At 44.2% G+C, this 144,179-nt stretch overlaps 1 long non-coding RNA gene across 1 annotated transcript; it reads right to left on the bottom strand.

Annotated features, from left to right (window-relative positions):
• Window positions 1-33,387: 33,387 nt before the first annotated feature.
• Window positions 33,388-124,474, bottom strand: LOC147751309 (uncharacterized). The gene is made up of 3 exons (XR_015299973.1): window positions 124,390-124,474; window positions 117,652-117,755; window positions 33,388-33,521 (listed from the first exon to the last, which is right to left on the bottom strand). It is a non-coding gene; the product is annotated as an uncharacterized LOC147751309 (long non-coding RNA).
• Window positions 124,475-144,179: the final 19,705 nt, after the last annotated feature.

Here is a 144,179-nt window from a genome sequence, read left to right as displayed (position 1 = left end):
CTATAGGTGTTTAAAAGAGCATTTAATTTGTGACAATCTACAGAGTGCTCCATGTGCCATTCTTCTGCTGTCATGCATGAGGAAGTAGCCCTAGTACTTTGTCCAATGTCTGAACATAAATGACAATTAAAATCACCCAAAAAAATACAATTGCCCATTGAGGCTAGTCCCACCACATTCCAAGAGATCAAATTGACCTCCCTCCCTCCCTGGGTACTGGGTAAAATGGCAGATACTGTCTTATCCCCTTAATGGCCTATCCGGTAGTTCCAGTTGAAGTGATCTATGGGGTCTACATTCTATCTGCCTATCCTCCCTAGGCATAGCGGCCTGCATTGGGTGTCAGTTACTGGGAGTCTAAATGTGACAATCATGGCATTGCTCTTGAAGGATTTCTTGGATTTTCCAATCCAAGAGACTCTTCTTACCATCAGGATATCAGAATGGTCCCTTGTGTCAACTAAGCTTCCCTAACCAATGAGACACTTTATTGATAAGATTTTCTGTGGCTTCCTCAGTACCCACTACCAGACTGTGGACCCCCACCAGAACTACAATATAAGGGCAACATGCTGGGGGCAGATAATAATTGGCAGACCTGGTCTGTAAATATTCTTGGAACTTGCCCCCCCTTTTTCTTTCTCACATGGTGGGGAATGTGGATCCCTTGCTCCCCGGTCTCTTCTCTCCATACCACATGTTTGTAAATTAAACCTATTACCAATCTCCTTCTCCAGGACCCCCTCCTGGGCCTCCAGTTCACTCAGGGGCACATTCCCCATTGATCTATTAGTGATTGGTGGTCTGTTTCCTGGCTCATATTGCCCTTGTGAGCTGGAGCACACTTCCTGTGAATGGGCCATACTCGGGGGCAAAACATTAGAGAAGGTTTTCAACATTTTCTCCACATTCCCAAGTGTCTCTCTAGAATCTGATAACCCTTTGTCCAATTTGTCCCAAAGCTTAGAGAACAGTCGGTCAACTGATTCATGATTAATCCCCTCAAAGTGTTTCAAAAATACCCTCATGTCTGTACGGCTAAATGATGGTTTTGATGCCTCCACTCTCCTTGTGGGCTCATTATTCATCTTCGCTTTGCACAGCCTCCTAGGTGCTGGTGACGCCTCTTCTTCCCTGCCCTTATTGTTAATGTCTGGGGGTACCCCTCGACCCACCCCAGCAGTGCCTCAAGATGAAACACTTGTACCTGGCTCGCCTATCTTTGACGTCACTACCCCTGTGGCAGCATGTGCGGTATCCATCATGCTAACTGGAGGGCTCGTGGAGTTGCTTCTCCTGTTTCAGCCCGCAAGAGTTCGGGCACTAGGGGACCAGTAAAGTCCATAGATAATTTCATCTCTGCCTTATCAATCTCCTGGGTAATGACCCCCACTGCTTTAGCTAAATAAGAGTCAATAGCAGCCCTTTCATTATTAGACAAATGGTCAGTGTTAGTGGCTTTTCTCTTCCCCATGATCGGTAAATGCTGACCATGACAGGTGCCTATCAGAACCTAGGTCGTCCACAATTAAATCAGTTGTGCAATTGACAAATGCTCACCACACTGCTGGGCTTCCTTTAACTTGAATCGTGTGGGATCAGGCTTCAACGTGGTAAAAACTGGTCTACTGTGTCATGTGGGCTGCCTCTAATACAGAAGTGACCAGCCAAGAGGTTAGGCCCAGCCCATCCTCATTCGGCCATGGGCGGGTGCAGATGGGCCTCCCCTTGGCTCCAGGTAGTAAATCAGTCCTTGTAGGTACAGCGGCAGTCTGGCAGAGTGCACAGCGGGTCACAGCAGCAGGCAGTGCTCTGAGAGTCCTTCTGCGGGTCCAACTGTGAACTGAAAAGTGGGTCTGAAGGTCCCATTTTTACAGCTTTGTTCCCTTCTTCTGGAAGGTAGGAGAAACTTCTGGAAAAATTATTTGAAGTGCATGGATTTCCTGACTCCCCTGCCCTGGCTCTAAGCTGGCTACAGTGACAATGCTTTGCCTTTTGTGTGGAGGTAAAACACAGGATCTTCAGTAGTAAATGAGACTGTGCTCAGCTTTGCTCCCCATCTTGCCAGCAGATGGCCCGTTGAGGCACACCTAATCCCTCTATTGTCTGATTGTCTGGAAAAAAATCACAAAGTATAATTATCAGCTACACTCAGTCATGTGACCCAAGACAAGCTGCAGGCGCAAAGGACAGAGGACAGGAAAAATGCCAACTATTGAATAGTTGTATAAATACAAGGGTTTTGTCCTACGTTACCAGGCAGCACACAGTAAACTTTAAACAATACAAAGGCGCCTGGTCTCGAGTTTAGTGCTGTTTTTTTAATTGCCAGCAGACTTGGAACTTCAAATTAGTAAGACAGCTCCTGCGTGATTTCACTTATTTTCAATATTCATTTAACATTCTTGAGTTCCATATGCGAGGTTCTAACACAACCTAACAGTAATTATAAACATTTTGTGCAAAACAAAAACATGATTTGATACAATTTCATACATATAAACAAATCAATACAATTCTCTCTTTATGAAGCTTATGTATAAAGGTACACCAGAAACAGTTGTATTTCAGTCCTGCCTACTTATTTCTTTATATGTTTTAGGACTGAATTTCACCATGGGCTTATTTTTAAATCAAATATGTCCAACAACCTAGGACACCCTTTTATTTTATGCCATTGGCGAAATGAAAAGACAAATCACGTTGAAATGCCGACGCGTTTCCAAACCCGGTCCAATTGTTCGGGTTTTTCCTCAGGGCAACCTGGGTACCTGATAAATTAAAAATAAACACTTTTTAGTGCCTTCTCCTGTTTGGTTTCTACTAAGATAGCGCTTTCTGGAACATGAGATTACCTTACTGTTCCAGCGCTACTGTTACTGTTTATAATTACTGTTATGTTAAATGAATATTGAAAATAAGTGAAATCACACAGGAGCTGTCTTACTAATCTGAAGCTCCAAGTCTGCTGGCAATTAAAAAAACAGCACTTAACTCGAGACCAGGCGCCTTTGAACTATTGAATAGTGGAATTTTCTAAATTGTAATGAAAATTCGGACTTTACAGTTAAAGAAGGTTTATCATTACAATTTCATGGATACCAAACATGACATAGCTATCAGCTCCAAATTCAAAATTACTGCTTGTTAAATGTAATAAAGAAGTGTTATCCAATGTGAGGGGTAGGCGTCATAGTTGTGAAAAATGAATTTAGGAGTTTTTCACCACTAGGACATGTAAAACGTAAGAGTGCATGTGCAAGCATTTAATCAACAGCACCCTATGGGCTACTTCGGGCCTACCTTAGAGGTGACTTATATGTAATAAAAGGGGATGTTAAGGCTTGCCAAGGGGGTTTAATATTAAGTTAACATGGTAGTTTAAAACTGCACATGGGCTGCAATGGCAGGCCTTCAACAGTTTCTAGTATGCTACTTAAGTGGGTGACACACTGAGTGCTGGAGGCCCACTGGTAAAAGACACACAGATGATGTACGGATTGCAGAGCAAATCAAACATTCACCCCCAGTGAAGAGATCTTGGTTAAATCCATTGCTCTTTTGCCCATCCTTGCCCCCCCATTTCAGACCCAGCCATATGCAAATCAATCTTGACCCTGTGCCTCATTGGAACAGTCCAGCCCGAACTACCAAGCCAGGTCCTCCCTGGACCGAAAACAAACATCCTGGGAATGGTTTCGGGGCATCACCCCATATCAGCCAGGCTAGCTTGAATCCAGTGGCACAGTGAGCCCGGGTCCGGGCATACCCGGCTCACTTACGGTGAGAAAGCAAAAGATGCACAGATGATGGATGGAATGCAGACCAAATCAAACCTTCACCCCCAGTTAAGATCTCTAGGTTAAATCCATTGTTCTTTCGCTCACCATGTCACCCCATGTCCGACCCAGCCATATGCAAATCAGTCTTTACTCCTTTACCAAAAACAGGCATCCTGGGACCGCTTTCGAGGCATCAACCCTCATCAGCGAGGGTAGCTTGAATCAACTCAGCCAAGACTTGATCTCACTCTTACAAAAGGAAAGGGTCTGAGCTCTTGCCCCAATGATGGGGGAGATATTTGCAAAATGAAAATAGATATCTTTAAATTCATCACACCGTTGAAAATTAAAAAAACACTTTGTTCTCAACCCACAGCTCAATAAACCAAGGAGGGAATCTCAACATGATATTATGTTGAGTGAATTATCTATACAGAATATTTATGATACAAATACAATATTCGCAATAACAGATTATGAGGGGGACCGAACGATTACCAGGAGAGTTCTGGAGGACTTAAATATACAAATGCACTATGGTACTACCAGTGTACTAAAAGAGAAACTAAGATGGACACCCAATCTAACTGTGGTTAACAATATTGATATTTTTCACAACCTAGTCTTAAACGATTTGGACATGTTAAACATCAATAAATTAACACGTCAAGGCACACCTGACAACCTCACCAAGGGGGAACGGGAATCACTAAAAATAATACAAGAGGATGATAGCTTGACTATACGTGAAGCTGACAAAGGGGACAACATAGTTCTTATGAACACTACAGAATATGAACAGGACATACTCTCACAGCAGAATGACGAAATATGCTATGAAAAATTAGGTAACAACCAAATGTGGGCCATGATTAACAAAATCAACCACTCACTAAAGCAGTGGCATGAGGCATGCCTCTCAGATGAACAGGAATACATGTACCTCAAAATAAACTGCCCTAGATTTACCTGTATATATACACTTCCAAAAATACATAAGAATCTCCCTTTCCAACCGGGGAGACCAATAATATCTGACATAGGGGGACCTACTGAAAGATTTTCAGAATATGTGGATATTTTTCCTCAACCAATAGTGTCCAATTTACCATAACACATAGAGGATACAAAACACATCTTGAACCTATTGGCTGATATAATATGGGAACCTAACATGACTTTGGTAACTTTAGATGTTATTTCACTATACACGAGCATTAAGCACGACCTGGGGATCCAGGCTTTAGAATGTATGTTAAATACTAGATCTGCAAGCTTATTGGAACATACAGAAATGCTGGTGGAAATGACAAGACTGATCCTGACTAATAAAGTGTTCTTATTTAAAAATGATTAGTACAAGCAAAGACAGGGAGTGGCCATGGGCTTGGAATTTTCCCCAACTTATGCTAATCTGTTCAAGGGCTGCCTAGAGGAGGAATGGATATGGAGACATAAAGGGTCACAATGGAACAAATTCATCCTTTACTGGGGCAGATTTATCGATGATTGCCTCATGATTTGGACTGGATCCACTGATAAATTACATTAATTCTGACACCATTTAAGCAGCAATAGGAGCAACCTTAAGTTCACATATCAACACAGTACAGAAAGACTGGTATTTTTGGATGTAGAACTTTACATAGAGAAGGACAGGATACATAGTAAATTGCACTGAAAGCCAAGCTCCTGTAATGGATTACTTCATGCTAGCAGCTGCCATCCCATACACCAGATCAATGCCATTCCATATGGAGAGTTGGTACGTGCACGACGTAATTGCAGTCATGAGGTGGAGGTTCAGAACTGCATAACAGATATGAAATCCAGATTCATTAATAGATGTTATAATAAGAACACACTAATGAAAGTTAAGCAAACAATATCCAAGATACAGAGAACCAATACATTGAAGGACAAAGGGAGAAAACAAGACAACACAACCAAGATACGCATGATGACTGACTATTGCAATACCTCAAAAACACTGAAACGAATCATAGGTAAACATTGGCACATCCTCCGGGCGGATAAAACTTTGTGAATGATTTATCTCAAATAAACATGATTACACCTCTCCACACCTGTGGTTATTGAACTCACATTCAATAGCCACATTGGTCTCAGGAACACACAAAAGGCTTTTTTAAATGTGGCCATTGTGTTACTTGCAAATTGGCTGCAGACAAAAAGAAGGAATTTGAAGGGGTCAATAAACAGAGATTTGAGATTACATCAAACATCAACTGCAACACTAAATATGTGATATATGCAATTTTATGAAAGTGTAATGTAAGATATGTAGGCAGTACAATAAGGGATCTCCGGGATAGAATAAACAAACACATGAGAGCTGTCATACAGAATGACATTAGATACCCCATAGCAGTACACATTGTAAATTGTGACAAACAAGGGACACACAGATCCTTCTCCTTCTACCGTATGGTGCACATACCTAGAGACCCTCGTGGAGGAAACAGGGAACTCACCCTAAGAAGAAAGGAAGGTATGTGGATATTACGCTAGAGATGTGTTCAAATGGGTCTTAACACACATCATGAGCTTCAGTACTTTCTGGGTGAATAGGAGTTTCTTAGAAAGAAATAAAACGTATGTCTGTGCTAAAAAATTGTGATGTTTAAAAAATGATGTTAAAAAATATGTGACTGAAGGATGTTCTTGCTGCTACTTTGATACATGTCACTTCAACAATGTAATGTAATGAATGCTTGAGAATTGTACAGACCGATTTTCTAAACTTATACAGATGCTGGATACCTGCACATGTCTTGGCAAACATGCATATTATTTGCAATTCACATATGACATACAAACACATAATTGGAAAAACAATATACTGAAATTAGCTTTGATATTGTAGGGGGCACTACAATATAGTGTTAAATAATTTGAAGAACAACTGAGAGGTTTAACATCCATTGAAATGCTTACTGTGCTCAGTGACAGCACTTACTGGTGGCCATTCAAAGATGGCGACTATAGTTGTGGAAAAATAAATAGACATGGCCAGCTTTATGGAGATAATACAAACGTTCTCTTTTTCCGTTACCACCTTTGGCTTTAAAATTATGGATTACATCATAGGTTAGACATGTATATGTGACATTACTAAACATTGCTTTCTGGTGTTAAAGAAAAGAGAAACTAATGTCAACACTGTTTCATAATGGCAACCATGGAAACATAGATGTTATATGGTTAGTCCACCTTCTATTGAAATGTTCCTTCCCATAAAAAGGGCTGAGTCACTGAGGGAACTGTCAAAGTGTACTCGCTGGGATGACGGAAGGCTGCACGAGCAAACACTCGGGTAAGATATTTGAACTTTGCTTGCAGATTAGGGAGCTTAAAAGGTACACATAGGACTTAGTCCCGACAAACTCAATCTTATCAAAATTTTCAGAATGTGGTAAAATGGATTACAACAATTAATAAGGGATAATATTGATATGATTGGGAGAGAAAACTAATGAAGACAAGGAACTATTTGGGGAAACCGGGACGGAATTACAACCAGTTAAAAGGTAGGGGCATGGCCCGCACAGACCGAACAATATAGTATGCTAGTAGGATTTACATAACAAATAATGGCCATTGACTGAAAAAACTTTGCCTGGTCTTAATATATTTCAGATAACACTAACCATACCGACGAAACAGGTATACTATATGATTTTAGAGGGGTCACAAGTCAACACATATTGGGTTGTACGAAAGGTTTATTGATATTACTTAGACAAAACACATAGGCAAGCAATTGATCTCATCAAAGGAGCATGTTTCCAAGATTAATGTAAAATACAAATATAAAAAGATAAATGAAAAATAATGTATGAAGCGTATAGAAATGAATTCAAAGATGTCAATACAAATGTTTAAACTAAGCCATGTGTTCGATAAATATGACATAGATAAAAAAACTATTGGCGATAAGACCAACCAAATAACAAGAATGTTCGCAATAATTGGGATGCAAATTCTTTCTGAGGAATATAACTTTCTTTGCTTTGTATTTCCACTGCTGAATGACATAACCAATGTGCATGGGTTGCCACACACAAAATAGTCACCTGAATGAAAAGGAAGATTGACATTGACACATATGCCACCTATACTTCATATTTTTTTAAAAAAACTATCATGCTCTACTAGCAAATACATCTGCTTGTACCTTTTAGTACTGAGGAAGTCGTGGCCACTTGCCATGGAAGACGAAACACGTGTTGACTAAAAAGAGGCAAAAAACAGAACTAAACAACAACATATGAGAATAAACCTAAGAAATATAAGGAATTGTTGACATCTGTTATTTATGTAAAACATGTTGACATTAGCGTGTGCTGGGGAAACCAATCTTTTGTACAAACTGGGTGATTTCGGTCATCCAACTGGGGAGTGGGTGAGCATCACACATAAATAAGTTCACAACAACTTTAAAGTGTACTTCTGTAGAGTGCTACAGAACCTTTTTGAAAACCTCACTAGCGCTAGCGTAGCTTCAATTGAGTGGCATAGTGAACCTGTGACCCATGTCTGGGCATACCCGGCGCACTTAAGGTGAGAAAGCTTTGGTAGCATTTAAGTTACAAGCCCTGGGCACATACCACTCTACAAGGGACTTATACATAAATTAAATATGCCAATAAGGTATATGCCGATCAAAACATGTTTAGGGGAGTGAACACAAGCTCTTTATCCCTGTTATCAGGAGTAAAGTGCACAGAGTCCAAAGGCCATCAAAATTAATGTAAACAAAAATTGGATGTAAGTAGGCAAAATGTTTGGGGCAAGCCCACCCTAAGGCTGTCTGGTCTAACATGTATCACCCGAACTGAAAGTGGTGAGAACTACCTAACCTTCTGGGAGTTCTCATCACTAAGGCAGAAGAACCTGGATAGACCATCAGCATTAAAGTGGTCTGACCCAGGTCAGTATTCAACCGTAAATTCAATTGCCTGTAGAGAGATGGACCACCTCAACAATTTTGGATTCTCACCCCTCATTTGTTTCAGTCACCTGAAGGACCTGTGGTCAGTTTGAACCCTGAAGTGAGTCCCAAACAAGTATAGTGACTAGAAGATGCTTCTCACACCCTTTATGATTTATGTTATTTATTACATAAGGCTGGTGAAAGTCTTCAGGCCAGACAAACAAAATGTGTGCTGCGATATTAATTTATCTTGGATTCTCAAAAAGCAACTGTTACTTTCAGATTTGAATAGCCTGTAAAACCAACTGTCTTATTCACAAAAGTAAGTTTTGTTGTGAACTTACGTTTACAACCAGATTTTTCTTGTCTACACATGCCAAGAATTCACAAAGGGATTCCTAGGAGGCCTAAGCCCATTTACGGGAGCGAAGAGCCCTGACACAAGTCTGGAGATCCATTAGGGGGCTGAAAATTGGAAGTCTTAAGGTGTTGTTAGGTGCCTGAGTTAGGCCTATGTAGCAACACAGCCAGTTTTCGCATATTGTCCTCTTTTATGCACAATACCAGTATTTGCTGCTACCTTTGCACATATTTGTGTGTGTGATAATGTTGGATTAGTTTCTCTGAAACTACCTGTGTTTACTCATCTGGCTTTGCACATTATCACGATGCCTCGAACACTGAGCACACGGCCTTTATGTATGATGTACAAATGTCACTTTATCCTCCTCCTTGGGGCAACAGGGCTATCTACAGATCCACCACAATGCTAATCTGTGAGAACATCCCAAGGATGCTTTTCATTATAAATAAAGAAGCATTTCCGGGGGTTAGCAGAGGAGATACTTCAGATGACACCAAGGGGGCCTGCATGCTAAGCCTTCACAGAACAGCTGCCGGACATCTCCTTGAGGGGTGTCCAATTCGTGAGCAAGATTGGGTCCTATATTCTTTCCTGCCAGGTAATGGGGTTGGACCATCCCGTGGGGTGATTCTTTGCTCTACACCTACACACACTCCAGACATACACATGGTAGAGATTGCATAGTAGGAGTATGCCTGATTACTACCTTGTTTTATATGCGCACACATCTACACTATTTTAGCACCATGGTGGAACTGTATCTGCTATTTACTCTTTTCGTGCTTGTAATCACTTTCATCTGCCTTGTCTACTGATTACTACAGAACATGTATTCTATACAACAATAACGTTGGTACAATAAATATATTGAAAAGTTTCATTGTGTAATTTCTGTATATATTTCCAAGAACAAGAGTGTATGAGTGTCTGAGTGAAAAGGTTCTAGATCTGTTATCACAATCCCTGAGGGATCAGGGTTGTCATGTTTAGTGGTTGCCAGAAACCGTTCTCTCCTTGTTTGGGTTAGGGAGGCTTATGGTGGCACTGTGAGCCAGCTGGTCTCTAGGACAACATATCTTATGGGGTGCCTGGAATCAGTCTATATTTACAACAAGGGGTGGTGAGGGACAGAGTCTCTGAATTAAACAGAATACTCTCACCCAGTCAAGAGATCAGGGCTAGATCCAACACCGTTTTTTAGCTCACTGCACCATCCCAGTTTCAGAACCTGGCTGTATGCAAATTAGTCTGTTCCTGTCCCAGTGCATGATGGGAACAGGGCAAACCAAACTACAAAAGCCAATTCTTACACTGGGAAGGAAACAAGCTACCGGGGACCGGTTTCTGGCATTTCAGCCGTCTTCGGCCCGGCTTGCTTGAATCCTGATGGTGCAATGAGCAAGGGACTCACATCTGAGTATACCCTTCCACGCTTAGAGTGGACAAAAATATTTACAACAAGGGGTGGTGAGGGACAGAGTCTCTGAATTAAACAGAATACTCTCACCCAGTCAAGGGAATCAGTCTAGTCACCTCATGCAAAGTTTATGCTGTCGACAAATGCGCAGGTCCTACAGATTAGAGGGAACTACACAACAGTGTGACTTGCCCTGAATTCTAGGGAACATCCACAAACATCGAAATGTATCGGTATTCCAAAACCACGATCTGATCCATTCCCATCCTTGAAGAGGACAGGACTGGCGTAGCTCTCTTTCCAGGTTGAGCACCCCACATTTGGGTGGGAGTGTATTGGAAAGGCTTACTCCACCGTCAAAAATATTTTCCCTGTGGAGAAAAATAGATAAAAGAAAAGTGCATTTGCAGGGGGGACCCATTCCCTTTGCACAGAACAACAGGGGAAATGGAAAAAAAGTTTTGAATCACAAGATTCCCAAAGGAATATGCGAGAAAACCTGTGCTAGGTGCAGATTTCCATTTTGATTGCAATAAAAATTGCTGAATTCCAGAAAAATGTACATCTGCATCTGCACCTGCACGTAGAAGTAAAAGCTGATGGTGCAGATTTCCTGCTTCTTTTGTAAATATTGCCCCTATATTCAAGATTACCTCACAAATGCATATTGTACAAAGAGGTGTATACTCTTTCCTGTGGCTTCTTGTATTTTTTGTTCTCTTTTAATAGCTAATTTGTTTACTTACATAAACACCTGTTGCTGAAAAAGGTTTTCGCCGCATTGGCCTTTCCAGCTGAAGATTCAATAAATGGTCTAGCCTGCCGAGAAACACAAAACACATTTCTGAATTCCATTTGACCCTCACTTTCTCATGCATAACTGTTTAAATGTTGTTACGCGAAGCGGCAAGAAAACAATTATTTTCCTCTATCTTAACTGGAACTGAAAGGCACAAACTAGATTGCCTATTAAAACAGAAAATTAGCACCTACTGGGTCATTTTCCCCATCAGACAGAAGTACACCCTAGGCTTAGCATACCTACTTAAAACTTTGCATTTTAAACAAGATTTTACGAAAATTGTATGCAACTATACATCATTAAAACTTCAATAGCGTTTTGATGACCTTAAAGATTTATACATTTTTAACATTGCTTATGTAAACCAATAGTGAAGTCAGACATTGCATTTCAAAGCTGGACAAATCTTACCTTTATTTCTCAAGTAAAAATGTACATTGTTGATTTTATCTTTAAGACTGCTATGTAGAACCAAGACTGCACAGATTGATTTAATCACATTAAATCCAGTGGAAACAAAGCAAGCAAGGCCCATTACACGAGATGGTGCCACAGTAAATGAATTTAGGGATCCGCGAGTGAATGAAACCACGGCAGTTCCTGCTTGTAGTCAGTCTCATTTATGCATCAAGGCAAGTCATATAGTAAAACTCTACCTTGCAGATACCACTTGTGTATTGTTTTGTCACCTCATATTGCATTTTTTTTTACCTAATAATGGGAAATAATAAGTGGTTGTGCCCATGTTACTCTCCCTTATGCCGGTAGTGGTAAATCACTAGTGTTTTAGTTTAGCATGTACGTGAATACTCTTTGAGAGTGCACTTAACCAGGGTTCCTGTCTATTCTGTTTTTGTTTGTGTATGTTTGTATGCTTTCATATGGGGAATGTTCTTGTGCTCCCCAGACCAAAGTTACACTGTTACCGTCCTAGAATAGTGGGCTAGTGATGACTGGATGGTGAATGTGTGTTAGATGAGATGAGAAAAAAGGCTTGGTGTTACAACGATGGTGGGTTCTAGGACGAGAGCTGTGTTCATTCAGCTGTCCTGAAAATGTGTTCAATCAAATAACTGATGTGGATGCTCATAATTTAGAGTGCTACCCAGGGCACCTCTCAGGCTTATCCTCGGAAAGTCACCAGACTTCCTACGACACCAGCTGTGTCAGTAGAGTTGAACCCGCAGGAAAGCCCAAAGCTGTGGTTTTGAGGCAGACACTATTGCAGTGAAGACTAGGCGTATCATAAGGTTACTCTCTGACGTTGTTGTGAAGAATGCAGATGCGTTTATAAATAATGTAGTGCTCTGTTTGCTGTAAGATCATCTGTTATTGATTACCTATCAGAAGAACATAAGCTAAAACTCTGATCAGAGATGAAAGTACACAATTAGTAGTTTAGTGATATCAGAATTCAATTTAAGGAACATTGGCGAGGATTATCCCTTCTTTCTTCACTTTATGAGCTTCAGCAGTCAACATTAACAACACCACATTTCCCAACAGCCACTAAGAACACTGTAGTTTAAAAATCAGTAAATCACAGTCCATAGCTATGCACTTAATCCAGTTCCTTTCACCCTTCCAACGACGGTCCGTGCAGGTAAACGTGGTGGGGCAGGGTAGGTGGGGGGTGGGCGGGATCGGGGGTAGTCAACAGACGATGGAATAGGGAAAGTTAATTAAATTAATAAATACTATTCCATCTGTCGACATCCCCCCATTGCACCACGTTTACCTGCATGGACAACTGCAGCGCTCTTCATCTTTCTTCGTCGCTCTCACAAAAGATAAGTAGGTCCCTACTTTTGGGTCTCTCTATTTCTGTATTGTTGATTGGTGAATGAGATTTTTTAATTAGATTTTTCAACTTTTGGCAGGGGCAAACAAGTGACTTTCTTTCTCCCACGGGTGAGACTTTATTTGGCCAGCAGCTGATGATAGTGTGCTCTGCCGACCATGAGCAGTAGCAGGTGAGCTCTCGTTCTCAGTACCATAAAGCTCTGCATTGGACGTCGCTGTTCTAAAAGTGACAGCTGTGGGCAGTTCTTCACCAGGTGGATAGCAGGGCTTGTAGAGTGTCATTGGGCGTTGTGAGTTATATGCTCCAGGGGTGCTTCCATGGTATTAACCCTTCATATGTTATACAAGTCGGTATTGTGAAACATCTGAAGGGGTCTGTACTAGACCGGTCTTTCTTCATGGTGCCCTCACACACCCGAGAGGTGTCATGCTTCATCATTGGGCTTTGCTCCTCGTCAGGCCGACGCTGCATTGCCCGACAGGCTCACCGTAAACGGGGCTCTTTGCCGGAGATCTTTTTGAAGAAGCCGTGAGGTGCATGCGGGTAAGAGGGAAAAGGAAGTGTAGTGCACGTGAGGTGGAACTTAAAATAAGTCTGGATCAGTCCTATTCATAAGCAATGGTAATGGTTTAAGTAGTCCAGCCTAATTAAAAATGAGTGGACGCCCTATGAGGATGTAATATTCCTAAGGGACTGTCACTGTATGTACGGTCGACATATTTCGTGCCTTGCTGCTCCTAAAGAGTCGTATGGCACTTCTTCAGGGCCTACGTGGTGGTGTGGTGCACAACTAATGGTCAGGCTCCTAAAACTTGAAGGGATAGCCTGATGTGGGCCCCTAGTAGATCTGTACTGGGTGATTGAAGACCTGTGGGGATAAAGGAAAACAAAAAAGCCGGGGTTTGAGAAAGTAAAACAACGTACAACAGAATCTTAAATTGAGGGTGGAGTCATGTGCCAGTGGCAATTTGTTTGGAGTTGGCGAGCCCAAGGGTGCAAAAGTGAGACTATGAAGTAAAGTGCCATTGGCATTGAAAGTGGTGGGCAGGTGAGGAGTCAGCCTTTGGTGCTAAGGTTGAGAAGGTGAAGTTTGAATTGGTTTGGGGTGGTTCGACAGCAGTGTAACCCTCTATAACCATGGCCTATACTGCGTTGTAGTGTGCTTTGGTGGGCGTGAACCCATTGCATAGTGTATTGACGTGACTAACCTGTTACCTGATACCTGACGGTCCTGGCAGTGGTGAAGGTGCTGCCAGGACTTTGGTAGTAAAGTGGGTCAGTTGCTATCAGTTAACGGGTTAGTCATGTCAATACACTATGCAATGGGTGCACGCCCACCAAAGCACACTACAACGCAGTATAGGTGCTGCGAGGACTTTGGTAGTAATAAAGAATAACTGTGACTGGTGCGGGTGCCTAATACGTGGCGGGAGGCTGTTTCCCAGTCGTAGGCATGCAGACATCGGGGCTTTGCCAGGGCTTGAGGGAATTGATACTTTTAGCCTGTTATAGGGTACTGATTGCCCCACACAGAGGCATTGTCTAATTGCCGCTCTGAGTGCATGTGAGGACTGCATCACTATGTGCCAGGCGTATCGGTGGCATGCATAGTAGTTAAAACATTATAAGATAATTCAAAACGGTATTACGGATGAAACTCAAACAGCTACATAAACCAAAACCAGTTTGCGGCCAGGCAACTCACCCCCAGTACAAGGTCTACTGCCCGACAGGGATGTGACAGAGCACGTTGTTGCTCTGATCCGGGAAAGAAAAATGGTCGGTCTAAACAGCAGAACCCACACGTCACACTGCTCCCGTGGCTTACCAGAATTCGATGGCCATTGCTGGACGGGAAGTCATACTCACGGCTGGGTGGACGGCAACTTGCTGGTCTCCTACCCTCACTGGTGCCCCGTGAGTAACGTACCTGGAAGCTACATTTTTGTATATATCCATGAGGAGGCTTGGAGCGCTAGCCGCTGCCGCCATCTTGGGAGGAGGGATAAAACTTTATTGGAGCGTAACTGTGCACAGTGTGGATGACGCTCATAAGGGGAGAAAAAGGGTTCCATAGGGAAAGGAGCCCTTGTCACTTGTAATGCACTAAGACTATGTGGAAAATTAAAAATGAATCAACAATGAAAATGCTAATCACTACGAAAGCGTCGTGGTATGTGGATAGTTCAAAGTACTCATGTTGCAGGACTAGTGGGAGGAGAACCAGAGTCTAAGTGATGCAAAATAGCTGGCAGAGGTTGCGGCTAAATGGCAATGAGAGGGGTTTTCTGAGGTACAGCCCCCATTTTGTAGATAGATAGATACAAGGTTGTAATTCAGTATAATTCAGGTGTGGCACTCATAGCATGTTAGCTCAATCGTACATGCAGGTTTGTGTTTCAAACACCTTCGATGGGCAGGTGATGTCCTAGCGTTACTCAGTGGCGCACCCTTGCTAGTCAGAAAGCAAAAGTCATAGGCGGAGGTATTGGTTGCACAAGGTTGTGAAAGTGGGTCAGTTGCTATCAGGTAACGGGTTAGTCATGTCAATACCCTATGCAATGGGTGCACGCCCACCAAAGCACACTACAGCGCAGTATAGGCCATTCCAACCCCAATGGTCCATGGTTATAGAGGGTTCCACTGCTGTCCAACCTGACCTAACTAATTCACACGTCACCTTCTTAACCTTAGCACCAGAGGCCGACTCCTCACCTGCCCACCACTTTCACTGCCAATGGCACTTTAATTCATAGTCTCACTTTGTTGCACCCTTGGGCTCGCCAACTCCAGACAAACCACCACTGGCACATGACTCCACCCTTAATGTAAGATTCTGTTGTACATTGTTTTACTTTCTCAAACCCTGGCTTTTTTGTTTTCCTTTACCCCCACAGGTCTTCAATCGCACAGTACAGATCTACTAGGGCCCCCTGAGAGGCTACCCCCCCAGGTTTTAGGAGCCTGACCATTAGTTGTACACCACACCACCACATAGGTCCTGAAGAAGTGCCATCCGACACTTTAGGAGCAACAAGGCATGAAACATGTCGACCCTACACACAGTGACAGCCCCTATTTAAATAACGGCTCACTGTCCCACCCCCTTCTCTTTCAAGTCTGTACTAGACCAACATAGGATCCCTGTGTAGGAATCCAGCCCAGGCCAGCTATTTGTGGTAGACTGCTCTACTCTGGTTGCAGTGTCCCTTCTTGTTGTGTGTCCTCCTGGTGTCATGATACTGGGCAGCTTGTTGAGCCATTTTGAGTCCTAGTGCTTAGGCTTCAAGCAGAGAAGTCATCATGTATCCTTTCAGGAGAAGGAAGAGTTCATCCCCTGGAATGAAATCCATTGGAGGTTGTGGATGCCTCTATTCATAAACCAGAGTCCAGTTCCCTGAAGTCTTTCGGAGAGATGTTATTGGCATGGGCAGAAGCCCTACCTTAATAAACTGATCCCTAACAGAGAATGATTGATCTCACCTGTTGGAGTCAATGAACCCTATAGGCCAGAGGGTTGGAGTCATGCGAATGCCAAGGTCATACACAAAGATTCACGATGTGGCAGAGGAAGCCAAGGACTCAGGAACTCTGATTTCTCAGAGGTCCTGTCTGGGTGGGCTCAGTGACCTGTTGTTTCATAGGGAATGCCTATTCAGGGTCCGGGAAACAACTGCTTTTCCTACCAAGGCCCTCAGAGAGTACAGGATCTTTCAGGGATCAGTGGCAGAATCATGACCAATTACTGCTTTTCTGGGGAGCTAGCAGAACCCACAGAGGCAGAATCTCCAGCAGAGGAACCTTCAATCCTTCAAATGGATAGGCAGGTAAGTTGATACCTTCTTTCCAGTGGAAAGATTTGCCATGCTTGTAATGGCAGGAACTCACCAACGGCGCTTGTATTCTCCAGATGTTCTATGGTTTTCAGATAGAAGTTTACAACTTGCTGAATTAGATTACATTCTGTGACAAACACTCAGATGTAATAGATGAGGAAGTGTTTACCTTGGAAGACAAATGGGCCATGGAACTTACAGAGCTCCATCACAGAGACTTTTTGAGTAACATTTTTAGTCTCCATCGGGACCAAGCAGCAGGCAGTGGACTTTTGGGGCTCCAGGAAGTTGAAGTTGAAGTTGGAGGGATTTGTAGAGCGCTCTACTACCAGGCGGTTTCTTGGCGCTGTAGAAGGAAACTGAAACTGAGGGAAGGAGGGGAGGGGTGGCAAGAAAGGGTAGGAGTTAAGAAGAGTAGGCAGAAGAAAAAAGGTGGGTTTTCAAAGCTGCCCGAAAGTCAATGTAAGAGGGGGTGGATCTGATGGTTAAGGGGAGGGAATTCCAAAAAAGTGGAGTGAGTGTCGAAAACCTGGATCCACCCGATTTCTTTTTGCGGAAGCGGGGGACCTGGAGGAGGGACAGGGTGGAGGAACGGAGTGTTCTGGTTAGAGTATAAGCAGTGATTTTAGATCTGATAAATGCAGGGGCAGTGCCGGCAAGGGACGAAAAAATCAGGCAGCCCATCTTGAAAAGTGAACGTTCCCTGATGGGAAGCCAGTGGAGGGTTTTAAGCATGGGAGTGGTGTGACTGGATTTGGGGAGCCTATAAATGAGGCGTGCTGCTTGGTTCTGGATGAGATGTAGGCGTCGGCACATGTAGGCAGGGATGCCTACATAGAGGGCATTGCCGTAGTCTAGGCGAGATAGTATCATTGCCAAAGTGATGATTTTGAGGGCTTCGGCTGAGAAGTAGCCTGAGACTTTGCGGATGGTTCTCAGGGAAAGAAAGCAAGAGGAGACCACCGAGTTGATTTCAGGTCGCAGAGAGAGAACTTGGCTGACTTTGATGCCCAAGGTTTTCACGGAAGCAGAGGGAGACGGGGGAGAACCAAAGATGGGAGGCCAGAAAGCAGAGGACCAAGGATTAGAAGGGCCGCCGATCAGGGCAAGTTCCGTTTTATCGGGGTTTAGTTTTAGTTGGTTGAGATTCATCCAGTTATAAATGAAGGTGAGAGTGGAGTGAACAGTGGAGATAGAATCAGAAGAGGGGGTGAGATTGAAGCTAAGTTGGAGGTCATCAGCTTAGTTGAACGCCGTGACCTCCATGCCCTGTAAAGCAACAATGAGCGGGTAAATGTAGAGATTAAATAAGAGGGGGGAGAGGGAGGAGCCCTAGGGGACTCCACAGGAAACCGAGCGAGGAGGGGCCATGAAGCCCTCAAGGCGAACAGCCTGAGTGCGGTCTGCCAGGAAGGAGGTGAGCCAGGCCAGAGCCGATCCTTGAATGCCGGCGCCCCTGACACGATTGAGAAGGATGGAGTGGTCGACCGTGTCAAAGGCAGCGGAGAGATCGAGGAGGACTAGGGCCTGAGGGGAGTTGGTGTCAGCACTACGCCTGAGCTCATCGACCACCGAGAGGATGACAGATTCCGTCGAGTGAGCCGGCCTAAAGCCGGCCTGGTGGTCAGCTAGGAGATAATGAGTCTCAATGTAGTTTGAAAATGAGGAGTTGATGTGGCTCTCCAAGATTTTACCTAAGAGTGGGAGGAGTTAGATGGGCCTAAAGTTGGAAGGGATGGTGGGTCGGCGCCGAGTTTCTTTATGATAGGAACCACCGTAGCAGATTTGAACGCGTCAGGTACGGTACCCAGGGAGATAGAGGCGTTGAGCAGAGTCAGAGTGGGGGGCCGGACAGTGGGAAAAGATTTCCCTAAGGATGTGAGCGGGGCAGGCATCAGACGGGGAGCCAGTTTTGACCTTTCTCAACAGGAAGCAGAAGGGGACTTCTGAGATTGCGGGAAACTGGTCTAAGGAGGAGGCAAGTGGGGGTAAGGAAGGGCAGAAGAAGGAGGGAGGTGCCAGGGGGATGTTCTGCTTTATAGTAGTGATCTTTTCAATAAAGAAGTCGTTAAGGGTGTTGCAGAGGAGTTGGGAGGGGATGGGTCTGGGTGCAACTCTGTCGGAGGCGGCAAGCTCATTCACAATTGTGAAGATCGCCTTGAGTTTGTGGACCGCCTGATGGATTTTCTGGGAGAAGTGTTCTAGCTTGGCAGTAATTATAGCCTTTTTGTAGGCCCGAAGGAGAGTCAGGTACTGAGTCTTGAGATCTGGATCGTAGCTGCGGCGCCAATGGCGCTCCGTCTGCCGAAGTGTCAATTTTTGGGCTTTCAGGGTGTCGGAGAACCAACGATTGGCGTCATGGGGACGGCGCATTCTCACCCGTCTAAGAGGTGCGACTAGGTTGCAGGCCTCTAAGTGCCAGTTATTGATGGTAGTTACCTGCCTGTTAGGGGGCATTCCTGCCAGGGTGGGAGTAGTAGAGGCTAGGGAATGGCCTAAGGTGGTTAGATCTACCTTGTTCCAGTTGCGGGCAAAGATGTTTTTGGGGAGAGGAGGAGTATTAATCTTCCCCAGGGGGGTGGAAAAGGTAATCAGAGAGTGGTCGGACCAAACACAAGGGGATATCGCGGTCGGCGAGATTGAGAGATTAATGGACTAGACTTGGTCAAGAATGTGACCGTGAATGTGGGTTTGGGAAGAAGATGTGAGGGGTAAAAATCAAGCAGTGGAGGGTGTTGGAGAAATCTTTGTACATAGTGTCTTCACGTGGATCTCCCGGCCAAAAGTTGAAGTCACCCAAAAGAAGAACAGCAGCGAGCAGCATTGTTAATCACAAGGGTAGCCAATAGATCCTGTATGGCTGGAATAAAATGGGGCATAGGTTTAGGGGGACGATAAAGAAGCACAAGAGTGAGTGGAATCGCGAGATTAGTGGAGCGTACAATCAGAAGGTCGACGGAGGGAATAGGTTGGTGGGCAATGGGCTGAAATTGAAAGTTAGAACGCACTATCATTGCCACACCACCGCCGGTCTTCCCCTCCGGGCAGGCAGCGTGGGGGATGTAGTAGGGCTCCGGAAGGGAAGTGAGAATGTCAGGTAAGGAAGCAGCGTTATACCAGGTTTCCATGAGAAGTAAAATCTCAGGTTTGGTGGCCTCGAGAAGGTCAAAGAGCTCTAATTGATGCTTGACCGCGGACCGGGTATTGAGGAGGGAAACTAAAGCTGTGGAGGGGAGACCTTCCACGTGCTGGGAGCGGGAGAATGAGGGGGCTGATCGTAACAACACAACACGGGGGTCAGGGTATGGATATGAGCAGCTAGGAGCTGCTGGCTGAGTAATATCGAGGGAGTGGATCCAGTCCAGGGTGAGAGGGCTGATAGGCCAGTCACCGTGGCAGGCCAAGAGTTGATTGAGCAAGTATGTGATGGGCTGAGCAGGGTGAATGGCCCCGGGGCCCAGCCTGGCGCAGACGGGCTTGCCTTTGGCACGGCTTCGGCACGCATACGGCGAACCCGCTGCGCGCACCCGCTGCGCGCGTCCGCTGCACGGCCGGGGTAAGCACATCGTTAAGGGGGAACAGAGGGGGGCGTGGCCGAGCGGCAGTGGGCGTGGCCTGGGGCGAGGCTTCCCAGGTAATGGCGGCAATCCCGCGGCAGCGTTAAAATCGGCTGCGCAGAGCAAAGGTGAGTGTCCCAAGGCGAGGGTAGTCACAGGAGAAGTTAAAAGCAAAACACACAATATATTTTTAAAATAACAGTACTCCCGGCTTCCGCCTCAAGAGTCAATTTCCTACTAAGACGCGCTGAAGGTCGGGCACGACTTATATAGTGGGGAGGGGCGTGGCCGAGCGGCAGTGGGCGTGGCCTGGGGCGAGGCTTCCCAGGTAATGGCGGCAATCCCGCGGCAGCGTTAAAATCGGATGCGCGGAGCAAAGGTGAGTGTCCCAAGGCGAGGGTAGTCACAGGAGAAGTTAAAAGCAAATAACACAGCAAATTTTTAAAATAACAGTACTCCAGGCTTCCACCTCAAGAGTCAATTTCCTACTAAAGGAGGCCCGACTGGAGGCCCGATACCTCTTCTGAGAGGTCCAGCTAACCAGGATTTGCTGTTGTGGAGTAGAATGTAGCCGACCAACTATGCACCTTGGGTGGATCAGCAAGCAGGTAGGTCCGGGTTTTCTGGCAGTTCTCAAGCCACTTTACTACGTGGGGGTCAGGACTCCTTCCAGGCAGATTTCAGGTGCAGGGTTCAAGGTCTCTGGAACTTGTTATATCCCTGTAGCTCAAACAGGTAGACAGCCAACTAGCCCATGAAGCAAGACAGGCCACAAGCAGGCGAGTCATGCCTCAAGGAGTTGAGCTGTCCCTTGGAGGTACAAGGCAGGCAGCAGAGCAGTCCTCTGGTAGCATCAGGGACATCCTCTGAGGTACAAAGCAGGCCTCAAGCAGCAGGGCAGTCCTCTGAAGTTTGAGGCAATCCTTCTTGGGGCCCTCCCCAAGTCCGGGAGTCTACTGTAGAGTTGGTCTGAAGGTCCAATATTTACACCTGATGTCAGTCTTTGAAGTGGGAGAAACATTTAGGCTATCCCTCCATCTGGTTCTGGAAATTTCATTCTATCCCCTGCCTAGGCTCGAAGTGGTCTAGGGTGACAAAAACATGATGTCAAGTTAAGTTGTGTGTGTGCCAGAGGCAGCCCCATAAAATGTAAATGTGGCAGCAAACAGCACCACCTCACTCATCCTGGCAGGTAGTCCCCCTTTTTCTCACTGTCTGGGAAGAATACACAAAGGCCAACTGACAAATATTAACAGTCATGTTACCCAGGACACAGTCTTCAGGCACCAAATGTTAAGGACACGAAAATGTCAACTTTCTAAAAGTAGCATTTTCATAATTGTGACATTAAAGAAGGTTTTAAATGACAATTCTTTTGAAACCAAGCATGACATTTCTACGTTAGCATTATTAAAAAATAGATAACCCAATGTTATCCTATGGTCGAAGTAGACCTCGCAGTAATGAAAAACGAATTTGGGAGTTTATCACTGCCAGGACAGGCTTATATGCATTTAAAAGGGAGGTTTAGCCCGGGTAAAAGGTTTTTTTTGCCTAATTTTGCCAGGTCAAATTGGCAGTTTTAAACTGCATACAGGCTGCAATAGCTTAAAAGGGATACCTAGATGGGTGGAACAATGAGTGCTGCAGGCCCACTAGTAGTATTGAATCTACACCCTATGGGTACATGAAGTACCACTTTACAAGGGACTTATAAGTAAATTGAAAGTGTCTCTTTAGCATTGCTTAGCACTGAGTCCTAAAACCATCAAAAAGAAATGCAAGCAAATAGAAGGGGAGAAAGCAAAACATTTGGGGGAAGACCAGACCACAGCTGTCAGATGTAACAGACCCAGTGCAGGCAACTCCAAGACTGGAGAGTGGAGAAGTGTGGCTCAATGTTTAGAACGGTAGACCCTGATGCAGAGGTCTTGGCTGGACCAGGGTTCAATTCCCGCCTTGGCGGCTCTTGGGCTCAATTTCCCCGGACCTGATCATTCTCGCCTCAGTGCCTATTCTAATCATGGCAAAATAGGGTTTGACCCAACGGTACTGGGACCTGGGTAGTTCAATGATACATATAAGGGGATCCCAGTTGATCACTTGCACCAGTAAGGTGCAAGTGAACCTTCACCAACTGGGGACGAAACGTTGACTTCTCTTTTGTTGTGTCCTACCCATTGCAACAGAACATTTTGACTGTGTTAAAAATTTGGGATAGGAATGTATATATGTTTAGAAGTAATTGATGGCAATATTACTATGCCCATGTGCTGTCATTTTATAAATGTGCTTATGTGACCACATGTGACTTCTGTTAATTTTCCCATATCACCTCAATCCTCACCATCACCCTAACCCCATCTCCCTACCCTTTTTTGCTTTTCACCCACGCCTACACTTTGGGCAATTACGTATTCTTAAAAAGTATACAAAATATGTTTATGACTGAGGATGTGAATAAATACCATCACTCATTGAATAGAGTCTTATGAGTTTGATTTTGATTCTGATTGTATTTCCTTGTGCTAAAATTATTCCTCAACTGGGACCCCCTTATATGTATCATATTCTAATCATGGGTCCCACTCTGCAACTCTGGGCAATAGCTTGCTTAATCTCCACAATGGCCCCAAGAGGGCTAGTATGCCTGGCTTCACCTTGGGGGTGCCCAGGAGCGGGCACTTCACAGGGAAAGGCCAGGAAGGGTTCCACAGCGGTATGTGCACAGCACCTTGAGACCCCTTCGGGGGTGATTCTTGCACTATATATAAGCACTACATTTACATTTACATTTACTTCCTCAGTCAAAGATCACAAATAGCAAGAAGGAGCATAGACATTTCTTCCAGAGGTCCACAGTCTTGTTATGCCAGACTATTGGCGTCATTCATCCAAGTGACATTTCTAGAATCACTCTATCAATGTACATTACAGCAAATGAAAGTGTCTCATTTGAGGAGAGGTCTGACATACTTGGAAAAGGTGATCTTAACACTCAAAGCCAGTGAGAGAATACAATGGTGGATTTAGCACACATAGGCCTAGAACATCAGAGCTATCTTCAGACCAACTTAGGACATCATACTAAAGTCAGACAACAGTAGCTCAGGATAGGGGATCAGAGGCAGAGATTTGTTACCAGAATCAAATGGTCATAAATCGAACTCACAATACGTGTTGCTGAAGATTGACAACATCTCAGTGGTTTTCTACATACACTACTTGGGGATAAGCCACTTAATGATGCTCACAGAGCTAGCCAAAGATTTCTGGCATTTCTACGTGAAGAATCAAGTTGAAGAAATGGCAGACTATCTCCCAGGGTGTCAGAATACTAAAATGTATTGGCACTCAAGACAGTTCCAGGAATGTAGTGCATGGACGTTGCACACAGAAGTGTTCAGGCATGCATTAATAGATAGGGACTATGTATGACAGATCTGTTTTCCTCCCTACTGAAACATCAACGACTGATATATTACAGCTGGGGAGCGGATCCAGAAGCAGCCACAACAGATACTTTCCTTCAACTGTGGTAAAGGGAGGACAACTATGCATTCCAGTCCTTTGCCATGATAGCAAGTTAGGTGGCTCAGGTAGGGAGATTGAAAGCGAAAAAGGTACTAGCATGCCAATTTGGAGATTGCAAGTGTGGTTGCCATTTCCAATAACATTTTCATGGGATTTACCAATCTGTCTCCCCCACCATCAGAACATTGTAATTGATCCACAAGGATCTTGTTACCACCTTGTGTTGGATGGACCGCTCCAGCCAATTCCATGGAGAGTTATAGAGAACACTGGGAATCCCAGGACTTTTGGCATAAGATGAAGATCTCATCAGGAATGCCTGGGACGACAGCAATATCAAGATATATAAGTCGGCTTGTGAAAGATGAACCCATTGGTGTGTGGAACGGGGTCTCAATTCCATGGGGTCACCTTGAGCCTGTTCTAGATTTTAGTCATCTTGGGGAAGAGCTTATAGGTCAGTACATGCTTTTAGGTCTGCCATTTAAGCGAGCCATGCCCCTGTGTGCGAAGTATCAATTGGTAAGCCCCTGATGGTGTGTAGATTTTGAGGGGTGTCTGATAACAGCTCCCCCAGAGCCCAAGTATTCAGGCCCGTAGGACATAGGCCTAGTTCAAGAGCTTTCCAAAGTTATATGTGTTGAATTAAATCAAGTCATATAAGTTTATGAGGGAGGAGTTCTGATGCCTTGGGGTGTCCCAACTATTGATTGACTTTCGGAAGCTTTTTGTGGCTATCTCATCTCCTACCATAGCAAGATGGGTAACGTGGGTCATGCAGGAAGCAGGGATGAATATGTCAAGATTTGGGGCTCACTCACTCAGGGAAGCTGTGGCCTAAAAAAACTTTACTTTGGGTGCCTGTCTGGAGAATATTATAAAGGCAGTGGACTGGTCACCTGCCTCAAACTTTACACATTTCTACTTTACCCCAGTGGGAGATATGGCTTCAATGGTGGAGAGCAAGCTTTTCACTAACGTAGTCCTCAAGTCTGACATAAAATATAATATGCCCTAGCTAACATGAAGGACATTTTTTATTCTTTTAAGGACACTTAATCGAAAATTATCTCACCCGGCACATATATGAAAAAATACATATACTTAGTAGATGATGCTATTCCTTGACGTCTCATTGAGTAAGTTAGGTTGTATATTTAGACACTAATATCTATTATTATGTCGAGATAAAAAAATTATTGCATTTCTATAAAGGCAACCAGTGCTAGAGTTCAATGGTTCCTTTTTTTTGCAAAAGGTATGGAGTACAAACAGGAATAACTATGCAGTTAATGGAGATGGCTAAGGATTCATAAACAAGAGGTGAAATGGGCTGAAGAAACAGGATTGCATACATAGCGATGGAATATGATTGGTTGGTTTTAAACGACTGTATTACTAGTGAATCTTGGGAAATTTTGTGTTTTTAATGCTGGCTGCTTGAGTTGTAAAAACTAGTGAAAAAAGAATTTATGAACCTTTTCATTCTACACTAAGGTCTAAATTAGTGTTTCCTATTGATCAAGTAGGTGTGTCTTCCCTGTTCCAGGAGAGATGAATGTCAATAAGGAGATACGTAAAAGCAAGCACTTGCACCATTACCGCATGTTGGCATTCAACGCAGATCCTTGTTTTTAAACAAGTCATACATTAGCCAAATCACTTATTTGCAGGAGGCGACCTGGAATTCAGGACTTTAAATAAAGGTGACATAATTAGCAATGACCATTGAATATTTGTGGCATCTCTGTGGCAGTTGGAATCATTCCATGTCTCTAGGGTATAACTTACTGCCTGTGTTAAAATGCATCATACTATTGTTACAGGCACAAGACAATACACATTTCACCCTGTGACACATGGGAAGTGCGTACATACTCTATTCACTTTCAATTGCTTTTCCACATCTCAGTGAACAATTTGAGCCGGTGGTTGCTAGTGGGATCCGCTGGCAGTCTTTTTTTTGGGAAAGGCACTTATTTTTCCTCATCTGATATTGACCGAGAACAAGATAGGGAAAAGGAAACTATGGGGAAATGGAGGAAGAGAAATACAGAAAAACCATCACAAAAGGAGAAAGCATGGAAATAAAGGGGCAGGCACTGTCTGGTAGTGGATTAAAATGGCCTGCGGTGAATTGAAGACTATGCAGCTTTGTTTTTCAGCATGCGGACATTTATTGGCACTGGCTGTGGGCTTCTAAGCACAGCTTTGGGCGCTGGCACTCATTATTTCATAAATTAAGTACTGTCACATCCTGAGTCTGTTTTCCTGCATTTCAGACACAGATCTCATGCTTGGTAAAGATGCCCATAGTCTTCCATTTAATAAACAGGACTAGCTAATTACTGTGCTCCTTGTAAGCTAACGCTTGCAACGATCCGTCAAAACCTATACTTAAAGCCCCTAAAGTTCCGCTTTTGTATACTTACAGCGTTGGAGCGGGTGCTCCGCTGTAAATCCCCTTGCTGCCTGCTGCCTGAGACTCTTGCCACAACTTTGCCTAGCTGCCGCTGGCCCTGCCCTGTAGTCCCCCTGCCGCCGCAATTACAACCAAGCGGCCGCCGACTGGGGGACTACCTTTCCCAGCGGGCTTAGCGACGGACACGTCAGGCACGCGCCAGGAGGCGCTTTAAATCACTGTCATCGCCGGAGGAGCGGGTGTTCCGCTTTTGTATACTTACAGCGTTGGAGCGGGTGCTCCACTGTAAATCCCCTTGCTGCCTACTGCCTGAGACTCTTGCCACAACTTTGCCTAGCTGCCGCTGGCCCTGCCCTGTAGTCCCCCCGCCGCCGCAATTACAACCAAGCGGCCGCCGAGTGGGGGACTACCTTTCCCAGCGGGCTTAGCGGCGGACACGTCAGGCACGCACCAGGAGGCACTTTAAATCACCGTCATCAACCGTGGCGCGGGAGCGTCCGGGGCGAAGCCCGGGCCAAGGGCGGGCCCGTTGTTGCCCGTTAGTGACCGGTAAGGACCGGACCGGGCCACCCCCCTTGCATTTTACAGCAAGGCTAATATTTGACTGTCGCCTGACCTATCAACCTGTCCATAATGACCCGAGGAACCAGGAAAAATACCAAATCTGTTCAAAGCGTTACCCAGCTCACAGGGCAGATAGACCAATTTATTTCACGAACAAATGAGGTCATCGATCAGAGCATTTCTCTGCTGGAGCGCAGAGTATCCCTAGACCTTGTAAACGCAAAACGCTCTTCAATGGGCCTTTTGGCCACTGCGGCTTCTCCCATTCAGCAAGGCCCTATTACATCTATATTGACTCTACCTACTACTACTGTTGCAGATATCCACACAGTCCCCTGCTCGGTGGATCTTTCTGCAACTCAATCTTTATCCGACTCCCTCTCGTTAGTGGACCTAGAAACTACCCCTAACTTAGTGCTTTGTCAAACGCTGGAAACATATCTAGATAAGCACCTTCGTGGGGTTAGGGAGGGTGCCGTTCCAAAAAGGGGGAACGGTAATCAACATTGTAACCTAGTTACATCTGAGGCTCCCCAGGAGTCAGGGGGGGCCAGTCTTCCCAGCCTGCCCAACTTAGCATTAGTACTTCAAACGCCATTAATCCCCCAATGAACAACATTAATAGGGAGAATCTAATTGACAATTCTACTAGGATCTCCCAGCCCAAGGGCCTTTGTACAGTCTGTAACACCACCCCATTTCTACTATCCACCATTAGGGAACTCCTCATTGAGCATCTAAAACCCCTGGAATCTAGTTTGAGGCATCTAGAAAAACAAATAGCATCACTATCTATTAAACCATCCACCCGAATCAGTGTAGATCATATAAAACAGGGGAAGGGGAAATCCAAACTTCTAACAAAAGTCCCACAAGCGGCCCAACCGGGTCCTGGCAGTAAACCGACAGTAGCAGCTAATTCATCTCTCATACAACCTAATCACACAGTCTCATCAGCACCTCACCTGATTAACTCTGATGCAGGGGTGCCCTTAACTGGATCGACTATTGGTCCGTCCCAGATCCCTCAAGGTTCTGTGAAAATCACTAATCAACCCGCTAACAAAAAACAGACACCTCTACCTTCCAAAACGTTGGAAACAAAATCTTCGTGGATAGCAAAAAGGGGAGTGCGCCCAAGGCGCCCAGTACACCTTCCACCTGAGGCATCCCCTTACACGGTCATTCTTACCGGTGTCCCCGAACTCTCTGAAGGCATCAACCAATCCTCTTGGTCTCTTAAAAATAAAGTTTTGCAGTGGCTAAGCTTAAATAGACCATTACAGCCCCGTCATTCCAGAAGAATAACCACAGTACGCAGAGTAACTTGGAAAGGGGAGGAACGAAAATCAATACAGGGCGATTGCATTATAGTAAACTGTGATGATCCAACCACAGTCAACTGTATTTGCTCTTGGCCATCACTGGGAAAAAAGGGTGGAATTGATGTCCATCATCTTTCCTTTTTCTACCCTCCGGTGAATACTCATCAATACTTCCCCACCGCAAATTGGCAACAACCCTTTGAAGGGCACTGGAACCAGGTGGCTTATAGCCATAGAAACAGGAACAGAGACTGGCAGTCACAGGATTGGTAGTCGCAGTTCTGGCTTCCTGGAAGGCCCCATTTCCCCATGGAGGGTTGGCAGGGCTTCCCAACCAGAAACCGCTATGACTGCCTGGAAATGGTAGACTGACCGCTAGCAACTATAACGAGTATGACCCAGGTCCCTATAGCCCCTGATGTTCTCATTAGTCCCGGTTTAAAACCAAGCCTGTCTAAACACCAAACCCTTATACAATTAACACTGCCCATCTCAATAGTTAATGAAATTGGACCTCTGATAGAATCTTCTCATGCTAACACAAAAATAATTACAGGCAACTCCCCGGAGGCTCCTACTGGAGCTAATGCTGTAAATCTCCATCAGTTTAAAAATACTGATAAGAAGACGTTAGGATATGTGACCTCAACAGAGCGTCTGCTTATGCGATCTCCAGATCTCCCATTATCTGAAATTTTACCATCGCAGCCACATGACCATCCTCACAGCGTAGATCTGAGCATCTCAATCCTGTATTGGAATGTTGCAGGTTTGCGAGCCAAAACAACGTTGCAACCGTGGCTGGACACGGTTACTGAACATCAGATAGTCTGCCTCCAGGAAAGCAGGTCAATCATTCCACATCATTTAGTCGGTTATAAAACATTCCATATCCAGCCATTCAAGGAGTCATGGGCAGACCAAAGGGTGGTTTGGCTGTTTATGCCGCCAATACTCTGTCTCCCTCAACTATACGCAAGCTCAAAGAAGATCCAAGCTACCAAATACTGCAAATAAATTTTAACAAAAATAGTACCTTTATTCTGGTTAACTACTATAATAACTCTGAAACAACAGATTGTATAAAATTGCTTAGTGAAATTACCACTTTTTTAGAATCTTTGCAAAATGCTTTACACCCAACTACAGTATATGTGATCTGGGGTGGTGATTTTAATCTTGCACTATGTACAAACCACAAAAATGGAAACTGTGGACTGCTGGATGAACACGGCAGTCCATTGTCAATTTTTGTACATTCTACCTGCGGTAACAAACTAAATGAGTCCCTTTTTTCATTAGAGCTTGAGTTTGCAAATGATCTAGTAGAACCTCCAATAGACTTCTCTCCAACGTTCCACGGCAGGTGGTCTTCAACTACTATTGATTATATTTTGACCTCACAGAGCCTGAAGGGTCAAGTGGCCAATTTTTACACAGGGACAGATGTGAGCAGTGATCACTTACTCATTAGCGTAACAGTCGTCCCAAAAAATGTTACTTTGCATTCTACCATCACCAGCCAACTAACACAAAGCTCTCTAACCATGAACAAGGTGAACGGCTACACAGTTAAATGGGCTAAGGTAGACCCAGTCGTAATTACTGAACGGGTCCTTGATAAAGCCAGACCATGGGTTCTTGACTGTCTATCTATTGACTCCTCGCCTCAAACAATCATGGCCAGCTTCCAGAAAGTTCTGAAGGTTATCAGAGAGGAGTTTACTGGTAAACTTAGGAACAAAAAATCTAATTCTGAGAGATGGTTTAATGTAAAGTGTCGTAAGGCTCTTTCGGACCTAAAGGCTGCCCTCCGCAGACCCCTGAGGGACATCTCGGAAATTTCCAACTTAAGGAAACTCTATAACGCAGCCAGAGTGGAACGCAGGAGAGAAATCAAGAACAACCTCTGGGCGCAGCTACATCTCAGTTGCCAAAATAAAAACAGCGCTCTCTTCTGGCAAGTTATCAGATCCCCTTTTTTGGCCGACACTTCGAAGGGTCAGCATCTAGATGTTGCTGTTACAGCAGATGAATGGGTCTCTCATTTTTCTAAAATCTTTGGAACCCTCCAACCAGTCCCTTCTGGGGATGAACAGAGCAGTGGCAACATGTCGTGGAGGAACAGCTACCCGATTAATATAACCTTTACTCATGCAGAGGTTGCTAAAGCTCTTAAGGCGTCTAAACTTGGAAAGGCTCCCGGGCCTGATGGTGTTCCTTTGGACTTTTTTCTACACAACTTTGAACTCTGGTCACCACTTCTTACCCAGGTCCTGTCTGCAGCAACATCAATTGGGCTGATAGAGTCATGGTCAACGTCTATTGTGCTCCCTATCTTTAAAAAGGGCGATCGAAATGACCCCGCCTGCTACAGGCCTATCTCCCTTCTGGACTCCATGGGCAAAGTTGCGGGCCGGGTGGTACTGGATCGATTATAAACTTGGGCCCAGACCAATAACATCATGACCGACCTGCAATATGGTTTCCAGAAGGGTCTTGGAACTGTGGAGCAGGCTTTGAATCTTGCCCTCTTGATTGGGAAGTATGCTGCAGCCAAAGGAGGTAACATCTTTCTTGTGTATGTTGATCTTAGTGCAGCATTTGATTGCGTCCTGCACTCCAAACTCTGGGCTATTCTTAGCAATCTTGAGGTGGACCCAGCCCTTATAGTCTTCCTCCGAGAACTCTACTCTGACGCAATGGCACGTGTCTGATTTGGAGCCAATGGCGAGCTATCCCCGTCTCTTTCCATCCGAAAAGGGGAAAGACAGGGATGTGTACTGGCTCCCTTCTTGTTCAATCTTTACACCAATGGACTTGAGTTGGCCATGCTAGAAGGGAGCCAGGATTTACCCCAGATCAATCATCGCCCTATACCAACGCTGCTTTACGCAGATGACTCGGTCATTATTGCCAGAACACTTAGTCAACTACAAAAGCAACTTAATAAGTACTGCTCCTTTATGGGCTCTCTTGGCCTCAAAATCAACATAAAAAAGACGTTCACTATGCACATCGGCCCCAAGGTCAAGAACCCCAAAGCAATCTTTGTGGAAAACTCAAGGCTGGAAAAAGCCTCTGCCTACCCATACTTAGGGATCTTGGTGGACGACTCGTTAAGCTGGCGGCAGGCCACGGCCAGCAGAAAACTTCTCTTCCAGCGAGCAACAACGGCCTTGGTCTCTTTTTCTAGGAAACTTGGCAAACCTGCTCCCCCAGAACTTCTCAAAATCTATTATGCAAAATGCCATAGTGTGGCCACCTATGGCGTGGGTGTTTGGGGTTATGGCCCAATAGATCCAATTCAAACAGTAGAGAACGGGTTTGTCAAATACTTCCTGGCTCTCCCACAAAGTGCCCCGATTTATGCTTCCCACAATGAGCTTGGTATGGATTACATTACTGACAACATACGCTCTCAACCAATTCTTTTATGGCAACGCATATGGTCAAAACCAGAGTGTCACCTAACACGTTCGCTGATCATGGACTGTATGGCTCTAACGAACTGGCGAAGGATTCCCTGGTTAGCTTATGTGGGGAACTTTTTTAGAGACCTTGGTCGTAGCTCCTACTTTGACGATCCACCAAGTGTGGAGGACATCTCGAGAAAAGAGTTAAAGAAAATAAGCATGGATCACCTGAGAGAACTTCGTAGCTCAATTGAGATTGTAAAACCTCTCAATTCTCAAATCCAGCAATTCAACTTGTCAAAGGTATCCAACCTTATCTATCGTATTACTTGTCTAACCACGAAAAATATCTCCTGAAAAGGTTTGGTTTTAACACTTTTGTTCGTCTGGTCTCCTTTCCCCAAATACAGAACTGGTCGAGCGACATTATGAACTGTCCATGTGACGGAGTATCGACCCAATCAACAATACATATTACTTTCTTTTGTACATACTATAAAATACCACGAAAAACTTGGATTCTTCCACTCCTCCGTTCACTTGGCTATAGGTCATGTCATCCAGCATTTCTCTCCCTACAACTTTTGGACTCAATGTATTCCGCAAAATGCATAGCTACCTTTTTAAAAGCTACCATCAAGATACGACAAGTTCTTGATTGATAATATGATCTTTTTGTGTAATTACTTTTATTTTTATTCAATTTTTCTTATTTGTATGTAAAATAATCTTTACCTTTTTACTGTTTTTAAATTTTTACTTTTTATGGTTGCAAACAAGTGGTAACCGAATAAAAGATTATGAAATGAAATGAAAAAGCCCCTTAAAATGGCCCACATTTAGAAAGGTTTCTTGTCAGGATTGTGTTACTTCTTTAACACAGACCGAATGCAAAATCCTGTTTGGGATTTACAAACCAATGCAAAGACGATTTGCGTCGGTTTATTGCACAACACAACTGTGTTACTTAGCGCCACGGGACGTTTCATTGGTGAAGTATGGGCATTGTGATGTGTCCACCCATGGATTTTCGACACAAACCCATATATACATGAACTGGTAGACATTTACTTCAAAATCATGCGCCTGGAGCAAGGGTGCCTGCATTGGCGCATGACTGCACAAAGTGCGCCAGCACATGGAGAGATCAGAACTTTGCGATTTCTTCAAATTATGGCACAATTCTGCTCTCTTCAGTTCATGAAACTCAATGCAGCACCTTTGCTTGATAGACATCATTGTGTGAACTCTTAGTAAATCTGAGCCATGATATGTATTCTCACCTATGTCACTCTTTTGCTGTCTGTTTCTTGAGTGTGTTTGCTTATCTCATCCCTACATTCATGCATACGTGGTGATCCCCTTTGAAACTACATACCTTTAAGAAATGAATAACTTTCTTAATGTTGTATGGCTACAACTCTCAGAGGGAAAATTCCGTCTGTGAGGCAAGACCAATTTTCGTTGCAATTTATAATTTTTGAAACTTTCGGAACCCCACACTTGAAGATGCAAAGATTTGACAAGTTATTTTCCAAGCTCAAAGTTGAGAGGTTAAACAATCATTTGCACGTGCGATTAGAGTTATGGAAACGCATTTATATTTACCCTTTAGAAGATTTACGACAGAAAGCCATTTTTTGTGATGCGCTCTTTGTACAGCCAGTGGATGTATTTGTTCTCTGATCAGACCAAGGCATGGCCTTTGTTATTCTGTACATCCTATCTGACATCTCACCTCCTAAAAACATAAACAGTTGTTTCACACACACAAATCTAAAAATACATTAAAAAAGTTTCAATTTCTAAAGTAGTTAACGTATTCAAAAACAAAATTAGAGGAAACCCTAATCAGAACACAATAAACTTTTTCATTGATCTCTATGTGAATTTGAGTTTGAATATCTGCTGCATTTTGGACAAGGATTACATTTACTAGAGAGAACAAGCATATATAAAGCCAAGCAGTCCTGCTTTGACTGTGCTTGTTTGCTACTCGTACTGGTGAGTCCAGTGCTTGTATGATTTTAGGCACAGCTAGCAGCACTTGAGCATCTTCAAATAATATTTTGTATATTTCCAAGATATCCATCACATTGCACCTAGATGCAACGTGACCTCCATCTAGGAATTACACAAAATATTATTCCGAGATGGATGCCTGCATTATTAGCTGTGCTAACCCTTGCGCTGCAATTCAACAAACAATCGCAAATCCAATACTGGCAACGGCAGTTCTGGAGCACGGGGTTAGCACCAGAGGTGCAGGGAGAGAGAGGCAGGGAAAGGGGACAGAGAGCTACCAGGAAGTAGCAATGCTCAGTGTCAGCAATATATGCTGGGAGATAGGTAGATGGGGCAGTAGATGGGGTCAGAGAGAGCAATGAGAAAGCAATATGCAGAGGGTAGATATTGAGTTTGGCTGGCGCACTGAGGTTGAGGAGAAAGAAGAATGAGGAGGACAGGCATTCCCATCTAGTGGTAAAGCTTAAATGGAACAAAAGCATGAAATAAAAAAAAATAGTTCCCTGAAGTCAGCAACAAGATAGTACCAAACTCCGGCAGGGACAGGAAACTATTATTAGAGAGGAAAACCATCACATCAAGAGCAGAAATTTGAAATAAAAAAATAAGCCATCCAATCACAATCAAAGGGCAGACCCAATTTACATTCTAGGCATATGATAAGGCTTTGCTTACAAATCTGTCTGCGACAGACAGCTAAAGCTTTAAGTAAGGAGAGCACAAAACCTAGGAGCCGATTCGAAGAACTAATCTGAGATAAAATCCTAGACTTACTACTTTTGGTATTCACAAAAGGCATTTAGTAATAGTAAATTAAGGACTCCTATCTTTACTACTACTTAACTGACATAAAATCCTAAACTTACTACTTTTGGTTTTCACAGAAGGCATTTAGTGGTAGTAAAGTTAGGACTCCAAACTTTCCTAACTTTACTGCTATTAAATGCCTTTTATGAATACCTAAAGTCGTAAAGTTAGGATTTTGTCTCAGTTTAGTAGTAGTAAAGGTAGGAGTCCTAACTTTCCTACTACTAAATGCCTCATGTGAATACCAAAAGTAGTACGTTTAGGATGTTATCTCAGATTAGTTCTGTGACTCGGCTATCTAGTGAAGAGAACAAACACGTGATATGTGGAATGATTGAATGAATCTCTGACACTCGTAATTTACTGGATGGCACATTCCTCTCCATTCTTTTTTGCTTACTATATCACTGTAAATAGAGACCAGCCTTATGCAAATTGGCGTTGCTCCTTCTTCAGCAATGGTCCTGCTCCAATAGTTCAGCCTGAACTCCCAAACTATGGGCCAGATGTAGGTAATTTGACTCTTAAATACCGAATTTTACCGATTCGGTATTTAAGAGTCGGTAAATATGAAGGGGGGAGATGTAGGTATTACAGAATCGGTAAATACTGAATCGTTAAGATTCGGTATTTACCGATTCTGTAAATACCTAATCCAGCAAGGGTGCAGGGGGTGTCTCTTTGACAGCCTCTAGCACCCCAAATACAGGCATGTGTGCCATGTGGCACACAGACATGCCCTAAGGGCATGTCTGTCTGTCACATGGCATAGGTGTGCATGCAAACATGTGCATGCACACCTGGATTCCGTATTTTACCACCCAATTGGATTGGGTGGTAAAATACCGAATCTGAAAGGCCTTTGGGACTCAGAAGAGTCCCACCTACATCTAGGAGTTACCAAATCGGAAAAAATACCGATTCGGTATATTACCGATTCAGTAAATTTACCGAATCGGTAAAATGATGCCCCTACATCTCAATCACCAAATACCGGTCGGTGACGGCCAAATTCGACCGTTACCGACCGGTATTTGGGCTCCTACATCTGGCCCTATATCCCTTACAGAAGAGAATACAAGCAGCCCAGACAAATTTCAACCTATTCAGGACTCATCAGTGATGTGTAGATTGTTTCTACGGCACAATGAGCACAGACCCACATCTGGGCATGCCCATCTCAATTTAGGGCATTGTACCGGGGGAAAAAGGGTGATGAGTGAAATGCTTGAATTAATCACAGCCTCTGGTAATTACTACACACATCTAGTAAAAGAGAAGGAATTAACTCAAGATTTGAAAGTTGAAAAGTAAGCTTCCATTTTCCTCTAAGAAATTGTAATCTAAGGGACTTATTTAGAGTTTGGCGGACAGGCATTCCATCACAAACGTAGCAGGGTACTCCATCACAAAAGTAACAACTATACCGTTTGCTGTATTAAAAGTTAATTTGGATATAATGTACTCGTAATAAGGCAGGTGGGATAGCTGTCCATTTTGTGATGCAGTACCCATCCACCAAACCTAAGCCAGACCCATAATGTTCTACTAAGTATGTGTCTGAGAACAACCTATTAAGGTACAAATATAACATGTAGATTTGCCATAATAAAGAATTTTCTAACCTTGCTTTGAGCAAGATTTTAAACTAGAAATTTTCTTTCAAAACTGTTTGTAATAAGAAACCAGAAATCTAGTAGATAAGACAAGAGATGAACTTATAAGATTGTTGGTGTAAAATAAGGTCCACATTCCCATTGGACTCATAGTACGGCCCGGGGGCCCCTTGTGGCCCTATTGACCTTTACATGTGGCCCCCATGGTGAACAGCAGCCTGAGCTGCTGTTCAGTTGCTGAGAACTCATATTTATGGGCAAGCATTTATTAACCTGCAAATAAATGCTTGCCTGTTTATTGAACATTTGTCTAGACCTCCTCACACAATCCCAGACCCCTATCGCCACCCTGCTGGCATCAGTGCATCCATCGGTCACACCACAGACCGTACTTTGTGGCCCCTGGGCCAATGTTTGTGATTATCCATGTACTAAATAGTAGTATAAGTATTCTATAAATTGTAGAAGAACAAGAATAAATAATGTTCAAACCCTGTTGTGTGCAGTATTTCCAACTAAACTGGTTATTCCTGGTAAAAACGCAGTCTGTCTGCCAATATTAATGCATACATCTCCTTTCCTATGTCATTAAACAAAAAGGCACCATCATTCAATCCTTTTTTAAACCATGCCGAAGTAACAGATTGCAGCTGAGGCCGACATTCCCTGTGATGTTTTCACATGTGTGGAAAAATATTTAATACTCTTCCATATCATCTATCTTTCCCCACCTACTCTGTATATACTAGTACCCCTTGTTTGTTGCTGCATTCTACTGCTTTTTTATTTCTGATGATTTGTTGCAATTGTTGTTTCATTCCTCAGAGCCCTATGCTACCAGCACCCACTGTCCTTTATATCTGTCTCTTCCCTGATCATATCATACCTGGTCCACACAAGAATTGCACCGCTTCTTCAAGTACCCTAATATATAGGTCCTGCCTTCATTATTTTTCATTTATTTGACCCACTGTATTCTCCTTCACTCTCTTTTTCTGACCTTTCTTCCTCCCCTAAGGCTGAGAATTTGGATGCCAACAACAATAAAAGGTAAATAGATTACTACTGTAAATACTGATAGATTTACAGAAGCAAAGAGTCATGCATGTGTTTGTGGATACTCAAACTCCGAACGCCATTGGTTTAGCAACAAAGTAATTGACATTTAAATGACAATTTCAAACATAATAGATCAAATCTAGTTCCTGGAGAAACAATTAGAGCTTTAACAAGATAAAATGAATATGTACGAAGGAGGAAGATTTGAAAAATCGATGTTGATAATCAGACAGAGTTCAGATTAATACTGGAAGAGAATGAGGGGAACACAAGCAGGGATGGCTCCTTGGAAAGCATAACTAAAAAATAAAATCCATAAGGAGATACCCTGCCCTCTCCGGGGATGAATCCAAAAGAACTGATTGTATTAATATTTTATAAGTATGCGTTGATGAGAGGTTTGAGACAATAGCAATGTGGTAACTGAACTGAAGATTTTGTTTTCAGACCAGGAGCTGAAGGGAATACACAGCACTTCAGCACGCATGATTCAAAATCTTAAGAAATTGAATATTTTAGATTATGAACGTTAGGTTACTGGGTGGAAGTAAGAAGCATTTGTATAGAAATGTAAATAATGAATAACTGAAGGGCATAGAATGAGATGAGTCGAAGTTTCTAAACCAAAACGTCTCCGTTGCATTCCCTATCCTCTTTTCCTCTTTTTTCTTTCGCTTTACTATATAGTCAGAGACAATGAGATACTGTGAAAGGATGCATGGGCATTAAGGAAATAACTTTTCAGGCTGCAGGCTACTGTAGTCCCAAGAAGGACTCCGTGTCCTGGAAGAAAGGCATCTGTAGAATTCCAAAAGACTGTACAATGTAAGATCTGTATGTTTAGGTTTCACCTACTCCAATAGAAGGAATGAAACATAGGGAGGCTGGATTCGGTGAAGGGGAGTGCGAAACGTAAATGGCTTTGAAATGACAAATAAATGAACTGAGGCAATAGATCTCACATTAATTAAGTTTGAGCTATTGGCATTGATAAATATTGCAACACCAATTGTAACAAAAGTCTATAAATTGTAGGCCAAAAAAATGTTCATTTATTTTTGTAGCAATGGTGGCATGCTGCTCTTTAGATGAATATGTTTAAAAGTAAAGTGCGCCATACTGCGATTGCTACAATAGTTACTTGTGGATGTGTTAACAATTGATGTGTGCACTAATGGCTGCTGGTGTATGTGCCTGTAGAAATTGTGCACTGATGGCTGGTGGTGTGTGTGCCTGGTGGAAGTGTGCACAGCCCGCTGGTTGGTGTGTGCCAGGCGAAAGTGTGCACAGACGGCTGGTGGTGTGTGCCTGGTGAAAGCGTGCACTGACGGCTGGTGGTGTGTGTGTGCCTGGTGAAAGTGTGCACTGATGGCTGGTGGTGTGTGTGTGCCTGGTGAAAATGTGCACTGACTGCTGGCGGTGTGTGTGTGCCTGGTGAAAGTGTGCACTGATGGCTGGTGGTGTGTGTGTGCCTAGTGAAAGCGTGCACTGACGTCTTGTGGTGTGTGCCTGGTGGAAGAGTGCACTGACAGCTGGTGGTGTTTGTGCCGAGTGAAAGCATGCACTGACGGCTGGTGGTGTTTGTGCCCGGTGAAAGCGTGCACTATCAGTGTGGTTGTGTGTGTGTGGTTGTGTGTGTGTGGTTGTGTGTGTGGTTGTATGTGTGGTTGTATGTGTGGTTGTGTGTGTGGTTGTGTGGTTGTGTGTGTGTGGTTGTGTGTGAGTGTGGTTGTGGGTGTGTGTGTGGTTGTGTGTGTGTAGTTGTGTGTGTGGGTGGTTGTGTGTGTGTGGTTGGGTGTAGTTGTGGTTGTGTGTGTAGTTATGTGTGTGGTTGTTTGTGTGTGGTTGTGTGTGCGGTTGTGTGTTTGTGGTTGGGTGTGGTTGTGTATGTGTGTGGTTGTGGGTGTGTATGGCTGTGTGTGTGGTTCTGGTTGTGTGTGTGGTTGTGTGTGTGTGGTTGTGTGTGTGTGGTTGTGTGTGTGTGTGGTTGTGGTTGTGTGTGTTGTGTTTGTGGTTGTGTGTGTGGTTGGATGTGAATCATGGGCAGTGTTCAGCTAAGCTCAGCATACATATTAAACACTTCTATTTACAAGCTGCACGCAAAGACAAGCCAATTAAAAATATGGGCAGACAGTGGGCGGGGCTTCAAAGCCATACTCCACTACTGCATGCCTCGCAGCATTGGCTCTCCCTAGGACACACTGATTGACAGTACAGAAGAATTGCATCACCTGCCAAACTCCAGAATAGAAGACCCTACCATCACAGGACCAATATCAACAGAAAATTAACTATATTAAAAGGGTCAGTATGCCGTTCGCCAACAACACAACATGTTTGAAAAGGCTACGAAAGCATTTAGTTTCCTCTTGTTTACAATGATGAAAATGCAAGTCCACACAGCCATCAATCAAGAGTAGTAGATACTACACCTGGCCTACATTTTGTGATTTCGAACACATTCCTTTCTACCCCCAGTCTTAAAGAGTCATGAAAAGAGCAGCAAGAACCAAGGCTCCATGTTTGCTTTCTGCAGTCAACCTCCTTGACCTTTTCCTGATGCCCTTATTTGTAAAAAGACTATTGAAAGTTAAGGATAGAAGATTTTTAATATGAGTCGGTAACATTAAATCAAGAAGAGCGGGGGAGTATAACAGGCTGAAACAACGTGACTGGCACCTTGTGAGTGAGTGTGGGTGAGTGGGGGTGTGTGTTAATGGTCTGGAGTGACTGTGTGTGTGCGTAAGTGAACAGGTTTAATGGCTGAATGAGTGGTGTGCGGCTGAACTGGATTCCGTGAATTGAGTGGCGCTTTCAGAGATTGGGTGAACGATTCACTGTGCCTGAAGGAGTTAATAAATGAGGGAATGAGTAAGCTGGGGACTGGCGGCTCAGATTTCTTGAGTAGAGCTCGCTGCTGACCTCCAGGCACTTTGTGATTATGTGGATTGTGGTTTCCATGATACTAAAAGGTAGGCGCTATTCATTTAAAGCGCCTGCCATTCCTGGACTGCATCTGCCCCATGTGAACATGTCAGGGTGTATGCTATTACCCATCTGGACAGACTTCGAGCTCTCGACCTTGAAGGAGAATAGGTTGCGTGTGCCCTGCCTAGGTCCCAGCACCCTGCCCACAGACCTCCCTAGCGGAGGCTCACTGTACTGCCCTCACGGTGCTACTGAAAACACTACCATTGAGGGTGCAGAACACTGTTTTTTCGCTGGCCCACTGAGCTGATTAGAGACAGGCTCCTGTAGTCGGATTAAAGCCTCACTGGTGCGAAAAAACCTACACATTTCTTATAAAGGGACTCCTTCCATGGGGGGGCTCAGGGACAGGGTGTGAGGTAGGCAGAGCCAGGAGTACAGGTAGGAAACCCGAGCAGGCACCTCCAATTGTTCCAATAACGCAAGTGTTTCCACTGAAGGGCGCGTGTTTCAAGCAGTGCACAATGGCGGCTTAGGGACATACGCAATGCACAGCGTCAGCATCCCCTTGGAAGAGTGGGTCACATGTGTACTGGAGACCCCCTAAGCACCGGGGCTGGGCTGTCTCACTCACCAGCACCCCTCAGAAGAGTGGGGTACATGTGCTATGGGGCCCCGTAGCACACCAGTCCAGCTCTGGACTGCCGCATCACCCTTCGAAAGAGTGGGACACATGTGTACTGGAGACCCCTAAGCACTAGGCCAGCTCAGGCTGCGCCAGACTGCAGTATGCCTGCGGAAGAGTGGGGCATCCGTGTTCTGGGGACCCCCTGAGCACCGAGACAGGGCTGGGGTGTCTCAGGCAACGTCATGCCTTGGGAGTGCAGAGTAGATGTGTTCAGAAACATCTGAAACATGTCTATAACCCACATAAACTGCCCCCTGACTTTACCTTAACCTGGTTGCACTACCATACGTACCATATCTGCTGCCGCTATTAGTCTTTCTGCAAACTTGCTGAAGCGCCTAGACATTCCTGGATGGATACTGCACGCTATATAAACACAGCAATCGGCATAGCGGCAGAGAGGAGGGGGCAGAGGGGAGGGGACCAAAGGGGAGTGGGGAGGGAGGAGAAAGGCGATTGCAAAACCGAAAGTGATCGCTTTTGTGAAAACCAAAGCCGCAAGTGGGTCGCGCGCGCCATATGCTTTCAATTATCACGCCCGTGTCTAGCCACGATAATTGAAACCATATGCCAGAAATGCACGTACTAGACACCAATAGGCCAGGGGCAGAGCTATGCGCCTGCCTCTGACCTATTGTCTGCTCTCTTTAAACCAAACATGCAGGCAAAGGCCAATAGCAGGCCGCAAAAGTAAAAAAAACACGCATAAGTGTGTTCATTTCCAGGGTCCATTTCGAAAACCCGGACACAAGGACTCTCGCTGCACGAACACTGCTGCGTAGTGTAACGCTAGGCGCGAGACCTAAAAAGGGCGAAATAAAGCCTAACTGGAAAGGGTAAGGAGGAATGACAAGGAAAGTAAAACATGTCTGTTCAGTTAGTGGGATAAATTGAAATGGGCCAGATGTTCAACTCTATTTAGGATTTCTTAAGGGGTTAAATCCCTATTTCGATGCGCTGTAAAATGCTAAATATCCTTTTGGCATGAACAAAGGCTGTTTGGGATTGCAAAATGTGATTTGTTCCCAGGAGAAATCGCATTATGCGAAACCCAAACAGAAAATTGCAAATAGAGATTTCTTATTTGTGATTTCCTATACACATGTCAACAAAATGCCCAAATGCGAATTGGGCATTTAGGAAATGCTATTACCATCGATTTAAAGTCAATGATAATAATGTGCAATTTTAAAAAAGCACTCTAAAAAGCTTTTTTTAAAGTGCAATAAATCACACACAAACCCCTAGGGCATCTGTTCACTTTACATGTCCTCCACTTTTTTCGGGGTGCTGCAATGGGGCCCTTAGGCTGAATGTCATCCTTGCTTTAACATTTTCTAATTATGGATTTCCAGTTTGGAAATCGCATTTTAGGAAATACATAACCATTCATACCAGTGGGCCTTTAGGAGCAAATGATTTGGTGTTACCTAAATAGCAATTTCCTAATAGTGATTCCTACTCTGTAGGAATCGCTATTAGGCAATCTTTTTTTTGTACATGCCATTTGCATTCCCTAAATAACGATTTCTAAGGAGTCGCTATTTAGTGAATGCAAAATTAGTATTTTGTACATCTGACCCAATATAAATACGGTCCTCTGCCTTTGTTTGTCTTACTTCACATAATGGCATGAGGGTGTGAGTGCCACTGACTTTGTATTGGCAATCAAACTATTTAATATATTGTGGGATAAAATCGAACCTATTATTTATTTTAAGTTATAGTTCAATAACAACAAGAGTGAGTAGCGAGGGCAAAACAGCACAAGGAATACCTCCTATTTAAAAGAAACCTCACTAACCAACTTAGTTGGTGGCATGCTTTATCATCGGGCTCCCACCAGAGAGGTCGAGTGCCTCCCTCGTGTGCTACGACGCCTGAATTACAGGCTTGTAGGCTGTTGTGCGAGCCCGTCAGCTAATAGACATGCATGGGTCTATCATTCTGTGTGTAATACGTGAACATTGGTGTCTCCTTTCAAGCTCGAGAGATCCCTCACGGGGTGCTAACTTGTATGATAAACCAGGTTGGATCCCTGGTGTAATTGGAATAACCAACTGGGCTCACAAGGTTCAATAAGGGAACAGGCGTATAGGCCAAAGAAAAGCAAGCATAGGTACAGAGCCAGATAAGACGATGTCAGCGTTTCATCACTGAACACCAGGAGATATTGTAATTTAGCCCCGTCTTGTTTGTGGAGAGACGATACATCCAGCGCTGTTCTTTCTCAAATAGCACTTGTTGTGTAGTGAGTTTTACCTTTTGTACTCCTCCACAGGTTAGGGTGCGCCTTATAGAGCGCACACAGCCATGGAGGCTTGGTCCTGATAAATGCTTAGCAAATCGCACATCACGAGCATAAACATGTCGACCACCAATCACACTTAGACCAATTTGGATGCCCATGGTCAATCTAGCCAGACAGCCAGAGTCCACCTCATTTGTTTTTATTGATATCTGGTTTTCCACCATTAAAATTACTTTGAGATTAAACCGGACATCTTTTCAACCTGCTCTATCTTCAATGTTGCACTGACGCTATCTCACCAATACCCACTCTGCTGTAATTCAGGCGTCGAAGCACACCAGGGAGGCACTGATAAAGAACAGGCTCTCGTTGTTGCCTCAGGTGAAAGATGTTAGATGACTGTTAATTCTTATTTGGTAGATAGGACTTTGAACTTGGCAAAGGTGAGCAGCTATTGAGTTCAGAGGGGCAAAGATGGGTCTCTATGTGAGGCTGAACTGTTTTGTTGTGTTGTAGAAGACAGATTTATGTATCAACTAAGTATGGGCGAATTTTGCGAATTCGTGATCCGCGAATTTGCGGATTTGCGAATTCGCAATGCGCAAAATTTGCAAATTCGTGCAAATTTGCGGATTTTTTATGTTTGCGTTTCGCGGGTGTTCGTGGGGAGCTTTGCGTGTTCGCCGGACGCTTTGCGTGTTCGCTGTTTTTTTTGCCTGGTTCCTCACTGCCACCCTCTCGTTTTTTATGCCCTTCTGCCTTCTGTACCACTTGTTTTTGTGCCTTTCTGCCCTCTGCCCCACTCTTGTTTGAGCCCTTTTGCCCTCTGCCCCACTGGTTTCTGTGCCCTTCTGCCCTCTGCCTAACTCATGCCCTCTGTCCCACTTTGTGCCCTTCTGCACTCAGCCATAAGTCAGCTTCAACAGGAAGCACTAATAGATAAAGTAAAGCAGGTGCTCGAGTTGAAGGTCAAATTAAGTTACACAGTCATTAATCACCCCAAGTTTGGGGTGATTAATGATTGTGTAACTGAGTTTGAGCTTCAACTCTAGCACCTGCTTTACTTTATCTATTAGGTGCCCTTCTGCCCTCTGCCTAACTCATGCCCTCTGTTCCACTTTGTGCCCTTCTGTCCTCAGCCATAAGTCAGCTTCAACAGGAAGCACCAATAGATAAAGTAAAGCAGGTGCTCGAGTTGAAGGTCAAAATAAGTTACACAGTCATTAATCACCCCAAGTTTGGGGTGATTAATGATTGTGTAACTGAATTTGAGCTTCAACTCTAGCACCTGCTTTGCTTTATCTATTAGTGCTTCCTGTTGAAGCTGACTTTTGTAACTATTTTAGAGGCTCTGGCAGCTTGCCGGCGCCATTCTAAAATAGTTACAAAAAGTCAGCTTGAACTTTTGACCCAATCCGTTCCGCTCGCGGATTTTGCGGGAAATTCGCGAATCTCACGGATTGCGAATTTACCGAAAATCCGCAAAATCCGCGAGCCGAACGGATTTTCCGCCCATGCTTAGTATCAACCGTAAAGACTCAAAATCAGTACACTCTTTAACTAGGAGTGAGTGCAAGAAGATCAAAGCTTGTGAGACAGGATCAGTTGTCTTAAAACCCAAGGCCAGGTGTGACGCATACTTTTGTATCATCTGCACTTTCTGGAATAGGTATTCTGGAAGATTTATTTAGTGTGCATTTGATGTTCTTAATAAAAATACACAGGAATTTACCACAGACTTAAGCTGTGATATATTGCCTTCCATTTTCACTTTCAGATTAGGATCAATGAACTAGGCCACAAAGGTAAATTCCAGAATTTTTAAAGGACCAAGAAACTCAGTTTTATTTCCACCGAATTTCAGATGATGCTCTTGCATCTATTTATGGATCTGGGCCACACAATTGGAGAATTGAAGGGTTATTGCTTTAGGATCCTTCGAGATTTATAATATGATTTGTGTTTTATCTGCATACATATACAGATTCAGACCATGGGAGTGAATCAACTCAGCCAATGGCGCCATAAAAGGTTAAATAAAAGAGGGAACGAAATTAATCCCTGACAAACTCCATTGCTTATGGGCTGGTTTGAAGCTGTAAACTCTCCTCTGTTTACCACAAAAGACCTCCCCATCACAAAAACATGGATCCATTTCCATGTCTAGCCTTCGATGCCAATGATCCATAAATAGTCCTTTAGGGTCTTATGGTGCATGGCAGCGAAGGCTGCAGAAAGGTCTAACAACACTTAGGCTGCAAGTATGTTTTCATCTTGTCCAGGCCAACTTACCTGCTGATCCTATGCAGGGTTCTATACACATGTCAAGTGCTACCCTAACAAGTTGAAACACAAATTGCCATGTAAAATTATTCAAAGCTGTTGAGAACCTTCACTGGGAATATAGGCCTCTTGATGTTTCATAGGGATCAGAGGCAGGTGAACAGCAGGCTAATTGGTGATGAGCAGCCTGAGCAAGTTTTGCAACTTTAAATGGTGTGGATAGGCCATCCATGAAATAAGGTTTCAGTTCTTTGCCTTGATCAAAAGACAGCATCAGCGAAGGCTGGATGATCAGTTCCTGATCGTTTTAGGATAGCAGTGGCTTCACGGATGGCATTCCTCTCCGACATGTCACAATGTGTAGGCACCGAGGGAACGGAAAGCTGGTCCTTTGGGAGATCATAGATATGGAAGTGGCTCAGTTTTAAAATGTTCATCTTGAAGTGCTGCAGACATAGCACACTATTGTGCAGCAAGCCGAAAAAGGGTGGGACGAGGGTTACCTGGGATTTCACTCTGGTGGAAGTGATGCAACTTCAATGTGACTTGATAAAGATGTTTCTCATGAGTTGGGTGCCCAGAAAGCTTTCTGTTTCAGCAAAACCCCCAAATTAGCTATTTTTCCTCTTTTACACTTCGGTCAAAGGACACAGTGGACTGGTGGACTCAAGTACTGTATCTATGTGTTCAGTACATTAAAATAAAACATTATGAGGGGTGAATGGATGGAAGAAAACAATTTTGTTATATCATCAATACTTAGAAATCTTTAGATATGAAGGTGAATATGTAGATGAATATCTTAGGAATGCCTCACTAAGAAAACCATTATAATATGCCTCAGTGCAATTACATAGAAGGGGAAATGGGTGATACAGGGTGCCTTTCAGTTTGCAGTCATATTGGTGAGTACATATAACAGTTTTATAGTTCCTCCTGGCTAAATGAATTATCACTCATGTTGCTTCAATTGAGCACTTGGTGACGCAAGGAGGAACCATGTGGTTCCCTATTCATAGAAGAGAATGTATTGAACTATTTAAAATGAGTCTCACTGTCTTGTAGGCATGGGAGAACTTGTAAAACAGCAAATGTATCATATCATGCTGGCTTTTGCATCACAAATAATAGTACAATTCTATCACATAATTAGCAAAAAGGAATTTAAAGCAATGATTTTGCTCCACACCCATCGCACCCAACCCCAAAAATTCCTCCTAAATGGATAACTGACATAATATCGACACTACTAACATCGAGCCAACATATTATCAACACACCAATATCAACCACAAAAATATAGACAACCTATACTTATTTAAAAAAAGTAGAAAATATTGAAATACAAATATAGCCAGTAAAGACACTGATACATCTAATCTCGAAAAAAATATATATTAAACAATAATTTCATAAAATAAACATAGAAAACAACAAATATATTGAAATCAAAAATATAGACCACATTATTATCTTAAACATACAAATATCAATGCCTTAGAAATAAGAAAAAGAACACAACACATAACATAAAAAATATAAACACACATTATAATTAAATAACTAAAAATAATATCAATATTAAAATAAAACACCAGTAACATAACTCACACCATCAAATAAACCATTTTTGAACACAAATTAACTAACAAAATAGTTATTTTATACATTTACTACATTATAATTTTCAAATGAAATACGAGCATATTAATAAGTATACAAATAATATAAAAAACATTTGATCACCAATAATTAGCGTTTACCAAAGAAGGATTAACTTCCAAAACAATTTAAACCCATTCTTAACAACCAATGAAAAACAACTACAAACCAAATAAACCAATAAAAGTGAAAGAACAATCAAATAAACAATATATAAACAAATTTAAAATCAACATAAATGTGTATTGCCCCAGTAGAGGCCAGAAGAAGCAAAATCTCTGACAGATTTTTTCTACAACATCACACTGCCACATACAACACTTCTAATTCAACTTTGCAAAGTAAGTAAAATATAACACTTATTTAATAATGTAACAAAATAAAACTAAACTAACTTAAACAAACTAAACAAATGACCTCATGTTATTATAAATCATATGTTCTCTACAGGATATCCAACATCCAAGATCCAAGAAGCCCCTCCAAAAAAGTATAAATTAAAAAGATACTGATACAACAACTAAAACTCCCAACCCAAATACGCCATTAACTACTTGTTAGAACTGGGATTTCAGGTTGGCTAAGGCTTGCGCCAAAGCCAGGCAGAAACCACCACTCTAGTCAGGGCAAAGATAACCCCTGCTCACCCCCTTGGTAGCTTGGCACGAGCAGTCAGGCTTATCCCGGAGGCAATGTGTAAAGCATTTGCGCACGCACACAGCAACAACATCCCAGGCACACTACAAAAGGAACTCCTTCCACTTGTGCCTGCCCTTCCCTGCTTTTGTTAGGGGCATCTGTGTCGGGGGCTTCTGTGCTGCTCCAGCCCCGTTGAAGTGCCTCCTGTTCCGCCGCGAGTGTCGGCTGAGGACTACAATACCCAGTGCACCCTTGGTCGCACATACCACACGCCAGAGCCAAGTGCCCAGAGGCGCTTAAAGGACCGTGGGGCCTCCCGCGGCGCGGGACTCCTTCCACTTGTGCCTGCCCTTACCTGCTTTTGTTGGGGGCATTTGGGTTGGGGGCTTCTGTGCTGCTCCAGCCCCGTTAAAGTGCCGCCAGTTCCGCCGCGAGTGCTGGCTGAGGACTACAATACAACACGCCAGAGCCAAGGGCCCGGAGGCGCTTAAAAGACCGCGGCGTCTCCCGCTGCACGGGTCGCGCACTGGCGAAGCCGGGGCCAAGGGTGGGCCCGTCCCATGCCCGTCAAAGCCCTTTCAAAAAACACTGAACACTTCTACTCTTTTTGGTTAGTGACTCTCAAGTGCCAGCTATACCTGTTGCATTACTGCAAAATTGCACAATTGAAGTTGTTGCTGTTGTTTCTTTCTCTCCCCCACCATGAGTAAAGATAGTCGTAAGGGGGTGGGTGGACAGAGTGTTGCAGGCACATTGGATGCATTTCTGACAAGGGCAGCGTCTGTCCTGAATCCTGAAATTATACTCGCAGAAAGGAGGCTGTCCTTGGAACCCCGTTGCACTTCCTCCGAAGCACTTTTAGTGGGCTCCCTGGTAAATACTAATTTAGCCACATATTTAGGCATATGGCCATGTCTGAACTGGGGTGGCAGAGTGGGCTAAAGAACGGTGATGGTGTAAACCCAGATCTGTTGACTGGGTGTGAGTGTTTGATTGGTTCAGATGCTCCGTCCATCACCAACCCCTTTTGTACCACTTTGTTCGCCATAAGTTGGCAGGGTATGCTCAGACGTGAGTCCCTTGCTCACGTTGCCACTGGATTCAAGCAAGCCAGGCTGAAGACGGCTGAAATGCCAGAAACCGGTCCTCGGAAGCTTGTTTCCGGCCCAGGGAAGGCATGGCTTGGCAGTTCGGGCTGGACTGTTCCCATGAGGCACAGGGTCAGACTGATTTGCATATGGCAATGTCTGAACTGGGGTGGCAGAGTGGGCTAAAGAAAGGTGATGGATTAAACCCAGATCTGTTGACTGGGTGTGAGTGTTTGATTGGTTCAGATGCTCCGTCCATCACCACCCCCTTTTGTACCACATTGTTCGCCATAAGTTGGCAGGGTATGCTCAGACGTGAGTCCCTTGCTCACTTTGCCACTGGATTCAAGCAAGCCAGGCTGAAGATGGCTAAAATGCCAGAAACCGGTCCTCGGAAGCTTGTTTCCGGCCCAGGGAAGGCATGGCTTGGCAGTTCGGGCTGGACTGTTCCCATGAGGCACAGGGTCAGACTGATTTGCATATGGCAATGTCTGAACCGGGGTGGCAGAGTGGGCTAAAGAAAGGTGATGGATTAAACCCAGATCTGTTGACTGGGTGTGAGTGTTTGATTGGTTCAGATGCTCCGTCCATCACCACCCCCTTTTGTACCACTTTGTTCGCCATAAGTTGGCAGGGTATGCTCAGACGTGAGTCCCTTGCTCACTTTGCCACTGGATTCAAGCAAGCCAGGCTGAAGACGGCTGAAATGCTAGAAACCGGTCCTCGGAAGCTTGTTTCTGGCCCAGGGAAGGCATGGCTTTGCAGTTCGGGCTGGACTGTTCCCATGAGGCACAGGGTCAGACTGATTTGCATATGGCCTTGTCTGAACACGGGTGGCAGAGTGGGCTAAAGAACAGTGATGGATTAAACCCAGATCTGTTGACTGGGTGTGAGTGTTTGATTGGTTCAGATGCTCCGTCCATCACCACCCCCTTTTGTATCACTTTGTTCGCCATAAGTTGGCAGGGTATGCTCAGACGTGAGTCCCTTGCTCACTTTGCCACTGGATTCAAGCAAGCCTGGCTGAAGACGGCTGAAATGCCAGAAACCGGTCCTCGGAAGCTTGTTTCCTGCCCAGGGAAGGCATGGCTTGGCAGTTCGGGCTGGACTGTTCCCATGAGGCACAGGGTCAGACTGATTTGCAAATGGCCATGTCTAAACTGGGGTGGTAGAGTGGGCTAAAGAACGGTGATGGATTAAACCCAGATCTGTTGACTGGGTGTAAGTGTTTGATTGGTTCAGATGCTCCGTCCATCACCACCCCCTTTTGTATCACTTTGTTCGCCATAAGTTGGCAGGGTATGCTCAGATGTGAGTCCCTTGCTCACTTTGCCACTGGATTCAAGCAAGCCAGCCTGAAGACGGCTGAAATGCCAGAAACTGGTCCTCGGAAGCTTGTTTCTGGCCCAGGGAAGGCATGGCTTTGCAGTTCGGGCTGGACTGTTCCCATGAGGCACAGGGTCAGACTGATTTGCATATGGCCTTGTCTGAACAGGGGTGGCAGAGTGGGCTAAAAAACAGTGATGGATTAAACCCAGATCTGTTGACTGGGTGTGAGTGTTTGATTGGTTCAGATGTTCCGTCCATCACCACCCCCTTTTGTATCACTTTGTTCGCCATAAGTTGGCAGGGTATGCTCAGACGTGAGTCCCTTGCTCACTTTGCCACTGGATTCAAGCAAGCCTGGCTGAAGACGGCTGAAATGCCAGAAACCGGTCCTCGGAAGCTTGTTTCCTGCCCAGGGAAGGCATGGCTTGGCAGTTCGGGCTGGACTGTTCCCACGAGGCACAGGGTCAGACTGATTTGCATATGGCCATGTCTAAACTGGGGTGGTAGAGTGGGCTAAAGAACGGTGATGGATTAAACCCAGATCTGTTGACTGGGTGTAAGTGTTTGATTGGTTCAGATGCTCCGTCCATCACCACCCCCTTTTGTATCACTTTGTTCGCCATAAGTTGGCAGGGTATGCTCAGACGTGAGTCCCTTGCTCACTTTGCCACTGGATTCCAGCAAGCCTGGCTGAAGATGGCTGAAATGCTAGAAACCGGTCCTAGGAAGCTTGTTTCTGGTCCAGGGAAGGCATGCCTTGGCAGTTCGGGCTGGACTATTCCCATGAGGCACAGGGTCAGGCTGATTTGCCTATGGCCATGTCTGAACTGGGGTGGCAGAGTGGGCTAAAGAACGGTGATGGATTAAACCCAGATCTGTTGTTTGGGTGTGAGTGTTTGATTGGTTCAGATGCTCCGTCCATCACCAACCCCTTTTGTACCACTTTGTTCGCCATAAGTTGGCAGGGTGTGCTCAGACGTGAGTCCTTGCTCAGTTTGTCACTGGATTCAAGCAAGCCAGGCTGAAGACGGCTGAAATGCCAGAAACCGGTCCTCGGAAGCTTGTTTCCGGCCCAGGGAAGGCATGGCTTGGCAGTTCGGGCTTGACTGTTCCCATGAGGCACAGGGTCATACTGATTTGCATATGGCAATGTCTGAACTGGGGTGGCAGAGTAGGCTAAAGAACGGTGATGGATTAAACCCAGATCTGTTGACTGGGTGTGAGTGTTTGATTGGTTCAGATGCTCCGTCCATCACCACCCCCTTTTGTACCACTTTATATCTATTTGTAAGCTTTTAAATCATGGACCTGTTCTTTAAAGTTTTTTTAAAATTTCTATATATTTAATGATTCATTTGTCGTTTCCGGGGTGTCATTCGCACATCAAGCTTTTTGGTATATATAACATGTGTTGTTGTCACTTGTCCATTTTGTATATGTTGTTTAACTTTTGTGTTTTTTTTAACAAACCGAAATAAAGTTATAAACTCAAACTGGTTATATAAAAATAACTTTTGTATCTTCCCAAAACACATCAGATAGTAATCACACAATATACATTGTGCCAACAGGCACGGGCAATATTCACAAGTGATTATTTACACAGGACGGGGCCATGTAGGCCACTGTCAGGATCAACACTTAGCAGAAATTGATACAAGTAAAAATAGATCATAAACCTACAACCAGTAACTACTGGTAATCACTATACTCCACCTCAACCTGAAACATAATCTTTACAGTATGCACAGTCACATCAGGCGCAAATTATATCATGCGCAAACCTCACCAGCATAAACACATTATGCAATCTCTCAATAGTCTAAACACATTAGACCCTGCCTCCTAGGTATAACTCACATATAGGGGAGTAAATCACAGTGAAGTGCAATCTCACTAACACAAATCTCCATAGGTAAAACTATATCTAGAGGTATCAAACACCGGGTGCGTAAAACATACTAAACGTATTACATTTCCTAGCACCACATTTAGAGCACATAAATCACATTAGAGCCTTGCGCCCTGCACACGTACCAGGCCTCCCTGGCCAACTGACCATCAAGCAGGGGGTCAAATGCCTTGTGTCCAGAATGTCAGGGCGCGCTGCCAACGCAGCGCCAGTCAGGGGTGCGCCATCTGCGCCGACCAAAACATTGCAGCTGCCCACTACTTGCTGGGCAGCTAGAACAAGAACAGGGCCTAAATGCTGCAGCTGGCACTAAGTGCTGCACAGCTGTGGAGGCCAAAGTAGGGGGTGAAGGGAGTGAATCTCACTCCTGGGTTCACCAAGAACATGTCCCCTAGAAAGAAATGCCTAAACGGTGCAGCTGCCCACTGCTTGCTGGGCAGCTGTAGAAGCAAAACTGCGGCAAGGGCTCTCACTGTCCCTCACGGACAACTGCGCCACAGGTTTGGAGCCCTCTGGCTCTGTAAATAAATAATGTGCACCTTGGAGCCCTCTTCTGTCCCTCTCAGGGACTCTTCTCCAGAACTGCACCTCAAGGTGGAGCCATCTGGCTCTGGAATACATGTGCGCATCACTGGAGCCACTCGGGGCTTGGTAATTAAAGAATGCCCCCATAGCGCTGGAACCACCTAGGCTCTGAAACAGATATTCCCGAAGAGCGAGTACTGGCGATAAAAATAAACATGCCCAGAGGGGCAGTTGCCCCCTACAGCGGGGCAGTGGAAGAAAGGTGGCTATGGGCCTGGGCACCTCTGTGTCCCCAAGGTGGAGCGCTCTAGGAGCTGCAAGCAACGATGCCCCTAAGCACTGTGGGGCCCACGGGGCTCCCATGAGGTAGATTTAACAACTTTGGAGCAGCCCACTGCTAGCGGGGGCTGCTCTTACTATGCCTCTCTCCACGTAAACCACATTCACCGGGCTCTCGACGCTGCCGTTCTCCTGACTTCTGGATGCAATGTTTTCACCCGGTCCCTCATCTCGGCACCGGGGCTTCAAGGGAGGAGCTCCAGAGGCTCCATGCTGCAGCCTCCTCACTCCTCTTCATGTGCAGTGGGGGCAGGCACCGGCAATGTACCTCGGGCCCCCTCCGCCACTGTCAGCATACCTGCGGGGCTCTCCCAGCTCACGAGAGCCCCGCACCACCACCGCTTCAAATCCCGGGCAGCTTCCTCTCTTGCGGGGCTTCCCCTCTGTCCGAGAAGCCCCGCCCATGTCCCAACCAGCGGTACACAAGGGGGTGGTGATGGATGGAGCATCTGAACAAATCAAATACTCACACCCAGTCAACAGATCTGGGTTTAATCCATCACCGTTCTTTAGCCCACTCTGCCACCCCAGTTCAGACATGGCCATATGCAAATCAATCTGACCCTGTACCTCATGGGAACAGTCCAGCCCGAACTGCCAAGCCATGCCTTCCCTGGACCGGAAACAAACTTCCTGAGGCAAGCCCATGTCCCAACCAGGGCTTGCCTGAATTCCGGGTCGTGCTGAGCGCGGCCCGGGTGGAAATCCTTTGTCGGCTCGGGCCGCAGAGGTGAAACTCTCGGCGGGCACAAAGTGGGGTAGGCTCCCTCCAATTTAAAGTGCGCAGCGGGGTGGCACCTAGAATATAAAAATATAAATGCGGGCATAATGCAGGGTAGGCTCCTGCCAGTAAAAATATCGCAAAAAGCGGGGTGGGTACCCGCGCTGGGAACAAAATGGGGCAGAAGCGCTTCCCTCTGGGAAAATGACAGCAGTCTGCCCATAAATGGAAATAAAGTGCTGGGAGGCACAAAAACCCCGAAGGCCCCTGGAATGGCCCCTTAAGCAAACAGGGCCCCAGCAACAAGGTCCTCCTAGGTGAAGAGGGCAGGAGAGTCCCAAAGTAGTCCTCCAGGGTGTCCAAGGGCTGGGTAGGGCCCAGGGAGGCAAGCCTTCCCCTGGGCCCATGCAGCAGCACGACCCTTGTAGTTGCAAGTTAGAAAACAAGAACATTTTTCATGGGGTCACAGACCCTCTTTTATACACAGAAATCCTTTGTTGTTAAAGGTGCAGGCAAGGGTCGAACCAGATGCAACTGGTTATTGAGCACTTTGTTTTGCTCAGCCCCTCTGCCTATTCACACGATGGGTATGGGACAGCATTGTGGAGGGAAGGCCCAGCCCTATTCAGGTCCCAGGTGCACTCCTCTCTCCCATCAACATGCAGATCTCTCCATTCACCACTGGGGCATACCCATCCTGACTCCTGGAGCCAGGCACACCAGCCAATCCCAAGCCAGACAGTCAATTCACATTTACTGCACAGGCTTGCCAACTTCTAGAAGTGGCACGTCCACACTAGACACACTAGACACAATAAATCTGAGCACATCATCGCGCAGCATTTAATCACACAAGTTCTCACATACCAAACTCGCCCCTGCACTCCCCACACATCAGGAAGTACCATGGACACACATATCCCCAAGCATTCCTATGGGAGGGCAGGCCACTCTTACCACACATACACAGAGAGCGCCCGCACTTTACACTGGACCACAGTGAAAAAGTGCGCAAAGGCCTAAAATCACCAACACCAGGTTACAGAAACAGGCTAGGTAAATGCAAAAAGTTTCGGGGGTGAACCTGCAAAAGGGCCAAATCCAACACTACCCACTCCCCAAAATACAAAAAATATGGCTAAACAAAAACATTAAAAATATACTTTTCTTCAACAATACTTGTACCTATCTTTACGCAGTTGTGCATGGATATTACTAGAGGGGGCAAGGCTCCTACTTCATGGAGTATTACTAATATTGTCGTATTTCCTAAGAAGGGGAAGCCAATTGACGACAGAGGCTCTTATCGGCCAATATCCTTAACTAATGCTGATGCCCAAAAAATATCCACGATCTTGGCTTCACGCCTCACTTCTGTTATCCACAAGTTAGTCTTGGAGCAGCAGCATGGCTTTGTCCCTGGCAGAGATACGACAGCCCACATTAATACTTCAGAATCTGCCTTTGATGTCTTTGGCACACTTGACTGACAGATAGGGATGGTCATGCTGGACGCAGAAAAGGTGTTTGAGAGAATTGCATGGGAAGCTCTCTGGCTGACTATGCTAACATTTGGTCTTGGCCCTCGGTTTATCTCTTCTGTGCAGAAGCTTTATAAGAAGCCGGTAGCAGCAATTAAACTGAACAGCATTACATCTGCGCTTTTTACAGTTCAACGGGAACAAGACAGGGCTATCCATTGTCCCCCTTGCCGATCCCCCAGTGTGTCTCAATGGCATGGAACTTAAGGTGACTGCGTATGCAGACGATATTGCAGTTTTTTTCTACTAACCCTGGTGTACGTTATTTGGCTCTTTTTCCGGCTACAAGCGGAACATAGCCAAGACCCAGACAATTTTAAACTTTCAATCTAAAAACCTGCCTCCTGCATTAGGGGCTACACAAACAGCTACCTATCTTGGTGTCTGTCTAAGCAGTGAAGTCGATGACATAGTATATTTGAATTTATATTTGATTTACGAGCCGCTACTCAAGACAATCCTGGCTAAATTGCGTAGTTGGCATTGGCCTTCTCTCAGTATTTATGGGAGGTGTAATATAATTAGAATGAATGTATTACCTAAATTCTTATACCTATATCGTTCGATACCTGTGCGGGTTTCTCTGTCTTTCTTTAAGCTATTAGATAGTGCTATTGGCAGTTTTATTTGGGGGAATAGAACCGCCAGGAGGGCTCGCCGGCTCATGAAACTACGTTATACACAAGTGGGATTTACGCTTCCAGACTTCAAGCTCTACTACTGTGCTGCTTCTCTCGGACGGATTTAGGCCCTGCTGCATCGTTGTCCTATCAGTTGGTTTGCGGTCTGTCCGCCGAGTTCATGCTTTACAAAACCTCTGATCTGAACTACTTCAAGAGAGTTAAGTTCAAGGTAGGTAGAGATATTACTAGGGATTTGCAGGACATCTTTAAGCAATACTCTCTGCCCCAGTTTCACCATTATACGTTGCTACTGGGAAATCCAATGCTGCCCGATATATTTCAAGACACTATTGGGAAGGTGTGGCAATGTAGCAGCATCAATCAGCTCGGACAACTGTATGATGAACGTGGGTTCCGCTCTTTTATCTAATTAAAAGCTGAGTTTGGACTATTGCGGAGTGCTTTTTTTAAGTACTTACAAATTAGGGACTTTTTTGTTAGATGTCAAAAGCTAATAGTCATGCCAAACTCATCGGTAATACTGTCAGTGATATATATGAGCTCCGGCTGAGGCGCAAAAGGCCCTGCTTATCAGAAATTTTTAGCAGCAGCTAATGATGATAGTATGCAGATAGCTACCAAACTAAGGGGCTGATTATGGTGGCAGAAGGACCGCCGCCACAGTGACGGCGATATCGGTCCTTCCCCCATCGATTGGATATTTCCCACCGCCTGATTAGGACTAAAAAATACGTTACTGAAAAAATGGGGATCTAATTGAACTAAAAAAAGACTATTCCCCATTAAACTCAATTTAAAATGAAAATCTTAAATGAAAAAATTTATAAAAAAGACATCAATATTACAAATGTAAAACATGTTTTTAGGTTTCGACTTTTGGCGAGGGGCGAAGCCCCTCCCAGTCGAAATCTTTTGTCTTTAGTAGTGAGGTTAGGACAGCCTCTGTTTCCAATTGGCTAGCTCCATAAATGGAGGCTAGCAATTGGGAGGCAGAGGCTGTCAATCGCGCTTTCTCACGAAAACGCGATTCGGGGGCGTTTCTGGTGCTTTTTTAAGCCCCGCCCCTTTGTCCCGGGCCGCGCTGCGATTGGCTGCCGGCCCGGGACACCCCCGTGACGTCATTCCCGGGCCGCGCTGTGATTGGCTGCCGGCCCGGGACACCCCCGTGACGTCAGCCAATCACAGCGCGGCCCGGGACCCGACTTGTTTTTTTCGTCGCCTGAATACATTCGGGTTTGAAAAGGTGCCGTCTCTTGTGCCAGCACACGGCCGCCACCCCTGCTTCACGCACTGGGACTGTGGCAGGGACATTGTGTCTGAAGCAGATCTGTAGTAGGTGACAGCCAGGAGCAGTGCTTCTCTTCCGTCACGAGGGCATCACCCGCTCCCCTCACAGGAGCTGTTGGTGACGCTGCGCACCTCAGATGAGTGATGCAGCCACGCTGTTCACGGTTCTCGTGGTAGGTAGGCCGACAGCGTCTGTCACCCAAACCCCTGCGCTTTCCCACCGCCTTTCTGAGGTTTGCACCGCCTGTCGCTCGGCGGAGTTGTCTCCTTGCGTGTGAGTCCGTGTGGGCCGCCGTTTACCAGAGCCCTGCCTCGCTCTTACCCTGCTCTTGGTAGCTGTGAACAGGTGCGCGTTTGCGGCGGGCATGTGAGGTTATTCAAGCTGCCTTAGTGCTTGTCTCCGAGAAAGTGGGTCATGCCATCATCCACCTGCAAGCGGTCGTCCAAAGTAACTCTGCTCGGGAGCGTTGCCAAAGGCCCCCAGGCGTACGCATACTGGAGGGGGCCCCTCAGCCCCTGCTTATGTGAGTGTGAGGGCCCCTTCAGCATACCTTGCAGGGGGCCCGCTCACGTTTTGTTACGCCACCTCAGGGGCGTAACACAAGCCCCCGCATTGCGGGGAGCCACGCAGGGCCCTGCGCTCCAGGGAGCCCCGCCGGCCCCTGACTTAATACATGTGCCGGCACTGCTGCAGTCGCACAAAGTAGGCTCTGAAAAATGGCGCGCACTGCGCAGCGCGGGCCCCGGCTGGGGTCCCTGCGAGCATTGGAAATGGTGCGGCCTGGGCCCCTGGGAGTCTTCAAAATAGTGCAGGCCCCGGCCGGGGCCCCTGCGCGAGTATTCTAAATGGTGCGGTGCAGCCGGGGCCCCCGGCCGGGATCCCGAGAGACGAGAGTCTAGTTGAAGTTTGAAATGGTGGGGGGTGCCCTGCCGGGGGCCGTCAGCCGTGTGAGTTAGCAGGCTGCGGCAGTGGCACTTATGTTGTCTGCCCGCACTGCGTTGTGAAGTGTATAACGCTCAGTCTTCGTTGTTAGTTTATGTATCTTTAATGCTCTGGGCAATGTTCGCCTCCGTCCGCCATTCATCAGGCAGGCCTTGGGGTGTGGAACCGACAGTTTCGATTTTTGTGGTGTCGCTCTGTGGTCTCACACACACACTGTGCCCTTGGCAGTGAATTTTGCCAGTTAGTTGGCATAGCTGCCACCTGCTCTTTCATAGAAGTCTAGGTGCTGGTTTTTTAGGGTACACAGCGGGTTATTTTCACGCACATGCACTCTCTCTACACAGAGTAACCCTCTGCCCATGGGCGCCGAATCGCGCAGAGAGGCTGGCACAGCACGGCACTTGCTTCTTTGGGCCGAGATTATATTTTTGGAAAAGGGATGGGGTGGTTTGAGAAAGTAGATGTATGAAGTGCGATCCCCCACGAGCCTCTTAAACGCACTCACCTCAATATATGACGCCGCCCAGTCTCTGCCTGGCACTGCTTTTATTATTTCTCGGGGTCTAATTTTGTTAGGGGGTAGCGATAGCGTTGCTAAGTGTTTAGAGAAGTTGTGTTCAGTATGCCAATGTGCTAGTTACCACCCACCCTGCTCAAAACCCTACCCTCCCCATTTGGGTCGTATAGCTCCAGGCTCGCCCACAGCGCTATATAAACATACACACACACGCACGCACACACACACACACGTGCAGACACACACACACGCACACATTTTTAAGACAAATGTGTTTACCCCTTCCCGCCTCAACCCCTGTCTGCCTTCAAGTTCTGCCCGGTGGCGGTGCCCGCCTTCTGTCCATAACCTGAGCTCGCCTCGCGCCGCCCTAGAGTCTGAGCTGCAGCCTCCTCAGGCCAGGTCCAGCAGCAGGCCCCCAGCCCAGGTGAGTGAGTCTCCTCTGCTTCAGTTCACACATGGTCTGAGTTGACCCAGGATAGAGGCAGCAGCACTGAAGCAGGGGTCAGGGAGTGGTTCGGGCCGGGGTGGGGGGGCGAGGAGGACCGTGACCGTCGTCGGACGGACTGTTAAGGTAAGGGCAAGGGGTCACTAGTCTCTGCTTGCAGAAAAGCCCTCCTGCGCATTTGATTTTGGTTCCTTTTTTTATTTACAGCACCCACATCTTGGATCAGTAAATAAATAACATAGCTGCCCAGGTTTCCAATTGCGATGTGTGACATTTTCATATTTTCAGTATAATTATGAGTGACATTTGAATGACTATGAGTGACATTTTCTTGTGAGCGAAATCATGCAATGAATAAGAAATTACACCTAACGAGAAACTAAGCACCAGACATAAAAGAAATACCGGAGTCTAAGCAGGGGAGAGCAGAGTTATAGGAATTATGAGAGTGCTGTCATCATTCTGATTTAGCAGAACCCCGACTCGAGCTCACTGCAGAACATCCATGGCGTGGAGAGGGAAGTAAAGAATGTGGATGTGGTGGGAAAGCTTGGATTGTTGTAAGGCACAAGTTGTAACCCCTGATAGCATTGGATGGAGGGAATGAGAAAAAGGGGTCTGGATGTCAAACTACGGCGGTTTTGTGGCCATTTCCAGTGACAAGATATATCTGTTTTAGATATTTCACAATTCGATATTTTGCACTTTTTTGTTAAAAGGTAATTTTAGGTTGCAATTCGTAAACTACTGATATTTACATTTTTAAATGGTGTCTCCCACTAGTAGAACTACAATGCGAAATAAATAGGTGGACATGAGTTTACATTGAAGTGAAAGGGCAGCAATGCGCTCAGTGTGAGCTCCCGATCGTCCATGATGCAACTTAAAGGCCCGGGGGCCGTGCCTCCGTCGGGGTGGGGTGGGCATGGGGGGGCCCCTCCATGTGCTTTGCAGGGGGGCCCCCTCAAGTTTCGTTACGCCATTGCGCCACCTCTCTGCATTCTGATCCGCAAGTCGCTTAACAGTTGTGTGTATGTGTCTGGCCGCCTTGTGTGGATAAGCTTATTATGCAAGTGCGGACTTAATCAATTGAGGAGCTTAGTTACACTAATCCTGTTAGCAAGAGGGGAGCAGCGCGTATGCCAGCAGAAGGCCTTGTAGCCGCCTGAGCGGATGGATGTGTGATGCAGTCAGTGCAGTCAGTGCACTGCTATTCCTGGCTGCAGCTTGTTTTTAAGTTCAGAGACCAAAGTTATAGCACTTCCGGGGTTATTGTGTGAGATCAGGCCAACCAAACCACCAAGCACTGTTCACGCTATGCAAGGGAAGGTGAGGCCTGTTGTAAGTAGCAAATATCTCGTTTGTGTAAGGCTGTGTGGTGTTCACGTTGAATGTAATTGTGTGTTCCCTGGAAAACATGTTTATGCCCCTGATTTCCAGGAACATTGTATGTGAGATGGTAAATTAGAATGAAGTAGCCACAACAGCGCCAGAAATCTAACTTGGAGGTCAACGAAAGGGATTTTGGAAATGTGAACACTGTAGAAGAGAAGAAGCATTCCGCTTGAGCGGCTAGGTACACTTTGTTTTTACCGGTTAGACTTAGTAAATTACCACCAACACAGCCACATAAGAACCTCAGGCATGTGTCAGTTATTGCTTTATATTGGCTTCGGTGAGGGCAGGTTAGCAGTGTTTTTACAAGCAGGCCCTGTCAGGCCTAGACTACCCACACATCGTATTTATATTTTTTAAGACAGTCCTTTGTCACCCCTCAGCCCGATGGCCATACTTTTAAGTGGCAAGAGCGCACAGGCACTCCCCTGAAGGAAGCGGCCCTTTCTTTTGTCCTCGCTTCAAGCGCTGACATTAAGGAATGCTTAGCGATTTTAGACTAGGTTTCTTTTCCTTTGTTTATTCCCCGTTTAGCAAAGGTGACAGAATGTCAGGGCCAAACGATTTCCGCAGTCCTGTTTTTTTTCCCACTCCCATCACTACCCTCGCTCTCCAGGCGTGTCCCTGGAGGGCCCTTCCATTGTAGTTATATTAATTCTGCTAACTTTCAGCCTTCATTGCAAACAACAGGCCTTTTGGCTTTCGCTGCCTATTACATTAAATTTTCCATCAAACCGTGTCAGCCTCCGAGGTCAGAGATTCCACCAGAAGCTTTCGATTTTGTTGTTGTTTGCCATCTGACTTCATGGGCAGGTGTTTTCTAAATTGCTTTCTACAATGGCGGTAACCCGTCCAATATTAGTTAAAAGGAAACTAAATCAGCTATATGATCATTTATCAAGTCAGGAGCAGAAGGAGGGCCTCGAGCAGGCTGCTCGGTACACAACCACAGTTTTAGAGAGCTGAGATCAGAACATAAGGTAACAAATGCTGTGCAGTTTGACACAGTGTTACCTAAACAGTTACCTGCGTTTTAGTCCTCTGTGTTGCTTCCTGTGGTCTTGACAATTTTCTACTGTGTGTGTGTGTGTGTGTGTGTGTGTGACTGCTCCTGGGTGTGTGTGTGTGTGTGTGTGACTGCTCCTGGGTGTGTGTGTGTGTGTGTGTGACTGCTCCTGGGTGTGTGTGTGTGTGACTGCTCCTGGGTGTGTGTGTGTGACTGCTCCTGGGTGTGTGTGTGTGACTGCTCCTGGGTGTGTGTGACTGCTCCTGGGTGTGTGTGTGTGTGACTGCTCCTGGGTGTGTGTGTGTGTGTGACTGCTCCTGGGTGTGTGTGACTGCTCCTGGGTGTGTGTGACTGCTCCTGGGTGTTGTGTGTGTGTGTGTGACTGCTCCTGGGTGTGTGTGTGTGTGACTTCTCCTGGGTGTGTGTGTGTGTGTATGTGACTGCTCCAGAGTGTGTGTGTGTATATGTGACTGCTCCAGTGTGTGTGTATATGTGACTGCTCCAGTGTGTGTGTGTGTGTGTGACTGCTCAAGTGTGTGTGTGTGTGTGTGTGTGTGTGTGTGTGACTGCTCCAGTGTGTGTGTGTGGGGGGGCTCTGGGTGTGTGGGTCTGGGTGTGTGTGTGGTAGTAATTGCTGTCTGCTGAGCTCGTCCGTAGGGTACAATAGTTCTCACATTTGCGAGATATTAAGCTATTGGCAATGTAAATGACAATGCCATTTATTTATCAGTTTTCAAAACCAACACATAAATACAAATGTTGTCATTTGCAATGCCAATAGCTCTAACTTCTCCAAAGGCGAAACCGTTGCATTGTAAATGCTTGTTTATCTTTGAAATTGTACAATATATATTAACAAATATTACAACACACTGCATTTTTTGCCATATATGAAAACAAATCATATGTTTTTGCTAAGAAATAGTTATGAGTTACTGTTTATAAAAATATGGAAAAACTGTTAAAAAAAGAATATATTTTTACACAATGTTTTCCTACCATTTTGATGTTTATTTTCCCGACACAATAAATATTATATAAACTATAATATTATTTAATAAAAAAGATATAGAAAAAATCAGAAAGCAAATACAGCACAAAAATGTTTAGAAAATATATGTTGAATAATAATATATACTGTATATAATTATAAATTATAAATATTAAATGAATATATGTTGGCAAAGCACCTAATACATTCTTCTTATATTTAAAAAATGTATATGTTTACCAACTTTTGCATTATATAAAATAAAAAATGTTACTGTGTATTTACAAAATATGTTACATTACAAAAAATGAAAACATTTATTATGTTACTGTTTAAATATGCATCCAAAATATTGTACATAAAATAAAGTGCACTAAATTTGTTTTCTTCATTCTTTGAATAAAAATAAATTGAAAAATAAAATATAAATCTTTTTATTTATTTACTTTCTATTTTGATTTTCATGTAGAAAAATTCAAAAAGCAAATACAGCACAAAAATGTTTAGAAAATATATATTGAATAATAATATATACTGCATATAATTTTTTAATATATATTTTAAAAATAATGAAAATCGAATTACTGTTACAAAATAAATATTAAATGAATATATGTTTGTAAAGCACCTAATAAATTCTTCTTATATTTAAATAAATGTATATGTTACCAACTTTTGCATTATATAAAATAAAAAATATTACTGTGTATTTACAAAATATGTTACATTAAAAAATGAAAAGATTTATTATGTTACTGTTTAAAAATACATCCAAAATATTGTACATGAAATAAAGTGCACTAAATGTGTTTTCTTCATTCTTTGAATATAAATAAATTGAAAAGTAAAATATAAATCTTTTTATTTATTTACTTTGTATTTTGATTTTCTTGTATTATACTTTCAATAAAATCAGTTACTAAAATTGAATACCTGTTATAAATTATTATTTTAATAAATATATATTATTACCACCAAAACCTACATTAACTCAAGGAAGGTGCTCAACTCTAACGGGCCGATAAGGATGGCGGAAGATTCACCACCGCCGGGCCAGCAGTGGCGGGCCTTCCGCAGTCACACAGCGATATTCTCACCTCCGGATTAGGATGGCAGTGGGAATCCCAATCAGTCCACGGCAGACGGAAAGTCTGCACACCACCGGTTCGCCAGAAGCAATCAGTCCGATTGCTTAATGAACGGACAAGGGGCCATAACATGGTGGCGGTGATTAGGAGGCACCATCCGCCAGATTCCAATGCTGGCGTCAGCCAGCCTTTCCATGGCAGTGGAACCTCCATGGAAAGGCTGGCGGAGGCTAGATTTGGGGGCCTGTTGCGGGCCCCCTCTGTGTTTGGGAGGTTGCCCTGCATTACCATGCACTAAATGGCAGGCACCATGTGGGTCCTACCACATAGTGCAGGGAAATGCAGTGCATGCCATATTATCATTGCGTACGGTGCTGGAGCCAGCAGCACTGTCCGCAATGTTAAGTGCCCTGGATGCGCCCGCTAGTCTGGGGGGCGCATCCTAATTGCAGTGGTAGGAGTGCTGCATGTCTTGCGGGCGGTCCCGAACACCGCAATGATGGCGAGCGGACTCAGGTCCACCCGCCCTCGTAATGAGCCCCAGAACATCTCAAATTTACCATTCCCACACCAAACTACATTAACACGGGGAATATGCGGGACACTAGCCATATATAATTTACTATTCACACTTGAAACTGCATTAACTCAGGTAAGGTGCTGCACACTGCACAGATACAATTTACTATTCCCACTCCAAACTACATTAACTCGTGGAAAGTGCTGGGCACTAAACATATATAATTTAGTTTTCCCACTCCAAAATACATTAACTCAGGGAAGGTGCTGTGTAACAGGGATTCTGCGCAAACAAAGAACTGTGCAAAGAGACTTAGGACCTCAGTGAATTAGTGACTAGCAATCAGTGTCACATTAGCTCTTTGTGCTATAGCAAAGAAACCAATGATTAGACAACCTAGAACATGTGACTTAGGAACATCTCAGGAATGGTGGGAAGTGAGAACTCTCTTTTGTCATACGTTCATACCAGTCCACAACAGGAGTAAAATAGAGACACAGTAAGGTTAAAATGTTTATTTTAACGACGTGATCTCAAGCACAGTATTTTAATCAACATAAGCATGCATATGGATAAGAATAATATGGACAGCATGGTTACAGTTCATAAAAAACAAAAGGAAGAACCATATTACAATGATAGTGCAAACAGGTGATAAAAGTGCCTATTTAAAGCACCCTCCCTATCTATGGATATGCTCCACCCAAAGGCTCAAATCTGTATTATAAAACTATAGAAGGTCTCTGGAGTTTTCTTAGGAGAACCCCATTTACCTGTCCCCTCAGTAAGAGTATATTACATCAGGATCGGTTAGTCTCTCTGCATACCTCGAATCTTCCAAGTGTGTTCAATACCAGCAAGTGTGCTATGATAAAGGCGCCAGAATCCTACTCGGCTTACAGCTGCAAAATTGTTGTGTCTAGAATGTGTTACACGGACACGCAGATAAACAGGCTTGCATGTTGTGATAACTTTGGCAGCTCAGCACTCACTGTACAGACGGGGAACATGATGTATGTCTAGAGATCTTGAAAAACAAACTTTTTCTCATGTATAGACCTTTGTGAAAACTAGCTCTGCAAAAACAACTAAGCAGTGTCGTGTGCAAAAAAGCTGCAAAAGGAAAAATGGCGTTTAAACTCCAAATAAGCCATGCTAACTTAACATGTACGCAGAAAGAGGCCCATAAACCACACTACTCCCCCCCCATGTTCGGGGAACACACAGCACTCAGGGCAAACACCAGAGAACGCAGAGTTCAAGTCCGAGGGAGACAGAACCAAGTTCAGAAATGTTATCAAACTTGAAATTTAGGAATGAAAATTCGGAAATCCAAATCAAGGAACACAAACACATGTGGCCATGGCTTGTGAAAAAACCTCAAATATGTAAAGAAAAATCCATATTTCAGGCCAACAACGTGTAAGCATCACATTTTGCAACTGCTTCCAACAAGAAGTCTTTGTTTTCATCCATGAACATTTCAGCCATCCAATTATGCAAGGGGAAAGAACATACATGTTCCTCGATCGCCAGTGCCTCTAGCATCATCAAAGGACAACTTGGGGTTATTTCACGATAACTGCGATCCAGAAAATCATTGCGCAGACCAAATGTTCCAATTGCCTAGACCCCCATGTGCCACTGTGCAGGCCATAATCCCGGTACAAGAACAGTCTATTTCATGAGCCACTAAGGGACTCATTAGTAGATGAAAATCCAGTTCATGAGACACCATGTTGCAGAAACACAAATCCAGGGCCCATTCGAATTCACAATCCAGGCAATGGAAAACAGGCTGCACGCAAGTGAAGAAAGAGAACCGGAAGGATAAACCATATGCCACACTTAGACTCGCCAAAGGCAGCGCTCCATAGTATTCTAGCATCCGGTCATGCAGGTGGAGCAGCCAGGACTGCACGTCCTGGGGCACAAACTGTGCATCCATTTTGTAATAAACAAAATAATAGCAGAATGCTGGCGGCTGGCGCCCAAAGCTAGGAGCAAGGGGAAACCTCCAATGACACTCGAAAAAATCGAATATAAAAATGCAGGAATCACACCGAATATAGTCTGAAACGAGGTAAAAAGGCCAGAGCATGCTACTTTAAAAAAATGCGCCAAACCAGTAGTCGACGAGGGATTCAAGATTGTGTGGATCAAAGCACCGAAGTGCAATGGCAGTTCCGTGTTTAATAAAGCATTTAGTTCAGTACAAGTATTTGCAACGTGAAGGACGAATGTCTCACGAGCAGATGTAAGGGGAACTTCCTTCTGGGACAAAAGAGCTCTTATTCTGCTCATCTTGTTGAACTATGCTTTCAAGATCGGAAACAAGGACAAGATGGAAGCATCAAGCCTGCCGTGCGGAGGAGGGGACAACACATTCTTGCAACAAGTTACACGCTGGGAAAAGGTAACAATGTAAGCAATACCGGCGTGCATCCCACAATACTCTTCGTTATTTAATAATAAATAACTACCATTAGCAAGCAGTGTGAATGTAGGTGTAATGGCCGGGACTGGGGTGCCTTTTAAAGCACACGCTAAATTTGGTGCAAGCACATTGCACGAGCTGTGCAACTGAAGATTTCTGCCTGTTAATGAATGTATGGTGTAGTGATGCAATCTTCGCCATTCAAAAACACTTCCTTACCATCTCTCAAACATCTGTAAGTGAATGGGAGAATCCAAACTTTATAAAGATATGCTCCACCCAAGGGCTCAAATCTGCCTATAGCATAGTGTTTCATGCAAATTTGAAAAGAGAGAATGGTAAGTTTATCAACCCGTGGATGAGCCAAACAGCCGAATTAGCATCTGCTACAGAAAAAGGCAATGGTTCTAATTTCTCAATATGCAACAGGGAAAATGTGGCATCTTTCATTGACATAAATTGCTGTTTCATAGTCAAATTAAAAGGCAGAAATAACAAGCTCGTGTTCATGTAATCCAATGGAACGTGACCATTCTTTAACTTTTGCAAAGTCCAGGCAAACTGCATAACAGAACGCAATTGATTTTGCCCATGATACAACACTGCAACATCTTCTTGCACAATATCAACCACAGATGACACAATATTATCTAACGTGTAAATTCGGGAAGAAAGGGTATTAATGCTATTATCTACAACAGCAAGCACTTTTTCTAAATTGGCCTGATCTATAGCTCTAAGCCTAGAAGCAGCTTCAATTTGAGACAGTTTCCAAACTTCATTGTAAGCAGCATATATCCATATTTTCGATCTGCCACCTGCAGGGCCTTTCACAAAATAATTTAAATCAACAGTTTCAGTGAGTTTGGACAAATGCAACTTAACAGACGCTAAGGATGAATGTTTGAGCAAACTCTGGCACAATTTGCCCACAGAATAGGTGGTGACCGAATGGTGAGTCTGAAAACGGGGATCAACTCTAACCGCCGTATAGCCAGGGGTCAGACCCAGAAAGCGGTGCTGGCAGGAATCTGCACTTTTTTGCCATACCAACCAGCCTTCAGGATTAATGCTGGAAATATTAAAAGAGGAATTGCTAAACAGCGCCTGTATTTCACTCAAGGGTGTACTAGTAAAATTATTCCAATAGGTGAATTCACCCAAATCAGGAAAAGAAGGTGCATTTAATGTTTTAGAAGTAGCCAATCGAAAGCATGTGGTTTGGTTTGTGAAATAGTATCATTCAGGAACAACACATGGTTTGGGATGAGACATTCACGATGCAAAGCCTCAGTGCCTTGCACTTGCCAACTTTTAGAACCCCAAACAGATTTAAATTCAATAGTATCTCTCCACAGTTCACAGCCCCCAACAGCCAACTGGTCAATAAAAGACTTCGAATAAAGAAATTTGATGTGGATAAGTCTAACCTTGGAAAATGACTGTTGAGCCAATTTAAAATAAAATGCATTAGGGTTGGATTGATCAAAATCAGTAAAATAAAAAAAAAATCTGAAACGTTTTGGAGCTGCCTTCCACTGGTGCCGGACAATGTTCCCACTGTGTGAAATTAACCATGCCTCAAAATGAGCTAGTCTTATGCAGAAAGTGACTGCCAAAATGTTGGTAACAGTACAAATCACCAGAATTTGCAGATTCTAAATATAAATCTTCTACATCAAAGGCAGCATAATATTTTAAATCAGTAAATAAAGTTTCAACTGCTTTTACATCCCAATCATCAGAGCGAATATTTTGTTTAACCACATCCCCCATAGAAACACAGAGTACATTGGGAACATTAATAACCTCTGTGGGACCATGAATCTGGAACTTTACAGCATCCCATACAATCCCATCTAAAACGGGCCAAGCAGTTATATTAACAAAAGTCTGGTCCCTCTTCATGATGTGCAAAGAGGAGTGGGGAGCCAAAGTTCCATCAATCACTCTTTCTTCGACATTGTGTCCATTGATAAAACGAAAAAAATATACCACAAATCCTATGGACATGAACAAAAAAATTGCAATCAGCACTAGCCAAATGTAAATCCAAGGTGGGATAAAAAAATGTATTTTAAACCAGGTAGCAAAAATTGAAACTTTTGAAGGGGTCTTTGATGTGGATGAGCCAGTGTCAAATGAAAAACGGGATTGATTAGCCACACGGGTTTCCAAATCAGTCATAGACAAGTCAGTTGGATAAGTATATTCAGTGTCATTAAGAGGATCACCAGCAGGTAGATTCACTATAGGATTTGTAAGTGGACTCATTTCAATGGCAACATCAGGCCCGATGGTAAGTTCCGGGGCCAAAACAGAGTGCCGCACCATTGCTGGACACGACACCGCAGGCATCATACTATATAGTATCAGCCAACCTGTGTGGTTTGACATGGTCAATGGAAATGTACCTGTTCCCCTTTTGTCCAGGAAAATGAGGTTAATTGACTGTTCTTGTACCCTGCACACCGAGCACGGCAACTGGAGCTCGATAGGACCAATTTCTTTCTTGTTGTCGATCTTCTCTCGGACCAGTTCTCCAACCTGGGGTAGCCAGCCGACTACCGGAATCTGCAACGCAGCTTCAGTCGTGGATGGCAAGTGTTCCTTTGCAAGGCTGTCTCTGGTCTTTTGTAGGTTCTGCAAAACATTAGAATGTTCATCTACGTCAAAGGATTCGGCTCCCGCCACCATGTCTAGACCACCAAGGTCCGGAATAAACATCTTGATGCCAAAGAGCATTTCGTATGGGGTCCACCCACCCAGAGACCTTCTAGGGAGATTATTAAGTGCACTGTGCATGCTATTCAAGTGGGTGAGCCATTCTCTGCCAGCACCTAACACCTTCACTGTCAATGATTGCTTTAAATCACGGTTCATCCGCTCCACAACACTATTACCCTCAGGCCTGTATTGAGACGAAAATTTGACTTGGACTGCAATGAACCCATGTGAACCTTGTACGCCTTAGAGGCGAATGCTGGACCCTGGTCCGAATTGAAGGTGCCACATGCAAAAATTCCCACAAAGACACGTGAATCTCTTATGACAGTTCTGGCATCAATGCTCCTTTGAGGCCACACCCAAACAAAGCACGTGCAATAGTCAACTGCTACTAAGATCTACTTATATGCAGCATAAGAGGAGAAAGGACCGTAGTGATCTAAATAAACACACGCAAGTGGCTTATTAGATATGTACAACTGAGTTTGGGGCGGGCGTGCAGCAGAAGAAGGCTTAATTTGCTGAGAAATGCCACATTGAAGGACAAAATCACGTGTCTGTTTATACAAACCCCCGCCGCCAGTACAGTTGTTGTAGGAGAGATACAGTAGCTGACACGCCGGCATGTGCCGAAGCCATTCCGGTGTGGGCTGCCGTAATCAAAGCCTGTCTGCGGTCCGCGTTGGGAATCAGTCTGTCACCAACGTCGTTAATTCTCACATAAGGAACTTTATCGGGACTTAAGTGATAAGAGTATTTTAAAGGGAAATCCTTAGGATAATTACCTCTCTTCTCAGTCGCGGCAATAGCTGCCAAGATGTCATCATCAATCTTACTTTTGGAACGTGTAACCACTGCCACTGCAAATGTTGCTACTGCTGTCTTCACGGCCTCATCCACGAGACAGTTGCCAACAGCGTGAACTAACACCCAGAAAATGAATTACAAAAACAAGTGGGAGCCGTTCTTTAAGCTCCGCCACTCGAACCTAGATCATTTTATGTTTTATTGTGCGACCTTTGGAGTCACAATAATCATTTTGAGTCCAAAACGGTAGATTGTCATTGAAAGACTGTACACAGTAGTAAGAATCACTCACAAAAAGAGTAGTCACACTGGGGTCTGCGTACTCCAATGCAAGCATCAGAGCACGTAGGTCTGCTAAGTGGGCGGTACAGTCCCCTAATGTCTGTGTATTCACAACATCGGACTTGAATTCACCATCCACCATCATACCAACCACAATTGCACAGGCCGCGGAATACTCGTGTCTAGAACCCATAGCTGCTTTCGCACTGCCATCAGTGTAAATGATACAACGAAAATCCTCAAGTGGGCGCATAGTCAGAAGAGCAGGATGAACAAACTCATACTGCAAAACCTCTTGAGTCTGCAAAGAGGAATCGAAAATGAACATTACATCCGAGGATGTCAAGGATGTAGCCCATTGTATCCACCGAGGGTGCAAAGCCTTGGAAGTTGGTACACTGGCCTTTGTCACTGCCTCCAAGGCAGGATACGGAGTAACAACCACAATGCGTTTTCCCTGCGACAGTGCACGTTCCTTAAGAATCGCCATTTGCACTGCTGTCAAAACTTTTTCCACAGTGGAAAACTCCAACTCGGCCGAAGTGTACAGGTGTGACCTGTAAGCAATAGGAACTATGTCTCCCACATTAAAGGTGAGGTACGTGAAACCCACCTCCCCGGTACTATTCTTATCACCAGGTTTGTGTGGTTATCACAAGTTGACAAGAATTTAGATTCAAGTAGGTCAGCCTGCAAAGATTGCAAGATGGCTGAATGTTCTGGCAGCCAGCACGATTTGGAAAAAGTAGGTTGTATCAATGCATAGAGCAACTTGATAGGCTGGGCATATTCTGGAATGTATGTACGTCGGAAATTCAAAAAGCCCAGTAAGGATTGTAGCTTTTTCAGTGTTGTGGGAGCGCGCAAGAGTGCACATTTCTCCAAGAAGTGAGGAGCCAAGCCTGTACCTTCATTGTTGAGCTCATAGCCCAGGAACAACACTGTGTATTCTGCAATATGTGATTTTGCAAAGTTGAATTTATAGCCAAAATCCGCAAAACTGCAAATAATGCAGTCAACACGGCACAGATGCGGCCATAATTCGTCGTCGGTGAGCTAAATGTCATCCATATATGAACATGCATCTGCGTCGAGCCTCTCAAGCAGAGAGACTATGGGGCGGCAAAAATGCCTGGACTGTTCTTGTAGCTCATGGCCAAGCGAAGAAAATGGCATTGTTTGCCGCCACAGGTAAAACTTGTCCACTGACTACTAAGAGGGGACAAGTTATGGGCAAAGAAGCCATTGGAAATGTCAAGCGTGGTTTTGAACCTTTTACGCACAAGACTATCCACTAGAGCAGAGCTGTGAGTATTCTGCACCACACACGTATGACAATGTGAGTTTAAGTGGCTGTAATCCAATACCAAACGGTACAAGCCATCTGGTTTGGTCACAGTAAAAAGTGGGTTATGCATCAGAGACACAGACGTTTCAATTACACCTTGATATTCCAATTGTTCAAGGATTTCAGCCTCAGAGGCTTTCGCCTCACTCCGTATGGGGTATTGGGGTTGTGGCTGTGGCATTGACCGCAAAGGAATCTCATGTCGTGGGGAAAATTTGTCCCATTCACAATGAGTACGGTACACCGCCGGAGCAAGCGCCTTAGCCCAATCTTCTGCAAATTGCAGTGCCTGCTCCTTAGGCACACTTCCTCCCCTTGTGGAGCGGCCAAGACAAAAAGTAGGGGCCAGTCGAACTCCGCCAACAAAATGTCATAAGTAGTCGTTAGATTTTTCCAAAAAAAAACCTTTTATGGTACGTTCTATGTCACCTTCAATTACAAGGACTATTTCATTAAGTCTTTCAGGGGGAGCCACTCTAGTGTATGCTCTCTCAGCTACAACAAAGGTGTCAGTCGCTGTCACCTTCAGTAGTGGACGCAGCGCCTCTCGAAAGATGGTAATCTCCGCCGCGCTGTCCAGCAGGGTCAGAGCCCATGTCAGATTCCGAAGCTGCGTTTTCACTATCTGTGGCATATCTGGCTGTTACAGCATCAACTTTCTTCTTCTGAAACTGGGGTCTGTGATGTGGCGACTCGTCCTGCTTGCCTTTTCCGTCAGCCTTACGAGGCTGCTCTTGGCTCTGTTGGGCACCTTGATCTCTGCCGCCGCCTCCTCCACCGGTGGCTGTTACCGATGTTTCCTGCAAAGAGCGAGTAGAACGTTTTTCATGAACCTGAAACCAATCAGGTGACTTAATAGTACTGTGGTCGCGCAAATCATATCTACACTCAACAGGGGCAGGTCTAGGTGAAGCGGGACGGGAACCCTGTTTCTGCTGCTGCTGCTTCCCCTGTTTTTGTTCTTATTCCAATTTTGTTTCTAAACCTTCGGGTGGTCATCTTTATCGGACGACCCTTGCTGAGCTTGCTGTTGCGACAACTGACGGGGTTTATCGGTTTTGGGGACCTCACAAAGAGCATTAGCGACCTGGAAACTTACAGCATCCACCTTGACATTAGCAAGGACGAGATCACATACCATATCAAACGCTCCCACGAGGCGTATACCCAACTACACTGCTGGCTCTGGTCAATGCTCATCCTGAACACCCTTAAACACAGCGGGCAAAACAGTCATTGACGGGGTGCCAAAGCACCTAGTATAGACTGCCACTAAAATCACCCCCAAGAAGTCTTTCTGCAAACTCACTGTAAGAATCCTGTGTTTCTCAACAGGATTAGTATTAGGGAACACTGCTTCCAGTTGGTCAAATTTCTCGACAAGCTAAAAAGGCATTTCTTCCTTATCTTGGGGACGTTTGCCCATGACCGCATTAACCATGACAGGACTAAGTTTGAATCCACCACTGCCAACTGGATGCGCTGCACCCCCCACCCCCCCCCCCCCAGGAGGTTGCGAGGAAAGTAGACACCCAGACCCCTAATATCTGCAACCGAAGATGCATATAGGAGTCGCAGTTGTTGGGCTGTTAAAATACCCGCCTGAGGATGCGGTGTGTTTGCAGCCAACACAGGCCTAGTAGCGCATGGAATGGACAACCGTCCTTGTCTGACCACTGTAACAACGTGTGGGAGGGTGCCATTAAACCAAACGGCATGCTGCCGATATGGAGCGTACACTGCAGGAGCATCAGTGGGGGTGTAAGTGTGAAAAACACCAGAATTAGCATTCACCGTCGGAAATGTGACCCATGAGTCATACAACTCAAATGGGTATGCCACGTCAGCAGGGACTACAAAAACCACTGCCTGTCCCACTGCCTGTTCCTCTAGAGAAACGAGGTATTTCTGCAAATTATTACGCACAGCTACACGACTGTGTGCCGGGATATCAACCGCAGCCACCGCCGGAGGAAGATCCTTCCCCTACCTGGCAGCCAAGACCTTGAACCCCCTCCCCACCCACCTTCGGCGAACCCAGGACCATCTCTCCTTCAGAAAGCAGCTCAAGACCTGGCTGTTCGAGCAATAACATACCCCCTCCCCCAATGCCTTGAGACCCTCCCGGGTGAGTAGCGCGCTTTATAAATGCCGTGATTGATTGATTGATTGATTGATTGATTGGGAAGTGAGAACACTCTTTTGTTATACGTTCATACCAGTCCACAACAGGAGTAAAATAGAGACATGGTAAGGTTAAAATGTTTATTTTAACGACAAGATCTCAAGCGCAGTATTTTATTCAACATAATCATACATATGGATAAGAATAATACAGACAGCATTGTTACAATTCCATAAAATAAAAAAGGAGGAATCCTATTACAATGATAGTGCAAACAGGTGATAAAAGCGCCTATTTAAAGCACCCTCCCTATCTAGGAACTATGTATTATAAAACTATAGATGGTCTCTGGAGTTTTCTTAGGGGGACCCCATTTACCTGTCCGCTCAGTAAGTGTAAATTACATCAGGATCGGTTAGTCTCTCTGCAAGCCTGGAATCTTCCAAGTGTGTTCAATTCTGGCAAGTGCGATATGAAAAAGGCGCCAGAATCCTACTCGACTTGCAGCTGCCAAATTGATGTGTCTAGAATGTGTTACATGGACAGGCCGATAAACAGGCTTGCACGTTATGATAACCTTGGCGGCTCAGCACTCACTGTACAGATGGGGGACACAATGTATGTCTAGAGATGTCGAAAAACAAACCTTTTTCTCATGTATAGACCTTCGTGAAAGCTAGCTCTGCAAAAACAACTAAGCAGTGTTGTGTGCAAAAAAGCTGCAAAAGGAAAAATGGCGTTTAAACTCCTAATAAGCCTTGCTAACTTAACATGTACGCAGAAAGAGGCCCATAAACCACACTACAGCTGGACACTAAACACATATAATTTACTATTCCCACTCCAAACTACATTAAATAGGGGAAGGTGCTGGACACTAACCATATATAATTTATTATTCCCACTCCAAACTACATTAACGCAGGTAAGGTACTAGACACTAAACATATATAAATTACTATTCCCACTCCAAAATACATTAACTCAGGGAAGGTGCTGAACACTGGGGTCCCAATTTTGATGCGGGCTGGAGTGGCTCTGACCGTCGGTCGGAGATCTCCAGCCCGCATTGTAATAGGCTGGTCCGATTTCTTTCCAACTGAGCCATTTTGATGGGCTCGATATGAAAGGAATCCAAATACATTTTCTGAATGGTTTCTGATGGGCTGGAGAGCCCGTCCACTATTCGGAAAACCTGCAGTAATCCCTTGACCGGCTCTTCCAGCCTGAGGGATTACGATGTCAGCTTCCCACTGCCTTTATGTGCCTGCCTTTTCAACACAGAAAGGCATTGGGAATCTATCTTTGGGGGCCACCAGCAGGCCCCCAATGGGTTCAAGGCCGCCGAAGGACAGCCTACGGGGCACCACTGTTGATCCCTGCATTCGGTTGCAGGCACCTTGAGGTGCCTGCCACGGGGTGTAGGAATGACCTGCACCTCTGCTCTTTACAATCCATGCTCCCATTGTAAAGAATAGGATTGTGACCAAACAGGGTTCGGTCACATCCTAATTCCTGGGCTGGAACTGACAACAGGAGGTCATTTGGTTCCATAATATATAGAATTTACTATTCCCACTCCAAACTACATTAATGCAGGAAAGGTGCTGGACAATAAACATGTATAATTTACTATTCCCACTCCAAACTTCATTAACCCAGGGAAGGTGCAGAACACTAAACATATATAATTTACTATTCTCAATCCAACTACATTACCTCAGGAAAGGTGTTGAACACTAGCCATATAACATTTACTATTCCCACTCCAAACTACATACCAACACAATTTAAAAAAAATGAAAAAAACATTAGCAACATTTACACATTTTATCAACATTTTTAAAAATATAATACAAATAAACAAATATTGTAATTTTTTCTAAAATGTAAATATTTTTTTCTAATTCAAACATAAATAACAAACATCTAACGATAAATAAAAAAAAATCTCAAACATTAAACCCTAGAAACCCAACATCCCACTCCAAAAAATATTTCTCTATAGTTTTGTTTTTTATAATATTTCAATATTTCAAATGTATTTTTTTAAACTACCCACACTTATCCCTTATAAATCCAAAAACTCACACCAAAAATAAATGTAAAAAGTCTATAAAATGTTTTTTAAAATTATCCTCACACTCATCCCCTATAAACCCAACCTCCCACTCCCAAAAATATTGTAATTTCTTATTCATTAATTAATTAATTACAAAATTTAAATAATTCAAAATAATTCAAAATATTCCCCACCCTTATCAGTTGTAATCCCAACATCCCACTCCCGAAAAGTACTTTTAAAAGATGTTTTCTAAAATGTTTATTTTAAAAAATATATTTTCAAACACTCCCCACTCTTATCCCCCATAAACCCAACATCCCACTCCTAAAAATAAAAAGCTTTAAAAGAAATCCTATTTTTTTTACATAATTTAAAACACTCCCCACCCTTATTTCTTATAAACCCAACATCCTACTCCTAAATTGTTTTATTAAAAAACATATACGAATTATTAGAAAAGAAATAGAAAAAATTAATTACTATACAAAATAAACTATATTCTATTAAAAAACAACATTTTAAAGAATGACATTTTCAACATCTATACTTTTAACATCGATATTTAATACAACACCTAAAATCGATATTCTTGACCTCGATATTACATACCACAATATTTTTAAATGACAATATTAAAAACACAATATTTTAATTTCAATATTCTGTCTAAATACCCTCTTATACACCTGCAAAGGAACAGGAAGGAGATTTACTAGTGGCTCAGCTAAACCTCCAACTTCCAGTATTCTTTTAGGTGTGCATGTGATATGTTGCATTTAATGTAGCCTTTACCACACATTACCTTCTCTACACAGTCTTTACAATGCAGGTAATCCATGCAAGTTATTTTCCGGTGCCTTGCAATGTGGCACTTTACCATGCAAGCAAGTTATTTTTTTAAATGATATAAACACTCATATTAGTGTATATCTCTATGTCAATATCTATCTCTGTTTCATTTTTTTTTAAACCACGTTTGCAGGGATATTATAGCTATGTTCAGATTTCACATATACAAAACGATTGAAACTCATCAGTTATAGTCATTTGAGCTAACTATAACTTACGACCTCTAAATGCACTGCTTATAACTTCACATATCAAATCACTCATGGCATTGTCAGTGACATTACTGATGACATCCCTGATGACAACTCAAAGGACGTCACTGATATCATCAAGTGAGTGTAAGTGTTTCTAAGAGTTTATGGGGCATATGTATCAAAAAAGCTATTTGGGATTCTCCAAATGCGATTTTCACCAAATCGCATTTTGAAAATCGCAAACTGCAATGCAAAAAAAAATTTGCTAAATGTTAGCGATTCTTTAAAAATGTGCAACATGCGTTTGCAAACTCCATATTAGCGATTCCTTATTTGCAAATTCGCAAATAAGGAATCACAAATTTAGCGAAACGGCAATTCAGGTGCTGCTTGATGACATCATACCCAGGAAGTGTGACTGCACATGCTTTTCCTGATTGCCTGAGGCTGTTTGAGAGGCTGGGAGGAGAAGCAAACTACTTTGGACTGCAATACCACCCAAACCAAATGGATCCCCAGGAGAAGGAGAAGGATAAGGCGGAGGCTGGGAGGAAAAGGAAGCATAAGTTCAGTGAGAGGGAGCAGGTGGTCCTAATAGAAGAAATGGTACAAAGCCATGAGTTACTTTTTGGTAAAAAATTCCCTTCATGTGCCAGAATCTCAAAACAAAATATGTCTGGACATCCAGGCAAAGGTCAATTCCATTGGTGTTACCGTTGCTGACCTACACAAGCGCTGGTACGATATGCGCTCCAGGTCAAAGGACAAGGTTGCAACCAGTCTTGCGGAGGCAAAGAAGACTGGTGGGGGAACATCCACTGAGACTGAATCAATGCCCCTGGAGGAGTTGGTGGAGTCCACCCTACAGCCTGAGAGTATCATTGGTGTGGCTGATATCGACAGCTCCAATACTCCAAACACCAGACAGGGTAAGATGCATGCCAAATCAGCCCTGGTGCGTTACTAACTCACTCACACACTCAGAAATGCACCATCTACAAAGCAACAATGCAACTCCATTCCACTTCTTACAGCACACCCAGCAATGCACCATGAGAGATGTAGTCACCTACATAATACAGTGGAGCAATGAGACACAGCAATGTAGTATCAGTAGAAGTGAATTAGTAAAGGGAAAAAACAATAGACAGTACTTAGCTAAGCTTAATTCAGAATACTTTATTTATTGAAGAATGTGAAGCAGAACACACAATTAAAATGTGCCTTTTCATTTACAGTTCAACCTGAAACACAGGATGACAATTCAGGAGCTGAGGAGGCAGCATGCACAGAGGACCAGGCAGGGCAAGAGGACATAGAGCAGTCGACACTGCCACCGCCTGTCCCATGGAGACACCGCCAGATTTTGCCTCCACGTCCACTGTTAGAGGGCAAACCAGAGTCCATAGGGGATGAGGGGCAGCCAGACCAGGAACAGCATGTACAACAGGCCCACGATCAGCCCCCTGTGCACCGTAGGTAAGTAACATGCAGTAGACGCAGGCCAAGGGCAACCACTATTGCAGATGCTGGAGAGGATGCCACAGTGTTTTCTGGCCTGGAGGGCACCATGGTCAAGGTACAGCGCCTGCAATCAAAATTAGTGAGGTCAATACGCAGCCAGCTGGTGTATGTGAACCACAACCTGACCAATATGAAGTAGGGCATCTGAGAGATAAATAACAAAATCAATGAGATACATAAGTCATGTGCGGACAGCAGAAGAGAAATGATGGGCGCAATAAAAGAACTATGTGCCACCATGATAAGAGACCAGGCATCCAGATGCAATGGTAAACAACGTCTCTACTCCCGTCTGGACACATATAGCAAGGTGGTCAACCGCCTGTCTAATGCCACTTCTGTGCTTTCACGCCGGTCAGTTAGCATGCAGGTTGAAATGGCACACTCCAGCCAGGATGTGGCCAAAGGGTTGGTGCAGGTGACAAATGCAGTAGACCAGCTGAAAACAGCTACAATGGGTTTCACAGGTCTCCTGGGCTCAGGGGATAGTGAGGAGCTCTCAAGCAGAAGCAGCATCACCCAACCAATTCACAAACACAGATGGCGCAGTGTGAGGCCGGGAACACCTTCGGATGTCTCAAGGGAGAGCAGTCAGCACACAGAGCGTGCATCAGCAGGACGTGCATGCAAAAAATAAACTGTCACTACAGTAGAGTCCCAGTGGGTGAAGTAACCCATGTCATGTGGTCTTTTGTTTAGCCTTTATCCATGCACTGTGGACATGACATGTGCAAGACATTGTGCCACATTGTGTTTTGGGGCTGTGTGATTCATTTTTATCCTGCAGCTAAAGGAGAAATAAAACACAGTCATGTACAAATCAACATTTGCATTGTTTCATCATTACCCACCTAGAAATAGTTTGTGTTATCTCATCACGTCCCTGACGGCCCACAGCTGCCCCCACACCATCTGCTGGTCTGTAAGGTGGACCTGGGCCCTCATCTGAATCTGAATCTGTATCGGTGAGTTCAACTGGTATGCCTTTTCTAGTTGCAATGTTGTGGAGCATGGCACAAATAGCCACAATCTTGAGGCAGGTCTCTGGGCTGTATTATAGTGCTCCTACGCTTTTATGCAGGCAGCAGAACCTGCTCTTCAGTATCCCAAATGTCCATTCGATTACACAGCGCATTGATTAGTGTGCGTGATTGTATCTTCGCTCCCTTTGATTTGCTTGATTGAGGTATGGTGTGAGGATGAAATCTCTTACAGCATATGCACTGTCATCTACAGAATGAAAGACATTCAGTTAATCACTGTCCTCTCACTTCTGGCCCTAGCTGTATGTTAGAGTGTTAGACATACATTTACCTAGCAGGTAGCTAATTCCAAATTCGCCACCAGTGAGACGTGCGTATATCCCCACTATGTCTAAATATAAAGGAGTCGTGTGGACTAACAGGGCATTTAGCAACTATATCCGTTATGATATGTGTAGCATTGCAGATGACCTGTATATTGATAGAATGATATGATTTGTGGTTCCCGAATACATACTCATTGTTTGACGGGGGTGAGAGGCCTACCTGAGCCCCATCTATGCAGCCAATGACATGGGGAAAGTGGGCACTCTGATAGAAGTCCTGTTTTGTTTGCTATAATGCCTGTTGTGTGTTGGGGAATTGGATGTGATGATGTAGCCTCTGTACCACTGCATCCAAGAATGCATGAAAGAAGCATGACAGGCAACTCTGGGATACTTCTCCTGGTGCTGCTATCACCCCCTGGAAATTCCCTGATGCCAGTAAGTGCAGTGAACACAGGACCTGCTCATGTGGTGGGATGATATGGGTCCTGCGTGTTGGGTGTTCAAGCATGGGTTTCAGCTCAGCAATCAAGTCCATAATGGTAGCAGAGTCCAGCCTATACATCTCATGGATCTCTTCATCTGTCTGCTGGAACTGAGTGATGCACACTCTGAATATCCATTCCTGTCGCCTTCCTCTCTGTGCTGCAGCTTGAATTTGCATCCTCCTGGCTATCACATACAGCGCTGTCATTGAGGAAGTTGATGTTGCATTGTGGGCCTGTTTAAATAAGTTGCACCTGGTTACCACCTGCTTTGAGTTGGTGGTAAACTGCAAGTGCAAAATTGCGATTTTCGTGAATTCGCAATTTGCTAATTTTTCATACATATGTTTGTGAATTCGCAGTTTGCGATTACGCATTTTGCGATTATCGCAAATAGCATGTCAGTATTTGCGATTTCAAAAAATTATTCGCAGATTCTCCTACTCGCAAAATTGGTATTCGCTATTTTTGCAAATACCTATTTTGCAGTGCGATTTTCAGGTATCCTTTGGAGATGGCTATTTTGCGATCACAAACACTGTTTTTTTGTGACTTGCAGTGTTTGAGACCTCAAAATCGCTTCATACATATGCCCCTATGAGTGTTAAACATATATGAGCCTTCTACAAAAGTAAGATTAGTATACTAGAGCGGCCATACGTAGGTAAAAGTGAAATTCAGAATTCTTAATACCGAATTTTACCGATTCGGTGTTAAGAATTCGGAATCTACGATGTAGATAAAAATGTGGTATTTTTTACTGAATCTGTAAAATTCGGAAAAATCATTACTGATTCCTTAATATCGATCGGTATTACCGAATCTGTATTACCGAATCAGTAAATACCGAATCGGTAATTCAAAACCCCAGCAATTGCGGAATCAGCCAATCCTGTGCATCCACCCCACCTCCCAACCAGGAAGTGGCCACACCCATGCATGTGCACTGAATCAGAACCTTCTGGGGAGGCTGGGAGTGCAGAGGAGAACACAGGAGCCACTGGGAGAACTTTTCCTGTAAAACCTGCACAATGGCTAACAAGGAGACAGACAAAGAAGGTGCTGAAAGAAAGAGAAAGTTAAAATTCAGTGAAAGGGAGCTTCAGGTCCTGATTGAGGATACAAAGCTGTTTGGGAAACAGTCCTTGCAAGTGGCTAAATCCGAGAAAAGGAAGATCTGGCTGAGAATACAGGCACAAGTGAATGCCATAGGAGTGACACCCGGGGAAATTGAAGTACTAAAAAAGGTGGTACAATGTCAGGAGCCTCACAAAAAAAATGGCTGAGAATAAAAAACAAGCCAGCCAGACAGGAGGAGGAAGGAACAAGGCACCTGCACTGACTGCACTTGAACAGCTTGTGGAGTCTACCATAGAGCCTTAAAGCGTCTGCGGAATCGGGGATGCAGACAGCTCAGCCAGAGCTGCCAACAAACAAGGTTAAGAAGCATGCACACCAATCTGCGCACCCCATTCCGTATCCCTATTCCTCAATGAGGCTGTGTGAATCCTACTTCAGTACAGGTTTTACTAAATACCCGCAATGCACTATGGGATATGTAGTCAATGTAACACGTATCATGACAGTCATCCCACCGAACACCAAGGCATGTGACACACATCAATAATAAGCAAGCAGAGGACAGAAAGATAGTGTGCCAGAAATGAAAATGTATTATTGCTACGTAGGGCTGCCAGACTAGTGAGCTAATGTACAATTTGTGTCCACAGGCGAGACATCGTGCAGGTTTGCACAAGACGAGGCAGGAAGGGCACCCCGGAAGGAGAGATCGGAAGAGGCCAGTGCATGTGCAAAGCACACCACACCACCACCACTGGCATCACCACCACTGCCAGCATCACCACCACTGCCACCATAACCACCACTGGCAGTATCACCACCACTGCTAACATCACCATCACTGCTAGCATCACCACCACTGCCAGCATCACCAGCAGCAAACACCACCGGCAGTGGCAAGACCCAGGAGGCATGCAGTTGCCACACTCCAAGAGATGGGGTCATCCTTGGAAGACACCAGGGCTCGAGAAATCTTGACTGTGCCAGTGGATGGCAGTAATGCAGGGTCACAGTCCACCTCACAGAGAGCACACACAGGTGCCACACGCCGCAGAGCTATGGAACACAGTCCACCATTGCAGGCTGAGAAGCATGGTGTGTTTGCAGGGCTGGAGGCAAACATGGTCAAGGTTCAGCGCCTGCAAGGGAAGGCAATACAGTCTGTAAAACGGCAAATGCGACACCTAAACACTAACATGATGAACATTAAGAAGGGCATCAGCACTGTGACCTCCACGCTGGCTGAGGGCATGAAGGAGGTGGCTGAGGGCATGAGGCACATGTCCCAGTCAGTAATGCTGCTGTGCAGCAAACTTGATGAGGACAGGATAGCACGGCGCAGGGAGAGGCAGAAGATGGAAAACCATACAAAGGCGGTGAACCACCTCTCAACTGTCACTTCTCTGCTCTGCAGGAGCTCCGTGGCCATGCAGAAAGGGATGGCACACTGCAGCAGTGATGTCTCTAGGGGGCTTGAGACAGTGTGGAGATGACCAGTTGCAGCAGCATAACACCCCCTGCAACTGAGAACAGGAGGAGAGATGACGCCATGGGGCTGGCACTGGATCCATTGCCAGTGAAGACAGTCTGCTGAGACAATCCAGTAGTGTTGTGCGTGGCCGCAGGTGTTAATTCAGCCCACACTTTGTGTACTTAATTGGGTGACTTAACCCATGACATCAAGTTCAAGTTCAAGTAGTCTTTATTTTGAGTGCATTTAAAAAACTGTACATAATAAAAGAGACATAAACAATTCATCAGTAACAGGACATTGCCACCAAGGAAATGATTGATTCTAAAAGTTACTCCACACAATAGGCAATGATTATTTAAAATAAAAACAGGATAAAAACCTATACAATAGATTAGGTTAAAAAAGTCCAGGGTCAGGAATCGATTAGCATCACAGGATTAATTATACACAAAATGTAAATAAAACCATTTCAATTCTGGCAGAGCTTTCTCCTCCGATTTGCACACATCCAGTGTAAAAATTTTGTGACAGCAATTACAATACATTCAGAGGTATCAGTTTGGAAGATCCTTAAGGCCTCCACCCCAGTGGTGATGCCCATCAACAGACAAACGGACTTCAACCACTTGTGCCGAGGATGTTTGTACACTGGGCAGATGAACAAAATATGGGCTATAATTTCCGGCTGTAAAGAACAAAACTGACAAAATATGTTGTTCTTAGCTTGCCATTTGCTGGTGAAGGAATTACCAGGAAGGGTACCCACCCTATATTGGTGGTACCATTTCCGGTCTTCGGGGAGTGTAATAAAATCCCAGTAAGCCTCATAGACAGTTTCATGTTTTAGCTCAAGGAAATTCCTTGACAGTGATGGAACGTTACACGTTCTAAAATTTCGCATTGACACCATTGACCAATATAGCTCCCTAAAAGCCTTTCGTGGTGGGAAGGGATTGGTAGTGGGATTCTTCCACAGTAAACTCAAACCCATAGCGGTGTAAACAGCCTTAGCCTCTCTCAACCATGTAATTCTATTGGCTGTATCTGCATCACGAACTTCGAGGAGGGCCTGGGCATACTGGGAAAGTTCCGGTGTAACCCAGAGCTTCCTCCAATAGGCCACAGGTCTATAGCATGCCACATCCTCTACTCATTGGCAGCCCAGGTCATGGTAAAGGGGCAAAAGTGGCATAGATGGAGGTAGATCAGCTAATCCCCTCACAAACTTGTTTTGGGAGCTCGTCAGTAGTGTCAAGTTACTAAACCCCCATAGTTCTGCCCCATAAGTGTAGATGCATTTATTTTAGTTCTATAGATTTTCATCGCTGGGACAATAGGTTTAGTCGCCGAATGACGCAGTTCCCTTTTCAGGACACCAGCTAGCTGAGCGTGTTTAACAGCCAACCGATTGATATGTGGTTTCCATTCTAACTTGGAACCCAATGTGATGCCTAGGTAAGAGAAGAGTTGAGTCTGTTCTAACACTTCGCCATTCATAACAATCCTCCCTCTCACATGCTTATGCCTGTGCATGACCATAAACTTTGTCTTGGACACATTAATAGTAAGGCCATAATCTTTGCAGAATTCTTCAAAACGCACAATAGCCTTCTGTAGACCTTGCTGCGTTTTGGATATTAACAGAGTATCATCTGCAAACATTAGCAGGGGGATCGATATTCCATTTAATTTGTGGGCATTGGTAGGGTGGTTCGTAAAGTACTCAATAACACTGTTAATATACAATGAAAACAGTGTCGGGCCAGGAACACGCTTGGCGTACCCCTCTACGAATCGGGAACCTGTCTGAAACCTTGCCTTGCTGTCCCCACCGGACTTGCGCAAAGTTGGCATCATGGAGTTTAATTAAAAAAGCAAGTAAATCCAGTGGCATGCCTAATTTTAAAAAGACACTCCACATCTTAGAACGCAGTACCAAATCGAAGGCCGACTTGAGGTTGACGAATGCCGCAAAAAGAGTGCCCCCTGTAAGGATTACCACCCACCAGTATAATAAAACAAATCTAAAACCCTGATCTATAGTGCTCGTGTGGCTTCGGAACCCGGCCTGGAGAGGTGACAGGATGTTTTCCTCCTCACTCCAGGCTTGGATCCTCGACAACACAAGCCTAGCTATTACTTTCTGGATGCAATCTATCAGACTTATTGGCCTATATTTGGCAGGATCCGAGCAATCCCCTTTCTTGTAAATCGGGATTATCTCTGGCCCCTTCCAGGTGTCTGGTATGGGGAACCTTTTGCAATAGCGTTTGCGAGGGACTGGATATATGGTGCCCAAACTCCCCTCCCTTGTATAAACAAATCAGCAGGAATGCTGTCCAACCCGGTCGCTCTACCCTTTGGGACAGAGTTAAGTGTTCTATATATCTCCTTTAGGGTGAAGTGTAATGGAAGGATATCTAGGGGGATGTTTGGGATGTCAAAGCACAACACCTTATCAAAGGACGGGCAGGAAAACTGGGTCGTAAAGTACGAGAGCCACAAATCTGGGGGAAACATGGTTTTGTGGCTCATCCCTGGGGCGCCGCTTCCCCCATTTCACCAAATCCCAAAAAGCACCCATGTTCCTAGCTCTACTGGCATTAAACAACTCCAACCAGTGCAGTTCGTCCCAGGTCCACTTTGCTTCGTGTTGCGTTTTCTTGTACATAAATCTTGCATTTCAAATCCGGTCCCTATCTTTTGATCTAATTGCTTGAGCCAAAGTTTTATAAGCATCCCTACAAGTTTTACCATACCAAGTTTCCACCCTGGGTTTGGGCCTAATCTTCGATTTTTGGACCTCCGTAATAAAAAAAGCTCTAAGCTTATTAAAAAGATTAGTATGTATAGGAATAACCCTTAGCATCGTATCCTGCTCAGTGACACAATCCTGGAGCTCTATTGTGGCCTCTACCGCAAGCCCACCCATTACTGCTATATGGTCCTCTTTGAGAAGGCACTCTGTCCATTTTACCCTCCTGGTGTCATTTGAAGGATAAATATCAATTGTATTTGGACTAGATTCTGACAATGTACCACCATACAACTCAGCAGATAATATAAGTGGATTATGGTCACTTTCCACACGGTTTATTACAGCCATATCCTTAATAAAGAACCAATACTCTTTATTAAAAAGAATGTAGTCTATGCGACTACTACATTTCCCATTGTTGAAAGTGGGATCGCCCTGCTTATCTGACTTGGTTCTTCCGTTTGCCGCCCTAAGCCCCTGTTCCAGACATAAAACTTTAAGCTGTAATGCAGCTTCTGACCACTTTTTAATAGAAGGGATAGTCAGTTGCGGGATATTCCCAACATGATCTTCCTCCAATGTAAGTTCGATATCGTTTCTGTCTAGTGGTTCAAAACAGCAGTTAAAGTCTCCTGCTATAAAGATGTTCCCCTTGCCATTGTACATATCGAGATATGAATCTAGCATAGAAATGGTCTTTGAGGCTTTGCCCCTTGGCTTCCCCCTTGCATAAATATTGAAAATGTACAGATCTCTACATTTGGGACTTTATATTTTGACAATTAAAATGTCACTACTCTTGGAATCCAGCTGGCTAACTTGATAGCTGTCGTTCTGTCTAATCCAAATGGTTAGACCCCCCGTTGATCTGCCCCTTTGACTAGGGGTAGCTAGATAATGAAAATTGAGGTATCCTAATCGATACTGGGGTTCCTTTTGCCAGGTTTCCTGGAATAATAGGACATCATGATTGTCTATGAATGATAACCAATCCTGGGACTCTAATTTATTCTTTAACCCTGCAATATTCCAAGAAACTAAGGATTGCACTATAATATCAGAACTAAGCTGGGAACACAACCGGAATGCACTATCTATGGGGGCAACATTAAGGGTCACTGGACCTAGTACTGGGCCAGCAGCTTGCCGTGGCGCATGGTGGGGGTTACTTGTCCCTGTATGGTCTGCCCTATTTACAACAGAGCCACTATTGCACTAATGTAGGCCAGAGGGCAATGAGGTAATAACTTCATCTCTATCGGTGGAGCTTATATTTCAACAGCACTGAACCCTAGTGTCAAATCTACTTCGGATGTCCTGAAGTCTGTTAAAGGGAGATGTCAATCGTTGCCGTCTAATGTGCTCAGCGCATCAAAGCGATTAGACACCAAGATTGCCCTGTTTAAATCTCTTGGCAAATTGCTTGCTTGCTTATCACTTACTTGTCATTGGTATATATCGGGTTGGTAGAAAAAACCCAATGTAAGGACATTAATACCCTCATAATTTGGTCTAGACTAGAGTACACTGTCTTATCCAGTATAGCCCGAACAAGGGTTGGAGATCTAAAACTTAGCACACCCCAATCACCATCTAAATCTTTTTGAGAGCGCCCAACCCAAGGTACCCTTCTAACCATCATAAATACCCGAAAGAGGTGGTTTCCAAACCCCGTTCTGTGATTCAAGAAGTGGAGAGCCTTGTTCTTAAGAGATGACCAGTGCTCATCTACATGGGGTGGAAGCTTCGGTACATTCGCTAGGATGATGGTAAACGGGGTCGCCTCGGGTGGGAGATGTAAAGAGGCTCCCATTCGCTGCAAAGTTCCACGATCCATAATGCTACCTGTAGGGCCCTGTGATCCAACACTACCATTATATTCAGGCGGTATTAGATGGTTCTGTGGGATCACTATTGGTATTGGGGGGAGACTTGCCATCTCACTGCCCTGGGAGCTAAGTGGTAATCGTGGTGCACTATCATTAGGCTCCATTGCTTGTCTAATACCTGGGATAACTAGTGGATCTTTGAGTAGGTGCTTCTCTAATGTACTTAACCTTAGGGCAATTGCATCCAATTTTGTCATAACAGGATTAATCAATGCAAAAAACCTTTCTTCGAGTTGTTTCACTAGATCCAATGTCATATATGAACATTCAGCGCCCTGCACTACCACAGGTGGTCTAGAACTATTCGCGCACCCCATTGGACTATCTGAGGCCATAGACAAAACTGCAGGTCCGCCCTGCTCAGGTGTTACTTTCCTATTCTCAGCCTGCTTGGAGATCTGGTGGCTTGTTGTGGGGCACTACGTGCTTTTCTCTTTTTTGACTGGTCTTTCCCTTTAGGGACTTGCATAAACTGCAATTGCCTAGTGCGAGTATGTGGCGGAGAAGGTGGTAAAGTTGAGCAGGGAGAGTAACTTTTTCAGCAGTTCCGTGCTGAGAGCTTGGTACCATATTTTGTGGCACTCTGGGGCTCATAGCTTCAACTGGGTTATGGTCAGCCAAATGAGCATGTAATGTAGTTTGTTCTAAGGAGAGCCTCCGCTCAGTTAGCTGAATCTCATGCATTACCACAGATTCAGCCCTTAATAGGAAAGCATCTAATGTGCCTGCTACTCCTGCCCCATTGCCCCCTTTGCATGGAATCTTACTCATTGCCTAACTTTACACAATCACTTTAATATACAATACTTATTTGTCGGCAAGAACCACCAAATGACGCTAGTTTAAGAACAGCAGTTATGTGGCAATGAACCTCCCGCTCGTAATTGAGGAAGGATAATGATGTTAATGTCCCCCTAGTCCAAAGTCTTAAGAAAAATAGTTCCGCTTACTTTCAGTCCATGTGTGGAGGTTAGGTGGGTGGCCCAGCCCAGCCTCTGTCTGTCGCTGATGGGCACAGACGGGCCCGCCCTTGGCCCAGGCTTGGCCTGGGCAGTGCCCGGGCACACCCGCACGCGTCCCGTGCGGTGGGAGGGCTTAGCTGATTTTAAGCACATCCCGGCGCTAGTTACCAACGCGGCAAACCGCAACACTGGAGGGTTCTGGGGGTTTTAGTCCCCTTCCAAATCCCGGCGTGGTGAGTAGCAATAGCAGAGCCCAAACAGCAGTTCCTCCTGGGGTCAGCATCCCATCCGGCAGCAGGGCAACAGCGAGTGTCCTCGGTGAAGCAGCGAGGTAAGAAAATGATCCCGCGCTGCGGGTGGGCTAAGCTTATTTTAACCACCTCCCGGCGTTAGTTACCACCGCGGCAAACCACGACACTGGAGGGTTCTGGGGGTATTAGTCCCCTTCCAAATCCCGGCGTGGTGAGTAGCAATAGCGGAGCCCAAACAGCAGTTCCTCCCGGCATCAGCACCCCGTCCGGCAGCAGGGCAACAGCGAGTGTCCTCGGGTAAAACAGTGAGGTAAGAAAATGATCCCATGCTGCGGGAAGGCTCAGCTGATTTTAGGCACCTCCCGGCGCTAGTTACCGATGCGGCAAACCGCGACACTGGAGGGTTCTGAGGGTTGTAGTCCCTTTCCAAATCCTGGCGTGGTGAGTGGCAATAGCGGAGCCCAAACAGCAGTTCCTCCCGGGGACAGCACCCCGTCCGGCAGCAGGGCAACAGCGAGTGTCCTCGGTTGAAGCAGCGAGGTAAGAAAACGATCCCTTAGGGTTGTCACAAATTGGACTGGCAAGTTCAGCCTTTTGTGTAGTGGTGTAGTGCCAAAATATTAAACTACGTCATTTAAATGCAACAACTGGCTGTGTCTCCTTACTTACTCAAAAATAGTTGCATGTGGTGTCTGCCCGTCTTTGTCTCACATCTGGTGCTGGCGCCACTCCTGCTACGTTTGGCTCTGGCTCAGCAAATTCATCATCATCGTCCTCAGAGTCCATTATTTCAACTTCTGTACCTTTCTTAGTGGCAAGGTTGTGCAGCATAGCACAAGTTGCAATGATTTTGCAGCAGATGATGGGTGTGTACCGACGTGCACCTCCACTTTTGTGGAGGCAGCGGAACCTGCTTTTCAATAGTCCAAACGTGCGCTCTACAATGTTGCGTGATGATTTGTGTGCCACATTGTATCGTCTCTCACTTGGGGTTGATGGGTTTAGGTAAGGAGTGAGGGTGAATGACCGCACAGCATAAGCGCTATCACCCAGGTGAGAAAGAGAGTGCCATTAATTACAAACACCAACACATTCATCTGCAGTATCCATCAGGATGTGTCACAGTGATTTACCTAGCCAGTATCCTTCTCCAAATTCTCCCGCAGCCAGGCGTGTGTAGATCCCACTGTTCTGGAAAATGGGGGCTCTTTGGAAATTTGGCCACAATGTTGGTGATTATGTTGGCTGCATCGCAGATTACCTGCACATTTATGGAGTGGGTGTATTTTCTGTTTCTGTAGATATACTCAGTGTCTGCAGGTGGGCAGTTTGGAATGTGCGTCGCATCAATGCACCCTATGACATGCAGGAACTGTGCCATTTGGTAAAAGTCTGTCTTGGTTTTTAGCAAATCCGTATTTGTGTTTGGGAAGCTTATGTAGTGATGCATTCTCTGCATCATGGCATCCAGGAACCTCTTGAAGAAACAGGACAGGCAACTCTGTGACACCCCACCTACCACAGCTATCCCCCCCTGGTAACTACAAGATGCAAGTAGGTGTAGGCCACAGAGCACCTGCACATGTGGTGGTATGGCGTGCGCCCTCGGTGTTGGATGCTCCAGGAGTGGGTGCAGGTCCCTTATAAGGTCCAGGATGGTGTGGGGGTGTAACCTGTACCTTTCATGGATCTCAGCCTCAGTCAGTTGGAAGAGTGTGATGCACTGTCTGTAAACGCGCTCCTCCGGTCTGCAGATCCTCACTCCTGCTGCCTGTAGCCGTAGCCGCCTTGCAATTACATAGAAGGCCGCAATAGTGATCACACTGTTGCATTTTAGGACTGCCTATATACACTGCACCTGATTACCACCTGCTCTCCTGTTAATTACAGACTCCTAAATACCGAATTTCATGAAGTACTGAATTTTCCTACATCTCTTTTATTGTTTTTACTATTTCTTATTTACCGATTCAGTATTTGGGTGTTCGGTAATTCCGATTCGGTAAATTAGAAATCGGTATTAATGAATCGTTATTTACCGATTCCTTCCCTACATCCCGTATGCCTATATACCGGTCAGTGACAGTGAAATTTACTGATTTTCATCGTTACCGACCGGTATTTTGGCCACCTACATATGGCCCTTTGTGTACTACTAATGAGTGATACTATTTCTAACACATGTGGTCTGAGTGACTGTGCGACTGTTTGTATCAATGTTTGACTGGGTGTCTAAGTGGCTGTATGGGTGAGTAAGTTAGTTTCTTATTAGCTCTGTGGGTGTGAGTGGTTGTGCGAGTAGTTGTATGGATTTGTGAGTGATGGTATGGGTATGTGAGTGGGTGTGTGAGTGGTTGTATAGGTATGCCAGTAGGTGTGTGAGTGGCTGTATGTGTATATATGTAAGTGTGTGAGTAGCTGCGTGGGTGAGTGAATAGCTGTAAGGGTGTGTGAGTAGCTGTATGGGTATGTGAGTGGGTGTATCATTGATTGTATGGGTGAGTGAGTGGCTGTGTGGGTGGGTGGGTGAGTAGGTGTGTGAGTGACCTTATGGGTGAGTGAGTCAGAGTTTGAATGGCTTTATGACTGAGTGGCTGAGTGTATATGTGGGTGTATTGGTAAGTGAGTGGCTGCTTGAGGGGGATGTTAGGTTAGGGGAGTTGATGTGTGAGTGTCTGTATTAGAGAGGGAGTGCATGAATAAATGGCTATATGGGTGAGTGAGCAGATGTGGGAGTACTTGTATGGATGTGTGAATGGATATGTAAGTGGTTGTGTGGCTGTGTTAGTGAATGTGTAGGTGTTTGTATGGCTGAGTGAGTGGCTGTGTTGAAAGGCTGTATGGGTGAGTGATTAGGTGTGTGAGTGGCTGTATAGGTGAATATGTGTGTGTGTGAAAGTAGCTTCATGGGTGAGTGTGTGGCTCTGTGTGTGGCAATATGGGTGAGTGACTGTTTGTATTAGTGGCTGTATGGGGGAGTATATGTTTGTGTGAGTGGCTGTATGAGTGAGTGAGTGATGTGTGAGTGGCTCTATGGATGGGTGAGTGGCTGTTGAAAACATATATGGGTCTGTGAACGTGTAAGTGAGAGGTTTGAGTAGGAGAATGAGAGGTTATATGGAGGTGTGATTAGTGCTGTGGATGATGTCATTAGTGATGTCATTTGAGATGTCATAAGTAATTACAAATAGGTTTTACATAAAAAATACAATTTCATTTGTGTTACAAAGTGATAGATTTTCATGATGCCTTACTCCGTCAGATATGTGAATTGAAAAATGTATTTAATAGACATACATTATTTGAAAAAACTGACAGGAATGTGAACACATTGGTGACAGAGTAACACATAGCCAAAAAACATTATTTTGATGTCCTTTGTTATGTCCAGATGATAAATCAATAATAAACAAACATAGATTACTTGAAGGGACTTTCACAAATAAAATGATCCGTCACATTTATATTGGAGCATTTCCTCTTGAAAACTCAAAATCAGGCACACAAAATGACTCATTAGGAAATTTTAGAAATGCATCAAGGTTTAATCTTTTTCATATTGCAATGTGTATTTTTAGATTTTTTTAATATATATATGAATCACTGTATTTAAAAACATGTTTGTCATGTTTTTTATAAAAAATGTAACTATTTAATCTTATGTTTCTAGTTATTTTGGCTTACGTGCTCACTATGTGACGTTTGGAACATCCACTGTACCATAAGTGCATTTTATGCCATGTCACCTGTAATAGGATCATCATACCTGGCATAATTAAAAAACTTTGCCTGTTTTGTACAACTGTCCCTTATAACATCAAACAAATTCATGTATATTTGTTTTTTAAAACAGTCCTTTTGTAGTGATCAGAAATATATTGGTATAATCTTTCACAAATTAATATACAAAACGCATCACCATAAACCTTGTGCAAACTTTACACTCTTCTTGTGCGTTGGACATGTGTCAACCTTTATATTGATGCCACAATTTGTTGCTGTAACCAAAAATTGTTATTTAAAATTAAAAATTAAAAAAAGAAGTTACTCGTTTGCTGCTGCTGTCTTGCTCTCAATTGCCCATCAAACCCGGGCTAGGCCACTGCCAGTATGCGGATCATTGGAGAGTCAGGGTGTGGCACATGCTTGGCATGTTGGAAGGACTGGCAGAACTGGACTTCTGCTGACTTCTTGGTTCAGCTTTGTAGGTCCTCCCATTGCTTCTTGTAGTGAATGCTGCACCACTTGTAGACCTCCAAGGACCGCACCTTCTTTTGTTGGGAGTTGAACACCTGTAAAATGTAAATGTAAATTGATACTTGTATAGCTCACTACTCACCCGCAAGGGTCTCAAGGCGCTTGTACAAATACCACTGTGGAACCCATCCTGGCTTTCCCTGTGAGGTGTTCACTCCTGGGCACTCCCAAGGTGGAGGCCAGACATCCTTAGCGTTGTGGGGGCCGTTGTGGAGATTAAGCAAGCTATTGCCCAGAGTTGCACTCCATGATTGGAATAGGCACCGAGGCGAGAATTATCAGGTTTGTGGAATTTTGAGCCCAAGACCCGCCGAAGCGGGGAATTGAACCCTGGTCCCTGGCTAGACCTCTGCATCAGGGTCTGCCGCTTTAATCATTGAGCCACACTTCTCAATGAATGAAAAAATGAAAAAAAACAGTGTGACTTGTCCTTTTTTTGCGTTGATGTAATACAAGTTTGAGAAAACAATCCCACATTCTAGCCAGCGTTTAATTTCATTTTTAAAGGAAGTCAGAATTATTTTAAACATGTACCTGTTCCTCTGGTGAGCCATACAGCTGGATGTACCGGGACAGGGCCTTAGTATCCAGCATCCCCAGCACCTCTGAAAAGAAGTTTGGGGCCCTGTCTCCTGCTTTTCCTGGAATTGTGGCTCCTAGAGGCCAGAAACTGCAAAAAATGTTGAGGAGGTGTTCTTGGTTGCATTGCTAGGAGGTAAGTGAGCTTTTTTTAAACATCGAACACATCTACATGACGTGCAGGATCATCAACGGAGATAGACACATCCATTGGCTTTCACATGTTGCTTCCACACACGTTAGCCAATTGCTGTGTCTGTTGTGGAGATTCACACCCACTTTCTGATCAACTTCTGCCACCTTATGTCTAATTGGAAATGTCCTGATGGAGAGGTCAGGCGCCCACAATTGTAGATTGTGAAATAGTGTGTTTGTGAATGTTAAGCACGTCACCACCACTCAAAATGTTGGCTGATCTGTTTACATGTACAAAATGCTAAAGTTATTACAAAAAAGTAATGTATAGTGTGTTACTGCGGTTAAATGCAATAGTTGCATGGTATTGTTTATACTTCCATTGACATTAAAAATGTATTATTTACTCATTTCCTTTTTAGAAATACAGATCAAAAAGTAATTACAAAATATACTAATTTGTACAATTATGTTAAAACAATATTCTTGGGAGAACAAATTGAAATATGGATTTATTTTATAATGGTTTTTTTTTAAATTACACAAAAATGTGTTTTCTTTTCACTGCAGAGATTTCAACTCAGGGAGAGTGATAAGACGACAGATTCAAGTTATGAGCCCATTTCCAGACCTTGCACCATGTAAGAACTGAATATAATCAAACAATTCAGAATAAATATTCTTTTTTTTTTGTTGTAAGACGTTTATTAATTTCTTTTAGCCATACACAGCGTCACGCCAACAACCCTGAGGCTGGCCGCCATTTATCGTATGTACATATCCCATTATAAATGCAATTTTAACGACCACCTTCATCCAGCCTTAAATCGTTGACACATTGGCTTATTACAGTCGTACAGTATTATCCTCGGTCGCAGTTCGTCTTACTTTTATATTTTATAAACATAACTTGTCTCTATCAAAATTATGACTAAACCAGTCGTTATCGATCTTGATATGTCATCAGGTAGAGCCTGATCTTCTGCTTCACAATAAGAATCCCACAGCAATAACACTAATAGTGAAATTAATTGCAGCACTCTATTTGGTGGCAACAGGTTCATTCCAATATACTGTTGAAGTATCTGGTGGAATGTCACAACAAACTTTCAGTGGTCTGCTACAAGAAATTCTTTCTTCAACGTTAAGACACATCAATAGCTTTAAACAGTTTCACGAAATGAGGATTTTGCCAATGTGTAGGGAGATTCTTATGCTTTGTGTTGCCTACCACATGTGGTTGGAGCAATTGATAATACACATATTGCCTTGGTGCCATCACATCACAGAGAACACGCCTACCACATTTGGAAAAACTTACATTAAATCAATGTGCAAGTTGTGGGCTTACCAGATTTGTACATCACCCCTGCATGATTGTGTGCATTTTCCAAGATCAACACATATCCGTTGTACTACAGAACAGCACCATACCAATGCAAATGTCAGAACCTGGACCTGAGGAGCCCTATCTTGTTGGCAAGTACAATCTGTCAATATATTTTTTCTTAATTTCAAGTTTAATGATGAAAAATATTGTGTAATTTTTGGCTCTTTTTTTTCGTTTCATATAGGAGAGTCAGCTTATCCTAACCGACCATAGTAGTTAGTACTGCTGAGGAATCTAACACCACCAGGGGAAGTCACTTAAATGAGCTCCATGGAAGAACATGAAGGCCAGTGGAGTGAGATTTTGGGCTCCTAAAGGCCAATTTTGAAGTCTGGATAAGACTAGTGGAGCCCTCCTTTACTCAACCGAAAAGGTGTGCAAAATCACAATGGCATGCTGCATGTTACACAACATAGCCCTGCAACGGAACATCCCGGACATTGCAGAGAAAAAATACCATGATTTTCCACCGGGTGAGGATGTTGAAATGCCAAATGAAAATGATAGTGGTGAAGAGGAAGGAATAGACTTACATCAAGATGTTATTGACAACATCTTTACATGTGTGTGTAAGTACTTTGTAAGTAGTGCAACGTACATTTCTTATCAAAACAACGTATATTCAGCAAACACCATAACACACATTACATTGTTTGAATCAACATACTTGGATGTGTGAAACAAATAATACCAATTCAATAAAACTATAAGAAAGTGGCAAAAAAACCTAGCATAAAATAGAGATTGATACATACATAACAATTTAACATACGTGAAATATGAAACAAAAGATGGAATGACCCAAAGAAAATTGCAATATTATTTTCACAAAACACAAGGCATCATGAGAGTTATAGTATTTTCAATTACACATTAACAACACTTGCAAAATTGTCATTTACAATAAAATACACATATATGAAATATTGTATTAGGGTAAAAAATACTTACACGAACCATAACAGCATTTAAATTTAAATTGAGATTAAAACCTGTGACCTTAAGAACAAAATACATTCAGACAAATGAGGCAAAAAAATAAAAAACATGAAGAAAAACACACACATTTGCAACACATATTAACGATTAGTAAAATTAGAGAAGCAACAATGTCACAAATTTCCTAAAACAATTGAGAGAAAAATATTTATTTCTGGTTTTATATGTCTACAAATGGTGCAAAACACCTCAGCAACAGCTAAGTTAAAAGCAAAAATGAAATTTAGGTTTAGTGACACTTTCAAAAGTATAACTTACCAGTCTCCACTTCTCCAGGAATTCCTGTCAAATCTTCCGGATGTAAAATCTGCAAGACCTACTCCTCCCATGGAAAAAAGTTGTAAGACGGAGCTAGGAGTACCACAACCCATCCTCTGTGCCTCCAGTCCTCTAGGGGCCTGGGAACGCACTCTCACCCGTAAATCATTTGACTTCTTTCTTATGTCATCCTGTGTGAACAGGTTGCTTGCTACAGCATTAACTTTGTCAATTATTCTGTCCCACCTTTGCCTTTTCTGAGCTAAAGTTGTATTTTGTACTTGGGCTCCAAACAATTGTGGCTCTACTCTAATAATTTCATCCACCAAGACCAAAAATGATCCCTCAGCAAAACGTGGGTTTCTCCTCCCTGCCATTATGGAATAATAAACTTTAATAAATTTAATAACGCACTACAGAAAAAAAGAGAAAATGAACAAGAAACAAAGAAAGCAAAAAAACACCTGCCTTCACAGAAAAAAGTGCTCAGGAACAATGGGCCTGATTAGGATGTTGGATGGACCGCCACCGATAGGCCATCAGTGGCGGTCCAGCAGACAGCAAGGATAGCGGTTCCAACCACCACATTAAAATGGGATCAGTCAGAGCTCAGCAGGCAGAGAGACCGACCAAAACGCCTCCGACAGGCTCAGTGAGCATGTAGTGGCATCATTCTGACCATAATCCCTACAATGGGGGTAGTGCCTGTGGACATAGTGTGTAATCAGGTAAAAACAATTACCCAAAACACATCAGGTGTGTGATGCTAGCACTCACTCAAAAGCCACAAGAATAGTACAATGTTGAACGCATCCTGCAACTGAATCACTCGTTGAGCAATCCACTGCTATGACATGCCAGCACAACTGTGAAATCTAAATTTGTTCGGCACAATACCTCAACCCTGAGGGTGATGGAGTAAATTTAGCCAGCAGAGGAGTTCGCTGTGTCAACTCCAGTGAGCCGTTTAGGTGATGGAAAACACTCTGTCAATATCGACGGCAGATCAGCCAGCCCAGATCAAAATATGGTGGGCGGGAATCTGTCAGCTCAACGGAGTACTAGTAAACTCCACTACAGAGGGAAGACGGTGTCCCATCAGGATCTAAATCAGCTCCTAAGTACCCAAAACCTGTAATGGCTGCCTGCAACCTTTTTCTTATGTTCCTAGCAGCCAATCATAGCGCTCGCTGCTGCAGGGGCAAGATGGTCCAAAGGAGAAAACGCTCCCTGGACAAATTAGAATGTTCTATTTTTAAATTGGCGCTCCTGTGAGACTCTTGACAGAATCTCTCAGACCCAACTGTCCAGAAATACAAATATTTTTTAACTTTAATTTCTCTAAAACTACTGCTCCTCCCTCCCACCTCCCCTTCTTATGGCGGCCGCTGCGCCGTCCGCGCCTGGACTGAGCCCAGTGCCAGAACCTCTGGACCCGGGAGACGCCACGACGCCAGACTGCACTACGATGCCAGTACCCTCCACGCACTCAACCCCGGTCGAGAACACACCTGCTACCGGACAACACCGAAGTGCACCCAAGCACCCTTCACCTGCCTGAACTGCAACTTCACCAGCATCCAGCCAGCCAAACAACCCACCAAGGAACCTAACTACATCAGATGCATTCTCCTTAACACCCGCTCCGCCAGCAAACACGCCGTCGAGCTCTGGGACCTCCTCGACTCAACCTACCCAGATGTCGCCTTCCTGACAGAGACCTGGCTGAACCCTGCCTCCACACCCTACATCGCCAATGCCATCCCAGAAGGATACAAGATCACGCGCAGGGACCACACCAATGGAACAGGAGGAGGAATCACCATCGTTCACAGGAACACCCTCAGAGTATCGACCTACACCGATGACACCCTCACCACCGCCGAAGACATGCCCTTCCAGATCCACACCAATCCCAACACCACCCTCAGAGGAACCCTCATCTACAGACCCCCAGACCCCGACCACAGTTCAGCGACTCCATCGCCGACTTTGTCAGCAGGCCGCCCTTGCCTCCACGGACTACATTCTCCTAGAAGACCTGAACGTTCATTTAGAGAAAAACAACACCAACTCCACCACCCTACTTGACAACCTCGCAAACTTCGGACTCAGACAGCTCGTGACAACACCCACCAACACCGCCGGCCACATGCTCGATCCCATATTCACTGCATGCCCCCATGTTTCCTTCAACCGCACCACCGAACCCCACTGGACCGACCACCACTGAATCCCTTTTACCTTCAGGAAGCCCACCACGCACTACCACACCCAACTGCTGCCTCGACGATGCTGGAGCAAAGTCACTGATGACCAGCTCACCACCACCCTCGCCCAGAACCCACCCACTGACTCCACCGACCCCGACACCACCGCCCGCCACCTCAGACAATGGATCGACGACTGTGCCAACACCCTAGCTCTGCTCAAGACACCCTCCAACAGCCACACCAGCAAGAAAGCCACCTGGTTCACTGAAGACCTCGAAGCCTCCAAATGAACATGCCAAAAACTGGAGAAGAACTGGCTCCACGAACAATCACCGGACAGCTACACAGCCCACAAGAACGCCACCAGCAGACATCACCAACTCATAAGAGCCGCCAAGAGGGCCTCATTCAAGGACTACCTAGACAACAACGCACACAATAGCAAAGAGTTATTCAACATCGTGAAGGAACTCTCTAACCCCAGCTCCAACGGCCAACGACATCCCGCCTTCACAAGACCCATGTGACTCACTGGCTACCTTCTTCCACTGCAAGATCACCATCCACGACAGCTTCAATGTCACGACCGCTGCGACGACCACCGCCCCCACCACCACCACATGCAACAACCACCTACTCTCTTGGACAAGCGTCAACGACAAGGACACCAGCGAGATCATGAAGACCATCCACTCCGGCTCACCACTAGACCCATGCCCTAACCACATCTTCGACAAAGCCAACACATCCATTGCACCCCATCTCAGCAAAGCCATAAACATCTCCTTCGAGACAGCAACCTTCCTGGGAAGCTGGAAACACACTGAGATCAATAACTTACTCAAGCAACCAAAGGCGGACCCCAAGGATCTCAAGAGCTTCCGGCCCATCTCCCTGCTCCCATTTCCGGCTAAAGTCACCGAGAAAATCGTCAAGAAACAGCTGACCCGCTACCTCGTAGACAACAACATCCTGGACCCATCCCAGTCTGGTTTCCACAGCAACCACAGCACCGGAACTGCCCTCATCGCCGCCACAGATGATATCATGACCCTGCTAGACAATGGAGAAATAGCAGCCCTCATTCTCCTGGACCTGTCAGCCGCCTTCGACACGGTCTGCCACCGCACACTATGCGCACGCCTACAAGACGCCGGAATCCAAGGGAAGACCCTGAACTGGAACACATCCTTCCTCTCTGGCAGAACTCAGAGCGTCTGCCTCCCCCCTTCCACTCCCATGCCACTGAGATCATCTGTGGCGTACCCCAGGGCTCATCCCTCAGCCCGACGCTGTTCAATATATACATGGCACCCTTCGCCCATGTCGCCCGTCAACACGACCTCAACATCATCTCCTACGCCAACGACACCCAGCTGATCATCAACCTCACCAAAGACAGTTGCAAAGCCAAAACCAACCTCCACAAAGGAATGAAAGCCATCACCAACTGGATGAGGAAAAGCCGACTGAAACTGAACTCGGACAAGATGGAGCTCCTCATCCTTGGGTCCACCCTCCTGGTGGCCAACCACACTATGAACTGCTTCGACACCCACAGACCACACACGCAACCTAGGGGTCATCCTTGGCTCCACCCTCACAATGACTAAGCAGGTCAACGCCGTCTCCTCCTCCTGCTTCAACACCCTTCGAATGCTACGTAGGATCTTCAAATGGATCCCCACTGAAACAGGAAGAACAGTAACCCAGGCCCTCGTCACCAGCAGGCTGGACTACGGCAACGCCCTCTATGCTGGAGCATCGGCCAAGCTCCTGAGATGGCTGCAACACATCCAGAATGCCTTGGCACGTCTGATCCTTGACATTCCCCACCGCAGCCACATCACTCTCCACCTGAGAGACCTACACTGGCTCCCTGTCAACAAGAGGATAACCTTCAAGCTTCTCATCCACGCACACAAAGCCCTCCACGACACCGGCCCAGCATACCACAACAGACGACTCAGCTTCTAAACACGCACCCGTAAGCTCTGCTCTGCCGACCTCACCCTCGCCGATGTCCCCCGCATCCGAAGAATGACAGCCGGAGGCAGATCCTTCTCCCACCTCGCCGCCAAGACCTGGAACACCCTCCCCACCAACCTTCGGCAGACCCAAGACCTACTGGCCTTCAGAAGACTACTCAAGACCTGGCTCTTCAATCAGTAGCAGCACCCCCCTCATTGCCTTGATATCCTCACGGGTATGTAGTGTGCTCTACAAGTGCCGTGATTGATTGATTGATTTATTGATTGATTGAACTGCTTTATACCAAATCCCAAGACACATAATCTGTGGACCAAGATCTTCCTGTCAAATTTGGTATAATTCCATTTATGCAGTAGTGTTTTGGAAATCCCCTTTTTTCCTGGCCCTCATTCGACGAATCACCCCAATACTTTCTATCCACAAACTAGGCAAAAAGAGCACTTTAAAAACAAAAAGTTTAGAGGAAAAGTTATTAGCCATACAAAAAAACATTTATTATGAAAATGCTGACCTAACTAGAACTAGCCAGTAGCAACCGCCACTGGGTAATATACCTCTCTGTACCTGTGCCGCTGTATCATAAGTTGCGGGGCTGATGGTGTGATGATGACTACAAAGGATATATATATATCATGTCATGAGTGATGTAATATGTGGCATCATCAGCAGAGCATTGCAGGCGCGCATGTTATAGTGAGTCCAACTAACTATAACGTGGAATTTCAATGGTTTTATGTCAGTAAAATTTCCAGCTAACTATAACTGGTGTCAAACCTATGGTTTTTTCAGTGAATTTAATAGGTTTTTTAAATGCTAATTCCTAACTATAACTGGTGTGAAACCTATGTTTTTTTCAGTGAATTTTAAAGGTTTTTTAAAAGCTAATTCCTTTCTATATCGAGTTTCTAACCTACGATTTTTTTTATAAATTTGCTGTTTTGTGTAAGTATTAATTTTTTATTTTTTATTTTTTATAATAATATTTTAATTCTTTTATTTTTTATCATTTTTTCCTGGGGCGCTCTGGGTGCGTGCACCGGTAAGCTCTCCGGAAAGCGCACCCAGAGCACTACTTGTGTTCGTGAAAAAAAATATGAATGAAAACTAAATAATAACGCAAGACATTTAGTACCATACATATAAAAGCAGTATTTTTGAATAAGGAAATTAAAATGATTTTGCATTTCCGTGAAACTATCAAAACGTCACTTAGGCGTGCCACGTAAGCGCCCCCTGAAGCGCCTTCGTTCGCGCTGCGTATGCGCCCCCGGAAGCGCCTACGTTCGCGCCGTGTTAGCGCCCCCGGAAGCGCTTCGGTGTGCGCAGCGTAAGCGCGTCAAGTCATGTGACCTTAAAATAACACTTTTCATTGGTTGCTAACAGTTTTTTTTACAAAGAATGAAATCCCCACCCATATCCTTGACTTCTTCTTTCACTTTTGTGACTGAAAGACCTGCCTTTTTGCTCTCGGTTCTTTGTTGGATATCTTGGATTATCATGGCTGCCAGACCATCCAGCAGTGAAGATGACTCCAATGATTTCATTGATGAAGAGCCTCCTCAGCCGAAGGTCAAAGAACATTTCATCTGGAATTTTTTTCCATACCTGATGACCAGAAAAAGGTAAATGCTCCAAAAGTGGAGTGCAGGATCTGTCACACAGTCCTTTCACGGGGTGACCCCACTAAAAGATATTCTTTTGGGAACTCCACAATGATTCGCCATGTGGAGAGGAGGCACCCCCAGAATTTTGCCCGGGAAAGTGTCAGGGCTCTGGCACAAGAGGTTCCTGGTGATGGGGCCTCTACATCAACCGGAGGACCAACAACATTGGTGCGGGGGAGATCACAAGAGCTGGTTCCGAACATTCAGCCTGCATTTAACAAAGGCGTCCTTAAATGCAGAGACTGTGATCAGCTACTTTGCTATGGGGAGCAAAGTGTTCTGCTCATGGTTCGAGCATTGGAGAACCATCGCTGCCGTTCCCAGCCCTAATTTTTTTTTTTTTTTGGTCCTGTTGAGCAGTTTCCATTCCCTGTTTTTGTTTTTGTTCTAAAAAAAGAAAAAAGAAGAAAAAAAAGTGGAGAAGTGTGGCTCAGGGGTTAGAGGCGGCAGAGCCGGAAGCTGAGATCGGCCCTGGACCAGGGTTCAATTCCCCGCCTCGGCGGGTCTTGGGCTCAAAAATTCCACGGACTCGATTATTCTCGCTCCGGTGCCTTCTTGACTCACGGGTTCACACTCTGCGACTCTGGGCAATAGCTTGCTTAATCTCCACAACGGCCCCTCGTGGCGGGATGCCTGGCTTTCACCTTGTGGATACCCTGCTGGGGTTATCTCACAGGGGAATACCAGGACGGGTTCCCTAAGCAAGCGCTTAGATACCGACCTTGGTCAGTGATTTGCGCTATATAAATACATTTACATTTACATTTTCAGAACTACCTCCAATTCTCATCAAAGAGCTATATTCTTAAAAAAATGAAAAAGAGTAAGTTATGAGAGGAGAAAGGAAGTGAAGCAGGGGGACTGAAAGAAGGTGAGTGTTGAGAAGGAAAGTAAGGAGAAGGAGAGTGAACATGGGGAATGTAGATATTCAAAGAAAATTTAGAAAAGGAACAGGGGTGTGGAAGGGTAAGAAAAGATGCTTTGCTGGAGTTGCATCTTTTTTGTGACACACTCCAGCAATGCATCACTTTTGCGCTTACAGATACGTCTGAAATACTGATGTATCTGTAAGTACTTGCGACATAATACGTCATATATTTAATATGACGCATGAGTAGAAGACTGAAGGCCTCATTTATAAGGCCATGCGTCACTTGTACGCCACCGGTACGTCACTTTTTGTGACGCACCAGTGCTGTTAACAATGCACCTTATTGAGTCATATTTACAAAGTGACGCATCTAGGTAGATGCGTCACTTTGAACTTTCACGCCGACGGTACCTCACTTTTTGTGACACATCAGCAGCGTAAAACATGATCCTTATTGAGTTATATTTACAAGGAAGATGCGCCACTTTGAAAACCTCTGCTCCACATTATACCTACGTCAGGCGTAATGTATGCAAAAGGGGCGTATTGACGCAAGAAAGGGTCGTAGAGGTGACGCAGTGAATAAACTGAGTTTTCCCCATGCTACGCTCCCCGGTGCGCGTACCGGGCGCTCCCCCCGCGAAAATCGAAAAAAAAAAAATGGTTGCCCCTCTGGGTTTTACATCAAACCTAGGGGGTCAGGGGGCATATTTCTCAATTGGCGCCAAAGTTATTCACAATAGAATGTTGAGATCTTGCATTGAAAATAATCCTAACTATAACTACCTACTGTTGACCGCCAGTAGGTAATATATATATATATATATATATATATATATATATATATATATATATATATATATATATATATATATATATATATGAACCAAGCAATCTTCAAATAACCACACTCCTGTCGTGGAAAACGAAGACACGGACCCAATGGCTGCAGTCAAGGAGATCTTTAATAAAAACCTCGCTGGTTACGCGTTTCGAGCACCAAGTGCCCTTGGTCACACACCGCGCACCAGGTCAGCTACAAATTTATACATTTTTTTAACCAGTGATGCTCCACCCATTATCGTGGGTCACAAGGTGTAGACATAGAGAAAATACGTAATCCAATATAAACTACGTGCTCACCTCTATACACAATTGAACAAAATACCAGTGTTGGTGGCATTAAGAGAAATTATAACTGCATGAATGCAATATTGTTAACTCATTTAAACCATAACCATGTACAAAAAATATATATATATATACAAATGCTAATATATTGTATATACACCCCTCCATCTCATACTGAAACTAGTCCATCAAATTCAAATCCATCTATAAACATCTTGGAAAAATATATATATATATATGTACAAACTATCTTATATACAGTATCAAAATGTTATGTAAAAAAATATATATATCCATATATACCTATACATATAAACATTTCTATGCACTACAAAAATATATACTCCCTTCTTATTTACAAATTTACATTCATTACATACCTAATATGAAAATTTCATGACATTAAGATGGACAAAAGGACAAATAGAAATACAAAGTTGTTAACAATGATTCGGAAAAGTATATGACATCAGTATGTACATTTATTTATAGCATGGCAACTCTGATAGTGAATTGACCCACTAGTGATAAATCAGGATATGATCTATATTGAAAAAATAGTGAAAGTTCGAAATCGTGAATTAAAAACAAGTTGTTGGTTGACTTGAAATTCATTAGTCACCAATATATTTTTAGGAATGAATAGAAAGATAATATTTACATGAAGGCAAAACCCCTCAAGATCAGTGTGATAAATAAATCCTTTCTGGACTCCCATTTGATGCCTAGTCGGCGCCATCTGGTATCAGTTGTTATTTCAGAACGACCTTGAGGAGAAAAATATGGAGAAAACCTCATGAGAATTTTATGATGGTTAAAGCTATAACAAATGGTGCAGATCTTCTGTGGTGTTGAGCCCATTTGGGTACTTACTGTCTAATTCTATAATGTATTCGGTTTCTTTTTTACGTAGCAGTCTTTCTCTATCGCCTCCTAGCATGAGGGGCGCGACCACATCAATAACATAATAAGATAAGTTGGATAAATCATTATTATGTGTGGACTTGAAATGACGTGCTACTGGGTACGTGTTGTCATTGTTCACAATGGCACGTAAGTGTTGCAAGATCCTGGCGTGCACCTGTAGCTTGGTACTGCCCACATATCGTAGGCCACAGGTACACGTCAGGACATATATTGCAAACTCACTGTGACAGTTGAAGTATCCCCGGATGGCTTTCCTCCTAGAGCTAAAAGGTGTAAAATAATGAGATGTATTGACACCAAATTTACAAGCCCTACAGGAGGAACATTTAAAGAAACCTTTTTGTTTGAGCCAAGCATTGCCGTTACTTAGTTCAGGGCTATTTTTGACCAGACAGTTGTGCATGCTGGGTGCTTTTCTGTATGTTATAGTAGGGGCACTGGGGATGATATCACCCAAGACACTGTCTGTTCGAAGAACAGACCAGTGCTTTTTCACAATGGATCTTATCTGTTTTTCTTGATTACTGAATGCCAGTATAAGACGAGGGGCAGGATTGTCTGATTCCTGTTCTACAGTTTCACTAGTCAGAAGGGATTCCCGAGATTTAGCTCGGCATCTCCTGAGTGCATTGTTAAGAACCTTATTGTTGTACCCCCTGGCTCTCAGTCTATTCATTGTGATCCGTGCCTTTTGTTCAAAGGTTTCTGGAGTGCTGCTAATTCTCGTGACTCTGAGCAACTCTCCATAAGGAATGTTGGTGATAACGTGTTGGGGATGCTTACTGCTAGCGTGTAATATACTGTTGCCAGCCGTTGGTTTACGATACAATGAAGTGGTAACAGTATTGTTGGCAATGGCAACATGTACATCTAGAAAGTCTGCTTTCTCTCTGCTGATGTGGGCCGTGAAGAACAGATTATCATTGTTCTGATTTAAAGCATCAACAAAAACTCTAGCGCTTTCCTCATCCCCCTCCCAAATGCAAAACACATCATCAATAAACCGTTTCCAGTATTGAACCTTTTCAAATCCGGGAGTGTTGGTGAGACCGCGCTCCTCCCACCAGCCTACATGCAAGCATGCATAGCTGGGGGAGAAGCACGATCCCATCGCCACACCTCGTACTTGTCTCCATACATCTTTAGCAAACATGAAGTAATTGTTGTTCAAACACCAATGCACTAATTCACACAGCATCTTATTGTGTGCATAATATTCACAGGATCGGAAACCTAGATAATAGGTGATGGCGTTCAATCCTTTGGTGTGGTCTATGGAAGTATATAAAGACTCAATATCCAAAGTTAAAATACACCACTCTTGGCGCCACTGGATGGAATTGAGTTTGGTGAGGAAGTCCCCCGTATCTTTTAAATAACTAGGCAGATCTTTAACAATGTCCTGCAGAAAAAAGTCTATATAATGTGAGATATTCTCCCCCACACTGTTTATAGCCGCTATGATGGGGCGGCCCGGGGTGGGAATTTTCTGCTTGTGGATTTTTGGGATCAGATACAATCTTGGTAGCACCGGATGTTCTCTGTGCAAGTAGTCAAATTCTGCTTGAGAGATCAAATTGGTTCTTTTATAAGACAATAGCATTTTCTTCAAATTGTCTTTGGCTCGTTTATAGGCCATCCCATTAGATCTTTCGTAGCAGGTGGGGTCATTTAACTGTCTCATGGCCTCGACCACATATTCTTCATTCTTCCATAAGACAATATTACCCCCCTTATCGGATTTGTTAATAACAACTTCCTGATTTTGACTAAGTTTCTTCATTAGAGTGTTGTATTGTATGATCCTAGCATTGTTTTTATTGGATTGTGCCTGTATAGTACGGTTAAGTCTTTTTAAATCATCCGTCACGCACTCATGATAAATGTCAATTGCATCTTTAGGCATGACGGGTAAAAAGGTGCTTACCGGTTTGAAGGGACTCTCTCCAGCTCCTTTTTGGCAAATATCCACATTACTCAGTTCTCTTTGTGTGTTAAGAACACCATCCTCCACCGATGTTGAGGCCGCCGTATTGTCCAAATCACACAAGGTGAGCAAGAGTCTAGCATCTCTCGCTGCCGGGACTGCTGGGACTGCTGGAACTGTAGCTGTGGCTGTGGCAGTGGCACTATTGTTTGCTGTCATGCCCGCAGTACGTTCCCTATTTTTGGTTGCGTTTTTGGATGCAAAAAACTTTCTGAGTTTAAGCTTGCAAATAAACTTAAAAACATCCGCTCTTGTGTTGGTGTAATTAAATGAACTTTCTGGACAAAAGTTGAGTCCTAGAGCCAATAATTGCTCTTCTGCTGTGGTAAGGGTAACATCGGAAAGATTGGTAATGGTACAATCCTTTATTGCTTCTTCTTGTTGAACCATTGTTTCTTTTTCTTTAGCTGTTGAGGCTGCTGTTGCTTTCCTCCTTTTGCGTCTTGCGTGGCGTCTTGCGTTCCGCTTTTTGCGTTGTAGTTCTTTTTGTGCCTCGGACGCAAAGTTTGCAGCCGATCGTCTACTAAAAAATCCATCTCTTCACCGATTTCTAAAATTCTTCCCGGTTGTGTTTCTATGTTACTAATCTCAGACAGAGACATGCTGGATGAGCTAGCCAGAGAGACTGTATCTGGATCTGAATTTTCTATTGCTTCATCCTGTTGATTTGTTTTAGCCAAGTTGCTGCTAGTTCCCACTTTGGCAGTTTGTTTGCTCAATTTGGCTTGTTTTGCTCGATCATACTTCCTGGCAAACGTATAAATTTGTCCCGTCTCATAGTCCTTCAAGTCCCTCGCGAACTTGTGCACTTTTCTAATCTTAATGCGCTCCTCGTGTTTGTTCAGTCTCTCACTTATTTCTTTGCGCATATTAGTGATTAGTAACTTGGTTTCCGGGTCTGTAACAGCGTCCAGCTGCTCATTGATACCCTTAATATCCTCCAGCAGTTTATCACGGTCAATGACCGCGTATTTGATCAATACTTTTACCAGGTTCATTGACGCATCCAAATTCAGCTCGCCCCACTCTTTTAGCATCGCTGGATTGGGGTCCTCGAAGCTCGGTGCCAGCATGATCCGCAGACCTCGCGGAACTCGTCCGGCCTCCACATATTTGGTGAGAGACTTGTGCTCCCACCACTTCGTAATCTCCGATTTGTTTTTTTTCTCCAAAATTTTCAGCAGCTGTTTGACATCCTGCTGCGCTTCATTGGGCTGACTGTTCGCCGCGTTAACTGTTGAAATGTTTCTTCGTATGTTGCTGAAGAGTGTTTCAGCGGCGTCCTCCCTCTCTCTCTCCAAACTAGCTGACATAGTGCGACTGGAGAGGTTTTTGTTGTTATGAGCTGTAACCCGGCGGCTCGCGCCGCTGCCGGTCTCTTGACTACACGCCAATTCTCGCCACCTGAGAATTCCAAATGGACGCCTCGTTCCGGTTGGACACTGCTCACCGACCGCTAGCCACTAGGACCCGCTGTAGGAAAGTTGTTGCCCGCCAACACGAGAGCCCTTTTCTTCCGCTCAGGGGGTTCGGGTGAATTAATTCCTCCTCGGAAACAAGCGTTGCTTTGCAGCTGTTGCACTCCCGACCTCTTACTGGCGAGTGGGCTCCGTAAACGAGGACAGCTGCTCCCCGTATAACATGAACCAAGCAATCTTCAAATAACCACACTCCTGTCGTGGAAAACGAAGACACGGACCCAATGGCTGCAGTCAAGGAGATCTTTAATAAAAACCTCGCTGGTTACGCGTTTCGAGCACCAAGTGCCCTTGGTCACACACCGCGCACCAGGTCAGCTACAAATTTATAAATTTTTTTAACCAGTGATGCTCCACCCATTATCGTGGGTCACAAGGTGTAGACATAGAGAAAATACGTAATCCAATATAAACTACGTGCTCACCTCTATACACAATTGAACAAAATACCAGTGTTGGTGGCATTAAGAGAAATTATAACCAGTAGGTATATATAGTTAGGATTTTTTTCCTATGGGACTTTTGAAAACTCTATGTCTAATAACTTTGGCGTTTGTGGGCGGAATCGGCTGAAATTTTCAGGAAAATGGCACATTTTGTTTCTGAGCAGCCCTTAAAAATTTGGGGGGGTTTCGTCAAGGGGGGCCGAGAAAAAAGGGGGGTCCCAAAACGCGTTTTTCCCATGTTAATTTCCATAGGGCGTTTGGCTTCACTTTTAGCTCGAACGGCTGAATGGATTTGCACGAAACTTGGCAAAATTGTAGGGACTGTTAGCCCGATGTGCCTTTGCTGGGTCTCAATATATGTGCTCCAGTGGATTTTGAGAAGTTAACGTTTAAAAAAAATTATATATCTGTGACAGCGTCCTGGATAGCGCACCAGTTCACGTACTTTTCACGTAACGGAGCTTTGCGAAGCGAAGCTGATTGGCTCTCCGGTGTCTGTCAACATTCTAAACAGTCCGTAGCGGTCACCATCTTGTCTCTCGGTAGGATCAAGAGACAAGAGGAGGCCAAAACGAAGGGGGAAATGAAGGAAAGGGGGCAAGGTAGACCCCGTCTGACCCCCTAGGATTGATGAGGGGGATATTAAAGTGCCCCTCGGGGCCAAAAAAAAAATAAAAAATTGCGTTTTTTTGTCGTAGAGGCGCAAATCGGTACGTGAACCGGGCAGCTAACCAGGCAGCTAACCGGCAGCGTAACGGGAGTCTGAGGAGAAGCTGATTGGCTGTCAACATTGTAAACAGTCCGGAGCGGCCGCCATCTTGTATCTCGGTAGGATCGAGAGACAAGAGGTGGAGAAAAATGAAGGGGGAAATGAAGGAAAGGGGGCAAGGTAGACCCCTCCTGACCCCCCAGGATTGATGAGGGGGATATTAAAGTGCCTCGCGGGGCAAAAAAAAAAAAAAAAAAATGCGGTTTTTCGCCGTAGAGCCTCGTCCCAGTACGCGAACCGGGCAGCTAACTGGGCAGCTAACCGGCAGCGTAACGGGAGTCTGAGGAGAAGCTGATTGGCTGTCAACTTTGTAGACAGTCCGGAGCGGCCGCCATCTTGTCTCTCTGTAGGATCGAGAGACAAGAGGTGGTGAAAAACGAAGGGGGAAATGAAGGAAAGGGGGCAGGGTAGACCCCTCCTGACCCCCTAGGATTGATGAGGGGGATATTAAAGTGCCCCGAAGGGCAAAAGGAAAAAAGAAAGAAAAATTGTGATTTTTCACGGTAGAGATGCTTCCCGGTACGCCAACCGGGCAGCTAAACGGTAGCGTAACGGGAGTCCGACATCTTGTGTTTTTGGAGCGTCCGGTTTGCGTACCGGGTAGCGTTCCGGTAAGCGTAACAAGGGGAAAACCAAGAGAAACAGTAAAATAAAATTTAAAGGAATAGATTTCCACCAAACTTGGCAAAATTGTAGGGACTGTTTGTTTAATGTGCCTTTGCAAGGCCTCAAGATATGTGCACGTATGGATTTTGACTAATTAAGGTTAAAAAAAATATATATGTATATCTGTAAGCGTGCTCTGGCGCGCTTACGTTACGGGTTTTGTTTGCGCTGCAGAGACGATATGTCACGTTTATGTGACGCGTCATGAGGCGTCTCACGTGGCTACGTGGTACGTCACGTAATAAAGAATATATTTTACAGCTATAGATATTAGCTTTTAAAAAACCAATGAAATTCACTGAAAAAACCATAGGTTATAGACTATATATAGTTAGGAATTTGCATTTACAAAACCTTGAAAATTCACTGAAAAAACCATTGGTTATAGACCATATATAGTTAGGGATTAGCATTTACAAAACCTTAATTTACTCGCATAAAACCATTGAAATTCGCATATATAGTTAGTTGCGCTAACTATATATCGCGCACCCGCAATCCACTGCTGATGATGTCACATATTACATCATTCATGACATGGTCAGTGACATCACTGATGACATCATCCAGTGGCTGTCTGTTTCTGTAAAGTTAAAATATGTCTTACATATTGAAGAATGAGTGGATGTATAAGTGTCTGGATGAAGGATTTAGTAGGTGCATGACTGACTGTATGAGAGAATGATTAAATGTGTCTCACTGAGTGCATGGGTTAGTGACTAAACTATCTTAATTTGTGCATCATTATATCTGTTGTTCTATAAACTGCTGCATGTGTTGATCAGTAGCTATATGAGTAACTGTATGGGTTATTGATTGGTTGTCCAAGTATTTGTATGGGAGAGTGAGTGTGTGTGTGGGGGTGGCTGGGAGGTGTGTGACTCTGTGCATAGATGTGTGAGCAGTTGATTCACTAGATGTATGGATTCAAAACTGCATGTGGAAACAGCTGTATGGGTGGTTGACTGTGTACGAGTGTATTGGTGAGTGATTGGTTTCTCAGTGCTACATGTCAAAGTAAGAACATATGTAAAACACAGTACATGTGAGAGTTGATATATATAAATAACTGTGCATAAGAGCCAGTGAATGTGTGAGTGGCTGAATGGATCATTGTGAACTTGTATCAGGGATTGTATAAAAGAGTAAATATGTGTTAGTATATGTTCGAATAAGTAAGGTGTGTATAACTGTATAATTGAGGAAATGGAGGTGTGATTGATTCTTTGCATGACTGACTAGGTGTGTGAGTAACTCCATGGATGAGTGACAGTCTGTGAGTGTCTGTTTACACTGAGTGTATCTAAGGTTATATCAGAGTCTGAAGAGGTTCATCGTATAATCACATGAATGATGTCATCAGTGATGTGATCAGTAATGTCAAATGAGATGTCATCAGTGATGTCATCAGTGAAGTCACTGACCATGTCATGAATGATGTAATATGTGACATCATCAGCAGTGGATTGCGGGTGCGCGATATATAGTTAGCGCAACTAACTATATATGTGAATTTCAATGGTTTTATGCGAGTAAAATAAGGTTTTGTAAATGCTAATCCCTAACTATATATGGTCTATAACCAATGGTTTTTTCAGTGAATTTTCAAGGTTTTGTAAATGCAAATTCCTAACTATATATAGTCTATAACCTATGGTTTTTTCAGTGAATATATATATATATATATATATATATATATATATATATATATATATATATATATATATATATATATATATATCTATATATATATATATATATATATCTATATATATATATATATATAGATAGATAGATAGATAGATAGATAGATAGATAGATAGATAGATAGATAGATAGATAGATAGATAGATAGATAGATAGATAGATAGATAGATAGATAGATATTTCCTCGATTAGGTTCCTGTTATCGGATATGCAGCGCTCAGTGCCGGTGCGTTCTCCTGCGGCTGAACCACGCCGCTTCACATCAATTCACTCTTCCCCAAACGAGGAAAAAGCGGGCCGCACTCCAGGGCGATTTGCCCTGGAGTGCGGCCCGTTTTTTCCTCGTTTGGGGAAGAGTGAATTGATATATATGTATATATATAAAGAAATGTATTTATATATATATATTACCTACTGGCAGTTGTCAGAAGGTTGTTATAGTTAAGATGCTGTTTTCTGTAAGAAGATTTTGATTTGACAATAACTTTGGCGCCGTTTGACTAATCTTCTTGAGATTCTTAAGATTATTATTTATTTATTTATTTATTTTTTGCATTTATAATGCGCGCAGATACCCACAAAGGGTTTCCCGGCGCCAGGACTAAGAGACCGACAACACAGAAAGCAGCACTATCAAAGCCCACAATTATTTATTGAAAAGCCAGGTTTTAATGCTTTTCTTAAAGATGGCAAAGTTTTCCTCCTTTCGTAAAGTTGAAGGAAGGGAATTCCAAAGGACTGGTCCCAGATGGGAAAAGGATTTCCCTCCCACTCGGGCCAGTTTAAATCTAGGAACCACGAAATTTGCTCCATTTGAAGAACGGAGATTGCGAGTAGGAGCATAGGGCCTAACTAGTTTTTGCAGATATTTTGGTGCGGTTCCTGCCTTGATTTTAAACATAAAAGTCAAAGCTTTGAACCGAACCCGGTTCTCAACCCTGAGCCAGTGCAGGTCCTTGAGGTGCTTCGAAATCCTTGCTGTCCTGGGGATTTTGCACAGCAACCTGGCTGCAGAGTTCTGGAGTTCAAGATTATTGGGGCAGTCACTTCAGCTGCTGTCATAACAATTTCAGGGTGATCCGTCAAGCAGGGGCCGTGAAAAAGGGGGGTCCCAAAACATTTTTCCCCCATGTTAATTTCCATAGGAGACTTTAGACATCGTTACAGCCTGAACTGCTGAACGGAATTGCACCAAATTTGTCAGAAAGGTAATCTTGGTCGTGGAAACACTCTTTTTCTTAAATGGTATGAATCCATGCAGTAGTTGCTGAGAAATCTAAAGATTTGTCAGAAATACAAATGTTGCCGTGGTGGATTTGCGACACCTCCCGATCTCGTGCTTATTAAACCAGGATCATCTTGAGAGCCGGCTGAAGGGAACCAACAGAAAAAGCATAACATAAGCATTAAAAGTGTTAAAAAAAGATAAGAGGGTCGGGTAGAAACACCCTGACCCCCTAGGTCTCTAGGCCAGGGCCAAAAAAGCATTTAAAAAAAAATCTTTTTGACAGGAGTTGTTCTGGATCTGCGACTCCCGCTGATTTTTAAAAAAAAGAAGCACGGTCTCCTGTGCTTTATTAAATAAAAGCCCACTGGTGGGCCAGGTCCCGTGGGCAGTTTATTAGTTAAATTGGGGGTGCCTATGCAATACCCCACTCCCTGGGGACCACCACCTCCCCAAAGCAAACATAATGAAAGAGCTGCAGGGGGCCCACACGGCCCCATAGCCCCGGGGACTGCTACCTCCCTGGGGCTCATTGTTAAAAAAAGGTGTGGGGAGGCTGTGTGGCCTCCCCCTCAGCCCCAGGGATCGCCACCTCCCCATGGCTAATGAAATGGGCTGGAGGCCATCACCACCTTGTGGCTTTAACATGTTATTGTGGGGTGGCCTCAAAGACCTCATGGCCCCAGGGATCACCACATCCTGGGGGCTTTAACATTTTAATGTGGGCAGGCCTCAGAGACCCCACCAGCCCTGGGGACCAGCACACCCCCGGGCAAAACTCTATATGTATGAAATGGGAGGGGGGCACCATGGCACCCCTTCTGGGTATACTGGGCCCCGGGGACCGCCACCTTCCTGGGCAGTCTCTTATTCAAGAAAGGAGTGGGGCTGCACACCCCTCCTCCAGGAGCCTCGGGGGGTTGCAGTCCCCAGGGCTGGCTCCAGCAATGTCCCTGGGTACCCACCCCGGGGCATTGCAGTTTGCTATGGCGTGGTGATAGCACCGCTCCCACCTCGCCATAGCAAACAAGTGCTCCACTTTCAGAAACTGAGAGCATTTTGCTGAAAGTTGAACACCTTGCTTTTTACACCCTTGAGCAGCACATCAGCAGCTCCCTGTGTGTAAAAAGAAATTCAGGTTTCTGAAGGAAGCAGGGTGCTGCTAGGACCGCGGGGTCCTCCAGGCTCCCTCAAGACCCCAACAAGGTGGCCTGGCCCCCATTAGGACAATTTAAATCAGCAGTAGCAAGTGCTCTAGGGAATCATATCATCACGAAAATGCATAAGTCACTAGAGATAAAAAAAAACTGCCTTTCCATTTAATGGCAACAGTCACAATTAATCCAGACTCCAGTCTATGGTCCCTCTTTGTGTAGCATTTATGCAAGTACCAAATCAATAAATTGCTGCATAAATGGGAAGAGAATGTAGCCTAGCAGCTAGATGGGGTCGACCTCGGATCTGGGGAACCTGGTTCGAGGCTCGGCAGGGACGGTCAACATTCTGTGATTCTGGGCAAATCACTTAATCTCCCCATGCCTAAAAAAATATGAATGTGTTTGTCTGTAAAGTAACTGGTTCTCATGTAAAGTGCTCTGATACCTTTGGGTCTAGTTCACACTATATAAAACTCTACAAAAAAATGTATATTTTAACGTACAATACATTTTGAGTGCAAGGCAAATCACCGCCTCAGATTTATTAGCAATGTATTTAATCTTCTAATAATACACATACTACCCCAGGTTAGTCTGTGTGGCTGCATCATTCATGTAGCTCCTAATTCTTAAGTTGGGTGGTAGCATCCTGCTGGTTCAAGTCACTGTGGTATTATCAGCAAGGGATAGTTTATAGTCTACCTCTTCGCCACTTGAGATATTAACTACTAAATCATTTCAATATAAAGACTTTTTTCTTCAGTTTGAACATTTTACCAGGGTCTATGATATGTATAGCTGTTTCCCTCAAAATATTTATTTCCCTTTCCTTACGTGCTTTTTATGCTTCCTCGGCCTCACCGCACGTAACAGATGTGGGCAATGTAGGTAATGTTGGTGTTGTTTTCTGTTTCCTCATCACTCGTATACAGTTAAGTTTCACTACTGCTGTTCATGTGGGTAGTTACACTCCTACTAACAAGCATGATGTTTCACTTAAGTTGTTGGCATTCTTTTGCTACAGGACGTGCAATATTTTGATGAGGGTCCACTGGCTTACTTTCCTACACCCATTCTACTGGCATGCAGACTGGTCGTGCACTAGGTCATGAGGCACTCTTAGTGAATAGGTGTTTAAGTAGACATTGAGTTGTGAAATAGATGGATGATTATTCCTTCTATGATTCCATTTAACTTTAGATAGCTTGAAAGCCCAGTGGATTTCTGACACGTAACTCATCCCACTAATCAGATAGTGAGGAATCTACTGATTGGTCAGTTAAGATAGTTTTGGTCAAGCACAGGCTTCACAAACTTTTATTGTTTTCTGTCTGTTCCTTACTGCAGGTTAGTCAGATGGCTAAAGGGTATGATTACGACCCTGGCAGTCAATAAACTGCTGTTGCTTTCAGGCGGTCAGACCGCCTGCATAACTGGTGGTACAACCACTGGATTACGAACAGGGGGGTAGACTGCCTCAGGATCCCCACCGTCTGCACCATTCCAGTTAGTGCGGTGGAAGAAGCAGAGGCAGACAATGGAGGCGGTCCCTGCTTCTTTATCTCCAACCACATTAGGACCTGCCTTTCCACCAACCTTTTTATGGCAGGGATATCACAGTGAAAAATCCGGCAGAAAGGGAGTGAAAGGGCCACATCCAAATAGGCCCTTAAGGTCTGTGGCCTGGGCCCATGTTGTGGCCCCTATGCCAGCACGGTCAGTGTGTGCGCTGTTTGCCATGCACGATATGGTGCATGGAACCAATGCACATGACTTGCAGTAGGCGCAGCAGTGTGGCCGGCATTGACTTCAGGCTCTCTCCTAGAGCCAAAGCACCCTGCTGCCGTGGCTGCACTGCTGACACACCGTCAGCCCCGCAATGATCTCGTAATGCGACGGCTGGGATGCTGCCATCTTGGCGGCATGCTCCTGATCAAGGTTGCAGTGGGCGAGCAGTTTGACCGCGGGTCGTAATCAAGCCCTCTGTTCTGAAAAGACCCTCCCATTCATATATGGTTGAAACGTTGATAAATTCTGTGTTTGGTTGCTAATATAAATTATCTAAAAGGGATGGTAAAATGATTCATGCAAACTTGCAATGATTCTAATCAATTATTCTAGACAACCATTTGGAATTGCACTATGATCTCTCACTTCAGTTTTTGTGAAATCTGACTGTAGTCAAAGTATTTCAAATGGAAACTAATGGCCTGATTACAATCTTGGCGGATGATACTTCCTCACAAATGTGATAGATATCCCTCCATAGGATATAATGGAATTTGTAATATGGCGGAAGGGATATCTGCCACATTTGTGACAGAGTATTCCATCTGCCAGGCTTGTAATCAGAGCCTTTATGTGTTCCATGCTTTGTTGTTTTTTAAATTAATTTCTGGATTGGATAATAAGTTTAAATAATTCAGGGTTCTCTCCCAGAAACATAGGAGGTTCCCACAACAGATGACAATTGTTTTACCAATACATACATTCCCTGGTCTACATGTGCTGATTTAATTACTTACACACACGTATTACAATAAGCCTCATTATGAGTTTGGCGGTCTCAAGACTGCTGACCTCATGGTTGCGATCCAACCTCTATGACCGCGGCAGTCTGACCACTGTATTATGAATGCGGTTGTCGGAATGCAACCAGCCTGCTACAACACTGCCCACACCATCAGGATTCTGGATTCCTGTTCAGAGTCCATATTAGGACTTGCCAATCTGCAACCCTTTTCATGGCAGTAAAACTGGCAGAAAGGCAAGGAGGGTCCCCAAATAGGGCCCCTGGGCGTTATTGCTCATTTATTAATGTGACTGGGGGAACATGTTGTGCCCCCCTACGCCTGCATTGTCTTGATTGCACTGTGTGGCCTTCACAACATGGTGCATGCTAGTAGTTCAAGCTCAACAGTACAGGTGGTGCTGGGCTTATGCATTGACTTCAGGCTCACCCAGTAAGCTGAAGCAGGCAGAAAGAGCAATACTGCGGACGGCACATCATCAGCCGGTGGTCAAACCAGAATACAGGGGTCCTAAGACCACTTGTACAGTGGTTTTGCATCATACTTGGCTTTGGGAATCCAGCAGTCAGTCCCTGAAGTCGTAATAAGGCCCTTAAACATGATTAATAACCGGGCAACAAAAGCAGCTTAAAAAGATCTCCAAATCCAAATTATGAATATGCGCTGATTACCTGATGATAAAGTTGTTCTCCTGAACGATGTTAGGGACTTTGGAAGAAATAATGATTCATTGATTTCCAGGACTGTGTGAGGGACTTTTAAAGATAACAAGAACCTAAAATAAATGGACAAAAAAGAAGCTTTCATTTTCAGAATTAAATAAATGACTCTGCTTGTCACTGTGTAACACTCGTCATTTCACAAGTATTTTTTTTCTTGTGAATGGTAGTTGCTTACAACATATCAACAGATGGCAGCCTTCTTTCTGAAGTTCCTCAATTATTGTGCTCAGTTGCTATTACAGATGCTGCTGTGTACACACCTACAAACAAAAGGGCACATACACATGAACATGTACACACACATATACATTCACAAACACACACACATGCACACACGCACTCACACACACACACACACACACAAAATTAACCATACTTTGTTGAACACCTTTTGTTTTCAGTGCCAAGTGACCCTGTCAGTTATTCAGTAAGTTGAACAGTTGAATGTTGGCTATGTCTTGAAGAATAATAAAGAGAATTGTTTTGAAACTTCATACCATGGATCCCATGTTATTTTGATATTAGTGAAGAGAACATTGATACTGACACCATTGAACTATGTGTATTTCATGAAAGGAAGAGCAGAATAATGAAAAGGAACACAAGCTTGATTTTCCATTGTATATTCTAAATACAGAAAATGTGTGAAGGCAACACCCAAACTCTAACTTTACCAGTAATCAGAAATGAGTGAATTCAGTTGGAAGTGATTGAACTGCAACAGTCTACTCTATGTACCAGGACAACATTCTTTTTTTCAATAAAATCACAGAAGAGAGATAGACACTTTAAGGCTAATTGGACACCCAAAACTATCACCATCCAGAGATATCACCTTTAAAGAACACTTTTGTGCTGTTTAGTCATCCTACACTAATCAATGCATTTCCCCATCAGCCAACTGTAACCAGAAACTTAAGTGAAATTTAAATAAAATATTTACACCAAATGTCATTCAGTCTTTCAGTCAATGTCCTTGCTCCCCAGACTCTAATGAAATAGTTGCCTGCCTCTTCAACAGCATTAGAAAATGACTTGGATTACTACAAGTAATGGAGAAGTTGAAAAGGAGTTGCCTTGGTCTTTCACTCCCACTGGAAGTAAGTTACCAGAAATAATTATAGGGATCACTGCTCTTGGGATCTGTTCATTCATCAACCTGTTACTGACAGCAATCAACGGCTGACTCTCAATCAGGATTCATGACATTGTTCTATTGGATAATCTGGCCCAATCCCTCGACATGCAATACCCACCAATTGGGAGTACACTTAGATGACTGCCATTACTTCTCTGTTGAGGTCCAAGCCTAAGTAAAATTAGCAGTCGGTGGGTAGAAGGGATATTTTAAGTTAGTGGTTCCAAGCGCAACTAGAGCAACTCTTGAGTTGTCTAGAATGCCACTCAGAACCCCAATTTAAAAAAACATTCTTATTGCTGACATCTACCCATTTATAATTGTATGTAATTTATAGATATCATACATCAGTTGCACCATTCATGGAAAGAAGTATGTTCAAAAAGATTTTCGTTCTGATAAGTGTCCACCAAGCACTTTTACCAAACCAAAAATTACTTTGAGAGGTGAGGTGGATTTGCGTGAGGCTGCATTAAAAACAGCAATGGATTGGAGCCAACTGAGAATCATGAAGGAAGCCTCCCTAATGAGTGCCTGTGGATGGTTTCAGCAGCTATGTTGCAGCTCCTGATGGGACAGTTATCCACCATGATCATGCAACCTTTGACTTTGATTGTGGGATGACCCAAGAGGTGAAGCAGAGAGCTAGGGGAATGAACTAACATCGCTAAGATAGGCTGTTCCATTCACTATTCACTGGTAAACAAGAAGAAGTCACACAACTGGCCGTGTTGGCCATCAGGCCATAGAAATCCTGTGCAAGTAGTACTGGAGAAGTAATGAGAAATGGACGCCACATCATGATATGAGGAACCTTAATTGCAGGCAGACCATAATTGCTGTGACAGCATGCACAGGTGGGACCACGAAGAGAGTTTAATGCACACATGCATGGAGAGCTACTGAGACTGCCCTTTGGAAACCCTTGAGGCACAATCTGCAGATAAACAAAGCATGATATACTGGGTTTACTCCTCACAAGACTGAGCAGGAATTAAAGTGCTTTACTTGCTAAGATGATCAGATCAGGAAAGAAAGGTATGGATGTCCAATACCAGCCAGCTGTGTATGAGAGTGAGAAATATGTAGGATAGTGTGATAACACTGGTGTAAGAAATTGTGTTGTTGGTTGACTGGGGTGTGAATTCTGGTCAAGTAGCAAACACAATCATTGTCAGGATGAGGAACAAGCCAGCCCTAAATGAACCTGTGCTGATCCCCATGGCAGCTTGGCCCAGAGCAGTAAGGCTTAACTTCGAGACAATGTGTAAAGTATTTGTGGAACACTTCACATAGCAATAAAATGAAAACACGACACAAAAAGGATCTCAAACCAGATTAGAAAAACTGGTATTTTTAGTATAGAAAACAAGTAAAAAAATGGCAAAAATCCTATAAGTAGAACGGTAGATATGAAATGTTAAAGATTTCAGTGAAAATAGTGCCAAAAAGCACACAACTGTGGATATCTGGTCACGCCAACCTGGGACAAAGCCACAAGATCAGGCTGAGCACGATAGAGTGCCGGATGGCTATAGAGACCCAGTGAACTGAATACTTGAAATCCTGATGTGCGGAGCATTACGACCCGCTTCGGAGGTGTGTTGTGCAGTCGAATCGATGCACTGGTTATGAGATGCAACAAGGCTGCTATGCAATGTCCCACATCATTGTTGAGGATCCCATCAATGAGGGCTTGCAGTGGTTCTGATGGGGTGGTGGGTTGTGTTGTGATGTGGGTCTTTGCCACTGTATAGTTCTACGCAGTAACAGCAATGTGTCGGTTCTACTCAGGGTTGTGCCGAGCAGCCGAGGAGATGCATCAGTTCTGCTTAATCCACAGAGACTGGCAGCGGACCTCAAGTCCACTTTCAAGGGTACAGGACTGGGTTGCCACCACTTGACAGGTTAGAATCTAAGAGGCTGAGTTAAGGTGCTGAGGTAGAGATTGTTGGAGCCTTCTGACCCTGAAGCTCAAATCAGGAGGCCAGCCAACTAGCGCTTATAGTCACTCTGATGGTGCTAGGTTCAACAGATGCAGGTCCAGTCCTTCATACCCAGGCAAAAGGCTAAAAAGTCAGCACAGCAGGGCAGCAGTTCTTCAAAGCAGTATTCCAGCAGAGTGGCATTCATTTCAGCAGCACAGCAGTGCCTCTTTTTGGCATATCCACAGGTCCAGAAGTGTAATGAAAACTAAGGGGGTCATTAGGATTTCTGGCGGATTGCCTCCGCCAGGCTGGATTGTGCCCGCCACTGTGGCGGGCACAATCCTAATACCCCCCATGGGACCCCCGCCCTTATGGCGGGCGGGCCCATTTACCACGAGGATGGCGGGCGGGCAAAGTCCGCTCGCCATCCTAATGAGGCCCTTAGTGTCTAAGGTCCAGTATTTATACCCAGTTTGCCTTTGAATCCGGGAGAACATCTTAAAGGCATGGCTTTGAAGTGCATATTTGTCCTGCCTTCCTTTCGTGGCTCCAAATTAACTACAAGGGGTTTGGTAGTCCTTGTGTGGAGGCAAGACACAGTCAATTCAAGTCTAAATGAGGTAGCGCTGGGCTACTGCCTCCCATTCTGCCAGTGATGGTCCATCAAGGCACACCTACCCGACCTATTGAGTGTGGCTATCTGGGAAAAATACACAAAGTGGAACTGTCAACTACCCCAGTCATGTGACTGGTTGTAGGCACCAAATAACTAAGGCAGGAAAATGTTAACTTTTTTCAATTTTTCATAACAAATCCAAAGACACCAAACATGTAATAGTTACATGCACCCATCTGGTCATTAAAGGTAATAAGGTAACTCCACTGTTCCCCTATGGGAGATTTGGGCATGCAATAGTGAAAAACAAATGTAAGAACCTTTTACTATCAGTAATATGTAAAACTAAAAAGTTAATTTTCAACTTCTTAAATGCACTACACCCTACCCTTACATCTCTCCACAGCCTACCATAAAGGTGATTGATATGTACTAAAAAGGAAGGCCCTGTCAACATTATTTTGCTGGGTTGAAATTGCAGTTTAACTGCACAAACAGACTGCAATGGCAGGCCTGAGGAATATTTAAAGTGCTAGTTAATTTGGTTGGCGAAACCAGTGTTGCAGGCCCACCAGTAGCAGTTCATTTATGAATCCAACAGGAGAGCATACCTAATTCAGAAAGATCTAACTTCATAAGAATTGTACAAGATAATAGGGAAGATACAACTTGGGAAAAGTAGTCAATAGAAAGAATTTTCGAGGAGCATGGATCCCAAAACGTCATCCTCCACTTGGTTTAGTTAGGACCGAGGAGCAGGGAGCGAAAGAAGGATCAAGAAAGATAGCTTTCTTAGATCCAAAGGAGACAGATGTACTCTAAAAGAGACATTAAATTAATGTTTGAATATTAGTTTATCTTGATGTACTTTCCACTGCTGTTTTGAAGAAGTTGTAGGTTGTTAAAATATTCTGTCTACTGTAAGCCCTTCTATTTCATGTGAGTAACTGTCCTGCAGATATATGGGGAGAGGATGTGGCCTAATGGCTAGGGCGGTTGACCTCGAAGCATCCTGTGATTCTGGGCCGATCACTTAATCTTCCCGTACCTAACAAAAATCTAATGTGTCCATCTGTAACACAACTGGTGCTAAAGTAAAGTGCTCTGATACCTTCGGTTCTAGTGCGCTATCTAAAACTCCCCCAACCCCACAAAAAATATATATGAGGGTTATTTATGGGGAAGAAGAATACATAAATATTCAAACTGTCTGTTTTGGTAAAACATATTCACAAAAAGATGTCCCTTTGTTACCATTCAAATGTAAACGGTGTGTTTTAAAAACCTGCTTTGTAAAAATATCATCAAAAGTGTGCATATGTGATCTTAAATAAGTAAATAACTAAGAGTAAGTAACAGAATTTCTTGATTCACAATATGTTCCACAACAATATTCAACAAATTCTGTATCATGATGTGGTCTGTTTTGTGACAAATGTCTCTTGGTACTGATTGTAGCTAGTCATAAGACAATTTGTTCATCAATATTTTCTCTCAATTCTGTTCACAGTTCATTTTCTTTTCGTGAATTTATTATATTGAAAATATTTATCATAATGTACCACTGTCACTGCTTCTGAATACACGTCATAAAACGTGTCAATAAATTAGTTGTACTTTTGATTAAAAAGTTGTAATTAAAGATATGCCCATGTTTATTTCCATAGTCCTTGATATATATCTCAGAACTAACCAGAGTTGTGTATTAAGGTGCCCGTTCTTTAAAAATCTGTCTTCAAAAAGAGACATATTTCTTATGACCCAAAACCACAACCTCAAGCTCAAACCTAGTCAGTGTTGGCTATTCCAAAAGATGAGGTAAGGCCCCCCAGACTATTTGTGCCATTTAGTGATGTGCTAAATTGCAGCAAACTGAGTGAGAAAATTCCCTTTTTTCAGAGTTTCCCAGAAGGAATACATTTATTTTGACTGTAGTGTTGAAACCCTTGTATCTTGATTGATCCTATTCCTAACCTTACCCATTAATATATACTCATCCTACTTGTAGGAGATCCCACTGAATGGGTTTAGTCCAAGATTATTTTGCTTTTCTGTAGTTGCATTTAACGCCAGTTAAAGATCCTCGCCTATATACTTGAAAATACACAGACAAATCGTGGTCTATATAATCTAGGGTTGAATAGAATCGCAACATAACCTCTGCCAGAACACAAGTCTTACAATGTTATAAGTATACCTTATCACTTTAATAGAGCATCATCTCCTTAGCCTACCATCATCCTCAGGGTTAGTGGGGATGCAAGACTACTGGCTATGTTTGCAGAAGCTCACTCATACTAAAGTTCTCTTTTATTAAACAGAGCTGGAAACTTCAACAAGAGCATCCATTGAGTTGATATAACTTTCTATGAACACTACCTCTAATCCCCTTATGCCTGAGGGAAACTTGATCCAAAAATGTATCTGCGAGAGGAGAAAGGTATCATGTTGATTCCATGTCTTGCTTGATTATCTAGACAATCTGTGGCCACTGCCACTCAGTCTGCCCCTGAATCTGGTTCTTCCCCAAAAATATCCATTGCAATACTTAGGACATGTCTGAACTTTTTTTGTCTTTTCATAGATGTTAATTGGCCTCTTTTATAAACTGTATTATTGTAATGGTATCTTTAACCACACTCAATTATTTAGTCTATTTATAGCAAAGTCATTGTAACTTTCTTTGCATCCAACTTTGCATAAAAAAATATTTATTAAGCAGTTGTCTTTCCACATTGTCATTATTGGTTTCTATATATATATATCCAAGAGCAATTTCCAGCTTTATGTTTTTGAGCTTGGCCATGCAAACGTGAAGAAATCCATGGATTACAATTGCAAGTATTTTGCTCAACCTCTGTTTTAATAGTTGGGCAAGGGTATACAGGTGTATCAGTATCTTGCTTTTTTTTCATCTGTCTACCTGCCGCTTACTTCCTCACAGGAATCATAATTGATAAATGTTGCTTTTATCTAATTTTTAATCTAAAAAAAAACCGACTTACTTGTTATGAAATTCTTCAATTTTTGGACTTTTAAAATCTTTCACATCCAAGAAATTATAAGCATCATAGCGCATTTGAAGAGCCTAGGGCAAGAAAAAACACCAACATCAGTATGTAACGGAAAAGATCTCTCTGGAGACAATGGTCCAATAAACACTTTACTTTGAAAAGCCTCAGCCTACATTATTAACTTTAATTGAACTCTTCACTGCACAAGTCTTAATCCTTACAATTAGCTTTGTTTAGACTTAGAGATGGAATCTTACCCAGTGGCTCAGAACATGTGAGGCACTATTCTGTTTCTTGTCAATATTATTTGTGAGCTATATAATTGAGAGAAGCAATTGCCCCATAGGGAGGTTACAATTTTGTTTTTCAGGTTAGTTCTTTCAAAGATTCCCAAATTATTGCAGTTCGCAGGATCCATAGTGAAAAGGCATCTCTATTTTGATTCCAGGATTTGCATACAATTCTCTGTGAGCATTCCAAAACATTCAATATATGTTAATTTTAAATATTTTACAGGATCATATCACTAGGCTGTATTTCTTGTGAGTCAACTGTATCAAAATTGCATGCTTTTCTTTACACTGTAACTTGATAAGAAAAAGGCATGCAAATTACCAAGACATAATGTACATGATTATTATTATTATAGTATATTTCACAAAATGCTAATAATCCAAGACACATCCTCATTGTTCCACTCATTTATCATTACAACTAGTGATTTTGGCAATCACAGCATCTTTGTGAAAACCTTTTAAATAAATTGCTATCATTGGACTATCCCAGAACAGATTTAAACTAACATTCAACAAACTTCTTTCTCCGTTGATTTAATGAAAAGCATTTATTTTGAATGAACTTTAAACTGTGCCACTTTTTAATAGTTAACTGTATTCAATTGACATACATAACAATATATGCAACAATTCTCACTCATACAGTTTGCTTTGCATCAGAAAAAATACTCTATCATAATCTAAAAAGGTCTTTTAAGCCTTGATATCTAGAGTGATGGAGGTATTGTTTCCCCTGCCCTAGCCAAAACTTCTCTGTCATAGTAGGAGTTGTCCACTAGCAGAGATTGTATATTCAAAGTGTAGCATGGTGGGAATTTTCACAATACCAGCTAGTCCAGGATGTGTTTTCCAAAGGCAATCCCCCCCAAAAAGGAGTTTATTTATTTATATATATATTTTTAGGAAAAATAATTGTCCCTGATAATAATATGGAGTTTTCTATGGGGCAAGAAATACACAGGAGATATGGTGTCAATGGGCATGCCATTAAAAGGGTTGTCCTTTCCAATGTCATGTCAGATGTCAGATATCGGTGGTTGCCCTGCAGTGAGTGTTTTCCCAATGGTTGAGTCAGCAGCCACTCTCCCATTGAGAGAATAGCTATCGCCTTTACTCAAAAGCAGTCAGTGGATAGTGGAGGTTTGAGAGTAGCAGATCAACGATTTTGCACTTGATGGATCCCAGCTTACCAGCTTGGGCCCACCACATCCCAAAGCATTCCAAGCCAACCATCATCCCTAATACCCCCGGTACAACAGTAGCTTCATTTTGTACACTACTGTGAATGTGGGTTGCTGCATCAGCATGCTTTTTCTCTTTCTTATTGCTGCTCAGCAATATCCTATCCAAGGATATCCCAAAGCAGGAAGTGTGATTCATTTATCAATACATGCATAGTCATAGTGAATAGGACAAACTTTGTATACTACTCTTATCCAAATTGTTTCCCCACTTTTGAACGCTATATAAGCATAGCATAAAATGGTGCACAACCCTACCTCAATGTTCCATTCACAATTTGCATGTTCCAATCATGAATAGACATCATAATGTTATGATTCAAAGATCTGAGGACAAAATACATAGTGGCGTACAACATACTAAATGTTACATGAAAATTTAATATTTTTTCATGTAACATACGTTGTACAATATTTCAAATCGAGAGAATGTAAAATCAGCCATAACACTCACCAGGAAGCAATTACACAACCAAACAAAAAAATTGTTGGTTTTAACCCTTTTCCCCTTCAGCGGCACTTTGTTCCAGGGGCACACTCCCAAGATGAAGTCATATTTAAAAGAATAAGAGGAACTTCACATAGGCAAATTTTGTGATCAAGGAAGTGATAGATTTGCCTTCACATGATCACATTGCAACTTATAAGAAGGTCATGTGGCAAGAGGTCAATGGCATGGTGTATTCCATGGAGTAGAGAGATATTCCATGGAGGACGTAAGTAGAAATCGCAGAACTAGTTGAGATATGTGAAAGAGAAGCACATTATTATACTGGTGACGGTGTCTATACCTGGAAACAGATCTGGATCAGGTCTCACACAATTACGCCTCACAGATCAATGAACAATCAACAGAATGCAATCCAACATTCTGCATGTTTTTCTGATCTGGAGACCGTGGTCATAAGGCAGGGGAAGGATCAACATTTAATGCACATATTCACCCAGGTATGTTTCTTTCACATTATCAAAGTATCATGACATACTCAAATGTCTAACTACTACTTACACTTTATTCTTAAAACACCAACTGTTTGCACCCGTTTGAAAATGCACACGTAGTCTCATCATAACCCTAATAGGCCATGTTCATTAACTATCAACATTACCTTTGCAGGTCCTTTGGCATCACAGCTAAACTTCACTCTAATAACAAGAATCAGGGGCATCCTAATGGCATAACATGGACTGATCATATGGCTCATCTTTTGGTTATTTTCGTGACACAGACATGTAGGCCAGGTCTAATGGCATTTCCTACACTGCTTCCTGTATGCATTCTTTCTCATGTTGAATTCTTGCAAAACCACTCCACGTGTGTTTGAACCCACACAATCCAGGTACACATCCCAGCTACCTCATATACACATTTGACTCTATTCACCCAGTCTGAACCTCAGATGCTCCATTTTTCCTGCCTGTGCCCATGTTGCAATTCTAGTGGTCCAGCATGGCCTATACTTGACTCCCCAACACAAGTCTGCCCATCACATTCTGAGACCCTCCACCCTGTATGGCTTTCAACCTGTCCATCCTTAACTCCTACCTGGCACACAGAAATCATCCATGTATGCAGGCTGAGTGGAAAATGGAGAAGGAAATCCCCTTGGAAGAAATCTCAGAAAATTCAAAACCAGTAAGATAAGACCTGCACACCACAGTGTGGGTTGCAAAAAGAACAATTGATGGACAGAATGCAGAACAATGTCATACATTCACCCCAGTAAAGAGATGTGGTCCTAAATCCATCATTTTTTTGCTCACCATGCCATTCCAGTTTGGACCCAGGCATATGCAAATCAGTCCTGACCGTGCGCCCAATGGGAACCGTCCAGCCCAAACTGCCAGGCCAGGTCCTCCCTGGACTGGAAACAAGTATCCAAGGACCGGTTTCGGGCTTTCAGCCCTCATCAGCCAGGTTAGCTTGACTCTAGTGGCATGGAGAGCACAGGACTCACGTCTGAGCATACCCATCCCACTCGGGGTGACAAATGTAAAAAGAACACTTGATGAACAGAATGCAGAACAATGTCATACATTCACCCCAGTACAGATATCTGGGCCTAAATCCATCATTTTTTTGTACACCCTGTCATTCCAGTTTAGACCCAGCCATATGCAAACCAGTCCTGACCCTGCACCCAATTGGAACAGTTCAGTCCGAACTGCCAGGCCAGGTCCTCCCTGAACTGGAAACAAGCATCCTAGGACCGGTTTTGGGCTTTCAGCCCTTATCAGCCGGGATAGCTTGACTCCAGTGACATGGAGAGCACGGGACTCATGTCTCAACATACCCGTCCCACTAGGGGCGTCAAATGCAAAAAGAACAATTGATGGACAGAATGCAGAACAATGTCATACATTCACCCCAGTACAGAGATCTGAGCCTAAATCCATCGTTGTTTGGCTCACCATGCTATTCCAGCTTGGACCCAGCCATATGCAAATCAGTCCTGACCCTGCGTCTAATGGGAACAGTCCAGCCCGAACTGCCAGGTCAGGTACTCCCTGGACTGGAAACAAGCATCCTATGACCGGTTTCAGGCTTTCAGCCCTCATCAGCCAGGATAGCTTGACTCCAGTGGGTCTGAAATGGGACATTTCACACTGTTGAATGTGAAAGACACCAGATGGCACAATAAGGTCTTGCAAGTCTTGTCCTGCATATTGTCAGAAGCCAAATGGCCACAGGCCGCAAACTCCAGCTGCTGGTCAAGATTAAGGTACTTATTCTGATTTTGGTGGGCCTGCCACCGACAGGCTGTCAGTGAAGGGCCCATCAACATCCATTGAAGCGGTCAGACTGCTGGATTTTGATCTGGGCCTATGAGGCCTGGGGGTACCAGTGGTGGCCCCCCAAACATACATGCACCATGTGGCAGACCCCGCATGGGGCCTGGCACAAGCTGCATGGAAGTTTGAAAACGTTCATTTTTCTATTGTAGCTTGAGCTGCAACCCATTTCCGGCTGCTGCACAAGTTGCAATGGAAAAATTAATGTTTCCCGACAGCTCCTAGGTGGGGGTTGCATCCTAATTGTTGTATTCAATAAACAAATGAATTAGGAACCATCTTCTGCATAAATAGCATATTCCCCAATCTGCTGGACAATATCATTATGAAATTCCTTCTCTGGCCACCACTGGACCTCTCGCTGGTGATGGAACGTAATTATCTTAGAATGATTTGTCTCGATCAATTCCTGCTCAATGGATAGTGTGATACTAATACATAATTAAGAAACATCACTAACAATGTGATTCGTGAAACAAATGAGATTTCATTCTGCATCGTAAAAGCATGCAGACGGATTACAAACCAGTTCGAGATAAAAATGTATTCATTAGAGAGAGAGAAAATGTATATTGTTAATGAATTCATAATACATATGTTCAAATGTGTGACATAATAACGTCGTTTTTAACCAAATGATTAGATAAAGTTAGAAAAAGTACTCATTTTGTAGAAAAAGTGGATTAAGATATGTTGTTGAAAATGAAACAAGAAATTACTTTTGTTCACATAGCAGTACTATCATGAAAACCTACAATTCAAAATATTGAGAGAAAATGTGTTTGCTCACTTATTAATGATTTCTTTAATGGTTGATGGGATACAAAATGGTGTTTGATTATTCATTTTTATGAACAGTATTAATCACAAATGAATGAGCTTCATTTATATTCAATTAAATGTTTGAAAGGTTAGTACCTTATCATTAAATAATAATGACTTAGTAGGTTCTCGTGTTGGCCTTAGCATGCATTTTCATTTTTTTCTTCAAATAAGACTAGAATGTGCTGACATGACTTCACTGCCAGTTATGAGAACTTTTGCTCAAGTTTCTCTTTCTTTAGTTTTGAATAAAGGGCGCTCTCTCTGCTGGTACAAAACTGTCATGACTTTGTTGCAAGCTCAGAAGTGAGCGCTTGGGAATGCACATGATATGATACAAAGAAATTCCTAGTTCCGAGGAAAAACAAGATGGAACTTTTAACAAAAGGATGAACTTCGGACGTATGGTTTTGCAGATAATTTCCAGATAATTTGGGTAAAAGTGAAGATCACACCATAGACAGACCATAGACACATGACCAATGGAAATCATGCAAACTGCATAAGGGATACATTTATGCGAAGGAACTATGCATAATTGGAAGTATAACTGCTCTGTGGGAAAAGGGCCCTACCTGGCTATATTTGAAATTTTCTATATGCCTGGCATGCTGTCGAACTGAACTCTGATTTTCCCTGAACTGAACTTTCCTGATTACCTGCACTTTGCCAGCTGGTGAAGTCGAGCAGGCAAACCTTTTTGGCTGAAGGGTTAAATGACTCCGGCTATTGCATGCTGTGCTCTAGCATCTCTTTGGCCTCACCTTGAGCCAGTCTCCGTATTCCTGACAATCTGCAACTGAATCTTGGTTTGTATGATTCATATCTATATTTCTGAAATTTCGTTTATATTCTCTCTCTCTCTGTCTCTCAGTCTCTGTCTCTCTCTCTCTCTCTCTCTCTCTCTCTCTCTCTCTCTCATTCTCACCAGGTATTTTTAACTGAAATGTATTTGACTCTGAATTGTGATGTGTTGTGATTTTACATGCACTAAAACGATAATCGAAATGAAAGTATTCGTAATGTATTTTTTGCGCTTTGACCATTCAACCTGAAGTTTAGATTAAGATTTGCTTGTTATAATCACACATTTGGGCGTTATTCTTATGTTGAATATTTTATAAGGCTTATGATTATTAGGAAAGCACTTCTTTATTCCAGGTCCTCAGGAGAAGTGTCCATTCGTCTCTTATTACCTGAGTCCCTATTAGCTCGATTAAAAGGTCTATTGGAGGACCTAGATGGTTTGTTTATATATAGACCTTGGTATTGTAGAGTTTATATGGGTCGAACTCTGCAATATCATAGTTTCATGGTAGCAGGGGAGAATATGACATATATCAGTGGTGAGTAGTGAATAAAGTAAGTAATCCTTAAAACCCATTAACAGTACTTCTGCTGCATTACTGGCTTTAAGGACCAATACGATTTTAATGGAAATTTTGCCAATACACTGCAAAGATTCTGTAAAATACTGTGTGATAGATCTCAAGAAGCACTTTGAACCTTGAAAGGTTCAACACACAATGTATAAGTAAATTAAAGCTAGTACATGAAATCACAGAAGCAAAAATGGCCCAAGGGTAAATGGGGACTTGGCATAAAGAGGAACTCATTGTTTCTGAGGATGACTGACCTGGAGAGGTGTCAAGTTAGGTCTTGTACTCAGCTGGGATAAAATGGTGACATAAAGGTTCACCAGGGTAGCATGATTCTCCACCTACCATGTTGATTTAAATGTATGTGTTTTTCTTTACCTGTATATGGGAGATTGTACAGAGTGGGAGCGAGGGATGTGGATGGGCTTGACACTTACACAGTGGAAGAAAAAATACATCATCTGCCCTTGACTCCATACCAATATCATGAACAGTACTTAGTGGTAATACACAGTACGGTACAGAAAAATAATAATTTAGTAGCGGATAATAAAAATCATCAATCCTTACCCCACCTCAAGATGAGAAGCATGATGTGGTTTCGAAGTTAAGCAAAGCATTTAATGGGTTGGGTCATAATATATGAAGATTGAGCAAACTACACACTTGTTTTTGGTGGCTCTCACAGTGAAATCACTCCCAAAAGATAGCTTTATTGTGTAGGCTATACATTACTTTTCCTTGTACAGGTCTATGTGCGATTAAAATGTTAATTCTATCGCTCTGCATGGGAAAATACTAGAGAAATAATAACCTAATTTCACAATTTTTTTTTAAATAAGCTGTTTGATGGAGAAGGCGATACAAAAGGGGATGATGGATGGAGCATTTGAGCAAATCAAAATCTCACCCCCAGTCAACTGATCTGGGTTCAATCCATCACCATTCTTTAGCTCACTATGCAATGCAATGCAAATCAGTCTGACCCTGTGCCTCATGGGAACAGTCCAGCCCGAACTGCCAAGCCATGTCTTCCCTGGACCGGAAACGAGCATCCTGGGACCGGTTTCGGATTCATAATCCTTATCAGCCAGGCTATCTTAAATCCAGTGGCCAAGTGAGCAAGGGACTCACGTCTGAGCATACGCTGCCAACTTAGGGCGAACAAAGCGATACAAAAGGGGATGATGGACGGAGCGTTGGAGCAAATCAAACACTCACCCCCAGTCAACTGATCTGGGTTTAATCCATCACCATTCTTTAGCTCACTGAGCCACCCCAGTTCAGACATGGCCATATGCAAATCAGTCTGACCCTGTGCCTCATGGGAGCAGTCCAGCCCGAACTGCCAAGCCATGTCTTCCCTGCACTGGAAAAAAGCATCCTGGGACCAGTTTCGGATTCATAATACTCATCAGCCAGGCTATCTTGAATCCATTGGCCAAGTGAGCAAGTGACTCACTTCTGAGCATACCCTGCCAACTCAGGGCAAACAAAGCGATACAAAAGGGGATGATGGACGGAGCGTTTGAGCAAATCAAACACTCACCCCCGGTCAACTGATCTTGGTTTAATCCATCACCATTCTTTAGCTCACTCAGCCACCCCAGTTCAGACATGGCTAAATGCAAATCAGTCTGACCCTGTGCCTCGTGGGAACATTCCAGCCCGAACTGCCAAGCCATGTCTTCCCTGGATCGGAAACAAGCATCCTGGGACCGGTTTCGGATTCATAATCCTCATCAGCCAGGCTATCTTGAATCCAGTGGCCAAGTGAGCAAGGGACTCACGTCTGAGCTGACCCTGCCAACTTAAGGGCGAACAAAGCGATACAGAAGGGGATGATGGACAGAGCATTTTAGGACATCAAACACTCACCCCCAGTCAACTGATCTGGGTTTAATCCATCACCATTCTTTAGCTCACTCAGCCACGCCAGTTTAGACATGGCCATATGCAAATCAGTCTGACCCTGTGCCTCATGGGAACAGTCCAGCCCGAACTACCAAGCCATGTCTTCCCTGGACCGGAAACAAGCATCCTGGGACCGGTTTCAGGTTCATAATCCTCATCAGCCAGGCTATCTTGAATCCAGTGGCCAGGTGAGCAAGGGACTCACGTCTGAGCATACCATGCCAACCTAGGGCGAACAAAGCGATACAAAAGGGGATGATGGACGGAGCGTTTGAGTGAATCAAACACTCACCTCAAGTAACTGATCTGGGTTTAATACATCACCATTCTTTAGCTTACTCAGCCACCCCAGTTCAGACATGGCCATATGCAAATCAGTCTGATCCTGTGCCTCATGGGAACAGTCCAGCCCGAACTGCCAAGCCATATCTTCCCTGGACCGGAAGCAAGCATCCTGGGACCGGTTTCGGATTCATAATCCTCATCAGCCAGGCTATCTTGAATCCAGTGGCCAAGTGAGCAAGGGACTCACATCTGAGCATACCCTGCCAACTTTGGGCGAACAAAGCGATACAAAAGGGGATGGCCATGGCTTGGCAGTTTGGGCTGGACTGTTCCCATGAGGCACAGGGTCAAGGCTGATTTGCATATGGCCATGTCTGAACTGGGGTGGTGTGGAGTGCAAAATAATGATGGATTTAGGCCCAGATCTCTGTACTGGGGTGAATGTATGACATTGTTCTACATTCTGTCCATCAACTGTTGTTTTGCATTTGTTACCCCGAGTGGGATGGGTATGCTCAGACGTGAGTCCCATGCTCTCCACACCACTGGAGTCAAGCTATCCTGGCTGAAGACGGCTGATAGCCAGAAACCGGTCCTAGGATGCTTGATTCCGGTCCAGGAAAGACATGGCTTGGCAGCTCGGGCTGGACTGTTCCCATGAGGCACAGGGTCAAGGCTGATTTGCATATGGCCATGTCTGATCTGGGGTGGTGTGGAGTGCAAAAAAACGATGGATTTAGGCCCAGATCTCTGTACTGGGGTGAATGCATGACATTGTTCTACATTCTGTCCATCAACTGTTGTTTTGCATTTGTCACCCCGAGTGGAATGGGTATGCTCAGACGTGAGTCCCATGCTCTCCACACCACTGGAGTCAAGCTATCCTGGCTGAAGACGGCTGATAGCCAGAAACCGGTCCTAGGATGCTTGATTCCAGTCCAGAAAAGACATGGCTTGGCAGTTCGGGCTGGACTGTTCCCATGAGGCACAGGGTCAAGGCTGATTTGCATATGGCCATGTCTGATCTGGGGTGGTGTGGAGTGCAAAAAAAACGATGGATTTAGGCCCAGATCTCTGTACTGGGGTGAATGTATGACATTGTTCTACATTCTGTCGATCAACTGTTGTTTGTGTATGTTGGAGAAGTCAGATATTTCATACATTTAGTAAAAAACAACTTTCTAAAACTCTACTTTGTACAGCGTGAGACAAAAATGACCACCCACTTCGGCCACACATCTCCCCTCTAGAGATCAACGCACAAACCTGGCTCAGAAGACAATGGTCTGCATGTGAGCAAAGGAACATCAGGGTGGTATTAACTATTGTTAGCAACCTGTCACTTAGCAAGGATTAGCCATCCAGGGGACACAAATAGTTGGCAGCACAAAGAACAGCCTTAGCTCTACAGTTGTGACTTCGAGATGCAAAGGAGGGCTTTTCCTATTCACATTAAGGACATCCCAGACAGCCTGCCTCCAGCTACAATGGAGCAGACAACTAGTCTGGACTCTATCAGTTAGGAAGAAAGCGTCTCTAATTAAAGCAGTAGACATAGAGCTGAAGAGAGGCCTGTTTAGTGGCAGAAGTGTTCTGCAACCTTGAAGAAGGAGTCCTGGGTTCTCTAATAGTCAGGCGAAGAAAAAGTACTACAAAAAGAGGTGGGGGACTGTGAAGAAAATTGGAATGGGTGGCAGAATTTCTCCAGTCACTGGCTAGTGCTCTGGAACAATCTGCCTTGTCAACCACAACCTTTATGAACATTTCTGATCCTGGGAAGACTACAGACAGCGGTCCTGATGAAAGGGAAAAGATTCCTGACTCTTTCTGGAAGAGAAGTACACTAGGACTCCTGCTGGCACCAAGGGATTGGAATTGCTCTTTGAGAGTCAAGTGGATGGCCTACTGTTTGCTTGCTTCAAGTACAAAAACAATCAGAAGGACTCCAGATTCAAGAGGTCCCAATTGACCACAGATGACCGGAGCCTGAAGACGACCTAGTTATAAAGACGCCTGGGCCCATATTACAAATAGGGTGAACTGTCTCGGCTTGTGCCATGGCGCATCTTAAAATTGGAGCTAAAGGCTCAAACATGGACAGTGCACCTGATTGCTAATAATGACCTCAGGGCAGCGCATTGTTGAAAGATAGAGCTTGGAGCAGCTGCTCGGTCTGCACCTGCATGTACTTCAAAGGGGGCCCGGAGGTTCTCCTGCAGAAAGAGCGTGACTGCACAAGCCTACTAGGGGATGTCTGTGGGTACATTTATCCCCCAATGAGCTGCTCTCCACAGTCTCCCTGACGTCCCTCTCTTTTTGTGGCAGTCAATCCGCCTCCTGACAGCCTCTTGCCCCTGTGACAGCATCCATATTAAGGCTTGGGTGCAGAGGCAAAGTGCTTCCCTCATTTGTAGGGGGTCATAGCTCCGCCAAAATGAGAGGACCCTCCCTTAAGATAGCTCCTGTGCTATATTTGCACTGGCACATTCTAATCTACAGGAGGGTTTGCATAAGTATCTGCGTACAAACATTTGAGACCTGTTCTGTTATACTACAGTGCCCTGGGTGCACAGAAAACAAGCGCACCGCAGTTGGATGAAAGTGTAATGTAGTCATTTTCTCTTCCTCCGGAGGACCAGGATATGGTGCTGAACCAGATTGCACTCAATGTGGGCAAGTATACCAGGTTTTTCTCACTCAGAGCTGTTTTCCATACTGAAAATGTGTTCAGCTGGATGTCATGGTAAAGGTATTCTGCCTCTTGAAGCCCTGCCCGACCCAACTACAGTCCCAGCTTTCCCCTGCTGGAGGATTTTGAGAACCAAAAAAGCGACTATGTCAGTAAAATCTTCTACAGAGGCGAGGTTGCAAATCTATTTGACATGTGAATACACACCAGCAGCTCCAAAATCCAGCTTTGCCTCACCAAAACAAACAGCTTCGGTCGGAGCTCGACTTATCCCACTTACAAGGACTCCTTACCAGTCTCTTCCTTGGCCCTTGCTTAGCTGACAAAATATTGACGTCCATTTCAAAGATTAAATCTGAAGGTAAAATGTTTGACGTGTCCATTTCAGTCATCCTGAAATCGCACCTACATCTCGGTCAAACACAAATTGTTGTTTTCCAGCGGTGCTTTACTTTTGTCCAGGCACTTTTTGCCTTCAAATAAAAAAAATCATATCTCCAGTTTCCTTTATCTAATTTTATGACCTTGGTGTCTGTTTGCTCAGTAAATTGTTCTCTATGTTTTTGCATTGGATTGGGAATTATATTGTTTTGCATTATAATTGTTTGGACTTGGTTGCTTTAACTTAAGATACACTTCCGTGAGGGTTTGCCTGCTGCTTATATCTACGGCTATCAGGGGTTGAACAGCTGTTTTCTATGAATTGTGTTTACCCTAACCATAATTTGTTAATCGAGTTGGTAGGGGCAACCCCGACCAAATTAATAACTGACTTTCTTAAAATCGCCTTGCTGCTCATACCATGTTACCAAAGATAAGAAAGAGATGCCCTTATTGAAACATGTAGGGCCATAGGTACAATGAAGTGGCAGAGAGAGGCATTAGCCTTCCTGACATAAAGCCTCTTAACGCCACTTCTGAAATTCAAGGCTGCACCATATTCACAAGAATGTGGTGCAGCCTTGTGTTTCCCCCTGCGATGGCGCAAAAATTAGTAACTTAGCACCAACGCATGCACCCTTGCACCATGGTGCAAGGGTGTCTGCGTGCAGGGACGAATTGTTTATTTGTAAGAATGTGTCACTTCCTGCACATAAACAATCCTAAAATGCCATTCTGTCACTTTCATATGTGCTGCTTCATGAAGCATACATGAAAGTGACAAAATGGCATTTTTTTAAAGTTTGTTTATGTATAGGAAGGGACACCTTCCTGTATCAAAACAAACAATGGCATTTTGCTTTTTCCATGTGTGCTGCACAAGGCAGCACACATGGAAAAAGCAAAAACTAGGAGAAATAATGGGGCAGATTTATGATGCCCTTGCGCCGCAATTGCGTCACTTTATTTGACGCAACTGCGGCGCAAACAATGCACCCTATTTACAACGTGACGCATCTAGGAGATGCGTCACGTTGTAAAGCCCTGCGCCATAAGGAGGCGTTCCTGCGCAGGGGGGGGCGTTCCTGCGCAGGAACTCCTCTTGAAAGTGGCTGAGTGAAATCTATGAGATTTCACTCAGTCACTTTCAGGCCAATGCTACGTCAAAAACCTGCGCCTGCTTGAAGCAGGCGTAGGTCTTGATGCAGCATTGTGTAGATGGGGCACCCCCAAGCCTTGCTGGAGCTGCGTCGCGCTTGCGACGCAACTCCAGCAATGCGCCACATTTCCGGCACAGATGCGTCACGCATCTGTGCTGTTTTTGCACCATGGTGCGCCGCATTATAAATGCGGCGCACCATGGGTGGGGGAGCTGTGGCGCACTGTGGCGCACGTTAACTGGCGCATCCCTGGGGATGCGCCAGTTAACATAAATCTGCTAATTTCGCCATTTTAAGACCAGTTTTTACCTGGTCTTACCTTTGGCGCTGCCTCCTATGTACGCCACCTTTGTACATAGGGGGCAGAGGTAAAATGAATGGGTGTTGAAGTGGAACGCCCATCGCAACACACACTGCCCACCCCTTTCATGCTAACCATAGCGTGAAAGGGGGCCTTATGTACAAGGCAGCTTTAAGCCACGTTAAGTGGCTTACCGCTGCCTTGTACATAATGCACAGCCTCTATCGCCACCACAACGATAGGGACGTTATGGTGGCGATAGGGTGTTGTACACATGCCCCTTAGTCCTTTTAAGTCCTTTCTGTTCAGGCAATGTGGGAACACAGTCACGGCTCACAGTAATTTTAGCACCTCTAGCTCCCATTGTCGTGCTGTAAGAATCCCTGCAAATATAGCGTGGAAGGATGTGGCCCTCGGTGTGGTGTTGACAAGAGCCACATATAAAGACTTTGGCATGACATTTCACCTGCAGAAGAGAAAGAAAAGGAATTGTCCTGTCCTCTTTTATATTTTAGTTACTGTGTTGCAGAGCAGAACATTAATCATTTCTGATTTTTGTCAAATAATTTTAAAAGAATAGATACAGTAATTTAATAAAATGTTTTTATTTGTATTGTCAAGTTAACCTCTAAGAAATATTAAAATGCAGCAGATAAGGAGTCAAACACATTTTAAACAACACGATGTACTGATAAAGATGCCGTACGTTAGTTACGTCCCATATCACATTGCGCTTTATTTTATGTATCACATCACATATGACGTCATGAATTGTTTTATCAAACACATCACTGATCAAATGACAAATTGACCGCCTTACCTAGCCGCATTTATGTTTAAATCTGTTTATTAGAATTACCATTATTGGAAAGCAATGTGCGATCTTAAACAATAGGTCTCATGTGCTTTACAATCAGCATCCACTCATAAACTTACATGTTTACAATCTAGTCTACAGTGTCATTATTGCCATTGTTAGGTATAGCTCAAAAGCCTAGCAATTTCCGAACGCAGGAATAGGAGCTTTTTTTATTAATTACCTTTTTACGAACAATATATCTGGAACTGCATGTGTTTTAAATTAGACAATTGAGTGGCATAACTTAACAAATAGTTCAGAACTTCAGAATAACCTAGGGTGAAAGAATTTCAAAGTTGCGTACATAGTGGTACCTTTTGATGGTCGTCATTTATTGTAGGCGATGTCCCATTTTCGAGCCTGTTCTTGATGGCTCCCCTTAAGATCAAAGCACATACGTGCCTGGGGCTCAGTCTAAGACCAAATGTTAAATCTTCGATAGCTTTTTTCTCTTCTCGCAGTGTACTCCAGATCAAAGCCCGGACACAGTAGACATCCTGCGGAATGTAAAATACAGTAGTATGAATATATGTTTTTTCAATTATTTGATGGGGCTGAATACAGGAGTCCGACACCGGCCAATTGTAACGAGGCCACGTGAGTCAAAGCCTATTTAGACTTACAAAAATTCCACGTTCACACTCTGAAAAGAGCATAGCATGCAACAATTTCTTTCATTTCACCATTCACCTTTATTCCCTTTAAACAAACATCACCACTTGTTCTTCTTTAGGGATCCGTTCCAATGCACTTCGATACAGCAAGAGGAATGTTTAAAACCATAATCGGGGTCTGCCAACATGATAAATGCTGACTGTGTGTTGTACACATTTTGTACGAGTAACATATCTGCAGGAGTCAAGTCAAGTCAAGTCAAAAGAATTTATATAGCGCTCTACATACCCAGAGGGTCTCAAGGCGCTTGAGGAGGGGAGGGGAATTACTTGTCAAATATCCACGTTTTAAGTTGCTTTCTGAATGCTAGGTGATTCTGGGTAAGGCGAAGGTGAGTGGGGAGGGAGTTCCAGGTTTTAGCTGCCAGGTAGGAGAAGGATCTACCTCCCATGGTGGTTTTGTTGATGCGAGGTACAGTGGCAAGGGCTTGGTTGGATGATCGTAGCTGGCGGGAGGGGGAGTAGAAGGACAGTCGTGTGTTGAGGCATTCTGGTCCGATTTCGTAGAGTGCTTTGGGTGCGTGGGTTAGTAGCCGGAAGGTGATCCTCTTATTGACGGGAAGCCAGTGGAGGTTTTTCAGGTGACCAGAGATATGTTCTTTACGCGGGATGTCTAATATGAGCCTGGCTGAGGCGTTTTGAATTCGTTGGAGTTTTTTCTGGAGTTTAGCGGTAGTACCGGCGTAGAGGGTGTTTCCGTAGTCCAGTCGGCTCGTGACCAGGGCGTGGGTGACCGTTTTCCTAGTTTCGGTGGGGATCCAACGAAATGTTTTTTTGAGCATGCGAAGAATGTTGAAGCAGGATGAAGAGACGGCGTTGACTTGTTTGTACATTGAAAGTGAGGAATCCAGTATGACGCCAAGGTTCCGTGCATGGTCTGTCGGGATGGGTGCTTTTCCAAGGGCTTCTGGTCACCAAGAATCGTCCCATGCGGAGGGGGAAGTACCTAATATAAGGACTTCTGTTTTATCAGAGTTCAGTTTCAGACGGCTATGTTTCATCCATTCGGCAACTTCTTTCATTCCTTCGTGAAGGTTAGTTTTGGCGGTGCGAGGGCCGTTGGTGAGTGATAGGATCAGTTGAGTGTCGTCCGCGTAGGAGATGATGTTGAGGTTGTGTTGGCGTGCGATGGTCGCGAGGGGGCTCATGTATACGTTGAAAAGGGTGGGGCTGAGTGAAGATCCTTGTGGAACGCCGCAGATGACTTCAGTGGCCTCTGACTTGAATGGTGGGAGGCGGACTCTCTGGGTTCTTCCGGTGAGGAACGAGGTGATCCATTCTAGTGCTTTTCCTTGGATTCCAATGTTTCTGATGCGCTGTAGAAGGGTGTTGTGGCATACTGTGTCGAAGGCTGCGGAGAGGTTGAGGAGGATGAGGGCGACTGTGTCTCCATTGTCCAGTAGGGTTCGAATGTCGTCTGTGGCTGCGATGAGGGCGGTTTCAGTGCTGTGTTTGGCTCGGAAGCCGGACTGTGAGGAGTCGAGGGAGTTGTTGGCTTCGAGGAAGGCGGCGAGCTGGTTGTTGACAGCTTTCTCGATGACTTTGGCCGGGAATGGAAGGAGCGAAATGGGACGGTAGTTTTTGAGTTCGGTGGGGTCCGCTGTGGGTTTTTTCAGAAGGGCGCTGAGTTCTGCGTGTTTCCAGCTTTCCGGGAAGGTGGCGGAGTTGAGGGAGCAGTTGATGACGTCTCTGAGGTGAGGTGCTATGATGGAGTCTGCTTTGTTGAAGATGTGGTGAGGGCAAGGGTCAGTTGGGGATCCTGAGTGGATGGAGTTCATCAGGCGGATAGTGTCCTCAGTGGAGATTGGATTCCAGTCATTAAGGATGTTCGAGGGTGGTGAAGGTCCAGCAGATGGTTGGGTGGGTTGGTCTCCGGGTTGGTTGTCGAAGCTGTTGTGGATGTCTGCAATTTTGTTGTGGAAGAATGAGGCTAGGGAGTCACAGAGGGCTTGAGAGGGGGTGATGTTGTTGGAGTTGGCCGAGGGATTGGTGAATTCCTTGACGATGTTGAAAAGTTCCTTACTGTTGTGGGCGTTGCTATCTAGTCGGTCCTTGAAGGCCGTTTTCTTGGCTTTTCGGATCAGTTGGTGGTGTGTGCGAGTGGCGTTTTTGAAGGCTTCCTTGGTGCTGGTGGTTGGGTCTTTTTTCCAGGCCTTCTCCAGGGAGCGGCAGAGTTTCTTGGATTTCTTGAGATCGTTGAACCAGGAGGCTTTTTTGCTGCCAAGTTTGATGTGTCGTTTTTTCAGTGGTGCTAGGATGTCCGCGCTGTTGGATAACCATAGGGTGAGGTTGGTGGCGGCTTGGTCGGGGTTTGAGGAGTGGGCTGGGGGGTTTAGAAGAAGCGATGAGGAGATCTGGTCGATGGTGATTTTGTTCCAGTTTCTTTGCAGAGTTGGTTGGGGGTGGTTGTTGGGTTTGGGCTTGTTGTAGGTAAAGTGGACGCAGCTGTGGTCAGTCCAGAGGAGAGCCGTAGTGTGGCTGAAGGATACATGGTTGCTGGAAGTGAAGATAGGGTCGAGTGTGTGACCTGCGATGTGGGTGGGGGAAGTGACCAGTTGTTTAAGTCCGAGGTTGGCGAGGTTGTCCAAAAGGGTGGTGGAGTTATGGTCGTTACTCTTTTCAAGGTGAAAATTGAGGTCTCCCAGAAGGATGTAATCTTTGGATGGGAGGGCGTGTGGAGTGATGAAATCCGTGATGTCCTCACTGAATTGTGCGCGGGGTCCTGGTGGTCTGTAAAGCAGGGTGCCTCTGAGTGTGGTTTTGGGGTCGGTGTGGATTTGGAAGTGAAGGTGTTCAGAGTTGGCGAGATTGACGTCAGAGCTGGTTGAGATGTGGATGGATTTCTTGTGGACGATAGCGATTCCTCCTCCTGTGTGGCCGGTACGGTCATTGCGTATGATCTTATAGTCTTCTGGGATGGCAGTGTTGATGTCTGGGGCGGAAGAGGCGTTCATCCATGTTTCTGTTAGGAAGGCGACGTCCGGAGATATGGTGTCTAGTAGATTCCAGAGGTCGATGGCGTGCCTGTGGACTGAGCGGGTGTTGAGCAGGATGCATTTTAGGTAGTTGGGGTCGGATATCTGTTGTGTGTTCGTAGATGAGGAGTTGTTCTTGGTGCCGTCGAACTTGCAGGAGTAGCAAGAGAAGGGTCCATGGGTGTGTCCAGGAGCGGCTTGGACGCAGTTGGGGGAGCGGCCGGGGTTAAGGGTTAGGAGGGTGGTGGCATCGTAGGTAATGCGGGAGGACTGGGCAATGCGAGGGCCAGGGGGTATGGCGCTGGGCGCGGTCCAGGCGCGGACGGGCGTAGACGGGCTTACCTTTGGCGCACCTTCGGCGCGGATTGGGCGCGAACGCTGCGCGTGTACGCTGCGCGCATGGGCTACTGTCATATATGGATGTGGGAGGGGGGAGGGGCGAGGGCGGCTCAGCTGGGAGGCGGGGCGGGCTCAGGTCAACACGGAGCACAACAACAAGAGAGACAAAATGGAGGGGGGAGTCGAGCAGGGCGCCGGGGGATATCGCGCAATTAACTCAATGGCAAGACAAATATGGTGCAAGCAAGCGAGGTCAATACAATTAATTTGCAGTTCTAAATATGGCACAGTCAATTAATGTAGCGCAGTTCAACGATACCGGCAAGCAAGCGAGGTCAATACAATTAATTAGCAGTTCTAAATATGGCACAGTCAATTAATGTAGCGCAGTTCAACGATACCGGCAAGCAAGCGAGGTCAATACAATTAATTAGCAGTTCTAAATATGGCACAGTCAAATAATGCAGCGCAGTTCAACGATACCGCTTCTCGGTGGAGAGACAGGGGAGCGACCACTCAGGGCAGAAGCAAAGAGGGATCACAGCGCTTCTGGGACCGGGAGCGCTGTAAATAGATAGTGGGAGGGCGGCTCAGCTGGGAGGCGGGGCGGGCTCAGGTCAACACGGAGCACAACAACAACAGAGACAAAATGGAGGGGGGAGTCGAGCAGGGCGCCGGGGGATATCGCGCAATTAACTCAATGGCAAGACAAATATGGTGCAAGCAAGCGAGGTCAATACAATTAATTTGCAGTTCTAAATATGGCACAGTCAATTAATGTAGCGCAGTTCAACGATACCGGCAAGCAAGCGAGGTCAATACAATTAATTAGCAGTTCTAAATATGGCACAGTCAATTAATGTAGCGCAGTTCAACGATACCGGCAAGCAAGCGAGGTCAATACAATTAATTAGCAGTTCTAAATATGGTTCTAAACATGAATTGGAATAAAAGCGCTTTGTGGGCAATTGTGGAAAGTGTAGGACTAAAACTCAGCAAGATCTTTCATATCGATGGTTGGGGCAACAACACTATCCAACATTCTGTTTTACTTAGTTTGGGGCAATAGGAAAAATACACAACAAACCAGATTCTAGATCGGTACCTCTTCATACTCTACATACATATGTAAGAAAGTGGGTTATTAGGTGAAGGTATGCACCTTCAGCTGGTAATAATACCACAATCAATAATAAGGTCCAGCAAGTCTCAATAAATTAATCTGTGCCCAACCTTTGGTAGCTTGGTAAACAAGTAGTCAAGCTTAACTTAGGAGACAGGTGTGTAAAGCATTTAGGGGCCAGATGTAAGAAATTCTTATTTTGCATTTCCAAAATAGCAATTCTTATCTCTATTTAGGAAATGCTAAATGGTATGTATAAAGTTTGCGATTTCCTAATAGCGATTCCTACAGGGTAAGTATCGCTATTAGGAGCTCTCAGATTGGAAATGCTATTGCAATCCCACCAATAGGCCAAATAGCTAATAATAGGAAATCGCAGTTTAGGAAATCCAAACCCAGGGGTGCCTCTGGGCTTAAGGCACCCCTGGAGGTACCCCAAAATTCATAGTGCGCAAGTAAGTGCACATATTCCCCAGGGGCATATGTGCACTTCATGTCACATTAAAAAATACATTTTTTAATGCATTTTATAATTTTGCACCTGGTTATC

Source organism: Lissotriton vulgaris, chromosome 1_1, assembly GCF_964263255.1.
Source record: "Lissotriton vulgaris chromosome 1_1, aLisVul1.2, whole genome shotgun sequence".
NCBI lineage: Eukaryota > Metazoa > Chordata > Amphibia > Caudata > Salamandridae > Lissotriton > Lissotriton vulgaris.
Note: the sequence above shows the minus strand (reverse complement) of the source record. Positions and strands in the feature narration are given on the sequence as shown.